This window comes from Podarcis gaigeae, assembly GCF_964106915.1.
Source record: "Podarcis gaigeae genome assembly, chromosome: 5".
NCBI classification, from domain to species: Eukaryota; Metazoa; Chordata; class Lepidosauria; order Squamata; family Lacertidae; genus Podarcis; species Podarcis gaigeae.
Window position 1 is genome coordinate 37,103,879 of NC_139681.1, and position 140,519 is coordinate 37,244,397.

Sequence of the window (140,519 nt, forward strand, 5' to 3'; positions counted from 1 at the left end):
AGGGACCCTGCGGGTCATCTAGCCCAACCCCCTGCAATGCTTTTTAGCTTGCATTGATCTCAAAAACCTTCAGTGTCTTTTTTTTTTTTTTTTAGTTGGATAGGCAATTAACAGGCTTGTTTCACAAATAAGGGAGAAGGAAGGTTGCTGGCTTGATTTGGTTTGCCTTTGTTCTAGTTTTTAGCATGTGCATAGTACCGTAGTGTCAGACTGTGAGCCGCCCTGATATCTATGGGTGGAGGGCAGTACTAGTAGTAGTAGGAGTAGTAGTAGTAGTAGTAGTAGTAGTAGTAATAATAATAATAATAATAATAATAATAATAATAATGGTGATATTTTCCACAGGGCTTGGAGTGAGTGGGTGATGGCCAGCTGCTGGAATGAATGGGGTAGGTACTAAATGGCCTGGCTTGCTTTACAACCCCTAGGGACCTTCTTGGTGGGTTGGGGGGGCAGAGAAGGAGCCCACAGAACAAGAACAAGAACAAAGGGAGGAGGCTTCCCTTCCCTGGGATAGAGTTGCCCATAACATTAAACACAGGGCACAATTCCAGGGAAAGAAAGAAACCAGGGCAGCAGCTGCTGCTACTAACGGCTCGGGCTAGATGTAGCTGAACAGGACGGGCAAGGGAACCCTGCAAGCAGGGCTGCAAACCCAGCGTGGTGGCTCCGAGGCAGGATACAGGAGGAAGAACCAGAGCAAGTCAGGGGTGCCGCCTCCTCTTCTTCTCCTTCCTTCCTTCCTTCCTTCCTTCCTTCCTTCCTTCCTTCCACCCTCCTCCTCGCACTCTGCTTCCCCCTTGCCATTGCCCACCTCACTCTTCCCACAGGGCGGGCAGGCAAGAGAGAGAGAGAGAGAGCTGCATGCCAGCCAGCCACATAGTTGGCAGGGCGCAGCTGCCACCCTAAGCTTCTGCAGGGATCGCTCGCCTACCGCCGAGGCTTGGGAAGGAAGCTGCACGCCAGCCAGCCATATGGTTGGCAAGGTGCAGCTGGCTGGCGTGCAGGGAAACGGGAGGCCGCCAGCAAAGCCACGCAGCTCCCCCACTTACTGGAGCACCTCTGAGAGGCCGGCGCCCTGGCACAACACTCCAGTAACCCCAATAGGAAAGACGCCTCTGGTCGTAGCTTTAAGGGTTTAAGAAATAGGGTTTATTCGCCTATTTAGACCTTCAGTCTGCATGGAGGGAGTCCAGATCTTACAGCATGGTCCTTTCAAGAGCTGCTTATCCCCCACAGCAATGCAGCCTTGGAGTCCAAGGCATCTCTCCCAACCTGCCTTCAGCACACCTTGCTAAAAGACTCCCTTTTTCTGTCACCTGATACCCAGTTACCCTAGCTAGCCTTCCTGTCAACTGGCTTCTGTACTGTATCTAGCACACCTGACTCCTATCTCTGTTCAGGACTAGCACATGCTCCTGTTCCTCACTCTCCATTGCTTCCAAGCTCTTCTCTTCTTCTTCTGGGGTGTGTCTTGTTTGGCACCCAGCCACCCACACCAAACCTGGGTCCATGCCATCTTCATCTGCCCCCACCTTGGAAGCCTCTTGGAGTGGCAGTCTTCACCACTCTGCCCCATCTGATCAGTCCCTGACAGGCTATAACTCTTGTCCTTCAAGTCTAGTTTTTTTCTGGGGAGAGGGTTTTGAGGGCTAGTTATACTAGTGGTAGTTTTGGGATAGAGGAGTATTCTTTTATATGAGCCTTACCCTGTGCCCTAGTGGTAAAGCCCAGGCAGAGGTTTCCCATTTTAGAGACGCCTACTGAGTTGGGAAGCTAATGAGTCACTTGCTGGGAGGGTCAGAGTCCTCATAATAGCTGCTTACATAGGTATATATAAGGCACAAAACCAAGAGTCAGCTTACTGTGAGCACCCATCTCGTGGGATCATGCAATAAGTGAGTATGCTGCATTCGAGTCTCTTCCTTTTAAAATTAAACTAGGTCATTCCTTAGAAATATCAACCATAATCTTTTATGGGGGAGGAAAAAGGGGAGCAAGAGGATGGCCAAACAAATATTAAAAAACTCAGATCACTAGCTTTTCACTTGCTGTGCTTGAGTAGGAAGAGAAGGGAAGGAGTGTGAGGGTGACTTTCTTGAGAGAGTGGTTTTGTCTTGATGCTTCACAGCGAGGTTTGGAAGATGTATAGATTAGATGTATGTTGTGGCATAGAGATCTCCTGTGACTTTCAGAATTCCTTTGTTTCTCCATGAGCACCATGTTAGCCCTGTTTTGTTGTTTTGAGCTTTGAGTGAAGAACTTTCCCTCCTCTCCAGCAGAGTTACCTTCCACTGTAAGCTGAGCCCTGTGGGGAGCAGGAATCTGTACTACACAGGCCTTGTAAGAGATCCAGCAGAGCTCCTATCTGATATTGCAGGTGCCTCATTTCCGTATTTATTCATTGATTAAATGTCTCCTATGCAAATAGATAATAGTCATGTTTACAGTCCTGTGCCTTTCTTTGGAAGTAAATCTTATTGCAATCTGAGGGACTGAAAGTCCCAAGGACTGACCTGCTCAAGTGTGTCAAAATGAATGCTGTTGTCATGTACTGTCCCCTCCGAGGGTGGTGACAAGGCTTTTCAGTTGTGGCTCCCTGTCCAAAACTATCCATTTTAGCACCAGGTAAATATTTATCTTCTCCCCTTCCCTCCTCAGGCTTTCACTGGATTGAAAGTGATGTTCTTTTGTTGTTAGTGCACTGTCAAAGCTTTCTGCAGCTGTTATGGGGGTTGTTTTTATTCTGCTTTATGTTATAATTAATTATGCTTTTAATAGTGTTTTAAGTCGCTGGAAGACTGTGGGGTAACAAGTTGTCACGAACCCCTGTTAGGGTGGAACTAGATTGTGAACTTTAAACATCAGCTTTGCTGTGCATGCCCAGGTTAATCAGGCCTGAGACACAGAGCGCAGGATCCTTTCTTTGCAAATGGGAAATGCAAGGATATTAGGATAAACAATCTGACCAAAAATGATTGTTTGCAGTTTTATTTGCTAAATGTTACAGCAAGGGTATTTTCTCCCTAGTGAAGAATAACCCTGAAAATGAGGAATCAAAACTGAAGTGAAGGAATTATCTGACCTCGGCAGACAAACCCTTAATTCAGACACACCAAGGGTGGGGGATATGCACCCCCCCCACACACACACACACTCAGGACCCGGGCTATGGCTCCTGTAACAAGCAGAAGTAGAGGGGAAAGTGAATGGTGGTGACACATTTCACTATATTAAGACTTCTCTGAATTGTAATACTTTCTGGGAATTGCAATGCCCATTGATCTCCTCAGTCTTCTCAGTTCCATAGTCTAAGTTCTAAGCCTTTCCCACCCCAAATTGGCTTCTCTGCCTCGACTTCTCTGCCAAAATTGCAATTCTTCCACAATTTTTCTTTCCTTCACAATCTTTCTTCCACAATTGCCTTCTCTGAGCTGGCTCTGAGACAGAAATGTCTTTGTGCACACCAGGGATTGTGAAGCCCTGTCTTATCCAATAGGATCCAGAAATCCAGTTGTGGAAACAACCTTCCTCTTTGCCAAGATCCAGGATAGAGTTGTCTCAATATCGTCCTCTTCACATGAACTGGAACATCCTCTATTTGATTAGGGCCAAAGATTGTAACATAAAGTGGGAAAAGTTCAGATTGCTCACATTGGTCATCTGCCAGACCAAATGCGCTTCTTTGATTTTTAGGTGTCCTGTAAGCAAAAACCACTCACAAACAAACACACTGAAAAATATAACAGTTCTGTTCTGATTGCTATCCATATCTTATCAAAGTTTGATACATTCTGTTCTGCATAGCTCACAAGTTTTCAATCCAGTTAAAAATAGTTTTATTATCTTTTAAAAGGATAGAATAAAAGAATAGAATAAAGATGCCCAAGACATGTTTTTAAAAGCTTTGTATGTGAATACAGTGGTACCTCGGTTTACAAACTTAATCCGTTCCTGAAGTCCGTTCTTAAACCAAATCTGTTCTTAAACCAAGGCACTCTTTCCCTAATGAGGCCTCCCACCACCAGCGCCCTTCCACCGTTAGGCTTCCATTTGTAGACTGAGGTAAAGTTCGCAAACCGAAACACTACTTCTGGTTTTGCAGAGTTCGTAAACCGAATCATTCGTAAACAGGACAGTTTGTAAATCGAGGTACCACTGTATATCACAAGTTTACTTGTCCCAAATAATATTAAATTACTATGTCTAACTGCTCCCCTTTGACCTTACTGCCTTGGGTGACCCTGCTGGGAGTACCAGACTCCCGATGGCTTCACTCACAAGGGTCATAGGAATGTGCAAGCCCACTCACCACTCTAGTGAGTGAGACTAGGTTGCCAAATACACAAGTTGGGACTAGTGCTTCTGCCAATTAGGGTTGCCAAATGTCAAACGATACAAGACGCTTTTTAATCATGCCTAAGTGACCAACAAGTCTAATAACAATAATAATAATAAATTCTATACCCTACCTATGATAGCCTTATCCTCCATTAATTTCTTTCATCCCTTTTTGAAGCTGTGTAAATTAGTGACCATCACGACATATATTCTAGCAGTGAATTCCACAATTTAATGATTCACTGTGTGTGTGCCACTGTATACAGAATACAGATGAAAAAGAAAATACACTTCCTTCAACATTTCAGAAAGGTATTGATGTTGAGCTTTTGATAATATGGAAGGCGTATTAAAATGAAATTGATCAAGCAACTAAAATACCTGTAATTTATCAAACATTAATTACAGGGTAGAAAGTTCTGCATTTCATCTTTGTGTATCATCAAATTACAGACAAAAAGCTGACTATGCAAGTTTTACCTCCCCCATTGCACTCTTGTGCAGTTTTACACAGGGCTGAAACATTTATAAGTCATGGTGAAATCAAGTCCGAGATAAAAGTTCAGTTGGATAACTTTTATGTCTTTGCAAGGTTCTGAATCACCTTCTCAAGATGCTTGACTTTCTCCCCTAGATGATCTGTCTTTAACAGTGCAGATAAAGTTTACAACCTCTTGACCTGTTTTCATGCAAGATGAGACCCAAGCTGAAAAACCCTTAAAAAATCAGCATTGTTTAATTTATTTATTTTTAAATCATTTTAAAGTATTATGAGATGATCTAAGGCAGTGGTTTCCAATTAGTTAAGTACTGCAGACCCTCTGTTTTTTTAAAAGCCAAGCCATGGACTCCCTACTTTTGAAAATTTTGATATCCCTATGGTTGTTTTTGTTATGCGAATGGTGCCAAGCAGTGCTATTTTCCTAGAGAAAGAGGTGCCAGAACTTGCAATGAATGCTTCATGGCAGTGGCACCCAGCTGAGAGGTGCCAGAACTGAGTTCCAGTGAGTTCCGGCTGAAAAAAAAGCCCTAATGCCGCAGACCTCATGGTTGAGTTATGCAGACCCACTGGGGTCCATGAACCAATAGTTGGGAACCACTGATCCAAGGAATCTGTTTTAAGCTACTTGGAGCAGCTAGATAGTGCCATATGCATTGAATATACATCTGAAAATCTCCCCAAATAATTTCCCCAGAAGCTACATGTTGCAACATACAGTTCCTTCCTGAGAAAAAAATATGCACCATGTACCTCCATATACCAATGAGTGTGGCCATCTTTCTGCCCCCCCCCCCATATCATTTGTACAGTATATTGCTACCACAAAAATTAGATGGAAAAATATGGCTGCCCTCATCCATACACAGGAGCTGCTAACTTCCCTGCCCCAGCAGAGTTCCCCAGAAAGGAACTTCACATAATGATGTATGACTGCTTCCTGGAGCATGTTCAAAGTCAGTTCTAGACCCATGAGATGCTTCCTAGCTTCTCTTAACCAGTGCTTTTTGTCTGGGGGTACGCAGGGGTACGCATACCCCCTAAACCTTTTGTGAATCTAAGTTTGGCCTCATTGAGGGGTAGTATTTCAATATGAGTAGGAAAATGAGAGTACCCCTAAACATTTTTTTAAGAGAAAAAGCACTGCTCTTAACTGCAAAATGAATGAGGGCCCTTATTTGGCTTCTGAGCAACATTCCTTCTTTTGCGGGCAAAGGTGAGTCTGGGCAGTGGCAAAAGTGAATGGATCACTTCTTGTGACTCTTACCTACATTCCAGTCAGGCAAAAGCCAGAGGTCTCTATATGCACAATTCTATCCACAATTCTAAGCCTAGGTTAGCAGGACGCATTTCTCCTGGGGCCAAAAAGAGAGCCCTGGGTGACTATATTTGGCCCCTGAACCTGGGGTTCCCCATCCCTGCTATAAAAGAAGAGAAAGAAAACCCTTGAAACGCCTCATAAACTGCAAGTAGTTGGGCTGTGTGCAGACTCATGCCCACACCATGCATTTAAAGCACATTTAAAGTTAATGACTTCCTGCAAAGAATCCCAAGAACTGTGGTTTGTTAAGGGTAGCTGGGAATGGTAGATTTGTGGCAGTTACACACTGCAGTTCCCAGGATTCTTTGGGGGAAAGCCTTGCACTTTTAATATATGGCATGGATGTGACCAAAGATACATGGACATATATCTACTTCCAATCCGAGCACTGGTTCAGGAGCAGGGTGTGTTAAATTGCTTCAAAATAAAGAGTGAATCAAGTTATCCTCATTACTCTCACACTTTCTTTCACTCCTTCCTCCTGGCCCAGCATACTGTTGCAGAAGGGACCTCTAGCCAGAGGTCTTAACTGATGGTTTGCAGATGGCTTTCTGGCCTCCCCCACTCCATCCATTTCAGATCTCCCTCTTCCTCTCCCACAGGGCTCCCTCAATGCAGCTGAATTTAGGCAGAGCAACCTGCGGCAGTGCCAGATTTACGTATAAGCTAAACAAGCTATAGCTTAGAGCCCCACTCTCTTGGGGGCCCCCAAAAAAATTAAAGGGGGGAAAACTGGATGTACATTTCCAAAATATAAGATAAAAAAGAAATAAAATAAAACCTACATATAGCAAGAGTGTTTTGTGTTGTGTAGACTCCTATGATGTAAGTAATGGGCCCCGCCTTCTAGCCTGCTCCCTAAAATATCACTGGTTTGCTCATTTCTATATATAGGGTGCCTACATTCTGCATGGACTGGTTGCATGACACCATGTAGCATGAAGCTGCAGACTGCAGTGCAGCACAGTTGAATGTAGGTCAAGCTGTTGTACCTGTTATCTAATATTAAAGAGAGCTTGTAGACTGATGATCAGGCAGCATAGACCATAGCTGTCAACTTTTCCCTTTTCTTGCGAGGAATCTTATTCGGAATAAGGGAATTTCCCTTTCCCATAGTTGACAGCTATGGCGTGGACTAAGGGTATGAATCTTATGCCTACTGATTGATTTCATGCAATACATAATTTATTTATAATTATTTTACTTCTTCTTAATTGTATCTCACTATTAATATACTTCTTAATTGTATTTCAGTTCAACAATTACTTTGATAAAATACATATTCTGTTATGTGCAAATGGCTTTAGATACTTATTAGGTCCATAAATTACCATATAGCATATGTTCAACACACACAAAAGTGACAATGTGTTGTTGACAAAGGACAGCTTACCTTCAGTAGTTTAGGGCCTCATCAAACCTAAATCCGGCCCTGCCCTTGGGTCACATTTCCACTCCCCTGTCCCAAAGCAAAGCTAATGATACAAAAAGGCTTGCTGAAACTCAGCTAATAATACAAAGACAGAGCCAGCAATTAGTCTGTGACCAGTACCATAAAGGTTATTACTGAAATAATGTGTATAGTGTGTATAATGTGTATATAATGTGCGGGAGGCAGTGGAGGACAGAGGTGCCTGGCGTTCTCTGGTCCATGGGGTCACGAAGAGTCGGACACGACTAAACGACTAAACAACAACAACAACAACAACAACAACAATGTGTATAGTTGCAAAGCAGTTCAGATTAAGACCTTAATGAACAAAGTTTAGCCTTAGAGATAGCAACGAGGCTGCTTAGCCTAATCTTATCTTTGCAATGATTTGTCCTTGGATCATCTTTATAATTAACAAAGTGGCTGCTTGATGCAATATTCCGAACCTGTTTTCATTTGGGAGAAGGCTATAAGCCATATGCATATCAGTCTCCTCCCGATTTGTTCTGCCTCCATTACCTGTGAAGTCTGTGAGATCAACTCCCCTTGTGGGCTTTCTATAGTTTCCCCACTTTGGCCTGGTCATTTCTTCTTGACTTTTCTTGTCCACAACTTCCCTGCATTTCTCCCCCCAGTCACTAGCACCTGCCTTTACCCCCTTCTTACATTCCCATACACTGCCTTAATGCTGCCACTTTAATCTACAACAAGGAGAAAGTTGTCTCTGGCTATTGGACATTTTAAGAAGCTAGGGCCAGGAGTAAGAAACAAAGGTTGTGAAAAATCAGTGACCTGATAAAAATCAGTGCTGTGCCTGATTTGCTTTTGAAAAGGCCAAAGAATAATCTGTATCTGTTGATCGCTGAACTTCGCAACCTAAATGCAATAAATGCCAGAAAGTTCAAGGGCTAGATGAAAGCTGATCATGTGTTAGCGATCTCTTGCTTTTAGCTAATGCAGTGCACCTTATCAAGGAAACAGCACCAAATATGTCATTTTTGATAGCTGGCCATATATATATAAATATGCGAGCATTGACATAATGTACATGGTGGCGAGGCCCATAAGTAACTTGCACATACATTTCATACCCTTACAAAAGTCTCACAAAGTTGTCATTTTGTTTTAATATGTTTCTTTCACAGCTTGAGAAATTTTGAGGTGTCTGTAAAGGTGTGATCAGAAAAGAAGATCCAAAGGCTGCACCGTTTAGCAAGGAAGACCCAAATTTCCAGAATAATTCGTCCTTGATTTCAGTCAACTATTAACAATAAGGTAAGGATGTTTTGCTGTTGTTTTTTCAGTTCGAGAGAACTAGCTGTTTCTTCAGGTTCTGTACACACAATGTAGGCAATAGTCAAAGTTGTGAAGTGATACATCATTCAGGATTTTTACTTTTTCTATTTTACCAGTTACCTGTACTTCTCTTTTTATAGGTGTTGTTTTCAGAATGAAAAAGCCTAAGACAACTCTCTCACGGCTGGCAATTGTCATCACTGTCTTTGTGGTGCTGGTGATAGTGGTTCTTGTGACACTGTTCGTTGTCCACTATTTCTTCAGTGAGAAAAATGGTAACAACAATTACTTAATGTCTTGTAATATCTATATTGTGGTACCTAAGAGATTTGGTGGTGAATGGCAGCATTCTGAAGAAAGATTCTGAGCAATATTGTGTGTACAAAGTTGCCTTAATCCATTCCGACAATCATTAACACTCTCTTCTAGTATTCCAATGCAAATTGATTTATTTTGCACAAGCTTTTCTTCTACTTTGTGGTGTGCTGATATGGAAATAGAACTACTTTTATGTATTGTAGCACATAGCAGATGTGCAGCGGCTGATATTTACCCATCAGTTACCTTCCTTGTGTAAGGTAAAGGTAAAGGGACCCCCTGACTATTAGGTCCAGTCATGGCTGACTCTGGGGTTGCGGGTCATGTGTATTCTCCCTCAAAGTTAAAGATTTTCCAGAAGTGTTGCTCTGTTAATATTTTGTAGCAAAAACAATGAAGGTCTTGTGGCCCCGTAAAGAAAAAGTTAATGAAATCTCTAATAATGTTCCAGATTGTGTGACAGCCTGTAAGCGTGAAAGTTTCCTTCAGATGTTTGCACTGTACGGAAAAAGACTGTTTGCCAAATACCCCATTGTGGCGATCACACAGGGTCCCTGGACGTTTGACGGTCTATTGATCCCTGTGCCACCACTGTGATTGCTTTCCTGCTGCCACCAACCCGGTTCTCTCGGGTACACACAGAGTCCAGACAGTTGTTAACATTAAATCAAATAAACAAGTTTATTTTATAAGCCTTAACAAGTTTATGGTTTCAGATAATTTTTCTTGTCAGTTTCTTAATCTTAGTTTCTGTACTGGCTTATACCTTTCTTAATAACTTCTAACTGATTATCCCAACTGTCTATCTGACTCCTCCTATCAGTTTCTCTCACTCTCTCACAACACAACTCGACCAACCCACAGACTTATCCTCCCTCTTCCTTCTCCTTCTCCAGCTCCCAACTCTCAACTCCCCCCCTTGGGTTCCCACTGGCCAATCACTTCACATTCATTTAACCCCTTCCTTATGACCCACCTAGGAGGGTAAACGCCACACCCATTCATGTGCTCTCCTTAGGCATGAGTAGAATGCCTCAATCAGGTAATATCCTTCAGCCTGGTCACAGTCAAGGAGTTATCCCAATGTGAACAGGGAGCAATAGTAGCATTTTACAGTTGCCATTGCACCAAATAATACAGTCTGGGTTTGATCTGTTTTACCCTGGTGTTCAATTTAATATGATATACAATGGTACCTCGGGATGCGAATGGGATCTGTTCCAGAGCCCTGTTCACATCCCGAACAGAATGTAAGACAGAACAGCGTGTCTGCGCTTGCGCAGGTCGTGTTTTGCCACTTCCACGCATGTGTGTGACATCATTTTGACCATCTGCGCATGCGCGAGTGGCGAAACCTGGAAGTAACGCACTCTGCTACTTCCAGGTCGCAACCCGAAAGAGCTCAACCTGAAGCTTATTTATCCCGAGGTATGACTGTATATTGTTACTATATTTTTCTTGTGCTAATTATGAACATTTCTATTTTAATGTTTGTGTAACTGATTTTTACACTTGAGAAGGATTTACTGTAGCTTAGACTTGGTTGTAAACTGGTGAAATGGCATTGACAATGGTAGTCCTCTGGTTGACAATGGTAGTCCTTCCGACAGAAAAGTAGAACAAATATTCCTTCATATTTAGACCTTGTTTTCAACAAACTGGTAAATCATGTCTGGACTGCACCTGTATCAGAGGTGCAAGATCACATGACTGAACATTCCACTGCACTAAACCAAACAAAAACGTCCTTCCACACAGGGAAAAAAAGGTGTCATTGAGAAGGGTTCTAGCCTAGTTCAGATACAGGCATACTTCTTTTTATTGTATTTCACTTCAGAGCGAAGATCCCTTATAAGAATGCAAGTGTAGCTGCAGGCAGCCCAGCTGCTTCTGGGACAAGGAAGCCCCACCCCTCCCCACTGCTGCTGCTGGTGGTCCTCTTCTGGCAGCGGAAATGGAGCTGAGCTGACTAGGGCTGGAGACAGGGCTTTCCCTCCCACCCCTGACGTCAGTGGATGCTGGCTGAATCGATTGCAGTACAGTCTAAACATAACTTTTATATGCACTGGGAACCCCCCCCCCTCAAATTGTGTGACTTGCTTTATTGCAATATTCGCTTTATTGCGGTGGTCTGGAACTGAACCTGTACTTTCTCCAAGGTGTGCCTGTATATTTTTTTAAGTGGCAAGTGGCATCTGTCTTGTCCTGGGCCCCTGCTTTGGAAGAAGTGTCCTGTTCTTTTCTGCTTCTAATTGCAGTATTATTCTCATACCTTCACTAGCTGGCTACATGATTGGTGTTGGTCGAGCTGACTGTACTGGCCCTGTAGCAGAGATACCTTTTGTAAGTACCCAATGTGAGTTTTCTTTCTTTTTTTCTCTGAAAGCACAAGCCCATTCCCACCGCCTTTCAGCTTTTTCCTCCTTCTTTTTTTGACACTCTACAAGGCCTTTATATAGTATCCCAGAGGAGGACTCAGAGAAGGAAGGCCTTTTTAGTAGTAAGGCCCTGTCACTGGATTTTGTTTTTATTTTTTTGTAAGTTGCATCAAGACTTTTGTGGGAAGCAACTTATAACTTGAAATAACGATGACAGTAATGGGGTTTGTTTGCATCAGATTCCCATATACTTGTAGGAGTGAAATGTCTATGTTCCTCATCCAGGGAAGGGCGGGATGCAAATAAAAATTATAATTATAATTATTATCAAAAGCATCATAATGATAATGATAAGAAAAATGTGTCAGGCTTCAGGGAATCGGCTTCCTACCCCGTGGCCACAAATGAGCAGATCAAACGAAAGAGAATTCTTACCAATTAGTTTCTTTAATAAACACAGTGAAGGATGGCAGTGCTCCCAATTAAGGTCTTTCCCTCCTCTCTCCCTATTAATCTACATCACTCCTACATCTTGTAATCTGAACTTGGAGCTGCTGTGTTTTCAGTTCTGACACTTTCTGAGCTTTCTGGGACTTTGGGGGAGAGGGGTGGATACTCTCCAGAGACTGTGAATCTGTTAACTCTCTCTCTCCTAGTGTTTCTTCTGTTAGCTGTTCCCCATCCAGTATTTCCCAGCTTCTGCCTTTTGAACTATGCCCCTCTGCAAACCACTGTTCCAAATCTATACTGTTTTCCTGCTCCTGAGAAGATTTGGGATCAGGAAGAGGAGGAGGAGGTGGGGGTGGGGGTGGCTCCCACCATTCTTTCTCAGTGCAGCCCTCCTCATCATGGTCCCTGACAGTATATTACTATATGTGTATGCACTATGAAAGAAACTGCTGTTTCCTTTATTAACATGCTTTGCTTCAGAAGCCAGGGCAGGAGAAATGAGAAGAGCCTTCCCCAATGCGTATCAAGGCATTACAAGTACACAAAAGCATCATGCACTCTTGCCCCAGAGTAAGCTCTGTTTAATTAAGGATGCTGGAGCAATTCATTTGTTGCAAATTCCTGAATGAAGTGACCTGAATGAAGTGACCTGAACTGCACCTCTTAGCTATGCACTGGGTTTCACGCTTCTGCAAATGTTGCAGTGCAGTTCTTAGCATGCTGAAATATATCAAAATAAACATTTAAATTATATTTTGATAGAAAATACGATGTTGAAAAAGACTTTTTTGTGGGGGTGGGGTGCGGGGTTAAAACAAACCCATAGCTCAGTGCCATAATGGAAAAGAAAGGAATTATGGGTAAATACAGTACAAAAGCGACATGGCCTGGAAACATTGAATGCAGGGAGACTTGCTTCTGAATAATAAGTATGGGATTGCACATTGTGTGTGGCTAAGGAGATGTTGTGTCCCTCTGTAGATGGGCTTTGTGAATCCAGATCAGATTGGTGCTGGCATGATCTCACGACTGTACTGTAGAGCATTCATCATAGCAGAGCCCGACGACTGGAGCAAACGAGTGTTGTATGTTACTGCTGAGATAGGAATGATGTCTCAAAGGCTTAGGCTGGAGGTAAGTATGGGGCAGGGGTGAGATAGAGTAGCTCTCTTTTCTTTTTTCCTTTTAGGTTTTTATATCATCCAAAAATCATTGGCCTCAAAGAATTGTCTCTCTCCCCTACTCCCTTATATATGGAATTGTGATGGGCATAAATATATGGTGTGGGTGTGTGTGCAGCACAACAATCGATTTGAACAATGTATGGTGTCTTAACCACCACAATCCCTGAGATGTCTATATATATTGTAGGTGCAAATATAACAGCTCCTGCAAGCCAAGAGCTGAGAGATCTACAATGATCTTACATCCACTATAAAATATCCTAAATCAAAAGAAGTATATTTGTGAAGTAAGAAAAAAAGAGAAAATGTGGTGAGTGAGGAAGAAAATGCAACAGAAAATCATGACCTTATATAAAGAAAGGCATATATTTGGATTCATGCCTTGTCTATTGTCACAGAGCGTTTGAATGTTTGTGAAGGTATATATATTCATAACTCATAATATATAATATAATTCCAGCTCTTTTAATACAATATATTTTACTCATCTATTTCAAGATTTCCATTTTATTCCAGTGTGTTTTGCTCAGCAGAAGAAACCCAGGTAGTCTTTCCATTTCTAGCTGTGCCTTCTGTTCCTGGAGTGCTTTAATGCCTTTAACAAACTCTTGAAATCACTATTCTGAGGTTAATTTTGCTGAACAACCTGAGGAAGTAGAATCTTGCCACAAAAAACCCATGCCATTGTAAATGTGTTAGCCTTTAGGATGCCACTGGATGAGGTTTGTGGAGTATTATTTTCCAACTTGCCAGGAATGGTACCTCAGTGGTAGAGCACATCCTTTGTGAGTCAAAGTTATAAGTTATAAGTTATAAGGTTCCATACCAGGTACATCATCTTCTTTTCTTTTCTTTTCTTTTCTTTTCTTTTCTTTTCTTTTCTTTTCTTTTCTTTTCTTTTCTTTTCTTTTCTTTTCAACTAATCTAATAAACATACCAAATCAGAAAATGCAGTAATTGCACCTTTGCTGTCCTTAGGTAATGAAACAGTTGAAGGAAAGATATGGTGATCTCTACCAGCATGACAACGTAATACTGTCTGCAGTTCATACCCATTCAGGGCCTGCAGGGTATTTTCAATACACTCTCTTCATGATAGCAGGGAAGGGGCTTATAAAGCCATCCTTGAATGCCATTCTCAATGGGATCCTAGAGGTAAGAACCACCCCAGCCTCTCACTTTTAGTGCTTGACAAGTCTACTGCAGCATTCTGTAGGGAAATATTTATGGAGTTGGTGATAGTCTACGAAAAGGTTAAGATGAACTGGGAGACTTATTTTGAGAGCTAATAAAGCAGTTCCTTAATCTTCTATATACCGTATTTTTCGCTCTATAAGACGCACCAGACCACAAGACGCACCTAGTTTTTGGAGGAGGAAAACAAGGAAAAAAACATTCTGAATCTCAGAAGCCAGAACAGCAAGAGGGATCGCTGCGCAGCGAAAGCAGCAATCCCTCTTGCTGTTCTGGCTTCTGGGATAGCTGCGCAGCCTGCATTCGCTCCATAAGACGCACACACGTTTCCCCTTACTTTTTAGGAGGGAAAAAAGGAGTCTTATAGAGCAAAAAATATGGTACATTCATTGGCTAATTAAAAGAGATCATCAGACCAGTACAAATCTAAAGTACAATCGTACCTTGGATCCCAAACGCCTTACGAGTCAAACGTTTTGGCTCCCAAACGCCGCAAAACCTGAAGTGAGTGTTCCGGTTTACAAACGTTCTTTGGAACCCGAATGTCTGACAGGGCTTCAGCGGCTTCCAATTGGCTGCAGGAGTTTCCTGCAGCCAATCAGAAGCTGTGCTTTGGTTTCCAAACGTTTTGGAAGTCAAACGTTTAAGCAATGCATGTGCTGCTACTTGTCTGTTTATCCTGAAATGTGCAACTTGATGAGCATCCCTACTCATGCTTAACTGGAAGTAAGCGGCATTGAACTGAGTGAGCTTTACTTCCACTGTCCATGTAAGCATGTGCAGAACTACAGTGTAGATTCCTAGCCTAGAAACTGCTGGCATTGGATGCGAATTCATGACTGCATCTGAGCTAGTGTTGCTTAAACATGTTAAGTAGTCCGATGTGCATCATTGTCCATGTTCTTATGCTGCTGCCAGCAGTTGGCTGTGTTAGTGTCCTGGTCCACTAGTCCAAAGGTGAGCTTGTGGGAGTAAGTGGGTACAGGGAGACCAAATAAGGATGTCAAAAGCGCCCGAGTGTTAAGTTCTACTGTTTTATTAGAGAAGGGTATGGACTTACAGCAAATCAGCCTGCCGGGTGTCCCAGCCCTTTACAGACATAGGATGGACACCACAGCAAGGAGCTGGCTTGTCAGCAGCAAAGCAAACATGTATACATCCCTTATGCACAAAACAACACACATCAGTTTACCTAGAACCTCCCAGCACACCGGGCTGGTGAGGCCAGGCGTGTATGAAGGGGGGGAGGGGTGGGCTGTCCCAGGCACCGCCTAGGGGGGTGCCAAGATGGCCCGCTGCCTTCCCCCAGCTGTAGAGAAGAAGAGGGCGCGCCTGCATCACCAGGCGGTTTGCCCCACGCCTTGGGATTCCGACCCAGGTGTCAGAAAGGGTTCCTCCGCCACTGGGTGAAGCCCAGTGTCCAAAGCATCTCCCTCTCTGGGCCTACAGCCCAGCATCCCAAGGTCCACAGTTAAGCACAGCATCAAAGTGAGCCAATGAGCATAAATTAAAGCAAGTGAATACATAGATATATATGAGCTTGCTCCCATAACAACTCCCAGTTAGTTTTGGTAGTCCACTTAGTTATCTAGATTACCAATAAGGTGTTTGCGGATCTTCCAGAACCATAGGAGTCAACGTCTAGGGGCCAAGGTCCCTTTGGCCTCCCCAATAAAATATTTGAGGAACGGGGGCGGGGCAATGTTAATGGGCATAGCCATTCAAATGGTGTATGTGTATGCCCCATCATGTGATTTATTGTGCGGGGCAGGACTTACCTTGGCCCACCCAATATTTCATTCAAGTTGGCACCCCTGTACAGAACAGTCTCACCTTTGGTTCGACAGTCTGTTACTGCAAAAGCAGGGATGGTACCTTTCATCAACTAGAGTCCACTTCATCAGATGCATGAAGTCTTATCATCATTTGTGACATATACATAGTATATGGTTACTGACGGGAAAGGGGGGGATGTAAAAAGGGGGGCTCTGAAATATCACTATGGGCCAAACGGTTATAAAATACGAAAAGGACAGTCTGTGATAATGTGAGAAATTATCAATGTGACTGCAGTCTGAAATTGTTGAATTAGAACTTCTCAGCATGTTTGATTCTATTTCTTTAGGCTTCAGTTGAGACAATGGTCTCCTGCTATGCTACAAGTCTAAATTAATTCAGCAAAGCTCAGAATGGTTGTGCCATTCACATTTACTGCAACCGAGGAATGATCACTCTGTTTATCTTTAGCTTTAAATGGAATTAACATAAAACTGCTTTTTGCACCTCAAGGCTATTGGGCCCCACTGTTTACAGTTTTCCTTGCCAGCTGAATGAAAACAAACCTTCGTGTATTCAGTGAAGTGTCCATATGCCACAATAAATCTGTTAGTTCTTTAAGATACCACAGGGATCTTTGTTGATTCCCCCCCAACCTTCTCATGTTAACATCTTGTTTGTGCTGTGATGACCAGTATCTCAATGGTTTTCCTATTTTCTAATCAACAGAGTGTTGATATGGCTCATCAAAATATGACAAAAGGACACGTTTTTATCAATAAAGGCTTGATAGAGAACTCTCAAATCAACAGAAGTCCCTTTTCTTATCTTCATAATCCCGAGTCTGAAAAGCTCAGGTAAAGTTTGGGAAGGAAACAGAATTGAGATACTAATATGTTTGTAGGGTTCTGTACTGAGCCATCACTTGTTTCTGGTTTCATGAAAGAATATGAACTGAATTTTGTCATGTCTGTGATGGTTATGGCTAAAAAAAACCCAGCTTAAATGTAGTGATCGTTTTCCACATTTCTCTCGCCGGTCAATTAGTCTTCCACATGTGCTTCCCTCAGCAAGTGGGTGGGGAATTAATCAGGGTCATCTGATTAATTTCAATTGCTGCAGGGGGTGGAGATTGTAATTTTCATCTCACTTGTCTCATCAGCAGACACGACCCATTGAGTCCCTATCACTGGCTTGCCAGAGTAATCTTGTGCCCTCCTCCACCACCACTGCAACTTCCATACCTCCTTCTCTTCTCATCTCACCTGGCTTGTTAACTGTAGTTAAATGCTAGTGGAGGCAGCAATGGCACTGCTATTGCTTCCCCTGCCTTGCTGAGGAAAGGAGTCCTTCTTCAGAGCAAGGCTTTCTGGGCAAGGTAGCTTTGGAGAGTGAGCATACTCCCATGGTTTGGCCAAAGCAACTGGAATTTATTCTTACCTCAGGTTAAGAACTTAATTCATTTTGGAGGTCTGTTCTTAGCCTGAAACTGTTCTTAACCTGAGGTACCACTTTAGCTAATGGGGCCTCCCGCTGCTGCTGTGCCGCTGCCAGACGATTTCTGTTCTCATTCTGAAGTAAAGTTCTTAACCCGAGGTACTATTTCTGGGTTAGCGGAGTCTGTAACCTGAAGCGTCTATAACTTGAAGCGTCTGTAACCCAAGGTACCACTGTATTAGATTTTTTTGAAGGTTTGCATTACTAAGTAACTTAGTAATTGAAAAGAGACTCTCTAGTAACTTAGACATTTAAAAGACACTCTCTAGCCATGACAGCACATGAACTTTGGGCCACTGAGTCTAGCATGCCTCAGTCTGAGGAAGGAACTTTTTTATTTTTAACTCCAGAAGAACAACATCCACATACAGCATACACAGAACTAGATATTTAGCATTTTCTTCACTGCAAAAATTATATCTTTTACTTGAGGTATGCAGCTCTTCTCTGAGATCTTTGCATAAGGCGTGAGAATGTCAGCCCTGGTGACATGCACAACAGGTGCGTCAAGGTGGGTGGAAGCAGGACCTTGCATAATCCTGGGACAAATTTCAGCTCCTACCCCAAACTGGGGCCAGTCATCTTCCGCTGTGACAAGATTATTTGTCTTCATAACACTGGATTCAATAGCTTCGATATCCATTGGCCTAATGGTGCAGAGGTTTATCACATCACCGCCATATCTGTTACCACTTTAACAGTGGCAAAGCAGAAGCTGGAGGGGCAGGACAAAGAAGACTGGGCTCGCAGCAATGAGGGAGCAAAATGGCAGAAAGGAGATGGGGTGGAAGAGCCAGAATAATGTGCCAGCTCTGTTGTCCATCAGCGGTTCTGGAAAGGACTCGATTTAGGTTTGATGAGGCCCTAAGCCACTGAAGGTAATGGAGCCCTTTATATGTCCAGCTGTCCTTTGTCAACAACACATTGTCACTGTTTTTTGTGTTGAACATATGCTATATGGTAATTTATAGACCTAATAGGTATCTAAAGCCATTTGCACATAACAAAATGTGTATTTTAGTATTAGGTAACAGGTACAACAGTTTGACCTACATTCAACTGTGCTGCACTGCAGTCTGCAGCTGCATGCTACATGTTGCCATGAACCAGTCCATGCAGAATGTAGGCACCCTATATATAGAAATGACCAAACCAGTAATATATTAGGGAGCAAGCTAGCAGCGGGGCCCATTACTTACATCATAGGAGCCTACACAACACAAAACACTCTTGCTGTATGTAGGTTTTATTTTATTTGTTTTTATCTTATATTTTGGAAATGTACATCCAGGTGTTTTTTCCTTTAAATTTTTTGGGGGCCTAAGCTATAGCTTGTTTAGCTATACATAACTCTGGTACTGGTTCTGGAGGGAAGACAGAGGTCTGGATCCAATTATACAAACTCTCTCCTCTGATCTGTTTATTAGCAGCATAAGTACCACTTTACAGGTCATCATAGTTCTAAAAAGTGGGGGCAGGGGGAAGCAATGGCCTGTTATGAAAGACGTGGTCTTAGCAAACAAGAGCAATAAGCAATATCATACTTAGATGGGAATCAAAGATAAGCTATGTAGCACTTTGGTCAGGAGACTAATGACAGTAAATAGTGCTGCGTATACAGTAGAAGATCAAGCTGGTCTGTACTTTGGACAAAGAACAAGGTGAACTTATTCTAGGATGCCAGCTAAGGAGGAGGAGGCAGAGTTTGGATTTGATATCCCACTTTATCACTACCCTAAGGAGTCTCAAACCGGCTAACAATCTCCTTTCCCTTCCTCCCCCACAACAAACACTCTGTGAGGTGAGTGAGGCTAAGAGACTTCAGAGAAGTGTGACTGGCCCAAGGTCACCCAGGAGCTGCATGTGGAGGAGCCGGGAAGCGAACCCGGTTCCCCAGATTACGAGTCTATCACTCTTAACCACTACACCACACTGGCTCTCCAGAACTAAGGCTCTAACCAAACAGGAAATCTTAACCTTGTGAAAATTCCTTATCTACTTTTTCAGATGAATGTCTAAAAGATGCAAGTTCACTTTTTGATATGACAGAAATGACTAGCAAAATAACAGGGGCAGCACCTGCCACACCTGCTTATTATAGCATTGAATGTGACATGCTGTGTGTGCCAAGAAGATCCATTTTTACCCCAAGACTAGGCTTGATCTATGCTTGTAACCTGAATAAACTCAGAGTATATTCATGTACTTTATGCGTGCACTGCACTGCACTGCTTATCTCCATACTGCAAATGAAACTATGGGAATTGCTTAGAAATGAAATGGTCTCTGTTAACCATAACCTGACCTTACCAAAAAAAAACCGACAACAGGCATTAGCAATGTGTATCAAACCTTTGTTTGTGAATCATCACATAGACAGACTAAGTGAGATTATCATCCTATAGTATTTTGATGTTCTTTAATATATGAAATAAGAATGATTTATCTGAAGGAGCGTCTCCACCTCCATCGTTCTACCCGGACACTGAGGTCCAGCACCGAGGGCCTTCTGGCGGTTTCCTCACTGCAAGAAGCTAAGTTACAGGAACCAGGCAGAGGGCCTTCTCAGTAATGGCACCTCTCCTGTGGAACACCTTCCTACCAGATGTCAAAGAGAAAAATAACTACCAAACTTTTAGAAGACATCTGAAGGTAGCCCTGTTTAGGGAAGCTTTTAATGTTTAATAGGTTATTGTATTTTAGTGTTTTGTTGGAAGCCGCCCAGAATGGCTGGGGAAACCCAGCCAGATGGGCAAGGTATAAATAATAAATTATTATTATTATTATTATTATTATTATTATTATTATTATTATTATCCTGTACATGCATGCCAAGCACTCCATTTATAACATATGCATGTGTGTATAGCAAAACACTTTTGTCATATACTGGTAAACAAGGACTGTATTTGTGCATTCCCCTGGATGTAATTATAATTGTGCAAGGGGGAAGAATGAGGTCGTGCTTCTCCTCTGTCACACGCTTGTTGTCTGTGTCCGCACAGACATGAGAACCTCATCGCTTGAAGCGGACTCTTCCGCTGTGGAAATTGTCCTTAACGTGTGAGAAGCCTCTGGACAGGGCAAAGAGAAAGTGAGGGCAGGAAGCACTATCCTGCTCTCCCTCCTTCCGCAATTGTAATCACATCAGACGGCATACATGAATAGCTCTAATCATATCCCTACTTGCTATCATACCAAGCAATATCATATTAATAGTTTTTAGAGAGCACATGCTTTTCATACGTATATATGATCCTCAAGGAAACTTATAAGCAGATTTTGGTGATGTGATACAGATATAACCACAACCCAGCAGCTCTTAGTTCTCTTGCCTCTGGTTGCGGATGGGATCCGTTCCGGAGGCCCATTCACAACATGAAAAGAACGCCGCCTCTACGCATGCACGTGATGTCATTTTGCCCTTCTGCGCATGTGCGAGTGGCGAAACCAGGAAGTAACCCTTTCCAGGTCGCTGCGGGACGTATGCTGAAAGAACGTAACATGAAGCGGACATAACATGAGGTATGACTGTATCTCTTTTCCTCACATTATCCAGGTATTCATCAAATACAGACAAAGAAATGGTGGTGCTGAAGATGGTTGCTGACAGCGGCGAAGACATTGGACTGTTTATGTAAGAATTATGAATGTTCTGTTTAAAAAAATCAAGGGGAGGTAAATATTATATCAGAATGATTTTTTCCCCCAGTCACTTTAATTTTTTAAAAGATTAGGATGATCTGGCAGGTGGGTGTGGTGGGACAGAGAGAAAAGAGAGACTGCACAATGGAAATTTAAAGAAAGTTAGCAGAGAGGGGAGTTTAAAGAGACCTGTGATACTGAGTGGAATCCAGCTGGTGACCCTCAGACTCACAGGAGGGCTTTTGATCCAGTGGATGTCTCTATTAATAAAGAGAGGAAGCAATTAGTTATGAGTTGCCAGTCTCTGCAGCCACAGCAGGCGCTGTGATTCTCCAGTGGTTTGACTTCACCCCTGGAGGCGTGCTCCATTGTCTCTCGAGATGGATGCCAACAACAGCCCCTTAGTTTTTCCTGAGAAACAGAGCTCCAGAGCAGCACCAGAACAGAAAGGTGCTGGGCGTGGACGGGCATTGCAGGGTACATGGAGAATTGGCAAAAATCATCTTTTGATAGAAGCACCCACCTGATCAAATAGGTTCTGTAAGCACAAGGGCGACCATTGCAAATAGATAAAGAGAAAAATCAAGCTGTAGGCTTAGATGGAAAAGGGATGTTAAGAGAGACTGGGTTAAAAAGGAAATACAGATTTTGAGTCTCTCAGGAAAATATTCTGACAGCAAGAGCGGTTCAGCAGTGGAAAAGACTCCCACAAGAGGTGGTGGACTCTCCTTCCTTGGAAGTTTTTAAACAGAAGTTGGGTGGCCATCTGTCATGGATGCTTTAGCTGAGATTCCTGCATTGCAGGGGGTTGGACTAGGTGACCCTTGGGGTCCCTTCCAACTCTAAGATGAATTAATAAAAATGTGAAGTAGCCCTTGGTCTATACATGTGGCAGAATGAGGTGACTTTTGAATGCTTCCTGCTTCGTGTAATATATATAATATAGATTATATATATCTAATCTTTTTATGTGATTTACACAAATTATCTAAAAAGGCTGCATTAGTGAATATTTTTAAAAAAAATTTAAAAAATAATTTTTATTAAGTTCCATTTAACAAACCAATCATACCACATTAATTATTCCAAATTATACCAATACATATCATAAAGTCCAAATATTTTGCCAAATTATAATTTATTTGTTGGGGGTTCCCATGCTTCGAGTTCAGTAAGGGTCCAATCATCTCATATTTCTGCTGCTTTTAGTATTCACCCATCCGATCTTTCAATCTTCTTGTTGTTATCCTTTTTCTTCTTAATAGCCTCTGAGTTAATTCCACAGGCGAGTTAAAGTAAGCAATATTATACTTCTGTGTGAACTTTGTAAGGCTCTCCCTTTTTAAAAAAGCTGGTAAGCCTTTTGTTTGCAATAAATCTTCACACGCTGATCCAAAAGTCCTCCTCGGGTGGCAAACACCATTTTTCTCAGTTCCGATGAAATACCATCTAGACCTTTGCTCATTAATTTTCCCAGACAGGTTACACCATAAATTGTTTGCAATAAATCTTCACACGCTGATCCAAAAGTCCTCCTCGGGTGGCAAACGCCATTTTTCTCAGTTCCGATGAAATACAATCTAGACCTTTGCTAGACCTTTGCTCATTAATTTTCCCAGACAGGTTACACCATAAATTAGTCTTTCCAGAGAAGATTTGCCAAGTCAAACTTAGAATACAAACATGATAACAGAGTAATGGCTCGCCTCCCCCTTTGACTATTAATCTTGCAACATAGTCTGTCTCATAATGGTGGATCCCGATTAAAAACTGCGTCACAAGAGAGCCTTTTATTTTCTTTCCAGATATTTCAAAAAACAAAGGCTTTAGTTGATATTTTTATTTTCACACAGTTTATTTTCCAATCTTACTTGTTATAGGTCGTATGACGGTTCTTCGGGGGGGGGGGGTGTTAGGTAATATCATAATAAAAAAATAAAAAGTCCCCCCCTTTCCGTTCCGTTTCAACATACTGGCATAGATGTTATTCTTTAATGTTATCTTCTTTCTAGTCCATTCCATCACTCTTAACTTCTCAGTGGCAGGCTTAATTAGCAGCTAACATGCCCTTTTCTTCGCTCGAAGCATGTGCAATAATTCTTATTTCCAATTTTTCATCTTAAGAAATGCAACTGGAGTCACTCTCAGAGACAGCGTCCAGGAGATCCGAACTCACTCGAGGGCTTTCCGTCCAGTGCCCTCATCCCCTCCTTCTTTCGCACTCGGGGATGATTTATGGGCAACCACGGATGAGGCTGCATCTTCCCTTCCACCGGGAAGAATTTGGGAGGCTTATTTACTCCCATCTCAGCCCCTTAATTACCTCGTGTGAGCTGGAGAGATGGTATTGTCGGCCATCTTCCAAGGCACCCCTAGCGGCCACCCCCCTGAATATTTTTCAAATTTTAAAAATTCTTATTAATTTTTCTTAGGTGGTTTCCAATTCACCCTGTCAGTATGAACAACACCAACCGTCTTACATGTAGTGACAACGTTGGTTATGCAGCTCATCTCCTTGAAGAAGAGAAAAATGTAGGATATCTTCAAGGAAAGGTAGGAACCGTTTACTGTGCTCCCGACATAAATTAGGATTTTACCAATGCAATACCTTATCAAGACTTTCCAATGTTCAGGCTACTGTGATCAGTCAGCATCACTGGTTTATCAGCCAGTGATATCTTCTTTCTTCTTTGGCGATCACTTTTAGCTGAGTAAGATTGTCTCCCATGATCACGATCTTAACAGTAAGTCCATAAGTGACTGTGGAGGCCAATTCTGGATCCACACGTCCTTCTACAGTGAGGACATAGGTTTCCGGGTGGGAGCTGATCATGGTGAGGGTTTGCCAAACGTGACTTCCTCTTAGCACGTTTCTCCCTTTCGTCCTGAGTTTCATCATCTTAAAGTCCATGACATATTTGATAAAGGCTGTTCTCCAACTGGAGCTCTCACAGACCAGTGTTTCCCAATTGTCGGTGTTCATACTACTTTTGGTTTTTTTAGTATTTTTTTAGTTCTATAGTGTATAATTTATTTTTAGTATAATTTTTAATCTTAGCATGGAGAACTTTTAAAAAACAGTAGTGGGTATCACCTTTTTCCAGCTGTAATCTCCCCTTTCTAATTCCACCTGCTCAATCCAGCACAGAATTCTAGTTCAGAAATTATGCCCAAATTCTTGTAAAATATTAGTCACAATCCAGCCAGTTTTAGATACCGCTTCTCTATATGGAAGGCAGGAAATTATTCACTCTCCAGCCGAAACCAGTATGATGTACCAGCACTAAACTGGATGATGCCCTTAATTTTTACCTCAGTGTTTTACAGTGGCTTTCAATAATTGTATATACAAAGAGTTGGCAACCAGCAACAAGGTCTGGGTAACCATTGTCATCTTCTTCAGTGGGGTTGTTCTGCAACAGATCATCACACCTTTACAACATCTATATTACCGACTCTCAAACTTTGGGATTGTTGAAATATATACAACAAAAAAGTAACCAACTGGAGTCGTGTGACTCAAATTGGGTCTACTAGACCCACATTTTTTAAGCAGTGTGGACTAAAGTCACTTCTGGAGTCCCTCAAGGATTAGAGGCCTTGAAGCTTAGGCTTCATTAGTTTCCCAGTAGATCTGCCCCGATTGGCTTGATCCAGCAGGCTGTTGTTGTGTTATGTTATATATTGCAAAGATACTACAGTCTCTAGTGGCCTTCCTTTGAAGGAAAGCAAACCTGAAGTACACACTGCAAACCCTGTAACTTCTCGGTGCTTGGAGATTAGGGTGCTCATAAAAAAAGAGCACAATCTGCTAAAAAGAGGATCTAATGGGAAAGGCAGGTGGAGCTCCATAGCAGCTCCTCAGCACAGCAAAAAAGGACAGTCACACCATTTTCACACAACAGCATAAGAAGTCCGACTCCCCCTCCTTCCACATAGTTTCTCACCTTGTAAGGGAAATGTCTACCTATACAGGTGCTCAGTGTATAAACATTACATCACACAAAGTTGAGGGACATGAAATGAAGGGAAACAACAAAGATAGCAGAAATGCTGGGCTCCACTGTGATAAAGGACCATTTACTTCCATTATATCATGCCATATATGACTTAACTGAGGTGGATGGGAGAATCTAGGTGATGCATGCTATCTAGTGAGTATTAACTGTTTTCACATTCTTGCATCTACAAACATTTTCCGTGAGGCACAAAAATGAATGTGTGGCAGGCGTTTTGCAGCAATATTTTTGATGGCATCACCAATGAGACCATTCCTCCCCTTGCAGGGGCCGTATGTAGCAGGTTTTGCATCATCTAACCTGGGAGATGTGTCTCCGAACACAAAAGGTCCACATTGCATTAACACGGGAGAGTCGTGTGAGAACCTCAACAATTACTGCCCAGAAGGTGGGGTAGGTATCATTCTATCTTGATTTATTTAACAAGGTTTAAATATTGCCTAATCAACAAAAACCTTTGAGTGGCTCACATAGCACAGGATAAAATACTCCTTAAAACCGACTGCTAAAATCAATCTATGTCTAGATTGGTTTTGTCTCCTCTCCAGTTTCAATTATAGGGTTCCCAGTGCTTCCTTCACACCCTGGAAAACCAATCTCAATAAGCAGGTTTAGCAAAACCACAACTCATACATACTCAGCCATCTATAAATGTCTCGGTCTTTTTGTTTCAGCGTACTTTGTACATAAATTATCTCAAGAGGAGTTTCAGATACTTATTAAATACAAAATTACACTACTGCTGCCCAAGTTAAATGCCGCTGGCTAATTACATCTTTACCCACGGAAAGAGTTTAGAATTGTTTGTACTGCGCTTTTGCAAATGGTGCTTCATCCAGCACCATTCTAGCTGACATAATGAATTAGGCAGTAGCAATCCTGATGGCACAACCAAATGGCTTGAGCTCAGCCTGTGAATTTGGCCAGAACCTAGGTGAAATGCAGCCAATGTTTATAGCAACCAATTTCATGAACTTGGGAACTCATCCTGAGCATCTCTCAAACCAGGACAATGATCCACAATAACCCAGTTTTCTGTAGCTGCTGTTGAGGTTTTTGTCACAGTTCAGTTTAAAGGCGTGGTGTGTGGCTGATGCAAATGCTATTTCCCCAATTCAGTGCCAATCCTTCTGTTATTTGCATGTGCCTTTCCTCGAAACTCACAATGAGATGCCAGACTGGCAAACAAGGAAAGGGACATATGAGATCAAATAGTGGGTTTGATCTCATTTTGGGGTGGGGGTGGGGGGTTGCAAAGACGACAAATGAAATCCATTCCACAGTAGTGGAGAAACAGCATCCTCCCTGGTGCCCCCAGAGTGGCCTGTGGCAGTGTTAGAATTCTATTCAGGACATCTTTCTATCTTCCCTACAAGATGAGTGAAAGGGAAATATTTATTTATTTAGCATAAATAAATATGTGCAGTGCTTTACAGAGCACCAGAGGCCACGTTCCTGCCTCAGGGTGCTTACAATCCAAAAATCAACTGAGAGAAAATCAACAAGAGGAAGGGACTCTGGTTAAGATGGCGTCAGGTCAGAAAGCTGGCTCCGGAGCTCTGCTGATCACATGATTTTAATTGAGTTTTAATTGGTTTTAACTTGTGCCAAATCAATGGTTCTATCAACAAGAGGAAGGTGAGGAGAGGCAGAGAGTTACTAGAGAAGCAACTGGTGTGTTTGTCTCAGTTGTGTGCACCTAGAGTAGAGCATAGGAACTGAGCTGCAGGAGCAAAGATCACAGAGAGGGGTGTACTATTGGGATAAGAGATAAGTGGGGAGACAGTTCCTTCTGATCACATTGGGGAGAAAATAGATAAGCCTCCCCACTTCCTGATAAGGATCCCTCCCCTTCAATGCCTGAATTTAAACAAGGAAAACTAGATGCACAGGTGCCTGTTCTGTATCTAGCATCTCGGCCAGGCCTAAGGCCCAATTCATATATTTTCCTAGCTATGTGGGAGTCTCATAATAGCAGAGTAATGTAAATAAGTTTCCTGACAGTGCAGGTTCATGGAATTATGATAGAAATACATATAAGAGCTGCCCTCTTTGATAAAACTGCTACAACAGTTTTTGCCTCTGTATACTATAGTATAAAACTATATACTAACAGTTTGTGCCTTTTCCCTTTTATTTGTTCTTTCCAATGTTAGGCCACAAAGTGCATAGCTTCAGGTCCTGGCAAGCATATGTTTGAGAGCACCAAAATAATTGGCAGAAACATCTACTTGAAAGCGAAGGTAAGCTTCGATGGGTTGAAATTCTAGGATGCCTTTGTGTTTTAAAAACAAGCATTCTTCTGACAATTAAGTTTTCACCTGTAAGTCTTTGAAAATGCCTTTGACCATTTCTTCCAGCTGGAAATAGGTAGGTAAAGGTAAAGGACCCCTGGACGGTTAGGTCCAGTCAAAGGCAGCTATGGGGTGCGGCGCTCATCTCGCTTCAGGGTTCTTTTTGCAGTCCATTCCAAGGACATAGGGAGAGTCACAATACATTCTTATCTTACTTCATATTGATAGGCACCTTATCTGACAGGTAAGGCTGATGGTATGTAACTAGTTCAAACCCAGGAAGTGCCACTGAATAGTGATGACTGAATAGTTTGCTGTGAATTTCTTCCTCTGAAATATTGTTGGTAATAACAGCCTGACTCCTATTCAATAGAGTGGGAATAAATATCACTATTGTGCACAAAACTAGCTGTGCCATAAACAGTTCCTACCATTCTAGTAGGGGGTGGTGGTGTTTTGTTTTGTTTTTAAAAGGCAAATATTCATGACCTATTAAGACTCAGTTCAGATACCCAGGAAGGATACAGTTCATTCTTGTCCTCAGCAGAAGCAGTTTCATTTCATAGAGTAGTTGATCGTTGTTCTGGCTTTCTTCTCTTCCAGTGTTACCCCCTCCTAACTAGCAGAGAAGATTAAATCGGCTGCATGAGAGAGAACAATAGAACAGAAAAAGGACCGCCAGTAATGACAATTCACCCAAGGCTAATATGGTGTGCAGAGATGATTCTTGGGAGTGGGGCAGAGATGATGGCATCCTTCTGTACACAATAGCACTGCACTTGTCGGGACAGTGCTGGGGTTGCAGTGAAATCAGCAAATGTCTGGGGCAGGTGCAGTGTTCCCAAAAGTGTATCCATTGCTGCCACCCCAGAGCTCACCCAACCTTGCCCTGTCACTGCCTCCGGAAGGGCACCACTGCCTCCACTTCTCACCCCCTCAGGAACCAACTCTGTTGACATGGCTGAGACTCACTCCATCTCAGGAGCAAATAGCAAAGCACGGAGGGGGAGGCTATGCAATAGGACCTCCAGCCTTCCTATGTGTAGGGGAAGTTGGTGGGACAGAGCCTCTGGAAATATAAGCATGCAGATTAGGGTGGGTTTTCCCATGACTGCCATTTGTATTTCAGGAACTGTCTATGAAGGCATCTGAAGAGATAAGTGGCCCCATCAGATCGAGTCATGAGTGGGTGGACATGGCTAACTTCACTGTGCAGCTCAATGCTACTCACTCGGTAAAGTATCAGCAGCCACCTTGGAAGTCTGTTGCTAGAGAGAAAATCGGCAAATAAACAACAATACAGAGGCACTTACAAAGCTCATCTTAACTTTTTCATTATGCTTTTCTCAAGGGAAAAACATGTAAACCTGCTGTGGGGTACAGCTTTGCTGCTGGTACTGTAGATGGACCAGGCATCCTGAATTTCACTCAAGGCAAGTGGAGATAAACCTTACAGTTGACTTGCAACTTGCACACTTTTAACTTGCGGGATTACAGCTTTGCGTGCCTGGCATGTTGGGTTCCGGAGAGAGGGATGATCGCACATGGTAAGTTCAGGCTACGCACTATTTTTCCCTTTGTGCACAGTCCCTGGAAACTAATACCCACGCAAGTTGTAAGTTGTCTGTATATGTTTGCTACTTATTTTTATTGATTGTATAACATTTTGTGATAAGTATGGACCTTGAAATCAGCTAGTATTGATTTGGAAGGGTCGGGTATCTTCTAATCTGATCTGATTTCACCACTGGCCTAAAATTCACCCCTCAGGTGGCCTACCCCAAGATGGCTCCTAACTTCAGGTGTCCCTCTCTTGTGCACACCAGCTAGGCCTTAAACACCCTTAGTCTGATTTTACCTAAATGATTAAAAAGGTAATGGACCCCTGACAGTTAAGTCCACTCACAGATGACTCTGGGGTTGTGGTGCTCATCTCGCTTTACAGGCCGAGGGAGCCGGAGTTTGTCCTCAGACAGTTTTTCCGGGTCATGTGGCCAGCATGACTAAGCTGTTTCTGGCAAAACCAGAGCAGCGCACGGAAATACCATTTCCGCCAGAGCTGTACCTATTTATCTACTTGCACTTTTTGGCGTGCTTTTGAAACTTCTAGGTTGGCAGGAGCTGGGACCAAGCAACAGGAGCTCACCCCATCGCGGGGATTTGAACCGCGACCTTCTGATCGGCAAGCCCAAGAGGCTCAGTGGTTTAGACCACAGCACCACCCGTGTCCCTACCCAAATGATTAATCAATATCAAAAAGTTGAATTGGCCTTCCTTAGCTTTAACTCCCTCTGTTGTGAACAATAAGAGATTTTTTGGGAGTTCATTCCCTGTATGTTTATTGTATGTAAAGGCTGTTACCATCTTAAAAGATAGGCTCATGAGAGTGTACAGCCAATCCTCGCACATGATTTGCATCCCCCCCCTTACGTAGACTACTGTGAGATAAGCCATGTTGTGAACAGAGGTTCCCACTGCTGCAGGCAATGTTTGTTAGTCAGCTTAGCTCAAAGGGTAAGAAATGAAACCGCAAGGCCTTCTGCAGTGAAAATCATGAGCACTATTAAAAGTAGGGCAGCGGCCATTAAAATGTGGTAAGGAATCTTTCTTTGATCTCTCATTTCTACATAAATGGTTTATTAATCATCTCAAACTCTTTAAATGATGGGTAGCTGTAATTAGCAGCTTTTTATAGCTTGGGGACATGGGTGGTGCTGTGGGTTAAACCACAGAGCCTAGGACTTGCCGATCAGAAGGTTGGCGGTTCAAATCCCCGCGACGGGGTGAGCTCCTGTTGCTCGGTCCCTGCTCCTACCAACCTAGCAGTTCGAAAGCATGTCAAAGTGCAAGTACCTCCAGCGGGAAGGTAAACGGCATTTCCGTGGGCTGCTCTGGTTCGCCAGAAGCAGCTTAGTCCTGCTGGCCACATGACCCGGAAGCTGTACGCCGGCTCCCTCGGCCAATAAAGCGAGATGAGCGCCACAACCCCAGAGTCGGCCACGACTGGACCTAATGGTCAGGGGTCCCTTTACCTTTACCTTAAGTCATACTTGACAGCAATATGAATTAGTGATAATGTTTTGGGAGGAGCCTAAGCTATTTGTTTTTTTCAAGGTAATGGAATCGAAACTACATATCCATCAGGCTTCTTTTGAAAATACTGTGCGTGTATTTTTTAAATGCACATAATAGGTTTTTATATTAGAACTAAAGCTAGGCATTCATTCTCAACATATATATTATTTCAAAAATAAGTAAAATATTAACAGGTTACCTGCTGAAGAAAAATGTGTTCAGCAGCATGAGACTAACATTTAATGAGCATTTTATAACAGAATAGCATGAGCTTCCATGAGTAACCACATGAGAACATGACAAGAACCCTCTGGCCCATCTAGTCCAAGACTCTTCTCACAGTGACCAGCCTTATACCCTTAGCTACCTACTTCTTGAGATGCTCGGTTGGAACCAGTGGAAAGGAAGGTGGAAATGTCAGGCAAAAACCAATCAAGAGAAAACACTCTAATGCTCTTAAAAGCAATGGAAATAGTATGGCTCATGCAGAATATAATGTTCAAAGCAACATCCTCTCTCTTTAGCTCCAGCTTTTTGCCTTCAAAAATCTAATAAACACCTCTTAAACTATCTTACATATTTGTTGACAGGCACAACAGAAGGCAATTCATTGTGGGATGCACTTCGTGATGCATTACTTGTTGAGCCATCCAATGAAACGAAAGAATGCCACAGTCCGAAGCCCATCCTGCTTCCTACGGGAGAGGTATGAAACATAAGAATTTGCTGCCAGGAGTGAATCCATTTCAGCTCAGACTTGAGTAATCTAATTGATGTGGACCTAGATAGTCAACATAATGCTGTGCACACCAGTCTTCTCTGAGCAAAAAGGCACTTTCCCAGGCTGGTTTTCCTGGAAGAGGCTGATTGCCATTGTGCAATATTTGAGTTTATTTACAAATAAAACAGGTGGAGCATAGATAGAGGCGCATCCCCTCATACCTCCATTCACTTTTCTCTGATCAGTCACTAGTCCCCACAATTTTTGTGAGGATGAGGATGGGCTGTTTCAGAGGACTCAGCTAGATTGGTAAAGAATAAGCGATTGATATGCATTATATATGCGATATAACATTGTGCCACCAGATAGCGCTGTGGAGCCCCGTTTTTCTCTACACGTTTTCCCTGTTTAAATTTAGAATGCTTTTAACTGAAACGCTTCTTTGATGTGTCTAGATTCAGCCAGAATGGCATCTTTCAGAATAAAAGCTAACATGAGATTCTCATTTACTTCCTGAATTTCTTAAGCTTTCAAAACCTTACCCATGGCACCCACATGTGATTGATGTTCAAATAGCAACCATTGGATCTGTGGCAATAGTGGCTCTTCCAGGAGAGTTTACGTATGTATTCACATTCTACGTTGATAGTAAAGTGCATTCATTAATGTGTGTTAAGGACCTTCACAGTGCGTTCACAAGCAGGATAAATAGTTGAAGGGAAAGAGATAGTTCTGAAAGACCTGCAGCTGTGCATTTGGAAATGGAATGAAAAACAGCTGGGAAAGTGGAAAGGTCAAACAGACAATATGAGTGGCATATTAGTTCTGTATTAAAGTACTGCAAACTTAAAAGGAGAAGGTCCGATGCTTTTTTTTTAAATAATAAAAAAGGTGCCAGTATTCACCATGAAGTTGTCCATTAAGTGCCACACTTTCAACATTTGCAAAAAAAAAGGTGGGGGAAAGGTGGGGCTGGTACTAAGTAATAATAATAATTTATCATTTATACCCCGCCCATCTGGCTGGGTTTCCCCAGCCACTCTGGGCGGCTTCCAACAGAATATTAAAATACAATAGTCTATTAAACATTAAAAGCTTCCCTAAACAGGGCTGTCTTCAGATGTCTTCTAAAAGTCTGGTAGTAGTTGTTCTCTTTGACATCTGGTGGGAGGGTGTTCCACAGGGCGGGTGCCACTACCGAGAAGGCCCTCTGTCTGGTTCCCTGTAACTTGGCTTCTTGGAATGAGGGAACCGCCAAAAGGCCCTCGGCGTTGGATTTCAGTGTCCGGGTAGAACGATGGGGGTGGAGACACTCCTTCAGGTATACTGGACCGAGGCCGTTTACCCTTGAATACTCCCAGAAAAAATAGCACTGGAAAAGATCCATTCCCGTTTGACTTTGTACACATTAGCATAGTAACTATGTTATATTTAATACACAGTGGATACAACTGAGCAAAAGATAAGTCATGATTAAGGTTGCAATTCTGTGCCCAATTGTAATATAGGGCTGCAGTATCAGTCGTATTTAAAGCAATGGGACTTAATTTAGTCACTAGCGTGTTCTCTAAGTTTCAGCTTAACTTAAAGAGTAGCTCTGATCTAGATCTACAAGTCCTTTTCTATTCCCTTGTACAATGTCAGAGATGTCAGTAATTGTTTCTGCCCTTCTCCTAAATCCCCTACAGATTTTGGAAGTACAAATCCCATCAACTCCAGTCAGCATGACCATAACATCTAGAGGGCACCAAATGGGGGGATGCTTAGTAGTAGTAGTAGTAGTAGTAGTAGTAGTAGTAGTAATATCTGTGTTACATCCATAGATCTCAGGGTGGTTCACAACATAAAAAATCTGTTCTGTACCAATCACCTACAAACCTTCAAGGTGCTTTGATAGTCTTGAAACCTGATTTACTTACAGCTCAGTGGAAGGGTATGGACACTGATGTATCTGTTTTCATGTTTCTCAGGACAATGGCTGGTAGAAGGGTGCGTGAAGCTGTTAAAAGTGTAAGTTCACAGCTTTAAAATTATATGGGATTGCCAATAAGACAGTTCTCCCGCTCTTGATTTATTCATTTCCCCTTTGAATCAATAAGGTAAAGGTAAAGGGACCCCTGACCATCAGGTCCAGTCGTGACTGACTCTGGGGTTGCGGCGCTCATCTCGCTTTACTGGCCGAGGGAGCCGGCGTACAGCTTCCGGGTCATGTGGCCAGCATGACTAAGCCGCTTCTGGCTGAATCAATAGACTATTATAAAAAGCTAGCTTGGGCAATAGTTTCTTTCTACTAGTTCCATCCCGTCCTGCTCACATGCCACTGCCACAGTCTTGCTAAACTGAAGAGGATTTAAACCCCCCCCCCCACTTATCAGCTGATGAGCGGAGGGTCAAATTCTGCTGCTTTGGCTATGCACCCTACAGGCCCATGCAGCTAATGCATGATTGAATCCCAAGGTCATTAGTTCTGAATAGTAATTAGTTCTTCTGCTTCATGCCGATTGACTCATTTGTGCACCTGTTTCTTAGGAATTTGAGAGTCAAGGGAAACCAGGAATGAACATTATACTTTCGGGACTGTGTAATATTTATACCCACTATGTAACTACTTACGAAGAATACCAGGTAAATAAACTGGCGCCACCCTCGTACAAAATTTCTTTTTCTTTCATATCTGACCATCTTTCATTACAGCTGCAAACTCATTAACACCCACACCAGCAAATGAATGACTCAAAATTACCTCCAGAAAAATTGTGGATAGATTGGAAGCCCCATGTGCATAAAAAGGCACTTTCCCAAGGTGCCTGTCATCTAGTAATTTAGCAGGAGCATGAAACAACAATAAACCCCAGAGGGCCTGCTCCCTGTTTTTCTGTTGATGCCACTACACCTCATTACACTCCCACAGGGAGTGGAGGTTATTGTTCCTTGTCCTTGCGCGCAGAAGCCAGATCAGAGCAGCCGGTCCTCCTTCACCACCTGAGGCAAAACAGGAAGATGCCACCCTGCCTCTGCCTAGCTTACAGGGGTCACATGGCAACTTCAGCACGTCTCCAGAAGAAGCCACCAGCAGCAGCAGGGACAGGCAGGGCACTTTGGCAAGTTCTGAGGCCCTTGATGCCAGCCCAGAACTCAGGTGTTTTCCTATGTCACTTCACAGGTTCAACGATACGAAGGAGCATCCACCATTTTTGGACCACACACCCTTTCTGCTTACATCCAGTCATTCCGTGCTCTGGCCAGGGCTATTGCTAAGGTAATTGTTGAGCTGTACAAATGGGACTCTCTATATCACGGGTGTCAGACACAAGGCCCGCGGGCCAAATCCAGCCCGCCAGACCTCGTCATGTGGCCCGTGTAGCCGCCGCCGGCCACCAGCCTTCACCTTTTATTCTCGCTTGTGTGTTTTTTTTTTTTACACAATAAAGTTTACATGGTGCGGCTCCCTACTCGCCTCCCCCCGTCGCTCTTAAGGACGTGGCTGCTGCTTCAAATGTCCCCGTGTCTCTCAACTTGCGCCTTCGTCGTCGGGGGCTGAAGCGAGGCGGGCAGCTTGCTTCTCTCTCCCGCTCACTGCTCAAAAAGAGCAAGCGGAAGGCCAGGTCTCTCCGCGCCGCGGAGGGGGAGTCTTTCTCCTCGGAGAAACTTTTTTATTCCAGCCTTAGATCTTCTCCGGGGATGCTGGATCCCAGTGTGCAAACTCGCCCTGCGGGAGGCATCCTCTTCTCCTCCGCGCTGGATTTCACCAGCCTCTTCCTCTTCATTTCCCTTCCCTTCCTCTTCATTTCCCTTCCCTTCCTCTTCATTTCGCCTCCCTCTCCATCTTTGCACGGCCAGCCTTTCCAGGACCTACGATGCCCGTGTTCTTTGGGAATATGGGGTGGCTGGTGTGGGGGGGGGGGGAAGTGGGAGAGAGAGAGAGGCGCGCGCGCACTCCAAACACCCTTAAAATAAATGTAAAGTGGGGGCGGCGATGATGATGGTCGTGATGGGAGGGGGCTGTGTTCCCTGGCACCCCCTCCACTCCCTGCACCCCACCGCCGCCTTCCTCCTCCTCCTCTTGCAATTTCGTGGCAAGCCAAGCAAGGAAGGCGATCTGGCGCCCGGCTCTCTATCTCAGTTCCACAAGTTGGACTCCGCACCCGCGCAGCGGCGCTGGGCGGTTCTCCCTGTCCGGCACGTGTCAGTCCCGCTGGCACATTCCTGGGAGGAGATCGGACTGCGGCTCCTTGCAGCCCTTCCATCACTCGGTCACACAATTGGGCGGCTCGCTCTCCGCCCTGCCAGCAGCTCCGTCTTGATTTTTCCCTCCCGTCTCGGGGAAGGAAAGGAAAAAGCCGGAGATCCAGTTGCAGGCAGCGTGCTCGTGCTCTTTCGCCTTTTGCACTATGCAATGGCACCCCGAGATGGGGGGGGGGGGGGCAGGGGAATTAGCCAAGGAAAATGAGAGTGCACAAGGCATGTTGATGCTTTCCTGTCAGAGCTCTCTCTCTCTCTCTCTCTCTCTCTCTCTCTCTCTCCCACACACACATTTTATTTACAGCCCCATGCCGTGTATGTTTACTCAGAAGCCAGCCTCACTTTCTTCGACAGGAGTTTCAAGTAAATGCACATAGGATTGCAGCAATCGTCTCATTAGGGCTCATTCTTTGTAACAACTTTGTTTCCTAGTTCTGCTGGATCTCTCAGCGGCCTTTGATACAATCGGCCATAACATCCTTCTGGACCATCTACATTATTACAAAAAACAGTAATAATTGAATGCAGTGACAATAATTTATGATAATAAAGAGCGGACACATAGTCCTACAGATACAACCGGCCCTTTGAGGGTGACCAAACTGCTGATGCGGCCCCCAATGAATTTGAGTTTGACACCCCTGCTCTATATTTAATTGAAACAGAAGTGCGGTCTTTTCTTTTATGTTCTTCAAGGGCTATTTCGTAATGCAGCTTGGACGCTCAGTATTTAGGACCGGCTCTACCATTAGGTAGATGGTGGCAGCGCTAAGCTCTTGCCTCTTCCCTTTTCCATGCATGTACAGTGGTACCTCGGGTTAGGAACTTAATTCATTCCGGAGGTCCGTTCTTAACCTGAAACTGTTCTTAACCTGAAGCACCACTTTAGCTAATGCGGCCTCTTGCTGCTGCTGCTGCCGCCGCTGCGCCGCCGGAGCACGATTTCTGTTCTCATCCTGAAACAAAGTTCTTAACCCGAGGTACTATTTCTGGATTAGCGGAGTCTGTAACCTGAAGCGTATGTAACCTGAAGCGTATGTAACCCGAGGTACCACTGGACATCATTAAGACGCAACAGACCATTGCCATTTCAAAGCAAATTTAACTCATTTCAGGATACTGTTCCGGACTTGCCCAAACTCCCAGAGCCAGTCATTTTCAACATAAGCCTGAACTTTTTGCTTCCTGTTCGTGATGCAAAACCACTTGGTAGCAAATTTGGGGACGTCGTACAAGATGCACGGTCAACGTACAAGGTGGTATGTATACCATTTTTTAAAAAATAAAATACTATGATGTTCTTCTTTGTACCATTTTGAACATGGAAATTATGCAATTTCTTAACTTACATCAAATATACTAATTAAGGATATGCATTTAGGAAATAGAATTAGAAGTTAGAATGGTAGTAGCCCCATTAATATTCATATTGGATTAAATAGACATGAACCAAAAGAACTCCAAATGAGATAACCCCAAACACTTTTTTCATTAATTATTTGCAGCCTTCTTTTTCCACACACACCCTTTCCAGAATTATTTAGCTCCACACACACATACACTCTACTCCAACACACACATGATGAAAGTTGGGCAACTGAAGGAGTGTTCCCCCCCCCCCATGCTTTTATGTTGGAAGTGGACTTTTTTTGGCCTACTGCACAGATCTGTGCAAAGTTAGCTTCTGAAATGCAATCTGAATTTTGAAATACAGAAGAACTAAATCTGAATTAACAAAATACAAATGAAAAACATACGAAAGAAATTACGAAAATAATGTTTAACCCCCCCCCAAAAAAAGGTAAAAATATAGCCACTACCCTCCATTCCTCTGAGTTCTTTATTGAACCAAAACAGCAACATTTGTACAACAGAGAAATAACCCCACCCTCTTTTCAAAGCCACTGTACAATACAGCACATTCCTTTATGTCTGTTTAATGGCTGCTACTATAGTGGGAGGGACGCAGGTGGCGCTGTGGGTTAAAGCCTCAGCGCCTAGGACTTGCCGATCGAAAGGTCGGCGGTTCGAATCCCTGCGGCGGGGTGCGCTCCCGCTGCTCGGTCCCAGTGCCTGCCAACCTAGCAGTTCGAAAGCACCTCCGGGTGCAAGTAGGTAAATAGGGACCGCTTACCAGCGGGAAGGTAAACGGCGTTTCCGTGTGCGGCTCTGGCTCGCCAGAGCAGCGATGTCACGCTGGCCACGTGACCCGGAAGTGTCTCCGGACAGCGCTGGCCCCTGGCCTCTTGAGTGAGATGGGCGCACAACCCCAGAGTCTGTCAAGACTGGCCCGTACGGGCAGGGGTACCTTTACCTTTACCTTTACTATAGTAGGAGCTGAACAAACACCACCCTAGTGCTCAGATGGAAGTAGCGATAATCACCTGACCTCCTTGCACAGGAGCAGTGTGGTGTGGTGTGTACACACAACATAGCGTTCGTTTCCTCAAGAACAATTCTCTCTCTCACACCTCAGGGCGAAATTGTCGATGTTCATTTTGTTGGTGCAAATCCAAGGAATTCTGCGGCAAATATGGTAAGAATCTTCAGGGACAGGTTTTTTCTGGGTTTGTTGGTTTCCAGCCCCCCCCCCCCATCTCCCTGCATTTATGTGCAGAGATTTGAGGTGCAAGAAATATGGGAGCATAAGGGATACCGAGAGGAAACAAAGGTGAGGAAGGAATAGCACTGGGAACTTTAAAAACACATTGTTTGGAAAAAAAACATTTATGCCAACGCGCCTCTGCAGAGGCAAGTCTCATCTCATGCTTCTCGTGATAATCTCTGGGTCACTGTTCTGTAAACTTTTTTTTTCCAGACCAGTTTCACATTTCTCATAGTAGAGAAATTTGACAATGCTTCCAGAAGTTGGCAAGTAGTGCATGATGATGCCTCATGGGACACCAGGTGAGCCGATTAAAAAATAATAATACAGAGAACTGGCAGGAGTTACATTTTCCTCAAACTGCTGTGGGCCAACCTTTTCACAATCCTAAAAGCATTGCTTGCAGGTTGCAACAATCCTCTTTTTTAAAATGCAAATAGCATCTTTAAGAGGGAGACAATCAGGAAGGGGACAATTGTAGGCAGGGAGATTTAACCCTTATGCTTCTCTGCCAAAGTACTGACGAAAATTCCTTGGTACAAGATGCAAGTTCTTCTTGGTTCCAGTGAGAGCTTCTATTCCATTCCAAACAGCAATTTACAGAGCAGTGGTTTTTATTGGGACCACAACCTGGGAGGGAATTTTTCTTTCGAAGCCTCCCCATGTGTCATGTAGCTTGTTCTTGAGTATGTCCTCCAAAAGCAATGGCATGCACCTCTGCTTCCAGATTTGTGTAATGCACTTCCCAGCGAGGCTTGCTTGGTGCAATCTTTTATCAATTTGGGGGCCACCAGGCAACTGCATTCCTTTTTGTGCAAAATTATCACTGATGCAGCCTGTTTCATACAGTAGAAACGGGAAATATAAATGTGAAAATACGAAGTCGATGAATTGGCTTATATATAGGTATATTATGTTAACCTTCAGCAATTATGGCTTTAAATGTCTCAACATCTAATTTGAAATTTGTTGCTTGTAATATCAGGGCCCTTGCTCATCCCAGTTGGGCATAGGAAGCAGACACCATAAAATGCAAACTGTGACATTTCAAATAGCGATCTGGACATCCCATAGTCATTAGCTTGCCTACGTTCCAATAAAAAACTAATACCGGTAATTGCCTGCATGCAATCTCATTTCCCAATCCTTTCCTGAAGACAAGGGACTGGGAAGCACACAACAGGGATCCATCGTGTCCCTTTCTCCCATAGAATCATTGAACTGTAGGAATATTTTGCCCTATGAAATGTACTTTTCTGGTAACTGTTGCTTGTGTATTCTCTGACTTGGCTTAATCCATCACCCTCGCTCTCCCAACCAGGTTCATCTGGCAAAAAGGCAACTGGGGACGAAGCACATCTCAATTACAATGGCACATTCAAAGCAATACTGAACCAGGAACTTACAGACTACAATACTTTGGTCACAGCAAAGAATTGTTGAGCTCAATTCGGGCATTTAATGGCTCATCTTCCACATTTGAAGTTTCAAACTGAAATCTGCAATTGTAAAATTGGTAGCTAGAAGCTGGAATGTTTATCATAAGGGTGATGTAAATAAACGGGAGGCTTTTGTGTAGCAATAGTGGCCATCTCCATCCTTAGCCTCCCAATAGGATTGACTTCTGGTATGAATTCTGTGACCGTGTTCACAGTACTCACAATTTGTTTACAGTCCTCTGCTGTGCAGTAGAAAATGAGATGCCAGGTGCAACAGAGATTGTAGGTTGGTTGTGCAGGGGAGTACATTTAAAGGGAGTAAATTTAAAGACAGACACAGCCGGAATATTTGTACCAGCCTTCAAGCATTTCAAATGAAACACTGTTGTTTCTGGTGTCTCATTCTAGTCTGTTGCTCGTTGTACTTATTCTTTAATAACTATTATTTAATAGCATTTTCATAGATCACAGAACTGTAAAGCTGGAAGGGACCCTGAGTCCAACCCCCTGCAATGCAGGAATCTTAGGCCCAACATGGAGCTCAAACTCACAACCCTGAGATCAAGAGTCTCGTGTTCTGCCAACTAAGCTGAAATGCAAATTTATAAGTCCATTCTGTGGAATAGTGTTCACTGCAGGTGTTCAAAGATTTGTAACACGGGTGCTAAAACATTGCCCCAAAGTTGTGCTGAGCTAAATGGGCTACTGTGAAAACCTACTCATTCTCTCAGGACAGAAAAATATTTCTGTACTAACGCAGCCCTGGCCAACTGGATACCCTCCAATTCCCATCCACCCCAGCCAACACAAGCTGTCAAGGCCTAGTGGGAGTTGTTACCTATAACACCTGGAGGAAGCTGTGTTGGCTACCTAGCAGGGCCTTAGGAAAGCATACTGTGAAAAGTTGTATGGAGGAAACAATGAGCTGTATCCTTGTGGCAGCACCAGATGTCTACCTGCCAGCCCCGGCAATACAGGACTGTGTGTCGTGTGAGATCTGAACATCTTTGTGAAAGGAAGAGCAACTGATAACTTCGCTGTGGCTGGGGCATGCACACTGCATGGACTGCAGGCACTAACTCCCCTGAGTTACTCACGAACACAATTAAATTCAGTAGAATATTTAGCCCAATGTAGCTTTGGGGAAGTGTGTGTTCAGTCTTTGATCACTGGTTTGGTTCGGAAATTTTTATACTGATTAACCTTTTGAAACTGATGAAAGCAAGCTGTTAATTTAATATTAAATTGCCTAGCTATTTATGCAACAGACTCTGATTTACAATGGAAGGATTAGCTCAGAAAATCATCGGTTTTTAGCAGCTAGCAGTGGAATGTCCAAGTGGTGACAACAGACATGTTCAAAGATCAATAGTGAGTTCCTTATATAATTGGGGTGATGGCTCCCAAAGTTTCTTTTGAGAACATGTTGGCTTTACATGTTTAACAGGTGAATCCCCTCTGCAAGCAGTCAGTTTAGATTGATCTGGTCCCCATCACCAGTCCCCAAAGCCTGCTGGGTAAGGAGGGAGGGAAAAGAAAGAAGGTTGGAAGAAGAGGAGGAGGAAGAGGAAGAAGAGACAGTCCCACCCACTTAATTCTCTGGCTCTGCACACCACCAGCATGTGTCACCTCATGGATTACCCTTGAGTGACCAAAAAAGTTTCCTCATGGTTTGCTTTAAAAGGAACCTTGAAGAGGTCTAGTAGCCATTTGTAAGATCAACCATTATTGGAATGTCTCTCCTGCATGTAGGTAATCATGTACTAGAATTCTTATTCTTATTTTTGGCCAATAGAACAGGCAAGGCCCAAAACACACCAACTGTGAACAATGCAAAACCATTTGCCACCTACGTGGGAAGTTATATATATAAAACCACTTCAGTACAGATGTGCAGATTCCAGCCATGCCACAAAACAGGTTACTTGAAGTGACCACAACTGCAGATAGAGAGCTGCCTCACACAAACAGGTTGCACCCACATAACTGCATCATGAACAAGGAAATGTGGCCAGCTACGCCTAGAAACAGAGTCACTGCAATGGTTTATAATTGTTGTGGTATTAAGCAGGAGATGTGGCTGGAACGCAGAGAAATACCTTCCATTTGTGCTGCATAATTCTGCTTAGTATATGCATTTTGTCAAGCAGTTTTCTTCTGACAGAAAGCATCTTTGTTGGGCAGGGGCTGGATTTCGCTAATATATGCATTCCACGTGCACTTTTCAATCACATGTACTGTACACATTCTCCGTTGGAGAAATACAAGGCAAAAGATGCAAATTTTTAAGGAGCACTGTGTTTCAGCTCACGTATTGTTCAGGAAGTGTAAACTGCGTCTGTTCACTATCAAGATCATCTGAACCCAGAGAATGTTCATTATTAAAAAAAAGGTAAAGGTAAAGGACCCCTGGACAGTTAAGTCCAGTCAAAGGCAACTATGGGATGCAGTGCTCATCTCGCTTTCAGGTGAGGGAGCCGGCGTTTGTCCATAGACAGCTTTCTGTGTCATGTGGCCAGCATGACTAAACTGCTTCTGGTGCAATGGAACACTGTGATGGAAGCCAGAGCTCATGGAAACAGTTTAATTTCCCACTACAACGGTACCTATTTATCTACTTGCACTGGTGTGCTTTCGAACTGCTAGGTTGGCGTGAGCTGGGACAGAGCAACAGGAACTCACTCCATCACGGGGATTCGAACCCCTGACCTTTTGATCGGCAAGCCCAAGAGACTCAGTGGTTTAGACCACAGTGCCACCTGCATTATTAACATCGGATGCATTCACTGAAGGAATGAAGAATTCATCTGCATCAACTGCAAACTGAACTCATTTCTCCCCCATCTCTAGCATGCACTCATCAACAATGAACGTTCTCTGGGTTTTAATATGTGTGCAACTGAGCAGAACAAGCACACAAAGAATTTCAAAGCTAAAATTAACTGCCTTTTAGGAAATCAAAAAGGCTTTAAAATATAGGAACAAACCTTAGTTAAATTTAACGAAGGCCCCTTTCATTGTATTATGCTTCCCAAACAAGAGGGCGAAGCTTACCATAGACAACTGCACTTAAGTGGCTACATCACAAGCAAGAACCCACATGGTTGGATGCATGTACTCAAGATATTTGAGTGTGTTTACTTTGCGCATCAATACTGCAAAAGCTCAGTATTGCTCAGTAGAAAGCTGCCTCCATACCAGCAATGTCGCAAGAACGCCTTGTGATACTAGAGCCAGCTTCGCTATGAGTTTTTTCAAATGGAAATTCGTTCCTTCCATTCATTCCCTCTGATTACTACAAATTGTTTTCAGGTGTTTTAAAGAAGAAACCTGTGAGAATCACCAGCCTTCCAAAAGCCACAACCCAGTTGTTTATCAAATCCAGGCACATCATAAAGCATATTTTGTGACCTTTTGAAATGAAGTTAACCACAGTATAAAGCAGCAGTTCTGCAGCTGAGTTCCTTTGCAGAAGTCAGTAACCATCTGTTGATTTTCAGAGTTAACCAAAGAACACATTTAACCATTTTTCATCCCTGCTTATTCCAGACAAGAGCAGCCACGTGCAAAATTAAAAGGCTTTTTACTGTGTCAACACTGTTTTACACACAGTTTTATCATCTATTTGAATGTCTAGTTTGCCTTCTTTGTGCATACAGGGCCACCCTCAACCTCCCCCGGCACTGCGATAGAAACTATCTTAACTACAGCCTCAGAGAAGAACTTCCTACTTCTCTGCTACCCTCATTAGGGCACAGGCTTTTTACCTGCTGAAAGGACAGAAAACAAAAGTCCCATGCAAAGGCGCATTCCTTCTCTCCTTTCTTCCAGTGGGGAGGAACATCTTCAAATAGTGTAGCAAGACTTAACAAAAAACTATCTTAGCAAAAGGTTATTGGGTACGCTAAGGAGAGGGGGAGGGCCCTTCCAAGCACGTTGTCATCTTTTGCTATAACTGTTTGCCTCACTGGCCAGCAGCTCCACACCTCTGGGATCTAATTCTCTAGTTACAGAATAGACAATGGCTCCATTTGTCCAGCTTGGTTGCTTGGCCCCAGGCCTCAAGGGAGTCCGTTTCGCCTTCTTGGCTAGTCTTGCGCAACACAGTAGCATCGAGCTGAATATCATGGAAAACCCACACAGCAGAAACGAGGCCATGTAGTTGCCAGTTGTGTCCACAAGCCAACCTGTAGGGAAAGATACAACATTGCTGCCATTATTATTATTATTATTATTATTATTATTATTATTATTATTATTATTATTATTTCAATTTATATACCGCCCTTTATCAAATGATTCCAGGGCAGTGTACAATATTAAGAATGCATTAAAAGGTAAAGATAAAGGGACGCCTGACCATTAGGTCCAGTCGTGACCGACTCGGGTTGCGGCGCTCATCTCACTTTATTGGCCGAGGGAGCTGGCGTACAGCTTCCAGGTCATGTGGCCAGCATGACTAAGCCTCTTCTGGTGAACCAGAGCAGTGCACCCCGTCGCGGGGATTCGAACCGCCGACCTTCTGATAGGCCTTCTGATAGGCAAGTCCTAGGCTCTGTGGTTTAATCCACAGCACCACCTGCGTCCCTATGCGTTAGGGAGCACCTAACCCTTATGGCTGCAAAGGTCATCCTTGAAAATGTGTTGATGGTACCTGGTGAAATCTCGAAAGCCAGAGGACATGCTGAGCAATATGACAGGCAGGGCTTCCACTCTCTACGTTGCTAGGTACAATGCAACTAGAAGCAGCAGGAGCTATTATCAACAACCTCTGTATCCCATGGTCGTCTGCATGGATGTGGGTTGCCCCGCTTTGTCCTCAGAACAATCCCATGAGGAGGGGTCAGGCTGAGAGTGACTGAGTCCTAGTCCCCCAATGAGCTTCACAGCTGAGTAAGAGTTTAAACCCAGACCTGCCAGACTGTTTGGTCTGCATAGCTCATATAAGGCGATTGGTTCCAATTTCTTCGGCAGATAATTTGAGTTGCCTTGACACAGACATTTGGTGGCAGTGGCAAACGCTACTTCTAAATAGCAGCACAAGAGTATCCACAGGTGGCCTTTGCATTAGAGCAGTTAAGGAAAACAAGGTGTGATTTCGCACTGAAAGTTCACAGTGAGAGAATGAAGAAAAATACCCAGAAGACAATGAAGAACTCTGTTCAGATCTGTCACATATTACTGCAACAATGCAGTATGGTGTCTGCTGTTTTTTTTTTCCCCTCTTAACTGGACCTCTCTAGGGTCCTCTTTCTTGCATTTGCCTTGCATAAAGAAGGAATGTATTGCCCTCTGGTGTTCAGTTTAGTGCAAGAGGAATCCAAACAGCAGTTGGAAAGAAAAGGAAGGAGTCGGTAAAGCCATGTACTTGAGATTCATACATAACCAGGGAAGCCGATTCACATACAAAACTGACCTGCAACAGGTGGGCTGATTAGGTAGGGTATTGCATGAAGGAAGTACACCACCCCAAGGGCAGATGACAAGGAAGCCGTGCCCACCACGTCCGCGGTCACCACTGGGAGAAGCGTGATGTAGGCTCCATCGAAATAGCCGAAGGTGAAGGAGAAAGGCACAAGGAGCGGAAAGCTCTGGAGCACCGGAAGGAAAAGGCAGCACAGGCCATCCATCCCCACCGCAAAGAAGTAGCAAACATAACGATACTTCTTCAAACACCTGCAAGGCAGTAGACAAGAGAGTCAGTTGCAATGAAGTAATATTTATTTCATCTGATATCTGTGATCTTCACTGTAGCTGGGGTCTGTCTATCTATCTATCTATCTATCTATCTATCTATCTATCATCTATCTATCGGCAACTCCATGGGCTGATCCTCATGTTTTCTGCCTGGACATGCTCTGTTGCATTTGTTGGATTTTTGTCTCCTTTGGTTGTGGACTCTAGCCTGTAATAAAAGGGTAAAGGGCCCCTGGACAGTTAAGTCCAGTCAAAGGCGACTATGGGGTTGTGGCACTCATCTCACTTTCAGGCCAAGGGAGCCGGCATTTGTCCACAGACAGTTTTCCAGGTCATGTGGCCAGCAGGACTAAACCGCTACTGGCACACAGAGGACCGTGACAAGTGCCAGAGGACACTGAAACCTTCCTGCTGCACCAGTACCTATTTATCTACTTGCACTGGCATGCTTTCGAACTGCTAGGTTGGCAGGAGCTGGGACAGAGCAACGGGAGCTCACCTCATTGTGGGGATTCAAACCGCCGACCTTCCAATCAGCAAGCCCAAGAGGCTCAGTGGTTTAGACCACAGCGCCACCCTTGTCCCAACTAGCCTGTAATATTTAGCAGGGACACGCAGTCCGAGATGTACTGAATAAAATGGATACCACAATAAAATTGTTAATGCTGAAGGGGGGAGGAAGGAAAGATGCACTCTTCTTAACGTGGAAAATAATCCGTGGGGCATGCAATGGGGGTCGTCATCCCACATCACCCAGCTTTCTATGTCATCGCTCTTGGCCATTACCGTCTATCTGTCAGCCATCCAAAAGTGATGTTGCCAATGATGTCGACGACCCCAAGGATGGACATGAGGAAGGCCGCCTGCTGATGACTCATCCCGACCCTTAAGGCATAAGGCACCAGGTAAACGAAGAGGGGGCTGCAGCCGTAAGCCATGAACAAGACGGACACCGCGAGCACCACAAAGTCCGGCATCAGCAGAAAGTGGTACTCCTGCCACGAGCACTGGCACAGGTATTTGTGGGACCAGACTTTGATCAGAGGGGAGCAGACCGACCACTGCGTCAAGTCCTGCTTCTGTGCTTCCGGCCCAAACTCCTGCTCCGGGAAGTCGAGCACGCTCTTGCGGTCCTCTTTGCCCGCAACCGGTCTCATCAAGGCACCGCAGACACAGAGGTTTAAAACAAAACCTCCCAGGATGAGCAAGGCTCCCCGCCAGGAAAACTGTTCAATTAGGAGCTGGACCACCGGGGCCAGGATGAAGGTGCCAATGCCGCTGCCCGACATGGCCATCCCATAAGCCAGGGCTTTCCTCTTGTTGAAATAGTTGCCCACCATGGCTATGGCTGGTGAATAAGAAAGTGCAAATCCCAGGCCTGGAAGAAGAAAATCACAAACACAAGCAAAACACGATTTGTTAGCAATGCAGATTCCATCACTGTTTCTTTTCTCTGTTAACCATGCAAGAGGCCAATGAGATCAGCATAAAGAAAATAGCCCTCCTTCCATAGTTTGCTCTCAGATTTTTGCTATGTTCAAGAGGCACACTGAACTGAGGGCTCGCCATCATATCTTGTAGCAGTGAGTTCCATAGACGGTTCTCATAGTAATTGTCATTCAGGAAGCTGCCAAGGCACGAAGGAAATCTGCTAGTACAAAGTGCTGGTTATTTTTGGGCAAAGGCTGAGCTGAAGGCTGATACTGAAGCACTCGCACAATATGTGCTATAACAGGGACCTTTTTTTTCTTAGCAAACAAGCTATTGGCAGCATTTGAGTACAGCATTTCTACAAAATTGTTATTAAACTGCAGGGGTCTGTGCACTAAGCTCCCATCACCGTGGCTATAATGCGAGTTTTAACAAGTCAGCAATTTCTGTGTAAACATTTCCGTTCCTCATTTTTTAAGAAAACGAACTAGCAGAACATTGCAGGTTATTTCACACACACACACACATGCGCACACACGAACACACACACACACGGCTGAATTCACTGGGGATGATCCCAGGCAATATAATCAGCTGAAGATGCTGGTTCCACATTTAAATTTAGTGAATTAACCACAGAAGGTTAACTGGTGTGCTTACTTCACACTGTCACAATGTGTGGCCTTTAATTGGGGAATCATGTAATCACTTGAAATCTGATGAATTTTCAGAATCCAGAGTTTGAGAGGCAGAATTTTCAGCTACAGACTTGAGAATCTTAGTGAGAAGCAGTGGGAAATTTGACCAGAACTTCAAAAGGTGTCATTGGTGACCCTCACATTGTAACACCAACATTTGAACAGTCATAGGCACACAATTATGGCATTCCACCAAAACAACAAACCTGCATTTCTGAATTTCAAAATTAAGATCCCATTGTGATTTCCAACATTTGAATTTGCAATCTGAGGATCCAAGTCAGAATTATTATTTTTTTCAAAAGTAACCTTGGCTTTGTTCTGATTGTTTCCTTCATATTCCTGATTTTGTTGACCAGGTTCCCTCCTTTTCCCCTCTCCACATCTCACCATAGTTATGGTTCTCACTGTATGGCTTTGTTCAAGTCACTGTCTCCTTACCTCAGTTCCCAATCTGTAAAATGGAATTATGGTGTCCTAATTCAAATACGTAGTTGGGAAACAGACAGCTGGTCATACGTAAAAGCATAAGATATTCTGATCCATTAACAGATATGTCCACTAATGGAGGAGGAGGGGAGAGTTTCCACACACACCCCACACCCCATCTCTCCTCCTCTCTGCAGCCTTCAGTGTTCCCCCACAAATATGCTCTGAGGGGTCCCTCAACCCTCCAAGACAGATTTTCAGGGACTACCAGAGCCTGCAGGTGGAGAGAGAATCAGCCAACATCATCTCCTCTTGTCCTCCATTAGTGGGTGCCTCTGGTGAAGCAACAGCACTAGGACGACCAGCTGGATTTTGGGCAGCGGCTGCAGCCCTAAACACACACAACACACAAACAAGTCAAATTAGTCTCCTGAGCAACATGCATGGAGCTCTGCTGCAAGGTTGCAGTTCTCTAGATGCCTATCTGGGGTTAAGTCTCAATGAATTAAGCAGCAGAGCCTATTTCCCAGAAAAATGCACAGAACTGGGCTCTCAGAGGAGGTTCCTGAAGCATGGAGAATAATAGTATTGAAGCTACAATAATAACAGCAGTAGTAGTAGTACTAGTAGTAGTAGTAGTATGATACCTGTAAGAATTCCTAAGGAAAGGTAAAGATGCTCTAGTCTTGTGGCAAAGGAGCTCAGGATAAGTCCAGCAGATGCAAGAAGTCCTCCCAGAATGATGCCCACTTGGCAGGAGAGGTGATTGCTGATGAAACTCCCCAGTGGAGCTTAAAATGAAAATGAAGGCAGTCAATGGGGTGCATCTCCATTTGAACACACGTACTTTCACATGGACAAGCATGCACATTGGGGATAGATTTCTGTGTACTAAAAAGGGATACACACATATCTGTGGTGCTCCCAAATCAAACAGAGAGAAAGGCTGCCATGGGTTCTGCAACCTACCCTCCATAAAGCTTTCAACCATGGCCGTTTCCCCTCAAAAAAAAAATTAAAATAAATCAAGAACGGTGGGGAGGGGGGTAAAAGAAAATATTGGCATCCACTCTAGAGCCCAGGTGATTTGTGCATTTAAATTAATAACACAAAATCAAATCAAATATCTTTAATACGGTCAATGACCAGAAAGCAATTTATAAAAAATATGGCATTATAAGTAGTATTGTGCTACAAATAACAGTGGAAATATGGCCATTTCATTGAATTGGTGCTTATATTTATGACCAGGTTTCGACTTTTAAGGTTTTAAGAATTCAATTCAGGTGTCACTACTGTTTATTATCGTTCCTTCTATGTTTACAATTTGAACTCCGTTGTTGACATCATTGCTCGTCTTATTCTTGTTGCAATGTAACAGTACTTTGCCAGAGGCCTGTTGATTTCGGGCTCTTTGTCAGCTAAGAGGTGTCTGATATAGGTGTTGTCTGTACTACGAGGTATTTTCCTCAGAATCGGTTTGATCAGCTCTTTTCTTAATAACACACTCCCTAAGTTATGTTGAAATGTTATCCTCCGATGGACGGGGGGGGGGGGGGGAATAGGTTCTATGCCTCATAATGACTCTGTGCATCTCATAAATGAAATGTGGGTAGAGATTATCTCATAAGGGAATTCTCAGTGAGTGATGGTTTGCAGATGGGGAAGCAATAGACATACGGGTCAAAGGAACCCATGACATCCCCTTCCCAGGTGACACTTGACAATAGATGTGAGTTGGGATGAGCAGATTGGCCTGTTTCTACTCTGTCTCAGTTCTAAACATACCCATTCATAAATCTGTTCTGTCTTTTTTCCATGCTGGTCTGTGAATTTTTTCAAACGTACGAAAGTTCACACTGGGTGGCGTTCGACTAAATGTTATTCAGAGTAGGCTCACTGAAGTGAATGGGCTTAACTCATTTCAGTAGGTCTGCTCTGAATAAAACTTAAGTCAAATACCACCGTTTTTCAAAAGGTCTTTCATGGAAAGAAGTGCCAATTCCCTTTTGCTTGTGCAAATGTGGATTCGGAGGCCAGGAAGTGAATTGTACCCTGTGAGTTTTGCATTTCAGCTTGTGTAATTACAGTCACACCTCGTGTTACATTTGCTTCAAGTTGCGGCTTTTCAGGTTACAAACACGGCCAACCTGGAAGTGTTTACTTCTGGGTTCGCCGCACACACAAAAGCAATCTGTGCGTTTCATGCATGTGCAGAAGCGCTCTATTGCGCTTTGTGCACGTGCAGTAGCAGCACTCTACTTACGGACCTTTTGGGGTGCTAACGACACCCTGAAACAGATCACATTCGTAAGCAGAGGTACCACTGTAGTCCAAAACAAAGTGATGGGAGTGCATCCTAAAAGTTTCTCCAATCAGTACCTGCCTTAAACTTTGATTCCCTGATTACTAAAATGCATATCGTGTATTTTAAACCATAACAGGAAAGCAGTGCACTATAAATGAAATGAAACAACTGGAAACCAGAGAGATTGTGTGGAATTGCTTGTTCTGATCATCAGGCAGGTCTAAACCAGAAACTCTGCTCATTTAGTTCTGGTTTTTTATGACTATGTATCAAACCGTTACTAAAAGGAGACGTGCAGCACAATCTTATGCATATTTGCCCAGAAGGAAGTCCTACTGAATTGAATGAGACTTTTAGGCATACGACTGCAGCCTAAAAGTACTTCACCCATACACACAATTGATCCAAATACTCACCACAAAACATTGTAGCACAGTCTACTATGGAATGGATCCAAGCTGTCCGGGCATAATCTTGAGCAAAGTAAGTCTGGAACTCCACAAAAAAAATTGAGATGCACCTGGAAAACACACACACACACACACATTTAATTCAATATGTTAAGCTACTGCAGTTAAAGAATAAATGGAAACTAACTTAAGATGTATGGTGGATTCCAAGTGAAAGGCAGAGAGTTGATTCAACATAGTTCCTTGTGCTTTTTGAGCTAGGGATGTCAAAGCAAGGGAAAGTGGCGTGGAAATTGCCATAATTCATGTGTTCACCCGAGGGCAGGAATGGAAATAATAGAAATGAATATGAGCACTATTAGCTATCTCTATCATCTATCTATCTATCTATCTAGCTATCTATCTATCTATCATCTATCTATCTATCTATAATCTATCTATCTATCTATCTATCCATCTATCATCTATCATCTATCTATCTATCTATATCTATCTATCATTTATCTAAAGTTAAGTAACATTCATGGACCTTTAGCCAACAGAATACTCCCCACTGCTCAACCAAAAAACCCCAAATTGAGGCACAGAGGGATTGTGTGTATGTGTGTTTTATTAAATTTCCTGTTTTATAATTTCAGATAAACATTTTACATACTTAAGATATCACCAACTTCCCTTCTTCTCTTTTCACGGTTCATTTTACATATCTTATATCCCTGCATATTTTACAAAAACTATACCAGTCGGTTTTCCATTATTACATCCATCAAAACTTATTTACACCATTGAATTTATCTTAATACTGCCAGCATTTTCAGATGTACACAATTATTTTCCATATATTCAATAAACCTTTTCCAATCTTCTTTAAATGTATGTTCTTCTTGTTCTCTTATTCTATATGTTAAGTCTGCAAGCTGTGCATATCCTGTCAACTTAAACTGCCAATTTTCTTTGGTTGGGACCTTGCTCGTTTTCCATTTTTGGGCTAACAAAGCATAGGCCACAGTTGGTGCATACATAAACCACCTTTTCTTACACATGGGAATTTCAGTCTGAATTATCCCTAACAGAAAGAACTCTGGGGTTTTTTTGGGAGGGGGAGTAATTTTAAACTTTTTTTTTCAATTCATTATCAATCATTTCCCAATACTCTTTTACCCTTTTCCATGCCCAGGCACAGAGGGATTTTCAAGGGGGTAGGGGAAGTGAGAGTTGGGGCCCCTGTGTGCTGCCAACAACAGTTTCTTTGGTTTGAAAATATGCCCCCAGGTCGCAAAAGGTTGGTAACTCCTGATAATCAAGCAGCCCTACCATTAGCAAAGCAAGGAAACCTGAAAATTTTACAGATTTCTTTTTTGGGGGGTGGAGATTAGTATTAAAGAATGTCAAATTGTCTATTTCTCCTCACCAGTGTGTGGACTCCATTTAGTTTTCACTTTGAGGGCACCAAGGAGCCTTGGAATGTCTTTGGGCTCAAGGCCCAGTTTGTTATTTCAGGGAGACTTATTTTTAATAGAGTAAGAAGAGCCCTGCTGGATCAGGTCCATGGCCCATATACTCCAGCACCCTGTTCTCATAGAGGCCAGCCAGATGCCTCTGGGAAACCCACCAGCAGAACTTGAGCCCAACAACACTCTCCTCACTTGTGTTTCCTAGCAACTGGCACTCAGAGGCCTACTGCGTCTGACTGTGGAGGCAGAATATGGTCCTTGTGGCCAATGGACATTGACTATTTAGCCATGGGTTTTACCCTGTTGTGAGGGTTACTGGGCCCCTTCTTTCAAATAAGCCCTCAAATATTTCCCTCAAAGAGAAATGAGAAAGATTGTTTCTGTAAGAAACAGGAGGGTGACGGTGGCTGACCGTCTTTTGTGTAGTCTCAGACTAAAGCTCCTATCCCAGGTATGCACAAAGCCTGTACACGCAGGTGCATTGTTCTGAACAACACAGATCTACTGAGTGGGGTTCTTATGAAGGAATACGAAATGGAGCTTGAAGCTTATAATGTTTATGTCCGATTATTGTGATCTATACATCAGTTTTCACTGTTCTGTGCAAGACACACACACACACACACACACACACACACACACAGGAGGTGTGGATTAAAAAGGCTTTTCTCCATTTTAGATAAGACATTCCCCTTGCTTCATACAGATAAACAAGCTTCCTCCTAGGAAAACTGCAAACATGACAGAAAACTGCCCTTCCGAGGGGCCCTTGTGTGCACAACTGATGATTAATGGCAGTGTTTGTTTCAAGCTCATCGTGATACAGCATTAACTGAAACACATTCACCTCTGAAAAACAACTCAGAGCTGTCTTTCCGTGCCAGCTGATTTGGCTGGAACACCGAGGCCCATTTTCATGTGCTCCCCAGTTGTGTCATCTGTCACACTTGGTATAGCTGCAGGATATTCCTCCTGGTCCATGCTCTGAGGCTTCAGTTTCTTTCCTCTAGACAAGTTAGCAGACACAGCCTTCAGTGTTAAATATTTGGCTCGACGTTTCTGCCCATCTTGGGTTGGTGGGAACAAAATTATATTTGTTCAATAAAAAAGACCCCTATCCAATGGAACTGCTGCACATGCCTGATGAGCTGTATGCTGTTTTGTCTCGGTGGGCAATGTGAGGGACAGAGAGACAGCAGGTTTCTTGGTTCTGCCCTGTTTTTTGAGGACTTGCCTGACATCACTCATGTCTCATTAATAATTACTTTTTGAACAAGTGTAAATAATATTACAAAGCGTCTTGGTCATGGGAAATATTTCCTAAACTGATGTGTCACGTTCTGCACAAGGTGGCTCACATCAAAATTATAACTTTTTTAAAAAGTCACCAACTGTCAGGCATGGAGAGTCCTCCCCTCCCTTCGGAAACATCACAGATAAGAATTAATGAGCAGTTGATAGATTTATAGTCCTTCTATTCCAGCTCTCCACAAGGAGGACAGTTGGCAAATCAAATTCTCCTTCTGACTTCCGCAGCATTTTGAGTGTCAATGGGAAGTTTGTCCCTCCCTCTGACTCCTTTGCTCTCTGATACATTTGGACCTCTGAGTCCATGGTGAACGGGGGGGGGGGTCCCCTACACTCTCAAGAGACGTCTCGACTCGATGCCCTCTCTCTTCTGGTTCTCTTGTCATTATGTTGAAACTAGATACTCCTCCCTAAGCTGTTCAGCTCCTGTCTCTCTCTCTGCTTCTGAACATGTGGACAAGGAGGGAGACTCTTCCCCCTCCAGCTCTCCATTGGAGAGAAGCTGGTCTGCCATAGAATGCATTCTCCAGTACTCGCCTTCAGACCATTCCCTGACACCAACATTGCAACCAATCAATCAACATTAACAACGGTTGGGGCAAAAACAACTCAGAATACAGGTGGCAATAATTTTGCATGCATTCAAGTGATGTGCAACCACCAATGCACGGGTCCTTTGGGACAGGGGTGGAATGGGATTGCGTGTGCTCCACTGACATGCATGAGGGCCAAGAACACCTTTGGGTGTCACCTGTACAGGGCAAGACAACCTTTGAAAAATCAAGGGGGAGCTGGTTTGCCAGGATTTCATTAGGCAGAGACTTTGACAAGGTGGCAGTGCTAACAAGAGGTCGTCCTCACCTTGGTTCTTCCATTTGCCATCCTCTTGCATAATTTTTGGAAAGGTTGTGAACTTAGGCCAGTGCTATCACTAAGCAGAGTAAGCCTCAGGCAGCAAGATTAGGATGTGATGAAAGAGCAGCGAGTTGTATAAGCCGCTTAATCTGTTATTGTATAGAAAAGACCCTTGTGGCCTCGGGTGCTAAGACTAATTTTAGTTATTTAAAGTACTGTTATCGGCCACCCCAACTTCTGCTGAGCAGTGCAAGATACAAGGGTCTTGGCACCCAACCAGGGCTTATGTTTCCTTTGGGCACAATGGAGGCTGTAGGGTCTTTATGAAATATGGTTTGTTATTTACACCTGAGTCTGGATGGAGAGAGGGTTCTGAGCATCACATCTCAAGAGGGACTTGCTTCCTACAGCGACACAGCACTGGATTTAAAGGCAACCAAAACATAATTCCTGTGTCTCCTCCATAGAGCTTGTCCGTCCCTCGGCCCACATGACCTCTAGCCCCACCCTTCTTCTTCCCCCAAACCCTTGCTAAAAATGCAAGCCAAGCCTTATTTTTAAAAAAGGACATTTTCTCCTGTGGTGACATCACGCCCACTGTTACCTGGCAACCTCATTTGCTCAGCCTCAAGAATCTGATTGGTCATCAGCACCTTTGTATTCCTTAACAAGTCCCCACCCCAGGCTATGCCCAGGTCTGGAAAAGGAGCTTATTCTGCAGTTTTACTAAATCCAATGCCAAAAACAGTACTTTTAAATTGCCTTGTAAAGGTCAAACACCACCACCACCGCAAAGGCAGATTACAAAAGAAAATGCAATGCAGTACAATTGCAATTAAAACCTCACATTTATTAATCAAAGCAAGAAATGCACACATAAATTATCCAAGCAAAACTGCTACAGGAAAATAATCTCAGAAGGAAATCAGAAGGAAACAAAGGAGGGTATCCAGGGCTCTCCTGGATATGTATGACGATGGGGTTTCTAGAAATGTGAGGCCACTGTAGCCTCCCTCTTGTGCTCTCCACCCTCTCAGTGGCAGGCATGTGAGGGCCTCCGTTGCAGATCTTAACATATGGACAGGCTGCAAAGGCAGTCCTCGAATTAACTCAGATCCGAAGCATTTAAGTTTTCAAAGCTAAGGTGCCTAACTCTGATTCCCAATGGTTTGATCTGCTCCCCGCCCCCCACAAATTCTTCTGTCCTGCTCAAAATAGATTCCCAAGAGCCCACCAATTTTGAAGGTGGCAGCAAAATGGGAAAAAGTTGGCACAGTGCTGAGGTGGGCAGAGAAGCTTCAGCCCCGTGCCCTGATGGGGATGCAAAATGCTCCCTTTTAAATAAATGTAACCACCTCATTTTGAATTGGTCTTAGCAATGCACTGGCAATCAGCATAAGTGCCTCGTGAACCAATTGCCACGCTCCTAACAGGACACAGCCAGCTGTTTTCTGTACCAATTGAAGTCATCTGGTTGGCTGTACCGAGAAGAGAACATTGAGCACTGGCCTGATCCAGCAGGGATCTTCTTATGTTATTGGCAGTCTTCAAAGACAGTCCTATGTGAAGCACGTTGCAGAAATCCAGCCCGCATATCACTAACACTTGGATAACTGAGGCAAGGTCAGACTGGTGCACAGTTGGCATACCAGTCTAAATTGGTAAAAAACACTCCTGGCTGCTATCACCACTCGAGCTTCCCCAGTTGGCATGGAGAACTCCAGAATTCCACTCTTTGTCCTCCAGAGGAAGTACATGTCCAAACAGCACTGGTTGCAAGCCTCCATCCACTCACTTTATCTGGATGGAACCCATCCTGTCTGGATTCAGTATCAGCTTGATGGCCCTCATCCGCTCTATGGGTTGACTAACTCAAAGCCAACAAGTTCAGTAGGTGTACTCAAGAGTATGACACAGCTGGCTACAACTCCACATGTCTTAGCGGCTCTGCAGAGGAAGGTGCCATCATGTATCAGGGATGCAGAGGGATGTCACATCCATAGTTCAATGCACTCCCCTCAGGTGATCCACCTGGGTCTTTCTCAATGTATGTGACACACTTTTAATGCTGCCTTAGCAAAGCAATCCTGCTGTTATTAGACTTAGAATCATAGAGTTGGGAGGAACTTTGAGGATCATTTAGTCCAATCTCACGCAATGCAGGACTATGCGGCTGTCCCTGTGACCTTGGTTTTATCAGCACCATGCTCTAACCAACTGAGCTATCCAGTGGACTGATGTAATCATTCTGCAGATAACGTGGATAAGAAGTGTCCAGATAAATTAATTAACATCCTCCCTTCCTGAACCACGAGGTAGCATTTCCCACCGCTTTCAAGCAGGGGATAACAACAACAAAAGCTGGGTGGAGAATCACACCCATAAACGCCCTTACCTTGTTACAGCTCTCGTGCAGATAGTAACAAGGAAGCAGCCGATCACAATCATCCACCCCCAGCCACCATCGGGAGGGGAGGCGCTTAAACCTTTCCTTGGTGCAGCCATGGCTGGGATAGGGAGTCTTCCTTTCTGTCCAGAGTCACTCTGCAAGACCTGCCAGTTGACAGGCAAGGCATGCATGGAATGTTACCTGGCACATGGGTTATTTGACATCTGAAACAAAAAAGCAAAAAAGAAACAATAGGGAACAGATCAAAGCAAACCACACATGGCTCTGTCAAAGGCCACTATCAAATAGTTCAATGGAGAGGCAAGCTTTATTGTTTAAAGTTAAGCTTTTTATTTTTAACTCCCAACAACCGCAGGAGTAAATCCTATGCATTGTTGGCAGCAGCTGACTATGGGCCATATTCGCCACTTTAATCCAGAGTCACTCCATTGATCTCACTTCATGTTCTGCCTCACCCATAACAGATGGAATCTCTGTATCTGACAGAAAATCTATCATCAGAATATTTTTAAATCATAGCACATTAACATTCAAAATGCATTTGAATGGACTGAATCCTGAACTGCAATGTCCTGTTGTTTTACTTCGATACTTGGGAACTGGTGAGGTGAGGTGGCTTAGAGTCCAGTCCACAAACCAATATTTACTCAGATGTTCCATTAACATCACTAATTCCTAAGTAACCATGCACAGGATCACAGCCTTAGATGTATAATAGAACATCTGTGTTCATGTAAGGAGGAGGAGGAGGAGGAGGCGGCCTCACAGGCTAATCTTCCAGAAGTGCAGAGTAATGACTCTTAAAAGGTATGCATGCAACCTTCATGGCTGAGACAACAGCATTTCACCCCAGTGGTTAGGGGGGAAAGCAGTTAACGTCTTTCTAAAGTTGGGAAGGGTAGAATGTCAAAGGCATAACTAACATCAAACAGCCCAACTGTCAAAAGTGCCTTTGAAGATCATCTCCCTTATAGCTTTGCATGAATGAGGAACTATATCGGCAAGCTGGAATTTAAAGCCAGACCAAAGATGGGCACCACTAAATCCCAAAGACAGCCAGCCAGTTTCAAATACAGTCTCTGCAGAATATGCTTCCTTTTCCTAGACCCATTCCCTATTTGTTAGTTTTAAAAGCTTTTATACTGTATACAGTACTTTTTAGGTTAAGTTGCCCCTCAGAGGAGTTTTACAACCATGTTCAAATATAAATCCATCAAATCCAAAGGAGAAGCCAGTAAAAGAAATAAAATATCCAGTTTGGTTCCAGTCATATGCAAGCCAGCATACCAACAGAATAACCCAGGTATCTCTAAAGAATGTGACATTTTTCATAGTTTTATTGAAATGGGTTTATCATGGTTTTATTATTGTTGGGATTAATTGTGCTGTAAATCGCCATTAGGTGAACAGTGGTAGGCAAATTTACCGAACGAAAGTGAATAAAACACCTTATACCTTCATCTAAAAACCCACACAACCTCTTTCATTGGACCTGTCAGTTGCCTGTCTGTACTCCTGTCAGGGCCCAATTTTAGAGTCTTATTGGACAGGGGTAGGAAGCTGTGTTGAAAGGATTCCCAGTTCTCAGAATTCTCAGTTCCCAAAATTCTCTGGGGAAAACCTTAACAATTAAATGGATATAAAATCCGCCTCATAGATATGAATGGATTTTCTAACTGTGGTGTTGTATAGTTCTCAGAATTCTCTGGAGAAAGTCTTAACAATTACACTGACAGGAAAAACCTCCTCATATTTATGAACTGTTATTAGTTCATAGTATGGATATGCCCTCTTGTTCATCTGAGAACAAGGGAAATGGCTTCCAGGTCAGAGAGCCTAAATTATCTGGAGAAACCCTGGAGCTAAGACACTATCACACTTTCCACTACCTTACTCAAGCAAAAGCACTTCATTTGGACCATCAACATTAACATTCTGTTGCTCTGTTGAAAAGGATGTTTCTTCCCCTGCTGAATGAAGAATTCTTTTTTAAAAATAATAATAATAAAACAAATAAGCAAAGCTGTCTGGTATGTGATATAGTTTTCCTTGGAGGGAGACCTAAAATAGCCCAGCTGCAGCCTAATCCTTTAGTGGTTGAACACACAATATTCCTGCTGACAAGAATCACAGGCAGTCCCTTGAAACCTTATCCAATGCCATTTCGAGGAGGGAACTGAGTCCATTTCAAGATAAACAACGATAAGCAGCTTGGAAGAAGCTTTTAGTTCCATTTCAGCTTTATTAGCACTGATCTTGAGGCCAACTCTAATGTTATGGCCCCAAATCATAACTACCAATAAAGTACCAGGAATGTGCCCAGGACTCACATTTGTAATAGCTTGCGCAATGGTCCCTACCTTGACAGAACTCTGGTGTGGTGCCAGCCAGGCCAGGACTTTGGGGCAGAGGGCCAAGGTCCCATTCAGTGGAATGAGCTATTCATAACAGGAAGCAGTTCTGCACATTTCCCTATACCTCTCTATCTGTGCTGGGTAGAAGAGTATTCATGTCTTTCATCCAGTTGTCAAGGGTCTCTGTTCTTTATTTGTAAAACTGTGATCATTAAAGCTGCCTCATATCCTCTGCTGCGCATCAAGTGCCCTGCTTGAACATATACACCAACTCCAAGCAAGATGTGGCTCTCAGATCAACAGGAGATCTGGCAGGAAAGTGCTTCCTAAGAATCTCAACATTTTGCATATTAACTTTTATGCATGACTTGTTTTAAACATTTACATTCCATTTCCCTCAAACGTTTCTATAAAAGCTGCTCCTTTATAGCCGTCCACATGACTTACATGCAACCACACCAAAAGTGAAAGAGAGGTTCAGAAGAAGGGTGGTGGGATGAAAAGGAGGGCAGGATTCCTGGCCCCTTTAACAGATGCAGAAAAGCAGGATTGCAGCAGGTATAGCAGCCCTGCTCCCCCTTCCATCCGACCACTCTACTCAAACTGTTTTAAGTGCCGAGAGAAAAATCGGTCTGTATCAGTGCTCCACATGCATCCATGATTATTTCCAGTGTCCTTATGACATAGTGAACATTAAAATGTCAGTACCTAGCTTTCCTCAATCTAATCCAGATTTACCCTACCTGAAGGAAATCCAATGAGTTTTTAAAAAAGAAAAACCTGTTGCCATAACAACCCATTGTCATGTTTCTGGAAGTACCCTAAAAGGCATCACAATCCCCACCCCAATAATGGTGTGTTGCCTTTAACTCATGCCTGAAAGAAATGCAACAGGTACAGTTTCCCCCTACGCCACGCTACTTGCTTGTCAGACAGAATGATCCCCTCCTCCTCTCTTCCAAGTGCTTTTTGGGGGCTCTCCCAGCTCTCCGATGAGGATTTGGGGGAGATGGAGGGGAGGGAGCCCCACTGCACGAGCGGAAGCCATTGCACTGGTTTCTGCTAGCGTGCCAGCTAAATTTAAACCAGTCCTAAGGGTTGTCTTCAACCAAGTCTTACTCAAAGTAGACCCACTGAAGTTTATTGACTAACTTCGGTTCATTAATTTTAGTGGGTCTATGCTAAATAGGCCTTAGTTCAAGACAACCCCAAGAGACTTCGTCTGGAAAACAAAGGTGTCAAATCTAAATGTGACCTTAAACCTAGAGCTTCCCTAAAAGCTTCTCTAAAAGGCAGCGATTTCTACCTGCAGTGAACAACACAGGATAATATCACCAAGGCAACAATAAACATCCATAAAAATGGCAAAGGTAGTTTCTCTCCCAAATAGGTTTTATCTTAAACATAGCAAACACAGTACATAAAGAGTTCACTTGTAATATATCAGTGGTTCAGGTTTAACAAACTGAAGAACAGCGTCCTCTTTCTATGCTCCTCCCGATGGAAACATGCACCCCAAACTGCAGTTCCCAGAATCCTTTGGGGGGGGAGTCATATGCTTTAAATGTATGGTATAGGTGTGACTTTCTACTGCTGGACTTTTTCAGACCAGGAAGCAGAGGCGGCTGTGAAGCCTGCAGTCAGAGCAGTGAAGGAATGTTCAATGGGAATAAAGAAAACACACCATCCTTGGGGGTGAATTTGTCTGCTAAGAATGTAAATTTATTTAAAGACAATTATGAGAAATGTTGGTCAGAAGTCAAGAAAGATCTAGAGATTTGGTCGAATTTGAAGCTTTCCTTGCTTGGTCGAATAGCTGTTATTAAGATGAATGTACTGCCGAGAATGTTGTTTTTGTTCCAATCATTGCAAATCATTGATAAGATGGATTGTTTCAAGAGGTGACAAAGAGATATATCTAGATTTGTCTGGCAGGGCAAAAAGCCCAGAATAAAATTTAAGATACTTACTGATGCTAAAGACAGAGTGGGGTTTGCCCTGCCAGACTTTAAACTATATTATGAATCAGCAGCTTTCTGCTGGTTGAAGGAATGGCTACTTCTTGAGAACACTGACATCTTAGATCTTGAAGGTTATGATAATGTATTCGGGTGGCGTGCATATTTGTGGTATGACAAGGTTAAAGCGCATAAAGCATTCAAAAACCATATTGTTAGGAAAGCACTTTTTAATGTCTGGATTAGATATAAAGATTTTTTGGAGAATAAAACTCCAAGGTGGTTATCACCTATGGAAGCAAAAGCTATGAAAAAACTTAATATGGAAGCAAAATGGCCAAAATATTGTGAGATTTTGGAACAGGAAGGTGACAAGTTGAAATTGCAGAGTTATGAGAAGCTTAAAGGGAAGGTGCGAGACTGGTTACATTATTTTCAAATAAGAGAGGTAAAAATCGGTTTCCAGGTGGAAAAATCAAAGTTGGAATCAGAATTGTTAGAACCCAATGCTAAGATACTATCAAGAATGTATAACCTGCTGTTGAAATGGAGTACTGAAGAAGAGACGGTAAAATCTGCTATGATTAAATGGGCACAGGATATAGGACACAATATTATGTTTGCTGACTGGGAGCAGTTGTGGACCACCAGGATCAAATTTACAGCATGTATAGCCTTAAGAGAGAATATTATGAAAATGATATATAGGTGGTACATGACCCCAGTCAAGCTTGCAAAAATTTATCATATGCCTGATAATAAATGTTGGAAATGTAAAGAAATCGAAGGTACATTCTTTCACCCTTGGTGGACGTGCCCGAGGATTAAGGCCTTCTGGGAGATGATTTACAATGAAATGAAAAAGGTACTCAAATATACTTTTGTGAAGAAACCAGAGGCTTTTCTCCTGGGCATAGTCGGCCAATTGGTGCCAAAGAAGGATAGAACTTTATTTATGTATGCTACAGCAGCAGCAAGAATACTCATAGCAAAGCATTGGAAAACACAAGATCTACCCACCTTGGAAGAATGGCAGACGCAAGTAATCGACTATATGGAAATGGCTGAAATGACTGGCAGAATCTGAGATCGGGGAGAAGAGTTGGTGGAAGAAGATTGGAGGAAATTTAAAATTTATTTACAGAAGCATTGTAAAATGTATGAATGTTGATGACATTAAAATAATATGAAGGGGTTCTGGTGACAAGAGAAATTGGAGTTTATAAAATTGGGAGGTAAAATATTTAAGGGTAAAAGTAGCAGGTTTTTTTTTTAAAAAAAAATAATATTTATTAAGATTTTCAGAAATACAGAAAGAAAAGATTAAAGTACATTCAAAGCCTTATTTTCATACACCCACTTTCCGGGACTCCCTCTTTCCCCCACCCCTACCATATTCCCCTATCGTATTGTTGGCTCCACAAGCTCTCAGTTCTAATTAAAACTTAGTTTGTTTAAACCATTAGTCGAATTTAAGTTTAATTTTGTACAATCCCCATCAATACCCTTACTAACAAAACAAAGGTTCTTTCCCCAGGGCCCACCCCCTTTCCATTCCACAATTTCCCTTTTTTTTAATGATAAAGACACCCCACACAATAGAAATATAAGAAAATAAGAAATAGAAAGTATAATAAGTAAAAGAAAACCAATTCAGAAAATAGTTGACAAGCCTTTGGATTCTATTTCTCCCCCCCCCCCCCGTCCCCGGTTTAGTTTCCCCCTGACCACCAATCCATGTTGTCTGCCTGGAATTTTTAAAGTCCATAAATCACATTTTTCCCCCAACTCCTTGCTGGCTTTTTCTTTTTATAATTATTTTTAGAATTATTTTTAAACCATTTAGCATCAAATCTTTAATAACGCTCCCCCTATTGTTCTTTCCAAGTTGTAGTCCAGTTTCCTCTTGTTCCGCTGCTAAAACGTTCTAGTTCAGAAATTTAGTAAGTCTGCAGGGGTTATTGTTATTCAGGAACAAAAACTTGCGTTCAGTCCCTTCCTTTCTTCAATAGAAAATTCTATTGTCTCCTTTAGCTGAACACCCTGTAGACACAATATTGTTTCCGTTTTGCAGCTTTCCCAGAAGATAACCAGTCCTGTAAAATTCCGATGGTATTTTTCCACTTACGACCTTCTTTGTAATGTCCCGAAGCTCCTCTAGGGGGATTATTGTAACTTTGTTTTCTCTAGTCCAAAAGTCCGATTGTTATCCATGTTTTCGCCATTTTGTATCCAAGTTTTAATGGGTTGTAACTAATTGTAACAAAATTTAACCAGCAAAGTCCTCGTATTAAGGTCCTCTTTGAATTTCTGACTTTGACAGCTACTTTGACAGCTGTCAAAATCTCCTTCGCTTTTCGCCAGGCTCTCTCCTCAATCACCCCGGTTCCCGGGGGGGGGGGTTACGTTTTCCTTCTCCCTCAATTCTTCCTCCAGCACAGTTCTTGTAATTTCCCATCGTGGAATTCTTAGTTTTTATCAGCAATACAATTCTTTTTGGACCTTGGTTTCCCAGTCCTTGTTTTGGAAGGTTTACAGTAGGGAGGGGGACTGACTTCCTTTTTGGATCCCCCCCCGCTCGTATCAAATCCGAAAAAAAATTCTTTTTTTTTTTTCTCCTTTTAAACCCGGTTTCCAAATTACTCACGGGTTGTTGTTGAAAGTCCGAATTCTCAATGGAAGAAGTCAGCGCTCTCCGCCGGATGGCATGCGGCTTCGCTCGGCAGGGATAGCAGAGGACTCAAAGCACCACGCTTCTCCCCGGCACCCGATCCGTAGCCTTTAAAAAGGCTCCTTCACGAGTCGGGAGGGCGCTAGCGGTGCCAGCCGAGTCTCCATGTCCACGGCCTCCGTGGCTGTGGTTTTTAAGGGTCCCCGCATCGCCGGTGCGGTAGGACCCAGCCCCTGCCGAGCAGGCTCCCTCCGGAGCTCGGAGGGAGTCCGCCATTCGGCGATGGCGCCAACCCGGAAGTCCAAAAGTAGCAGGTTTTGAATCTGCTGAATTAATTGTCAAACTGGGATACAAAAAAGGGAGCCGTGAGGAAGTCAGGAAAATAAGTGATTCAAAGATAAGAATTTAAAGAGAGGGATTTTTGTTTTTCTTTTTTGTGTATTTTTTTGTGTTGTTGTTTCTTTGTTGTATGTGTATCTTTTTTCTTTTTCTTGTGTATCTTGTTATCTTTATAAAAAACTTAATAAAATATTATATTAAAAAAGAAAAAAAAAAAGAAAACACACCATCCATGGCCGCTGTGCAGTGTGTTAAATTAGGCTCAATCCTGCACCCCACGAAATGATAAAGAAATTCTAAACCCTGAGAATGAGGGGGGAAATGGAAGATTTTTATTTATTTTTTTGCAGGGGAAGAAAACATGGAGGACAGGTTTTGGCACAGAACTAATAGAAATATCCTGTTGAGGCTTTGTTTTTTTTAGGGCCATTTGGAAATACCATTGTATTCATCTTAGTGCAATGAGACACACCTTCCTAATCTGTAGATCAAATGTTGGGGAAACTAATCTCTGCATTTCCTCAAGGCAAAAACATCACCGGCATCACCATCACCGTGGGCAACAGACTTTGAAGAGGAAGCATAGCAGCAAGTCAATAAAATGGAAGGTGTTTTTCCTAGGTGGCATCTTTGTGTTTCTGTTGCTTCCGGGGGGGGGGGGGATTTCCCAGAAGTGAATAAGTGATAGGGAAACTTGATGAAAACTGGACAGCTGTTAAAAGCTCAGCATGAAGGACGGGAATGGTGAAGCTAAATGGAAATCAGATACATAAGCGTGAGGATACTTAATCTGCCTCAACTCTAGAACTCGTGAGTAGTCGCCATCTAAAAACACGTACTATGAGAAGCTGTACATGTAACAGAAGCTAAAAGCGGAATAAGTACAAGCTCTCGTTCACATCAACATGAAGTCAGAAACAGCATCCACTTGGGTGGATAACTGCAAAACAGTGTGGGATTAAGTATTAAGGGCTAGACATGATACAGTGGCAGCACTTCAGCCACATTGAAGGGGCACAGGATGGAGCCTGAACAATTAGAAGGAAGCAAGCAGAAAACCAATGGAATTTCTGACATTTTCTTTTAGGCAGTAGACCCCACACAACATCACAAGGTGGTGTGTCGGTGTTGTTTCTAAATGACCCCTCAGTTTCAAACATAAAACTTAGAAGGCTGATGATCAAGAAACAGAAACCCAGTGGGCACACCCCATGCTTAATCACCCCATGCTTTGGACTCGGGCTACATTTCCCATCAAGATCTCTTTCCCGGACCATTATGCCTGTTCCCTTGTTAAATACAGGGTTGCCATGTGAAACCGTCCTGCCTCTTTAAAAGCTGCAAATCATGATGTCGCTGTAATCTTTCTCACTTTGTTTTCCCCGCAGTCCTACCACCCACCTTTTTTCCAACCACAACCCTGTTCCTCCAGTTATTTAATTAATCCCTCTGTAATATGTATATAGCCCAGAAATCCTGGACTGCACACAAACCCTCACAGAAAGTGTAAACTGGGTACAGGATCTTGAGGAAAAACACTTACTGAAACCAACCAAGCAACCAACAATTTCCATTAGTTGGCATCAGAATTAAGTTCCAACCCTTCGTGGATTCCAGGGGAAGAATTTCTAGGTCAGAGAGCCAATCCTGGAGGCAAGCTGGAGCTTCAGCATTCCTAATTTTAAAAAGAAACTTGAGCAATGACTTTTTAATGAGCACTTCCGGTTCCTCAACTATATCTCTTGGTATTTTCCATCTCTAATTAGTTCTCTCTCATTTTCACATGGATATAAGTGAGGTCTTCCTTGCTATCAGGGTGGAAATCAAACAAGGCTAGGATCAATTGTTTCCTAGTCTTGAGCATGAAAAGATACCCAACCAGACCCACTGGCTTTTTTTTAATCAAGCATGTATTCTGATAATGGACAAAATCCATTACTAGTACTATAATATTAATCTTTCTCAATGGCCATTACTTCCACTTATTGCAGGTTTGCTTGGTGCGCTATGCTTCTGAAAATTATGATGCCTATCACTGTATATCATCAAGACTCATTGTATTGATTCCACCCTCTCTCAACTACCACCACTGTTGACCATCAGAGGATTTATGGAAGCAATAAAAGAATGTATCCAAAAGTAGGGGGTGTCCATAGCTCAACCACAAGAATCAAGTGAGATTTCTTTAGATGTATGGGCTTTTTAAAAAGGGGGCTTTAACATGGCAGTTATTGACGAACATGTTGCAACAATGAGGCTCAATACTGCAGTGTAGCCAGCAATGCAAACACAAATCACAAATCTGACAGAATCTCCATTAACCAAGTTATTAGAAACTCCTTGCTTTAAGAGCTCATTGAGTTTGTGGGAAATGGGCGTGTTTCAGTATATGCTGGAATTTCCACAAAATGTCACCTAAAGTAAAATCAGAGGTGAATTTGGAAAGGCCTTGATCAACTAAACCGATCTGTAGGGACTATGAGAGAAGTTGTTGCTGTTGCTAATGTTTTATAAGCAGTAAATGAGGGTGGGGTATGGATACACTCACACAAGAGATCACACATGCCTCATTTATTTTCACTTCCAAAAATCAAGATCTGTTGTATGCCACCGTAGCCCCTTTGCCTAATATGGCACTGTATCGGCAGCACCAAATACTCTCCAATTTCCAAAATTGACTTGAAAATTTATTCAATGCTCTTGAATAAACCGAGTTGCCTAGAAGCCATAGGTCGATTGAGCAGCTTTGAAGCAGCAATCGTCCCCACCCCCGTGTGAATTCCGAGGTGGTACAGTCCTAACAAGGAACAGCGTAGCTCAAAGGTGAGAACAGATTCCTGAGAGATGTTTGTTGACCTCATGTAAAGGTTTGGATACATTTGTGTCACCCTGGCTGAACCGCCTCCAAATCTCCTTTGTCAATCCTGCTTCAACCCTTGACCTGAAGTTGAGGCAGTCACAGAGGATAAAGAACATATTGCTTCTGTTTCAGTGCTGCGGCTGCTACAACTGTTTCTGCTGCTATCAGCGCCAATGTTATTTCATATCTATTAGCAGGCAACTGTGTATCAAGAACACATACAGCCTGTGAGTTTATCCTCTAAACCAGGTGGGACTAGAATTTAAAAAGAGACCAAAAGTTTTATTAGCCAGCAAAGAGGTTCAGAAATGAATGAATGCATGAAATTGTATTGTGACCCAAATACACAAATGTATAAACAGTAGAGACTGAAATAATATGGAATGCGCACTGATGGGAAGCGACCCATTGTGACCACCCCAAACCTTTTGCACATAGAGAAACACTATAGCATCATGAGCACAAATCATCATGAATGCTCAATAGAAAGAATATCTAGTTGAGCCCATAGCTAATTTAAGTTGCAACACATTATTTTTTTAGATTTCTAAATAATGTAAACAGTTTGGAATGGCAACATTAGTTGTTGTGGTTTTTTTAAGGAATAAAGGCAATATGTGGGGCTACCTCTGAAGACGGTTCAGAAACTTCAACTGGTGCAGAATTTGGTGGCCAGGTTTCTCATCAGGGCAAGATGGTTTGAATATATTACATTGCCCCTGGCCCAACTGCACAGGCTGCCGATTACTTTCTGGGCCCAATTCAAAGTGCTGGTTTTGACCTTAAATGGCTCAGGACCACAAGGTCCACCTCCCTCCATATGAACCAACCTGAATGTTGTGATCATCATCTGAGGCCCTTCTACAAGAGGTCTGGAGGCTTGCAACACAAGAACGGACCTTTTCTGTTCCAGGGAGGCTGACCTGGCACCTTCATTATATACTGGTATATTTAGGAGCCAGGCAGAAATGTTTCTCTTCAGCCAGGCCTTGGGCTGATTAACATTCCAAGGCCTTTTAAATGTGTTAGTGGAGTAAATGATTTTGCTTCCGTTTTTGTTTTCTTATGCATTTTGCGTTATGTATTTTGCGTTCTTACTTCATATTTTTGAGTTGTGAACCACCCTGCAATTTATTATAATAAATAACAGCAATAGCAACAATAATGTAAACCCCGTGTGTATCTGAATCCGTAACGCTTTGCTTACCTTGTAGATTTGGGAGATGCCGGGATATGTACTTGTCAGCAGATCAGAGCAAAGAGATGGAGGGACATATCTGTAAGTAAATAAACATAAGGTGGTTCTTAAAATAAAAAAAAAAGAGGGATTTAAATAAAGATCATTGTACATCGCAACATGAGAAGCTGGGCGTGTCCACACTTTTACATCCATATCTTACATCAAGGAGTTCAAGAGGAATGGCAGAGGAGTTGAAGCTAAGATGGGAGATAATCCTGTGGCTGATAACATGTAACATCAGGGGATTGGCTCCACACTCTTATCAAAAATGGTCCACAGAGGGTAGGATAATTCTGGATCTGGCTCGCAAGGTGAAAAAAAATTCCCTATCCGTATTTTATAGTACGGTCACTCCAAAACACATCTCACCCCCAATTTTTGTTAATCGGTAGCCATATTGTGTTACGTTGAAGTCTAGATTTGGCATGTGTTCCAAAGATAAAGGCATAGTCAAGATGAGTGGTACCACTAGGCAGCATGAGGTAGTTCAACTCAGGTGGAAAATCTCGGAATTGTCTTAGAGTACATGACGTCTGCTCTCATCTTAAGTCTAGAATAGAATCGTTGGGCTAAAAGCAACACCACAAGAAAAGTATCAACTGGATAAAATGAAATGAAACGAAACAATGAAAGAGAAGAAAAAGAAGTGGAGGTCAAGGGAAAGCACTTTTTCCTTACCTATATGGACGTTAGGAAACTTTGAACTGGTCATACAACTAATGCTCTGGTCTTTCAAAGAGAGAGAATCGCATTCCATAAGTTTAAAGGTAACTGGTGTGGCCAGGCAAGTCAGCAAATTCTCTGTGCTCAATGAGCAATTTGGAGTTGCTGAATAACTCGCATTCCCAAATGTCTATTTTTCTGTATTACACACTTTTCTCAAAAGCTTTATTTTGAACTCCCACAGTAGAACAAAAGAAAAAGACCATGTTGTTATCTGAGTAACCAGCCAGCAGTAACTTCATGAACAGGGAATGGTTATTGGGGGGGGGGTGTCTTACAGATTTGCACAGTTGCACTGTAACCGATATGGACAAAAGTTTTCAGGAGCTGCCATTTTCTTCCATTTGGTTGTTGATGCTCTCCCCTGCCCTTCTACCCAAGAGTGTTACATTTAGAAAAAGAACCCCAGTCCATTTTGCCATTTTACTTAATTGTGTTCATAATGTATTTTTAAAAAAATCAAAATAAAAACAAAAACAACCCAATAACACACACACACACACACACACACACACACACACCGATAGCATTGGCTGCCAATCATCGAAAGGCCTGGTTAAAGAGGAACATTTTTGCCCTCACGGCTTACACTATACCACAAGATCTGAAGGTAGTTCTGTTATGCCATCTTCAGGATTTGATCAATGGTATTTTCCTGAAGTGGGACGCGGGTGGCGCTGTGGGTTAAACCATAGAGCCTAGGACTTGCCGATCAGAAAGTCAGCGGTTCGAATCCTCACGACAGGGTGAGCTCCCGTTGTTCAGTCCCAGCTCCTGCCAACCCAGCAGTTCGAAAGCACGTCAAAGTGCAAGTAGATAAATAGGTACTTCTCCAGCGGGGAGGTATATGGTGTTTCCGTGCGCTGCTCTGGTTCACCAGAAGCGGCTTAGTCATGCTGGCCACATGACCCGGAAGCTGTACACTGCCTCCCTCGGCCAATAAAGAGAGATGAATGCCGCAACCCCAGAGTCAGTCACAACTGGACCTAATGGTCAGGGGCCCCTTTACCTTTACCTTTATTTTCCTGAAGTACAGTGGTACCTCGGTTTAAGAACAGTCCTGTTTAAGAACGATTTGGTTTACGAACTTCGCAAAACCGGAAGTAGTGTCCCGGTTTGCAAACTTTACCTCAGTCTAAGAATGGAAGCCGAATGGTGGAAGGGCACCGGCGGCAGGAGGCCTCATTAGGGAAAGTGAACCTCGGTTTAAGAAGAGACTTCCAGAACGGATTAAGTTCATAAGCCAAGGTACCACTGTACTTGTAAATCCACCCCTACCAAGCCTGAGAGTGTGTGTAAACTAAAGCAGAGCTGATTTGGGATTCTAGCAGGAATCTGAGGCAAACTAGTCATGGAAAAGAAACCTGAGTGAGAAGCCTACAGAGTGGACTTTTCCCATTGTCATTCCATCCCTGCAGGATCCCCAAGAACATGCTCTATGGGGAGCCAGCTTCTGGCACTAGGCCTGTTGACAGACCAACTCCATGTTACAAAGACGTCTGCTGGCAACATGAACCCCGTTGTATGTTTGTGCCTGGAGACAAACAGCCAGGTTGTGCTTCCACAGCAGTGACCAGAGGAGGAATGATAGCTGTGAGGAGTGCAGAAAGAAGAAACACCATGGTGCACCTGTAGCAGCAAAACCGGACCCCTTCATCTGCCCCAGCTGCAATCCAACATGTCTCCTCCGCATCGGTCTCTACAGTCAGAGCAGGCACTGTCCAACAGCTTGACCTCATCCTCAATGGCACACTCCTCCATTGTCTCCTGAGACAGACGGATGCCAACAAAAACTCAGGGGAACACTTCATGTGTCTGATGAAGTGAATTGTAGTCCATGGAAGCTTATGGTTTAAGAAATGTGTTAGTCCTTAAGGTGTTGCAAAACTCATTCTTTTTTGCAGCAAGAGACTAGCACAGCAGTTGTCTGGTAGCCAAGTGGCATGGCAGAATATGGAATATCACAGTCTTACTAAATTAACACGCTATAGAAGTGGAAGACTGACAAATGAACATCAGAAAAATAGGCTTATCCAAAGATGTTATTTGCAATGGTTTGCATATACTGTTTTAGAATAATCAACTATCTACTTAGTTTCCCTCTCTTACAAACATGTCTCTCTCCCACTCCATCATTTCCAAGGTCCTTATGTATACCAGATTGTTAGTTATTATTATTTCTATGAATATCTGCATAGGTATGTTTCATATAGGTGTCATCATTTTTGTAGCAATATATGAATGTATGATTGGACTCTTAAGTATAATACACGTGATTTTTAAAATAAATAAATAAATAAATAAATAAATAAATAAATAAAGGAGGTAGTGAAGTTGCTGCTACTCTTGAGTAATTCAAACAGGAGTGGGGAACTGAGTCCGGCCGGTGGGCCAAATCCTAATCTCCACATACACCCAGGAGGCAAGTTTGACAGGTGGGCAAGACCACCCACCTGTCAATCACCCAACATCATCATGACATTGGGACGCAATATTGCCTTTGAAGTTCATTTCTAAGTGGTTTCTGTGGAAAATGGAAACAGAAAGCCATCTGCACTCTTTCCAACAGCTGTGCCAGAGGAGAGGAGAGCATGAGCTAGATGCTTGCTGCTGATTGGAACATTGTGTTCTACACTCTTAATGTATGCAGTGCCTGCCTGAGTAGACATGGATGTAAGAATGCTCTTGTTCCCATTAAAGGTCATATGGGGCTAGGGACAGGAGAAGAGGCCACGTGAGATCAAGGCGTACCCTTGCATTTCTGCCATGTGTGTAACCAACACACCCTTGTGAGAACCTCCCAAAGAAAATGGAACACATCTGTGCCAGCTTTTCATTAATACCTGCTTTGTTTTTTGCTTCATTTGGAAAGGATTAATCAACAATGGGATCATTACCCCTGCAGAATTCTGGCTGTGTGCAATGACAGATCAGTTGTTTAAAGCAAAGAAGAAGAAAATAAAAGGGATCAGGGACCATGCGAATAAAAGAAAGATCAGGCAAGCTACCTCTGGTTAAGCTCTTCTCAGGGTCCTCCCTTGGAAACAATGCATTTAAGAGACCCAACAGCTGCAGATAGGTGACAATAGATAGGATTAACTGGAACTCTTTGCTATACCCATTTCATGTCTGAGCTGCATTTTCTTGTGTGGCGGTTTGGTTCAGACATGAAGGTGCCATTGATTATGGAGCCAAGACAGCCCCACCCACACCCGAGACAAAAGTAGCAGCAGGCTTGGGGAAGCCACAATGTTTGCAGAAGTTCAGGTTTATTCTGGGGCAGTGGCAAGCATTATCGGATGACAAGCATTACTCAGTTCCATTCCAGTCTGGTTCAGACCTGGCCACGAGACTAAGATGTCATTGATCACCCTTTGTAGAAAGTGGGACGGGGGAGTGTGACCTCGCTCTTGCTTCATGATCTATCATTGGCTTTCAATATCATGGGCTATGATATCCTTCCGGACTGGCTCCAGGGAATGGGAATTGGGGGCATAGTTTTACAGCAGCCATGTGCTTCATGTAACCATTTAGTCTGTCTTAGTCATGCAGTTGTGCAATGGGTTGTTTTTACGTAGGCTCCTCAAGTAGTGTGTGCTGAGGTTGCGAGTTTGGTTTTTTTTTGAGATTGTTTACTCCTACACTTGTGCAGCTATTATAATTACGCTATATGTATATTAATGTTTTATGTTTAACAAGCTGTGGGGTCAGTTAGATCACACATACCATTTGTGGACATTGATGAATGTTACATAGTGGGATATTGTTGACTCCCATGACTTATGTATCACTACATTGTTTTACTGCAAAATGAACGTTATCAATAAAAGCATAGTTTTTTGTTTGTAAATGAGGTCATCCTTAGTACCTTCCACTAAGTATTTTATCTTTATAGCTTTCTTGGGTACCCAAAACCAAAACGATAAGCGTCAATGTTTCTATCAACAAAGGGTTAAATGCAAGATCACTTTGTTCACATTAATCCTTGTATGATTTTTTTTTAAGTATGATGAGAAAAGTAAACAATAATCTAATGGTTTCCTGAGCAATTATTGTTACTGAAAAGTTAAGCCACCGAACCAGAGGATAAAAATAATAACCAAGTGATCTACTTGATTTTCCATAGCAATAATGTATCAGCCAGCTTTAAAGTCATTATCCTAAAGGTCTCTCCCCTTTCAACTAAACCACCAAAGAGATAACTTTCTCGTGGGAAACACTTCGCCTTGGATATATATTATTTCCTTTCTTTCCTTTTGGCAGAAAATAAGAGGTTAAAGTTTAATTTTAAAAAAATGAAAACAAGAAAAAGATCGGGGGGGGGGTGTCTGTATCATAACTTCCTTTTAAAATCAAATCCATTCATTATGGGTTTTTTTCCCCAGAATACACCACAAACAAAAGAAATGTTATTTCCTTAAAGATTACCGCCTACACCATTAGCTTCTCCCAAAAATGCTAAATAATCAAGCTTAGTGAGAATGATTACAATCTTCTACTATAACATGAAATAAGATACAAAATATGAAAGCTAAGGAATGATTGAGTCCAATTCACTCCCAGGGGAGACCAGACAGGCACACAATTTTAAGTAAGCTTAAGATTTTATAGCTAATTTTAAATGGTTTATATGCTTTATATCTCTTTTGTGACCACTTAGAAATGATGGTGTTAAGCAATATACGGCAAATGGCAGAAATCAATCAAATCAATCAAATGGTCAATAAAGTACTGAACTTTATGCTTTGATCCAATCCTTCCACCAGGGAACTCAATAAATGGATGTACCAAATGCAGAGGAAACCTCTTTTCCCACCCAGATGCCTTTCCTGCCCCTCTTGGCTGCTGAATTAAGCTAAGCCATGATTTGTTCTAGTGTGTCATCCACACCAGGGCTCACGATTAACTTTCTCCTCCTCGCTATCAGCTAAGGTCAAGAACAAACCTTGGCTGAAGCTTGTGGTTAGCAAGAAGAGAGCCTAACCATGAGCCCCAGTGCAGATATTGAGGTGATGGCTTGGGTATGGAGGGTGCTAATTGGTTCCAACTAAACCTGTGGTTTTGAATCTGCAAAAAGGGGGTCTGTACAAGACGGAACCTGTACTGTACTGGCGAAAGAAACCAATCTTTTCTTAAGACAATGGCCCTAGCCAGCCAAGCTAAGTACCCCCATTTGCATGACTAAACAGGCAACCACGTTATCATGGAGACAACGGAGGGATGGTGTTATACAGGAGGGGGCAAACATTTTCCCTACCCCCTTACCTGGCTGGAGGTGACATGATATTGTAAGGAGGAGAACAGCAAAGGCTGGTTGGCATGTTTAATGTTGACTGGAAGCTGGAAAGACAAAGAGGCTTCTTGCTCTGTGCTGAATCCAAAGCTATGGCATTGGGGACCCCTCACCCCACCCCTAGAACCCTAAAAGGGAAGCAAGATCTGTTGGAGCATTGATGTAATAAGCCATTCCATCCTATGCTCAGGTTGTATATATGTGTAAATACAACCATGTATCCTAAAGACACTACAATCTCCATCGACCTGCATTCCAAGGAAACCAAACCCTGGATGAGCTCCTGGGACCCCTGGAATCTCTCGCCACTCAAAGATTGGGGCACGCACAGTAATACGCATAGATGCAAATGTAGCCTGACTGCAAACACTGACTGCCAAGAGGATTTTCTGGGCTCAGAACACTCTATGTGGCCTGGGCCCTCTACCCCACCTGCAGCCTGTAATGCTGTGTATGTCATAGTAATACTAAAACAAATGTCTCTGGCCCGATTAAGATGGTGCACAGCTAGCGTCTCACTTCATGTGAAGTGAAATAAATAAAAAGTGAGAAGGATGCCCCTGCTGGTCTCCACATTTTAGGTCCCAGAAGCTGCGACCTTATAAATGCTTAGCTGGGAATAGGGAGAGTAGATCAAGCATCAAATTGGCCCACAGTCCACTTTTCTCTAGTTTTGCTTGCAGTGTCTTTCTGTGAATTTCTCTAATACTGGGCTTTTTTTCCCTTTTACAAGTTTTTGAATTCGACAGCCTTTGTTCCCATAGGACAGGCATAGGCAAACTCGGCCCTCCAGATGTTTCAGGACTACAGCTCCCATCATCCCTGACCACTGGTTCTGTTAGCTAGGGATCATGGGAGCTATAGTCCCAAAACATCTGGAAGGCCGAGTTTGCCTATGCCCGCCATAGGATTTGGTCAGCTACCATCTTTGATCTTAACTGTGTATTCAATTTAACTTCTTTTATTCGCTGTTGAGATGATTATGTTGGTCATTAACCACTGTTAGCATATATTGGCTTATTGTTAATCTTTCTCTCACTTTTTGGCCCTGTGACACAAGCAGAAAGCACAGTCATTGTCTTTCATCTAAATGTGAGTCTATGTTATTTATTAATGTAACGAAAAATGAGCTTTACTTGTACAGTGGTAACTCTGGTTACGAACTAATGGGACCTCTCACTGCTGCTGGCGCGCAATTTCTATTCTCATCCTGGGGCAAAGTTCTTAATCAGAGGTACTACTTCTGGGTTAGCAGAGTGTGTAACCAGAAGCGTCTGTAACCTGAAGCGCCTGTAACCGAGGTGTTTGTAACCTGAGGTACCATTGTATTTTGTGAGTGTTAAAATGTGAGCTGAATGCGTATATTTCTCTAATAACATTGTGACAAATTTATAACACTGAAAGCGGCCTGAAAGCGAGATGGGCGCCGCAACCCCACAGTCGCCTTTAACTGGACTTAACCATCCAGGGGTCCTTTACCTTTTCCTTACTTCAATTAGCAATTACCGGCTCAATGAGATTTCAGCCAATTCTAAAAGTGTAATAAAAAATTGTAAACAATAATATTACTTATGAAGAGCTAAAGAGAACTGAAGCAAACTGGCACAGCTAATGTGTCTACCAAGTATCGCTGGGAGTCCCACTGAAATCAGTGGAGCTTACTTCCGGGTAGACAAAAGCAACCCAAAATGCTTATTTTCCAGTCGCTCCGGATATATGCATCATGCTCCATAGGATTACAAAATGTTATCTAAGGACACAACATCTCCTCCTCCAGGAAACAATCCCTTGCTGAGATGTGCAGCAACAGCGCCGCTGTACAACTTTATTGTTTTGCCAATTTTACATCTCAGCCACAGGTCACTTTGCAAAACGCAGACCAGAGTCAAGCCATTTTATTGTCCCTCCATCCCAAATGCTGTTTTGATTGCAGGATCGCTACTACCAGTACTGCTACATTTTTTGGTAGAGGATATGCCTTTGTTGTGTAGTGACACAAACTGTATGTTTTTCCAACTGTTACAAAAATTCTAAGGTTTCAAATATAAAATAAATGTTTGTAGGTGCACAAGGTAAATACACACATATAAATATATAAACCACAAGTTTGAAAGAGTACAGAGAGCAATCCTGAAGCCATATTGTCCTTCAATGACTCCCCTTATTTCCTGTGCAGAAGGAAATATATTAGAGGAACCTTTTCCCATCGTTCTTTTCACTTACAAATCCTGTCTTAAGGGCATATTTTGTGTATGAATAGGGTATGTCTGTGACCTGGACAGGTAATGCAATCAGTGACCATTAACAGGTATCTTGTCAGACAGGGGACAAGCCACACTCTCTTCTGTTATAGACCACCGCTTTCTGTGACACATATATTATGCCTTTTGGGTGGTCTTTGGCTAAGGAGTTGGATAATTTCAAAATGTCATTCTGGCGCACCTTTGTTCTGGGTCCTCACCTCCTTGCAAGGGGTGGTGGGACTCTGTTGCGACAGAAAAATAAAGATCTTCCTTGTTTTCACTCAATTTTCTCCGATCAACTTAGGTGGAAACTGATTCCTTTGATGGAGAGTTGGGCTGTAAAAGCCAACCCCAATTTTTTTCTAGAACACAATTATTGTTCTGGGTTACCCGTATCTAGGAAGCAATGTTATACTTCAAGACGTTCTTTGATTTTAGTTTTTTAAGCAGACTTATATTCTGTTATAGTAGAATGGCTCGTGTCGAGTTGGCCAACATGAAAACATTCCTTTCTCCAAAAATGTATTAATAGTAGGAGCACTAGTAGCAGAAGCGGTTATTTTTATGCTATCTTTATAGATAAAAGTAAGGTAGGAGGAAATGACAGCCCACCAACCTGGTCAAGTTCACAACCAAAATTCAGTAGAAAGGGAAACAGATGGAAAGGAAGCCAGAGAACCAGAAACATATAGCTCCATTTCAAATGAGGACCGAGGTGTAAAGAGTTAAGAAAGGAGGGGAATGAGGGGGGGACCCTGAACAGGCCAAGAAAAAGCACAGGCATGTGGAAGTCAAGTTGTAAAGAAGCACAATATGCAGTCCTATAGAACACGTTTGCTGCTTACTTGACATGGGAACCATGGTGGAACCCTGAACTCATTTCTATGCTTTTTTATTCAGAGTGACTTCCTCCGTGTAAAGCACTCCAACTCTTTTCTTAAACCAAACTTTTTTGAATCCAGAATCAAACATACTGTAATGTTAGTAAGCACACTTAATACACGGGGGGGGGGGGGGACATTTGAGCAAAAACAGAGAGAAAGAGAGAGAGTTGAGGAAACAAATAAGCTGCTCCTTAATCTGTTTTCAGAAACGAAGCAAGACAGGAGGTTTGAAAACTCAGCAGTAAAGCAAAGAGTGAGGCAAAAACAGCTTAAGGCTTAGGCTGTTGACTTTGTTCTATTATTTATTTAATAACAAAAGAAAATAACTCTTTGGATCTTTTCCATTGTCTCATGACTGCAGAAATGCACAATCAATTTTAAAAAAAGAAGTATGAAGCCTGCTTTTTCCTTAATTTTCCCACACACTCCATGTGCAGAGCCAACGTTGCAAAATATGCAACTAAAACAAGGAGTTTCCCAGGACATCTCCATACCATACATTTAAAGTGCATCCAACTCACTTTTAAAGTCCAGGACTTCCCCCAAAATATGTGAACCTTAGTTTGTAAAGAATGTTATGAGGGGAAACTACAATTCCATAGATTTATCCCAATCACTTTTTAAAACAGATTTGCCACATTTATCACATGTGCAAATGAAAAAGGGCTTTTGCACTTGTTGCTTCATGAAGAACCAAAGCAGGCAAATGTATAATTAAGTGCCATACTTTACTATAGCAAAAATAACAGTCACATGGCTAACGCATTCATGAAAGTCCACCATATATTTTTTTATGGCAAAAGCTTTCGTGAACTACACTCCATTTCATTAGATGCATGAGACGTTACAGTATTCTGAGTTGAAAGTGCGCATGTATTTCATTCCTAACCATGGCCATTCACACACAAAAAAAGTTGTGTTGATAACACAGACATCTTCACACTGGCAAGTCAGCTAACCCATGTCGTGTGATTTGTGGGGTTTTTTTAAGAATCCACTGTGACAATGCGATGCACAAATGACAGCACAGAACCTCTTGATGAATTGTAATTCTGGAGTTTCACACTCTATTTGAGGTTCCTTTGCTCCAGAACAGTCACCTTAAGATCAATTACAAACCATGGCTTAGTATGAGCGAGCAGGCTCCTAAAGAGGAGATTATAGCCACTTTGCTCAACCTTGGTTATTTTGCTTCTGCCCTGCATTGAGCCAAGTCATGGATTGGCATAACCTGGACTTGTGATACACCACTGTCCAGACAAACCACAAGCTATAAACCAGGTTTGTCCTACCATGGTTTACAGCTTGTGATTTGTCCAGGAGAGTCAACCATAACCCTGGTGTCCAGTGGTTGCAGATGCTTCTTGAGACTGGGAGGGTGGAAGGCAGGGAGACCAGCAGTAAGCAGAGCCACAGCGAAAGACAAGAACAGCCAGGTAATTCCAGGTTTGCTCCCATCCTCCTTCCCCGCAAAGTTCTACAAGACTGAGGAGGAGGAAGCTGGCAAGCAATGCCACTCCTTGGGCTGGTTGTATGTAACGAGACAGCAGGCAGGCAGGGGAGGGTAGGCTGAGGTTGGTGGGGCAATGCATGCTTCCAATGACACACTAAGCCAAACCACGGCTTAGCTCAGAGGGAGGAGAAATTGGTGACTGTGTTCACTCTGGGAATCTGAACGTAAGAAATGCTGTGCACTGGGACTTTGAAATAAACTGTAGCAATGAAAATGGATTTTACGAAGACTGGTGCTACCTGTAGTCAAGGCATAACTTTTAGAGCACGCCTTAATCCTGCCGCGTTTCATTAAGTTTTCTTGTTGTCCTAGTAATTTGCCAGCATTGAAGGAAACGTTCCTTCATCAGCTCTGCAGGGAACAGGCATGGAAAGCTGTGAGCCGAAGGTGGCCACTCCAATCTGCTTGTTAATACAATCAAATCACTGTACTCAAAAGCCTCCATGCAAAACTCACTCGAACTAGTTCCTCCTGAGCAATGAATTCATCACTAAGCGGCTTCTGTTTGTTTTTTTAAGGTAGTAAGTGCAATCTGGCGGCATCATTGAGAGAAATGAGAGCTAGTCTAGAGGGGTCCATAAATAAATCCTGAAGCAGGACCAAACTAATGGCAGCATAAAATAAGCATGTTTCTCCAAGGTTGAAAGCCTTAAGAAGTTCCTGCAGACTTCCATCTATGCTCAAATTTCACCGTAAATAAGTAAATTGTTGCCGATAAGGCTTGGATCCTAAAAAAATAATAAGGGAAGGAAGTTCAAGGAAGGAAAGTTTTGCATCCCATAAACTCCTGCAGTGGTTTACTGGGGGTCTACTGGAAATTGGCCCAAATACTTACCTAAAGAGAATTTGCTTTCCCGCGGACCATGAGCAGAAGAAATCTATATTCAATGAGCCATAGCTCAGTTGCAGAGCATCAAATTTAATCTGAATGCAGTGGTTAAATTGCTAGTATCTCCAGGTACGTCTGGAAACGCAATTCCTCCCTGTCTGAAACCCTGCCAGTCAGTGTAGACAATACTCAGCTAGACCGACCAACGGCCTGACTTGGTGTAAGGCGGCTTCCTAAGTTCATTGGAAGAAAAAGAATTATCGGTGCATTTGCACAAGTTCATCCTGTCCAGTGTCCCATATCCAGTGGTGGCACTCTCCCCAATACACAACGAAAAGAGTGGGAGGAAGGGACAGTGGCGTAGCGTGGGTTGTCAGCACCCGGGGCAAGGCAAGTAATTTGCGCCCCCTAACCCCCAGATGTTGCGCCCGGTGTGACCGGCCCCCCCCTGCACCCCCACGCTACGCCACTGGGAAGGGAATGAGAACAAGTATAGGAAGATTGCTGCACACACACACACACACCGCCCAAGACCCATAACATAGATGACAAATTCCATCACATCCATACCACCCACCCCCCTGCCTATGGGTGCAGCCAGTGCAGTTCAGGGGGCGCAGCTGCCCACCCAACCAAATAAATAAATAAATAAAAATGCTTAACTAACTGACCAATTACACCACAGATAACTCAGTTTGGGGCCCCTAACATAAAGCCTGCCCCACCCCTGAATAAATCCTGGCTAGGCCCCTGACTCTGCCCATAATTTATCTGCAGATTTCCTGGAAAAGCTTATGACAATTCACACAAATAATGCAATAAAATCCATAAAGATGTCAGTCCCGAACCTTTAAAATCAAGCATCCATCCAAGAAGGCTACTGTGGCTAATTCCCTTTCCACCCTTTCCAGAGATGAGTTTTTCTACTGCAGGGCAGCTTTTATATGACCCTTCTCCACGAATACGTGACAAGAGAATACAGGTCAGAAAAGGAGCTGCGTTATTTGATCCTTTTCATCGGTGGTTGAACCTGGGTCCTTATCCATGCAGAGCATGTGCTCTAACACTGAATCATGGCCAAGATGAACCTCCCCAGACACAAAGGTGGCTCAACCAGAAGAGGAGAAAATATTGATGTATATGCATCGTTTAATGTAGGGACAAGGAAAGTTGCACCAAACTTCTACCCCAGCCTTTGCCATCCAGATGTTTTGGACTACAACTTCCATCAGTCCCAACCAGCTGCACTGCCTGGGGCTGCTGGGAGTTGTATTTCGAAACATCCAGAGAGCCCCAGGTGGGCAAAAGTCATTCTGCACAACTCTCCAGAGATGCAAAAGCCTTTGCATCTGATTACCTACAACCTAGTCTGGCATGGTGGGGGGGGGGGGGAGGATGCTTGCTTCAGATCTGGGTGGAAGAGCATTTGGATAACCCATTCTCAGCGTATTTCCTCACTGCACTGCATCCCTTCCTCTCCCGCTGCTTCCTGCTTTTGAAGTTTGCTCTGGCAAAAGGAATGATTTGAAGGGGGGGGTGAGGAGCGGCCAGTGGGGGGGGGCATTAGCAAGGCACAAATTCTTGCTTGTAAACAAGCAATGCTTACTAGTTTTAGCTTGTTTCAGTCTGTCGGGTGCACTGAGATCAATGGGGCTTTCACCCAAGAGAGCAGGCAAAGGATATGAAGGCATACTGGTACTAGGCAGCTGGGGAAATGTACATCCTTTTAAAACTATGTTCCTGAGTAGAACAGCTGGTTGCCTACATTGACTAGGGTCATTAATTTGCACCTTAGAGACCTCGTTGCAGGGCAGTAGAGTAGGAGATGCTGAAGATGCTGCACTGTTGCCTTTGTCTGCTCTCTTCCCTCACCTGCTTTAGCAAGCAAAATGCCTAGTTTTAGCCCCCCAGGAGGAGGCAGGGACCAAAGGAGGTGCAGCAGCTGTCTCAGATACAAGCACAAGTTCTCTAGTGAGACCTGGCAACCCACTGAACTGCTAAATATGTTGACAGATCTTCCCTATAATCCTTTGCTCAAAATTCACATGGACCGAATGTTCTTTCCACAAATTGAAAGAATGGGAAATGTCCAGTTTTCCCTTTAAAAACACACACAAAAACCCTGAATTTGGGTTTTATAGGGGCATGGTAAGTGTGTTAAGAACTATCTAAGTCCTCTGGGGACTTATCTGGGGAGCCTCACTGAACACAGTGGGACTTACTTCTGAGTAAGCCAGTATAGGATTGCACTGCAGAATAGGCAATGTAGTTTTAGCACTCCACCTATGGGTCTAAAAGCACACCACCACATTCTTGTGTTCTCTGTTAATTAATCCAAACTGACAGCCACTCCCAGTTCCATCTTCCAGGTCACTAATGCACATTAGAATCCTCAGTTTATCGGGCAACTGGGAAGCCAGAATCAGGGACTCCCTGTTCCCAGGGACTCCCTATTCCAAGATTAATCAGGAGGAGGTGCAATTATGTGATCCTATATATGTGGTACACACCCTGTATTGTACTTAAGAACCAGATAGAAATTCTGGCCTCATAAAAGCTTATCAGATGCACCGCGCATCATGCAACATCAAAAACACCTGTTCTTCTATTCTTCTTCTTAGTGTTTCCCAAACTTGGGTCTCCAATTGGTTTTGGATCACAATTCCAATCATCTTGCTAGCTCGGGATGATGGGAGTTGTAGTCCAAAAACAGTTTGAGGACCACGTTTGGGAAACACTGCTATACCCACAATGTGATGGCCTGGGAGTTGTTGTTCCACACCTTCTGGAAGGCACTATGATGGCTTCTGCTGGTTTGTGGGATGAGAAAAGGCATGTTTGGGCTAAAATTTGGGGAGCGGAGGGATTTGTGGGTATAGCTTGACCAAGCCAAGCTGCCGTTTCCTTCCGCTTCAGCCCATGCTGCAAGTCACAATTTGCTTTCTCCCCACTTTTGAACTTCCTAAGAACACCTTTGCTCCACAACTCTCTCCAGAATCCTGGTTAGCAATTATTTTTTTAACAGTGGGAGAGTGGAAGAGAGTCTATATTTTGCCTTGAGTAAAAGCTGAAGAGCCAGCAAGCATCACACGCTCCTCCACCCACTGACTCATTCTGGTAAAAACTGGGCGAAACACAAGCAAAGATCTCTTTAATCCTTTCCTCCCCAGTTTGTCCATGGTGTCTCCATTGTGAGACACAGGCAAAGAGGCTAAAGAAGAATCTACCCCACCAATGCAAACGGGAGAAAATAATTCTGTTCTTATTCATTCCTTACTTGCCAAGATCAAGGGGTGGGTGGGTGGCTGTGCTTTGACTCTCCAGATGTTGAACTATAACTCCCAGCAGCCCCAACAAGCACAACCAGCAGATAGGGATGTTTGTAGTTCGGCAACATCTGGAGGGCCAAAGGTTCCCCACACTTGGCTTAGGTCTTGGATCACACATAGAAGCATCAGCAGCTGAGAGTGCAGATAGTAAGGGCAGGCTCCTTGGGCCTGGAGGTCATGTGAAAGATGGTCAGGTGCAAGCAAACAAATAAAACCAGACTCCTGCATCATTGATAGTTGCGTAGAAACAGGGATTTTCAGCAGGTATAGCTTGCATGACCAGCGACATGTGCTGAAATTTCCTCTTCCACACAAATGTTAAAAGTACAGGAGCCTGGTACACTTTTAGTCTCTGACCATTAGTTCTAAAGCACACCAGTGCAAGTAGATAAATAGGTACCGCTCCGGCGGGAAGATATATGGCGTTTCCTTGCGCTGCTCTGGTTTGCCAGAAGTGGCTTAGTCATGCTGGCCACATGACCCGGAAGCTGTACGCCAGCTCCCTCGACCAATAAAGTGAGATGAGCGCCTCAACCCCAGAGTCGGCCACGACTGGACCTAATGGTCAGGGGTCCCTTTACCTTTACCTATCTTAGTTTGGGGGGGTGTGCACAGAGTGAGCAGTTCATTGTCAATAGCCTGCCTCTCCTCTCTAGGTCAGGTGTGTGGCTGACCTCCAGCTATTGTTAGACTCCAACTCCTATACGTCCCAGGCACCACGGCCAAGGGTAAGGTTACCAGATTTTTTTCAATGAATCCAGCAACATTTTTCAACTTCAGTTGAAGGGGATGGATTTTGTCAGGGGACTGATTTGTAAATCCGGGGACTGTCCCCAGGAAACGGGGACATCTGGTAACCTTAACCAAGGGACCAACAACAATGGGAGGATCACACATCTCCCAACCCCTGCTCCAGCCTAATCTCCACTTCCAATCAGCCACTTTTCTCCTTCAACCTACTTTCCTTACACTTATTTATTGTAAGCATTTTTCACTCTGTTCTTCAAGCAAAAAAAGCCTGCAAGAGCAGCTTACATACATAACAGCAAGGATAACAAGACGGTCCTTGCCTGCAGGCTTCCCATCTAAGGTACACAACACAAAAGAGAAAAAACAAAAAGAGATGGGAAGGGAGAAAGAAAACAAGCAAAACTCAGGATGCTGCCTGACTATCACCTGTTTCGTGGGAGAGGGATGCTACGACATGGTGAAACTTGAAACGAATCAGAATAAATGCTCAACAAAGACCTGACATAATCTAACCTCAGGCAACCATTGTGCAATGAAGTCCGGAGGAATGCTCAATAAGCTAGTCACCTGGAGCAGTCCTCAGGCACCAGTTTTTAAAAGTTAGGCAGCAGGAGGGCCAACTTGAATAAAATAGGGGGGGGGCGTGTCAGGTAGGCCCTGTCCCACATAATCGAACACATGACACGGTGCACACCATTTGAATGGCAATGCCCTTCAACTTGGGGAGCCCTAGCCCCCTCAAATATTTTTTTTGGGGGGGGCAAAGGGACCTCAGCCCCTAGGAGTTAGCTCCTATCTATGTAAGCTCTTATATGAACGACCAGCTGGATAACTTGAGCAAATGCTTCCCACTCTTAAATAAACGATGCTTAAGTTATATATCACCGCTATTGCTCCCCGTCCTGCCATTCCACCCCTCATGAACACAAAACAGCCTTTCCCTCCTGGGAAACCCAGCCAAATGGGCTGGGTATACCGTAAATAATAAATTATTATTATTATTATTATTATTATTATTATTATTATTATTATTATTACAATGTTGCCTGCCGAAAGGCTGCACCGGCTGAATTTCCGCCTGGCGTGTGCAGCTGTGCTTTAAAGCCACAGCAGTGCTACTGCACACCTGGGTATGGTACCTCAACTGGTTAGAGCAATGGTGCTGGTCATAACACCAAGGCTGAAGGCTCAATCCATCTAAGGGGTGGGGGGCATCTGCAAAGTCCAGGGGGCTGGACTAGATGATCCTCAAGGTCCCTCTTCCGAACTCTACAGTTCTAGGATTCTATGGCAAGCAACCCTTTAGGCAATATACATATACATATATACACGCGCACACCCCACACACCCACGCTCACCTGCGGTCGTCTTGTAGCCGCGCGGGCGCGCGCGCGCTCTCCCTCCTCCGCCGCCGTGGCTCCTCTGGGCTGCGTGCGGGTCTGTGCGGGGGACGAGGGCGGGGAGAAAGGGTCACCTAGCGCAGGAGAGGCGGCTCCTCCTCGGAGCCTGCAGCTCCGGCTGCTGCCCCCGGCTCGTCTGTGCAGCGGAATCAAGGGCGGCGGGGAAGCTAGCCCTCGGCGCAGGCCTGGCCCCCTCGCGCCCGGCCGGGAATCGGATTACAGGGCCGGCCTCCCTCCCCGGGATTTATTTGGGGCCCTCGGCACCGCGGAGATTTAGCCGGAGAGCAGCCGGGGGCGGGAGCAAGTGGCTGCTTAATCCAGGCCGGAGGGGAGCGGGGCCGAGCTGGAGGCAGAGGAGGGAGGAGGCTTCCCGCAGAGCCCCGCCGAAGCATGTCTACTCGGGAGTAAGTGGCGCGGAGGACAGGGAGATGCCCAGGCAGGGAGACAGAGCTGCGCCCACAGCCAAGCGTGTTTCGTCTCGCCGCGTTTTCCCGCCCTAGAAAAGGTTTTGCCGCTGCTGCTGTTTGGCCACGTTGGTGCCCAAGAGAAAAAGCCCTCGCTTGCTGCTCTGTTGTATCTGCTCCGCGGCAGAAAGCGGGGTGGCTCCGTCCTGGAAAGGAAAGGTCTGGCTAAAGGCCAGAGTGCCTCTGAGCATGGGCAAAGAGCCTTTCCCCCACCGCAATCGGTTACGCCGGAGCCGCGACACATCCTTTCAAAGTGGTTCGCGGAGAAGCTTCTCGTGGGAAAAGCAACAAGCGAGAGAACCGTGTTAAGAATGGACTTTTCACAAATATTGCTCCGAAATTCTCACTGGTCCTGTTCAGATTTTACTCGTGGTGGCGATAGTCTGCCTTTCTTCCAAGGAGCTCAAGGTACTATCAGCCTACATTTCTCTCTCTCTAACCCCCACCCCCCGGCTTTTATCCTCACAATAAGTCTGTGGTGTAGGCTAGCCTGAAATTAATCCTGGGAACTGTAGTTTACCCCTCTCGGGAGCTACAATTCCCAGAATCCTTAACAAACTGCAGTTCCCAGGATTCTTTTTAGGGTGGTGGGAGACAAGGGCTTTACATGCTTTACATGCATGGTGCTTGTGCAGCCCCTGTTTCCTAGGAGGGGGCTTTAACCTGCGTCTCTCTAGTCCCAATCCAATACACTCAACTATTGCCCAACCCTATCTTAAAAGATGCCTCTCCTGCCAATGCCATTCAGCAGGCAGGAGAATGTGCTTGTCCTGCAGTAAGTTGTGTTTACAAGGACAGGGAAACGCTGCAAGGTGCCAATCCACCTGGCCTGCTGCCCTGTCCAAGCCTCTGAGTAACAGATCATTCCACTGCTTTAATGGTGTTTATGTTTTATTGTTATACACTACCCTGATGTTTTGATACAGCCATATGCATATATATAGTGTATACAAATAAATAAATATCATATAATTTAACAGTATTGTAAAGCCAACATATTCAAGGTAGGGAACCCTTTTCATACTCAGGCCTTATTCTCATCTGCGCAACCTTCCTGGGCGAGTGGCATATGCCAGTGGGGGGTGGGGGCAGAGGTAAAAGTGTGTGAAACAATGGTTCTATCCACACTCACAAACCTTCTCTATTCAGACAACCAAGAGCCATTATGAGAGTTCAAGAACACATTCCAGACAAACAAAAAAGTCAATGAGGTTCTATAAAGCAGGTCTGGCAAGGGGGTGTACGGCCTGGGGAGAGGGCCACAATCAACCTCCAGGGCTTGTGTTTCCCGCCCTTTTTGTGCCCTCTTCCATGTTGTCCACGGGGGCGGGTTACACCTTCCATCTAGTTATACTGCACTACTGCCCTGGGGCATTTAGAACCACAAGACAGAACAATGCCTGTCAAAAAGGACATAGCTTCCAGCTAATCTTGTTGGAAAGGAAGCCTTGCAATTGCCAAGTGCATTCTATCAACTGTGGCATCTTGCATTTAGTGACTAGTTTCTTGGCAGTTGGTACTAGGGGACATGAAGAATCTTGTCTCTCTTCATGTGAACAAATGAGAACCCCTTCCTGCACCTGGGAATATAAAACCTACAAATGAGCATAAACTGCCCATGCTGGATTACTGTGTAGACTGTCTAAATCAGTTTGCCAGACAGCAAACAACCAGGTGCCCTGGGGAGTTTACATCCCAGCTGTGAATTTGAGGGACTGTTGTCTCCAGCACTGTGGGTTTGGCAATACAGTGGTACCTCAGGTTACATACGTTTCAGGTTACATACACTTCAGGTTACAGACTCTGCTAACCCAGAAATAGTGCTTCAGGTTAAGAACTTTGCTTCAGGATAAGAACAGAAATCATGCTCCGGCGGCGCGGCAGCAGCAGGAGGCCCCATTAGCTAAAGTGGTGCTTCAGGTTAAGAACAGTTTCAGGTTAAGAACGGACCTCCAGAACGAATTAAGTACTTAACCTGTGGTACCACTGTATACTACTGCTGTAAATGAAGGTTTCCTCTAGCTGTCATAATAGTCATTGATTCCATTCCATCTAAACTTCTTTAAAAGCTACATATAAAAACACAAAAAACTGGTTGGGTAAACAATATACAGTACCAGAATAATAATTTTTAAAAAATCTTTTTAAATTTAAGGAACAAGAGAGGGAGATGACATGCAAGAATCTACATTCATTCAGAAAACTTTATCCCATTCTTTAGCCAAAAAGGCTCTCCAAAATGGCTTATTGTTCATTTTAGAGATATATATTTATATATTTTTATATAACAACCAGAGTCCTTGCTTTCAGACATGACAGAAAAGGAACAAGGGATGGAGAGGGAAGAGGGCAACTGGCAAATTCTGCACCAAATCCTTGATGTTACAAGGTTCTTGTCCTGATCCACCGGCCCAAAGCAGGGCTTGTAGGAGTGGTTTGGTGCAGACACACTGAAGAAAGATGTCAAAAAACAACAGAGTGATCAGTTCCAGTGCTTTATTTTAAGAAGGCAACGTAGGCTTACAGCACAGCCTGCAGAGCCTCACTGCCTTTGCATATGCAGGATGGATACTGCAACAGTGAGAGGCCATCATGACTAGTCTGCACCCAAGCAAACGTTTTATACCTTCTTTATACCCAAAGCAGCATGCGTCACTTTGGCCAGAACTTCCCATCACTTCACCTGACCGGATGAGAGCATAGGTGGCAAATACCCAAGTCTTACAGACAGTTCCCTTTTCTGGGCTCAGAGCCCAGCAGCCCAAGCCCATCGATAAGGATAACATCAAAGCAAGGCAATCAGTTTATATCACAGCAAGTGAATATAAACATATATGAGCTCATTGTTACAACATCTACCAATTAATTGTGGCGTTATCTTGACTATGAAGATGGTGTTTGCAGAGCAGTTCTTGTAACAGGGGATTGCTGTGGGGTTTTTTGCCTTGACAGTACCTGGGAAACAGCCTGGTGTAGCCAGCCTTCTTGGAAGTAGCTGCAGTTGAGCCATACCTTGTTGACCTTAAAGGATGACGACTTGGCGCTCTGAGTCCTTGCCGGAATCCGACACCACCTTGTTGGTTCTGCAGTGCCAACACCCACAAAGCCTCTCTTCCTTACAGAACAGTTGGTTCCAAAATCTTCGGGGGGGTGTGCTTGGCCCAGACAGCTGAGAGTAACAGTGAGTGGTGTTGTTGTTTTCCCCACTACCTCCTGCTGCTGCTTCTCTTCTGCCATGAATGTCTTCTCTATGGGCACTTTCAAAGAACCACCTCTCCATTCTGTATCATGTAGTCCACCACACATGGGAAGGGTTCAGCGGTACAGCATATGCTCTGCATGCATAAGGTCCCTCCTTTTGCCTCTAGCATCTGTCCTGCTGGGTCAAGTCAAAGGCCTATCTAGTCCAGCATCTGGTTCTCACAGTGGCTAGCCAGCTGGTCTATGGGAGGCCTGCAAGCAGGACCCAAGTACAACGGAACCTTCCTCGCTTGTGATTCCCAGCAACTGACAGAGGCAAAGCACTCGCATTATGGCCATAGTGGTGGCATCTAAGCTGGTAGCTATCACTACACCAGGTATGGCTGGGAGAGACCCCTTCCTGGAGGTCTGCTCCTAAGTCAGTGTAGATTACTGTGCTAGACCAATAACCTGACTCTGGATAAGGCAGCTTCATATGTACCACCCTATTCTCTGCTTCTGTGCAGATTTGAGAGCGCAGAAAGACCCATTTCCTGACAGCTATCTGATACGCTCCAAAGTGAACTGAATCTATTGCAGAGTGTGGATGGTGCCCTATATTTGACCTCACATCTGCAAGAGCTGCATACAGAGACCAGGGTGGGGAGGTGACATAGAAGGCCATGAAGTATGCTAGTAGATCTTCTCTTGCATGGTGCTTTCTGTGTTTAGTAAAGGCCAATGGAGCCACCACACCTTTTCCTCTAAGCCACGAGAGATTGAGGACGGTCTTTGCTGGAGCATCACTGCCACCTCTGACAACTCCATAAACACAGCTAGTTGCTGGCCAGGACCCTTCCCCGCCCAGCCTGAAAGCCTTTGAAGAAATGGATGCTTGTGAGTCTGCAGCCCCACTATCGCATAGGGTGTATGCCACCCTTTCAGTTGCAGTGCTCATGTGGGTGATATTGGAACTCGCCAATAAGAATTATGATGGAGATGACAGCTCCCAATTGGGATGGCTCCAGGGGGTTTTTTTGGGGGGGGGCACTTTGGCTAGATATCCTCCATAAGCTTCCCATAGCAAGTCTTGCTCTTCACCAACACTATCACCAGCTGCTGCTTTTCCTTATCACGGCTATCGCCTCCTTGCATGCCAGGCAGACTGATCCTTTGCCTGCTGCCGCCGCCCCATTGCCTAGGCAGAAATGAGAGAGATGTAGGAAACCAGGTTGCAACGGGGAGCAGGAGGGGCAGCTCCAGGGGGCTCTTCTGAGTGGGCCCTTGACTGATGCCCCATCATGATGACCCACCATGCAGTCATAATAATCATAAAATAAAATTAATACTACTACTACTACTACTACTAATAATAATAATAATAGGTAAAGGTAAAGGTACCCCTGCCCGTACGGGCCAGTCGTGTCCAACTCTAGGGTTGCGTGCTCATCTCGCTCAAGAGGCCGTGAGCCGGCGCCGTCCGAAGACACTTCCAGGTCATGTGGCCAGCGTGACGAAGCTGCAGCTGCCGAGCCAGCACCAGCGCCACACACGGAAACACCGTTTACCTTCCTGCTATAAAGCGGTCCCTATTTATCTACTTGCACTTAAGGGTGCTTTCGAACTGCTAGGTGGGCAGGAGCTGAGACCGAACGATGGGAGCTTACCCCGCCGCGGGATTCGAACCGCCGACCATGCAATCAGCAAGTCCTAGGCACTGTGATTTTACCCACAGCGCCACCCGCATCCTAGTAATAATAATAATAATAATAACCACCAGAATAAGTGACATCTGATTCTCCTATCTTAACCAGGGGAGATGAGGGCTGGCTAGCTGGTTGGCCATTCATTATAAACGCTTTAACACAACTAAATTAGGTGGGGGAAGTAACTTGTTAGTTCAGATTAACATGTGCCAAAGCAAACACCCACACAGATATGTTAGCACAGATTTGTGTTGCCTGTCACATACTCATCAAAGGGAGTTACCAGGAAGTATTTCAAAGAACACAAGAAAGATAAGTAGGAGGTTGTTTACTTAAATGTTTGATCTCCATTGCAGGATGCTTTCAGTTAAAAAAAATGGCACTATATAACCTTTAGGCACTTGCTTTAAACTTGGTTATTCAAGGAAGTCCGTAGCTGAGAAAATGGGTTTTCTGATGGTCCTAGTCCCTCTTGTTTTTGGGTCTTGTGGAATGCTGCTTTTCTTCCTTGCTGGAATTTTAAGCTCCTTGGGTTGTGTTTTATTACGATTGTGGTTTAAGGAATTTTGTGGGGGCTTTTATATCATAATATGTTTTGATGATGTAAACCATCTTCAGTTCTCCCCTCTGCCCTTTTTATGTTACGTTTGTTTTTTTAAAAAATATTATTTCTGCATGTTAATATTTATTATTACCATTATCATTGACAAGAGATTTCTACCATGCTCCTTCAACTCTAAAAGGGTTCAAGTTAGAGAAAGTTTTGCAAATCAAAAGAAAACTGGTTCTCCCTCCCTTGTAACAACATTTTTTAATATTCAATGTGGCTAATGTCACAGTTTGACTTCACCCCAGAGGTACATTCCATTGTCTCTCAAGACAGAGGGATGCCAGCAGCATGTCACAAGTATAACCCGCCCTTCATCGTAAGATGTTCTCAGGGCGGGTCACACTATATACCAATGCATAAAACCACATATAAAAACAAAACACGCTTAAAAACGCAATATACTGTTCAATGAAGACCCACTTCTGTTTCACAATTCAACAGAAAGACCCATTGTTATTCAAAAAGCCTGGAAGAAGAGGAAGTTTTTCAAACTCTCGGTGTCTTGATTAAATACTTGTTGGCCTGATGAAAGACCTAGCAGATAGCATCCACTCCTTTTTAACCGTACCAGATTAATTTGGGGCTTTATCCTTTATTAGACATAGCAAACCACACATTATCAAACAAACTCCTTATACAAATTGTGCAAAATATGAATTCAGTATAACAAGATCTTTAACTCCAGAGAAAATCAATTTGCATAAATAATACAATATAACACTATCACATCCCCGATCAATTAAGAACCACTAAATCTCTTTATAATGGCCCAGTCTTTCTACATGGACAGCACTCAAAAATTCAGCCACTATTAAAGTAATTTGATCATTCCTGTCCAAGAGCAGGTCCTAAACCGTTGGTGGCATAGAATTGAGCCTGTTAAGTTGTAAGGCCTCTAATAATTGTCTTCTGGCATAAATGCCAAAATCACAAGAAAAGAAAATATTTGGGGGCTTTATTTTCTTTCCCAATGCAATTGTCTACTCAATGACACTTTAAAAGTGGGAGAAAGTAATCACGCAGGGTCTTAGGGGAAAGGAACTGCCCTCAATTCATTATACCATCACAAGGGACTCCTAATAAGGCTTGGACATATCAGAGATAGTATGCACTACCTTTGACCTGTTGGATCCTGTGCCAAGAGGGCTCTCAGTTGGTGGGTTCCTTAATGGATCTAGGACCCAACAACTGCCCCATCTTGCCAGTGCATGGTGCCTGCTCTGGTTCAGCAGAGACATAACATACATTGCATCCTCCATGTAGCGTATAATTGCACAACTCTATATGGGGAGTAAAGCTCCTAGCATGGCAGCTGCTATTCACACTGATCTCTAGATCTCTTGGCCATGTGCAACAAATAGTGCATGCAGAAGTCTGCACCATACGGATGTTGCTGAAGATTCTCAGCACCTTGCCAAAGTCACATGCCTGTCGCAGCATTTTGCCTGGGCCAAGTGGGTCAGCAGCTTGCAAGCTATAGCTGTCTCAACTGGCACTACTGGTTGCAAGCCAATCAGCAGCAGGTGTGTGTATATATAGACTGGATGAGTTTTTACTTCAGCTAACATTCACACAACTACGTATGTTCCATGCGTGCATGGATTTACTCAAGCCACATATTCGACATCTCGAAAAAGTGACCACCACATTCGTATGTCTATTGGCCTCTTCACTCATTCAGCTGTACATGTGTCACTCAGTATATCAAAGAGGCTAATGGCAGGGTGGGCTTCTATTCATGGTCTCAAAAGAAACAAGTCGTTGGTACACATGTTTAGGAATCACTAGTTTAAATCAAAGATATGGCTTGTAGGCAATATCTAGTTCCCTAAAGCCTGGGGGTTTGTGGACAGTCTTCTTAGGAGCTACAGTGGTGCCTCGCAAGACGAAATTAATTCGTTCCGCAAGTTTTTTCTTCTTGCAAGTTTTTCGTCTTGCGAAGCACGGTTTCCCATAGGAATGCATTGAAAATCAATCAATGCGTTCCTATGGAAACCGCCTTCAGACCAGGTCCGGGGACAGTCTGTCCCCCGACCTCTTCTGAAGGCTGGGGGGGGGACAAGGGCTTTTTTTCCCACCGCCAGCCTTCAGAAGGCTGTTCTGAAGGCTGGCGGTGGGAAGAAAAGCCCTTCTCCCCACCTCCCGCCCCGCAAGCTCTGGGGACAGGAGGGCTTTGCTACCGACCGCCAGCATTTTAAAAGCCCCCGGGACAGCGGATTTAAAAATGCTGGCGGGCGGCAGCGAAGCCTCCACTGTCCCGGGGCGATTTTAAAATGCTGGCGGGCGGCAGCGAAGTCTCCGCTGTCCTGGGAAGGCTGGCGGGGGGGAGCAAAGACTTTCGCCCCCCGCCGGCCTTTAGAAGAGGTCCAGGACCTCTTCTGAAGGCCGGCAGGGGGCGAAAGTCTTTGCTCCCCCCTGCCTGCCTTCAAAAGCCGTCGGGATAGCGGAGAAACGCGCTGTGCTTCTCCATTATCCCGGGAAGGCAGGCAGGGGGGAGCAAAGACTTTCGCCCCCCGCCGGCCTTCAGAAGAGGTCCTGGACCTCTTCTGAAGGCCGGCGGTGGGCGAAAGTCTTTGCTCCCGACGGCCAGCATTTAAAAAGCGGTCCGGGATAGCAGGAAAGCGCAGCTGGACCTCTTCTGAAGGCCGGAGGGGGGCGAAAGGCTTTGCTCCCCACCGCTAGCATTTAAAAGAGGTCCCCGGAGATTTCCCTATGGGCTTCCTTAGTGCGAAGCAAGCCCATAGGGAAATTCGTCTTGCGGAACGACTCAAAAACGGAAAACTCTTTCGTCTTGCGAGTTTTTCATTTTGCGAGGCGTTCGTCTTGCGGGGCACCACTGTACAACATTTGTCTGTGGAGCACACAAATGAAAAGTGTGGTTGTACACACACAACACTAAGCTAAGTTATAACTGTGTCTGTGTGAGCTAAAAGACCACTTCTGAGGTTTCCCTTGGCCCATGAAACAAGAACACTTCTCTGTGGTAGCACTCTGTTCACTTGGGTGTTTCAAAACCAGAGAGCAAGTTTTAATTAAAAGAGAAAACCCAGAAGCATCTCACCACAACGTGATTCACAGAGGCAGCACTGAAAAGGCCATACAGCAAGTGGACTCCTAAACAATAAGAACCAAATCCTATACAGTCCTTCAAACACCATCAGCATGGAAAAAAATATTTAGCTATAGTGAAATAACATACTGTTCAACACTGGCATTAATTGTTTCGAAAACACAGCACACAACAATAGCAGGGATAGGTATACGAGTGACAGATAAAAAATAATTTAACGAATGTTAGCTCTTGTCTCTGATTCAAATCTTTCTGACATATTTCATGTAGCTATTGCTTTCCCTTACCTGGCACACCCAAAAATATTCTAAAAGCGGCATTCCTTTGCAATTACTTTGACATGTTGCTCTCCGCAGAATTGCTCTTGCATGCACCAACAGCACATAAGGTGTCCGGTTAGGATATTTCCCAGTGAAATCTGGACGTACAAAAACATGTCGGATTTATTGCACCTGAAGGGTTTCAAACAAAGTCGGCCAAAGACTACCTGTGTAAACCTCATTGAAAGGAATGGTGATTATGCCTCAAAACCAACTAACAGAATTTAGCATTTATGTAGCACCCCTCCATACAATCACTTCAGAAAATCCTTCAGTTTTCAAAAACGGATAGGCATTAATATCTCCATGTTACAGATGAAGGGCTGACACAGAACTGATTCACACAAATATTTCTATCATCTGAGGACCTTAAACAGTGGGGGTGACTTACATGTGTGAACAGACTATTACAGTTAACTACGTAAGGAAAGCTTGCTGGATCAGGCCAACCAGGTGCCTGTGAGAAAACCTCAAGCAGGAGCCGAGCACATGAGCACTTTCTCTCCTCCTGTGGTTTCCAGCAACTGGTATTAAGAAACCTTCTTGCCTCAGACTATGGAACAGAGCATAGTCACCATGGCTTAGTGGCCATTGATAGCCTTATCCCCCGCAAATTTGTCTTTTAAAGCCATCCGGTCTGGTGGCCATCACTGCCTCCTGTGGGAGCAAGCTCCAGTTGGACTATGTGCTGCCGTTATGCTGCAGCCCAGTTTTCTCACCACTCCATATACAATGCTCTTCAGGGCTGGTAAAGACTCGACTGAACGTCCAGCGAAGAGCCACTACAAGGAGACATTTGACCTCCGAGTCTGGGGGTACAGTAGAGACACAATTCTCGTTCTCTGGCCCTTTATATACACAACACATTCTGTATTTTTTTTTTAATCTGCCTTTGAATCTGAGAATAAGCTTGTCTATTATTATTTCTTACAAAATAAAAACAAACTGTGGACGTTCTGTCAGAAAGCATTTTGGAAGTTCTTATGAATCACAAAATCCCACAAGAGACGTGTTTGAAAACCTCAAACTCCCGTCCAACAATGCCCTCTACTGGAAGAATTAAAGCATGCAAGAAAGAGATCTGGCTAACAACACAGTGGTACCTGAGGTTACAGACGCTTCAGGTTACAGACTCCGCTAACCCAGAAATAGTACCTCAGGTTAAGAACTTTGCTTCATGATAAAGAACAGAAATTGTGTGGCGGCAGCACAGCAGCAGCAGGAGGCCCCATTAGCTAAAGTGCTGCTTCAGCTTAAGAACAGTTTCAGGTTAAGAACGGACCTCCGGAACGAATTAAGTTCTTAACCCAAGGTACCACTGTACTGCATTTGAAGAGGCCTCCATGAGAGAACACAAGAGGCATTTTCTGACTGGGGGTGGGTGTCACCAAAAGACAAAGAGTAAATTACTTTCTCTGCATCGCCTAAATTTCCTGCTGCTTTTTGCATTGTTCTGTCAGGGTTCGTCATATATACTCAGCTCCAGAGTTGCTTGGTAGACAACATGTAAAGTACTGTATCTAAATTCATATATTTGTTGAGCCTCTAAGTCCCTCCCCCACCCTGAAAAGAGTATTCGATGCTGCTGCTCATCCTGCCCATATACCTACTGTAATGTATGTAGGTGTTCATAAATGCTACTTTATAACTCCGCCCACAAATGTTAAATCCAGTATTTTAGGTATAATGGCAGGGATTTAGGTGTGTAACTGGACTGTCCACTTTTGGGTGTTATGTTCAGCTGGCTTCCCCCCCCCCCTGCATTTTTTAAAACAATCCAACAAATAAGCACTTGTAATGAAAACCTGAAAAGAAAAGGAGGACTGTAAAGCTCTTAAATGAAAAGGAGGCCATGGATGCATTCAAAGCCATCACAACAGTAATGGATTCTTTTTATTTCAGCCAGGTAAGTGAACAGTTAGTGTTAATTTATTAAAGGTTTCAAGGTAAAGAAATCAAATACTGTATTGCAAACAAATAATTCAAATTTATTAGAGACAACGTTTGCTCCTTAAAGCTAATGCTGTCGTCTCCCGCCACCATGTGACGGACATTTTACATTTTGCAAAAACAGAACCGTCTTTCCAAAGTGAATCAACAGGGTAGAAAGGAACTTAGGAAATTAATCTGTTCTTTGCTAGGCCCATAATTTTTGTAGTTGATCAGCCAGGGCATGTAGTTAATTCACTCAAACATTTTTAAATTTGAACATTTTATACCACTACGTCATTTGTTCCTTGTGGTAAATATCAATAAGAACTTCTAAGAAATAGTATACATTAATACTCAACATGTGGTCTGACACATTTGACATTTTTAAAAGTGTCAGATATATGGCATGGTATTTGTCTTGTAACAGCCGAATAACTTTTCAGCATACTAAAAATGTATTTTAAGTAAGGCCCAGTTCTCACAAACAGCAGAGGAGGTGGTTAAACTTGCTGGATTGTACCATTTTCAGATTTCAGGTAGGGGTTCACAGGATTGAATGCTTCTCCATAAGAAAAAAAGAAGAAAAATACATCTGCATGTAGAATGCTGGCATGAGAGGGGAAGAGATATGTTTTCTTTGCATGCAGGTACATTCAGGTATGTAAGAATACAGGTCTACCACGTCATCTGCAGACTGTGAGAACTAGCCCTCCCCCCCTGCCCATGGCCCAATAATCTTTTTTTTTTTCCCAGCTCAGCGTACCACAAATAAGGATTCCAGTGCTACAAGGAATAGATAACTCATTGTGCGAGTTTCTGAAAGGAAAGGTTGAGGTCTTCTTCCTATTTTCGGTGGATTTGATGACAACATGGACAGTCAAAGAAAGTTTGGGGAAGATGGAAACACAGTTTAATAATAATAATAATAAAAATGAAGGCAACAAGATTCATTACTTTACTGCTCACACTATATACTAGTTTTGCGGTTTCACCTGAAACCAACAGCAATCATGAAACGTCATGAAAGATTTAATAAAAAAAATCTCCTAGAGCAATTACTAAAAGAATAATTATATCACACTAGGTCAGTAAACCCTAGAAGAAAAATAATAAAATAAAACCAGTGTCGTCACATATCTTAGGTCCATTTCCCACACATATCCACTTTTTAGATACGATCCATAAAAATCTGCCATGTTTGGCAACATTGCACATTTTTTTTGTCTTAAAAAAATGTTTTATACAGTTAAAATTGCCTCTTTTTTCTTTTAGATTCCTGGTACGAATTCTAAAGCTAATGTCCAACCCTAAAGTTAAAAGATCAGCTAAAAGGAGTTTAAATTATTATTTACAAATCCAGCAGGTAAGAGTGTCCATCATGGCTTCTTTCCGTCCTCCTAGCAGCTGTCCTTCTTGTAGCAGCTTCTACAGGCATTTGGGCTCCTGGAGGCTTCATCATTGATCATCTGTCATTTTAAGCAATTCCAGAAGGGCCCCAACAGCACCGAAATAACCCTTCAAAGTTATTGAAAGGAGAGGAAGGCGTTAGTACGTAATGTTGTTTGAGCTCAAACCACTTGTCACAGAGTCAATGAGTTTAGCACAACATAAAGCAAGTGCTCTCTCTCTCTCTCTTTAAACAAAGGTGCAAGTCTGAAAACATCTGAAACATCAGACAAGCAGGTACTGCAAAACAAAATACAGTGCTGTTTGAGAGCAAAGGAAGGAATCCATACCAGCCAGGGCCAATTCTACTGGAAATTCAAGTGAATGCTGGGAGCAAGCAGCAAGCAAGCATATTGTCTATTCAGTAGAGCTGTTCTCAGAACTTCTGAACGCTTAAAAGTAGTTGGGCCCGGTAAAAGATGACATAAATATTCCACATTTTGTACAAATACAAAAGCCAGAACTGATTTTGTTTGCATGCATATGTCACTGGATGTCATTTGGAACTTCTTCCAGTGGAAGAAATGTTTGGACCCTTGGAAGAGAGTCATCGTAACATAAACAGGTAATTTCCTTGCCTGTATTTTACTTGCACTGAGCTGTAAGTAAGGCACTGGGTTGCTGTACAAGTCCCTACACCTGAGGACGTGGATAGAGACTTCTATAAGTGTGCTATAAAAGTCACAAGGACATCTAAGCTTGCCAGTATGCTGTGGTATGGAAACAGGCCCTAAGGGAGATTTCACAGTTACTTATAGCTTTATCATTCTACTCTCAATTGGTTAAATGGGGGGGGGGGCATGGCATTATGCATTACAGGTGCCATTTGGAAACTACTTTAACACAGCGTGAGAACCGTAACTATGTGCTGAATTGTTTGCACCATTTCACCATGTGAGTAAAGCAGTTTTCTCCACAATGTTGGAAAGAGCCAGAAAGGGTTATGTGGAGAGGAAGGAGATGTTACATCCAAATGGTTCACCCAGTGAAGACAGCACCCCCTCTGAACGAATTAAAACAGCCTTCAAGTGGCACTCTTTCCTAGAGTGTGTGCATGTCAACACACACACACACACACACACACAGAGAGAGAGAGAGAGAGAGAGAGAGAGAGAGAGAGAGAGAGAGCTGTGTTTACATGTCATGCTAAACCATAGTTTAGCACAAAATCAAAGAGCAGGAATGAGCTTCAGCAAGCATTAGGCTTGCCCTTTCCTCTCCCACCTGTCTAGGAGGCATTTAGACACTGTCTGCTTGGTTGTTAAGATTAACCACCGTCTCAACTGTTAGTTTAAACAAGCCCACTTCTGTAACTATGGTATGAAGTTGACTTATTTGAAAATAACAATAGCTAATAGCAACCGCAGGGTTTGTCTGGATGACGTGACAAATCACATGCAGCGAAAGTAAAAGCCGTAGCTCCTGATACCAAAGTAACCCAAGCTGGGTTGTTTAAACTAACTACAGTGGTACCTTGGTTCTCAAACTTAATCTGTTCTGGAAGTCCATTTGACTTCGAAATGTTCAAAAACCTTCTGATTGGTGCAGGTGCCCCGGAAACAATAGCCGACCGGACATTTGGCTTCCAAAAAGTTTGAAAACCAGAACACTTACTTTCAGGTTTTCAGTTTTTGGGAACCACGGCATTTGAGAACCAAGGTACCACTGTACTGCAAAGATTAATCACAGTCCTGGGTACTACAGCAAACTGTGGTTAATATAAACCTACTCAGATTATTGGAATAATCACTTACATGTTTCTCAAGTTTAAGAGGAATACATCATGAATACACAAAAGATTGTGGATTGTTGTTCTGAGGAAGACGTGCCCCTGATGCAGGCCATGTATTCTATTCAGAGCCAGTTTTTTTATTTGTCTTTTCTGTTTTTGTTTTATTTCGCATTTTAAATTATGCTTGTTATAGCTGGTTGAATTGTTTTATTCCTCGTAATTTCATTGTAGTGTTCATGTGAAAGCACATTTGCAATTTTAAATTTATTTGAAATTCATTTTTGGACAAAGGGTGGATTATAGAATTTTGCAATAAAGAAATGAAAGCCTGTCCGGAAGAGATGGGAGGAGGAAGCATGCAAGTCCAAAACTCCGTGAAACTTGTACATGTCCTGGAAAATGATAGCATTGTGCAACATGCAAATGTAGCCAGAAGCTCCCTGGATCTATCGCTACCAAGCACCTATGTTCATGAAAACTAACTACAAATACTCCTATTCGACTCTATAACACAAAGTATTTTATTTTTGCATTCCATTGCTTCAATACTAATTAAGAAGCCTATTCAACTTCTACAGTTCACAGTCTTTCCCCACCCCAGCACAGTTTTGTTAAGACCCATCAATTATCCCAATTAAAAATGTTTCTTTCCCATCGTCATTCGATGGCTGCACATAAACTACAATGGCAGATATCACCTCTATATTTGAATGGGTCTTTCTATTTACATTTCGGGAACTGGAGAAAGTCCAATCACAACTCAAACCATGACTTCACTAGCAGATCAGCTGAGTTACATATATATACATATTTCTTTTGAACAGTCTTTACCTCGTGTTCCAAAAAGAGAGCTTTGAGTTGTCCCTTTGACCAGTAGTCCATGGCATATGCAAGTACCTTCATAGCGACCATGTTTATTCTCAGGAAGTTTCCGACAAACACCACCCTCTCAATGTTCTGCAAAAATTAGGAAAATATATACATTCAACAAGGTGCCATGTTTAGCTTAAAACTTATGGAATTCACAGCTATGATATTCATTCAGTGTTCATCAGATGTCTCCTAACAGTAAAGCATCAGAAAGACAATCAAAACTAGATTACCTTATTTCAATAGGATTGTAAACCAGTGGAACATTTCCCCTTAAACTAGAACACTTTTTGAGGGCAATGTTATGAAGTTTCTGTACAGTCAAACCTCCGCTCCCGAATGGCTCCATTTTCGAACGAACGAGGTTTGACTATAGTACTATTAAGACCATCAGAATTGTTTGACAGTGGGATGGACCACCTAGGGAGGTTGTGGACGATTTTCACTTAGCAACTACCTTTTTTAAGTAAAGCAGCCCTCATGATAACACAACCTACCAAATGTCCTCCAGATAGCCACAAAAAAAACTATACCATCCCATCTTCTCTCCCACCCGTACATACTGTGATACGTATTCTGTGATAGATGAACAAACTAAGGAAGAAAACAGCAAGGGAGAGACACTCTGGGCTCCAATCCTATACACACATCCATCAGTATTTAGCATGACTGATCTGCTTTGGAAAGAACAGGACAGCAAAAATTGTTCAAGTTCACACTACTTAGGGCAGTCAAAGTGCTATCCCAAAAGTGCAGTTTCAGTCCCAAACTGACAGTCCAATTAACACCCTTGGGGGCTTGGGTGACTAAATAAGCACTAGCCTCTTCTTATGAATCACTGCAAGTTATTTTTTGCTTGGAAATCTTTCAGGTGTTAATGTGATAAGGACTGGTGTTAATCAAGCACATCTGAAGTCTGCCTCCCCTGACAACTCAGTGCTTTTCCGACATTCCAATCAGTAAAATCAGAAAATACTTAGTTTGGCATTTGTATGGTGCTTTTTTGAACTTCTCTTTGAAACCTCCACAGAACATTTTTATCTTTACGAGTACCCTGTTAAGTGGGCTGGTGCTGCTTCCAACCCCAAATCTGAAGCTAAGTGATGGCCATTTAGGGCCACCCATCTTGATTTGAGTGAAACCTTTCCTGGGACACTGTCCATGCCCTTTACTACTTACTTAAGCTTCTAGAAATGTTTTTTAAAACAAACAAACAAAAATCCTAAATGTTTATAGAAACATGGAGGCTTCATTTTTAAGATGACTTAGGGATTCTATAACACAATGTATTTAGCTAGATGTCTTACTGTGTAAAAATGTGCATGGCTCAACCATGGTCTTAAGAAAAAATGGGGAGCTTAGGGAGGAAAGAACCATTTGCTACTTGCATTCCACCTAACAGAGGCACAGAAGTTTGGCTTTGTATTAGGCAAGCTTCCCATGTTCAATTCTCTGTTAAGGTAGCAATAATGGTTTGGAAGAACATACGAAATGAGCCATAGATTAACAAACACCAGACCTTTGTAAAAATGTTGCTTGGTTCAGAAGACCACTGGGACGCAGGTGCAAGCACAGAACCCTAAAATCCATTTTTTTCCTCTGTCAAATATAATTCATTAACTCATTCCTTTATTTGTATGCCGCTTTTCCGCACACATATCATGCTCAAAGTGGCTTACAACAAAGCAACAGGGATGCATTTCAAACAATCACCACAAAAACTGTTTCATAATAACACAGCAAAACAATAACATAGCAACAATTTCATAACGTAGCAAAATAATAGCAATTAGTAACAGTTTATCTGAATCTGTACAATCCCATCTATTCATACTCGTATCGTATCACAAGTTCCTTCGTGATATTCATGCTTTCACAACCAAATCACCACCATCCTCTTTCAAAACCAAGTATGCCAGTCTACAAGTGGCGATAAGTCTCTTCATTTTAAATGTACCCTGTGTTACTCACTGCAGCTAACTCTCTATGCTTTGATAGCCCTGTACAATGCTGCTTGAACTCCATGCCACAAGGCAACACTGTAAAGAAGCTGAAAGCAAAGAGAAAGACTACTTGTTTCCCCGAGAAGCTTCTAAGAATACTTCGATATGAAAGGTTTCTTATCATTCAGGAATATTGAAAGACGTTCTCAGTCGCCAACACTGAAGCAATTAACAAATTGATTCGTATGTACTGGATTTGCTGGGTTTGTTATATATTAGACTTCTGCAACTCCACCAAATGCCCCAAAGTTATGGCAGACATGTGGCTGTTGTCAAAACAGTGAACCTGTGTCTTTTCCTTCTCTCTCTCTCCCTTACTGCGAGAAGAGAAGCTACAGGTAACCAGGCAGAGGGCCTTCTCAGTAGTGGTGCCCATCCTGTGGAACGCCCTCCCATCAGATGTCAAGGAGATAAGGAACTATACAACCTTCAGAAGATATCTGAAGGCAGCCCTGTATTGAGAAGTTTTATTGTTTAATGTTTTGTTGTGTTTTTGTATACGCTGGAAGCAGCCCAGAATGGCTGGGGCAACCCAGTCAGATGGGTGGGGTATAAATAATAAAATTATTTATTATTATTATTATTAGCAACAGAGTATTCCATTGTTGTGAGTTTACTTGCCTCAACAAGTGACACAGCCAATTAAATGAACAGGAGGTAAAATATGGAGCTTACATAAAATGTTAACTATAGATAGATAGATAAGACTGTCCCTGACCACAGACTCTTAAGTCTAGTAGAAACAACACAAAAAAGGGGGGGAATGGGTAAAGAACAAGAAAGTAAACACTGGAGCAGCTGCTGCTTCAATGGCTGAAGGATGCCCTTGGCAAGAGGTATTGGCTTCACAACTACAGGTGCTGACATGCCGAAAGCCACTACTGAGTGTCACTGCTGAACAGTGATGCTCTTCCTAGCTCTGCACTGCACTGGTGCCAACTTGCAGGTGTCAAGTTAACAAATGCACACCTTCAAAGGTGCCATGCCATAGTCAACATCACTATCAAACCAGGTTCCATCAGGCATATGAATATGACTGGAAGCTCTTGTGGGTTGACCTTAAAAAGAATGCAGAGGTGTTTCTGGACGCTACAGGATTCTCCAGACGGTAGCCCAAAATAATAATAATCCAGAATGCTTGAATGAATGACAACCAATTCGACAGCAAGCCTTCAGGAAGTATTTTACACAAAGGACCTATCAGCGTACAAAGTAGTATTCACTACTAGCCTCATTCACCACCACATCAGTTCACACGGTTACACTGTTAATATTGGTGGTCTAAGAGGACACAGCTGAGAAGCAGGCTTTGCACAGAGGTGGGATTCCATTGCTGGTGCTCAACTATAAGAATACGCCAGGAGACGTCAAGCACTGTGTATGAATGAAGAGGCACTGTGATTCTGTTCGTTTTAGCTATTGAAAAGAAAACTCTGTGGATCGTTCTGTCAAAGCTTCACATGAGAACTGCAAAAAAATATTCTTCGGTATTTAACTAATGGAAAACCAGAGATCAAAGTAACACAGTAGCACAACAGCAGCTTTCCAAAGCTTGCTAATCAGCATGTTCTTACCTCATTCAGAGCACACATCCGAGCGATGGAGCCGATGTTATTGGTGATGGTAACTAAGGTCGCTCTTGCTAGGTCCTCTTTACTGATGGAATCTCGCTTTTCTTTGCTCATCATGTTGCCGAAGCTGTGTGATAATACTAGAGGATATGATCTTTCTTACATTTTTCAGAAAGGTCAAGGTATCTAAAAAATACATTTTTCAGTAGTTTGCCCAGGACAAACAGGCGTCACCATTGCAGGATGCTAGACACGCACACAGGCCAACTTTGACAGGTAAGCAGACAACTTTACATCATATGGCTGGCATGGGTTGTCCTGCTCACCTGATAACATCACTTGTGCAGCACTTCCCAATTGCCTGACAGTCAGCTGGTTGTCAGGTACTTGGGAACCATGGTGCAAGGGCCTCTGACAGCCCTACGCTCAGCAAATGGCTGGCAAAGGTTTCTGCAGGGATCAGTGCGCAAGTGCATTCCACATGGAGAACTCAAGTCACACGGCCAATTCAGTAGGGCTGAACTCCTCACCTCTCAGCTGACAGGTGGTAAGTTCAACCCTGTTTTCTGCAGTGATCCACTGCATGATCAATTTCCCCATGGAGAACACAGTCAAGCAGCCAATCCAACCGCCTCTCTACCTGTGCCACACCTGTCATCACACATGGGGGCAGGTGGAAGTTTGCCACCCCTGCTTTAAAGGCTATTAATTTTGGTATGAAATACACAGAGAAGCTGTTGGATATTGAGGAAGGGAAAAAGTCCTTTCAAGGCAAGGTTAATGTACAAGCAACACATCCTGAAAGCAAAGCGATATGATACAAGTGAGCTAAAATTAATCAAACTAGGGTCCTAAGGAGTACACATAATTAATTATACCCACATAAGCATTACACATGGGGGCCCAGCTATAATTTTAAATACAAACACAGGCAACCAAAGTTTATTTTCAGGAAAACTGTTTTGGGAGGGTCCAATTTGATGCAGAACGCATGCAAAACCTTTCCCACAAAACCTCTTATCCACTCCAAATTAACCCCCAGTGATCTGCCCCTCCCCCCACCCTCGTGGTATTTCAAATGTGCAGGAAAATTTGAAAGAGAAAAGCAACAGGTAAGGAAATGGTTACGCAAAGCACACACACTTCTTTCTACTCCTAACTGTCCCTCCTGAAGCAGCTTTTCCTGAAGAACAAAATAGCTACCTACTCAGGTTTGGTTGCATGCAACATGTTGTTAGGCTCTCAATATCTAAATCCAGATTTCCTAAACTTGGCTCTCCAGCTGTTTTTGGACTACAACTCCCATTATCCCTAGCTAGCAGAACCAGTGGTCAGGTATGATGGGAGTTGCAGTCCCAAAAACAGCTGGAGAGCCAAGTTTGGGAAAGCCTGATCTAAGTAATCTCCCAACATCTGCAATAACTCATTTATATGTGACCAGTTGATATTTACCTTGATGCTACGGCAGATCCCTGAAGACCAAACCGTTCATAGTCTCCTCCATAAATATCCTTCACCAGCTTATCAACATTGGTGCTGTCCCCTTTAGCTGCCATTTCCAGAGCTTCTTCAAAAGTCTCACAGCCAGTCAGCAAACAACACAGGCCCAGGAATGTACCACCACCGAGACTAGGAGGAAGAGAAGACTCATTTCAGCCAACTTGCAGATTTTCCTGTTTTGTTTTATGCTGGTTTTGCTGTATATGTGTTATTTGTTTATTGTTGTAAGTCACTCTGAGTTACTTTTGTTCGGGTTTTTTCAAAGCAACTAACAACTTTAATAAATAATAATTGTTAGTAGCAACCGTCTGGATTCCTAAATAGCCTGTTCTCTGGGCAAGCTTCAAATTCCTTTCTTCAAGAAAGCCCTCAAATTGAAACTTCGCTATGATGCACTGGTTAAAGGGTGGTGGAGGAACTGCATCTTGATAGCTTCAGGTATGATGCATCTGGTCTGTTCAAACATAATCAGACATGGCTCCCCTGGTCAGAGCAGGAGTAACAAGTCATAAATCCTTGGTTTGTTACTATGTCGAAATCTGGGATTGTGTCTCCCACCGGCCCCCAAAAAACATGATCAGAAAGCCAACAAGAAGTCACAGCTTCATGTTGGCAAGCAACAGTGATTTCAGGAGGAAAAAACCACAATGACAAGCCGTGTTTCATGGCTTATTGCTGGTACCAGGGGAGGGAAGCAGGAAGGATCAAGCAGTTGCCACCAGCATCCTGTTCAAATCCTGATAAGCCATTGACCACGCCTTATCGTTCTGTGTGAATCAATCTACTGTCAGACTTGCAGGAAGGAAGATAGGAGCAGTACCTGATTTCTAGAAGAAAATGCCTGTGTAGACACCCTGTCTGAAGATAATACTTTTCAAGAATCTGATTTTCAAGCTAAGCTAAAGCAATAAATTGTTGATATCACACCTGCAAAAAGTTGCAGATCTCTTAAGAACATTCTGCTCAAACATGTTGGCTAACAGTCCTGTGGAATTAAGTGGGGAAGTCTGCTTTGGTCTCAGATCCATACAGTGTGGTTCAGTAGCTCTGGGGAAGAAGGTGGGTTCAAATCACAAGCTGCGCCATGGTGTCCCTTAGCTCTGAAGCCTCAGCTCAGGGGCATTTTATTTATTTTTCTGCCTCACATATGCTTGAGGAGGTTTAGATAGCATTAACCTGACTTCAGGAAGCCCTCTGTAAAAATAATAAAACAATTCAGAACCTCCAATCTAGACAGGTTGGTATTTTCTTTTAGCAAGAGCTGTTTCCTGCAGATAGTATATTCACCTGGTCCCCGTAACTCTCTTATAGTTGTCCTTGGAATACACAGCTAAGATGCTGACCCCGGAGCCTATGTTAACCAGCAACATAGGAAAAGGATTATCAAGGCAGTAAGGCTTTTTCTGACACCGTTCAGGATCTGCGGGGTTTTCAAAATAATAGCACTCCGGGTGGCCGTTGAAACCGACAGAATCCACATAGAGCAGGCCCTGGATCAAGCAGTCCAACTCATCTAGCTTATGAAGCTGGAGGTCAGCAATCTGGAAGAGAAGTTAATAAATGAACACTCGTTGATACAGTGTTAAGAAACCTAATGGAAGAGTCAAAAGGCCCTGCTGAAGTACTTTGTACTGTTTGAGTTGCACAACAGGTCATCACTAAAGTAATTAAGAAGTATTTGCACAGGAAGTTCATAATCAAGCAAGCAGTTTGGCCATCAGCATGAAAACAAGCACATCACAAGGTCAAGCCATGTTGTGCATTTCGAGGTTTGGGGGTTGTTGTTTTTCGCTTCTTGAAGACACTGCGATACAGACCATAGTTGCTGGGTTTTTTAAAGGAAATCTTAAGTGGTTTCGAAAGAAGGATCTACCCATCCCACTTTCACCTGAAATCAAATAGGTTTTTAATATTGTCCCCAAAGCCTACACAACCTGTTTTCCAAGAGATGAGTCAAACAAAATGCTTTTGTAACTTATGAGAAGCAATATTGCCCTCAAACATTTTCATTTCCCATAACAATGTATCTTGCCAGCTTTAAAGTGCAATTATAAAGCCAGAATCCAGCTATGGAGCAAAGTCCAGCCTAACAGCAACTTTAAAACAAACGTGACCTTTCAAATTTGAGGGACAGGCAACATGGCCTTTGTCCACTGCCTCACAGAAAAAAAGGCCTTCTCTCTAGTGCAGAGGTTTTCGAACCGTGTGCCATATAGCTGCCAGCTCTATAGGCAAACGGTGACATAACTGGGTTTCTGAGGCTTGCAGCATGTTTCCCCACAGAGGAACTGCAGAAAGAATGCAGTTGGTCAAGGAAGCCATAGGCTCAAAAAGGTTGAAAACCTCTGCTCCAGTGTGAATACCAACAGCCTGGGGATATGCTCTCCCCCTTGCACACCTCTGGTGCTGATCCCCACTTACTTTACTCAAGTACCAAATCTGCAGCCGTGAGATGCACACAGTGAAGAGCAAATACTCCACTGAATTACACACCCTGGGTTTGAGGTCCCTGGCCAACGGTTGCCAATCCCTCAGGTTGAACAAAATTTGTGCAGTTGAATATAAAACACCACACAAAAGTCAAGCCTAATTAAAAATCCACCTTTGCACTGAAGTTCCCATTAGTCATTATAGTTGTGGGTGGTAAGGAAAGAGGACTAGTTTTTACCATGAAAACAAAAACACACACACACATACCAAGAACTGGTCTGTTTTCTTAGTCAACCCTCTACAACCACACAGGCAATATAATTGAGTTTTGCATAATGAATGAAGGGTGTATAACTGAAACTGTAGTCCATCACAGGACTGGAAATATCAGCTGCTTCTGTTACAGTGTTTAAACAGCTCTGTTACCATCCCTTCCCTGGAGGGATCCATTCATTAGTGAAACGTACAATCTGAAACCCATAGCTGTGGAACATCAGTTGTTTGCGTATAATGCATGCTCTGAAAATTGTGTTGGGTGGGGGTATTAACTGACATTTCAAAAGTCGGCAGAGAATAATCGTTCCCACCTCTCTTCTAGAATTAAGGCCCCATAAGGTGAAAAACAAAAGAACGTGTGTGCATGTGTTACATAATCCTCAGTGGCATGCTCACCCACAGAAAGCAATACAGAAAGAGTATCATCTTCCTTACCTTGCCTCACCCATTGCCTCAGGACAGCAGCAAACACCGTAAACATTCTGAGAATTGTAAGTTGACACAGACCTGCCTGAATTCTTGGTGGAATCTGTTCAGGGGTTGTGTGATTTTGAAAAACAAATGCTTCTCTTGTACTTTTAAATAAGAAAAGCAGGCCAAGGAAGTACCGTATTTTTCGCTCTATAGGACACACTTTTCCCCCTCCAAAAATTAAGGGGAAATGTGTATGCGTCCTATGGAGCGAATGCAGGCTCCTTGGCTTCAGCAATAGGTACACGAAGCCTCCGAAGCGCAGAGGGAGCGCTCCCTCCGCGCTCAGGAGGCTTCGCGTTGCTTTCGCTGAAGCCAGGCTTCAGGGATAGCCGCTCTCCAGGCTTCAGGGATAGCCGCCTGAAGCCTTTGGAGCACAGCGGGAACTCGCGCTGCGCTCCGAAGGCTTTGGGTTCCTTTTGCTGAAGCCGGGAGAGCAATACTCTCCTGGCTTCAGCAGAGAGGGAGAGCTGCGCAGTGCCCCTTCAGCGAAGTGGGAGGAGAAATGGAAGGGGCTTCCTTTTTTTTTTTCTTGTTCACCCCCTCTAAAACCTATGGTCGGGTGTGTCCTATAGAGAGAAAATACGGTAATTACTGTGCCTATGGGAGCAGCTGGTATCGCTCAAAAGAAAAATTACATTGGGGGTTTGGGCATCTTTTTAGAGGACTTCCTGACTTCAGGCAAAGTTTTGGAAGCAGGCAGAAAAGAAAGTTCTGCAAAATTTATGGATGTGCAACTCCTGCTAATCTTCAGAAAATACCAGAGCTCCCAATGCAAGATCTCCATACAGCTATTTAAATCAGAAACTTTTTTTTTTAGTCAACCTGCAGTCCAGCAGTGTTTTCTGTCTCTCTTTTAAATTAAAAGTCATGCCTACAGTTCTACAACTACAGCTCACCTGAGCAGGCAGCCATGTTTGGAGGAAAAGAGAGCAGCAGCACCATCAGTTATGTATGGTTTCTTGAAGTGATTCAGAAAACCAGTTCACTGAGCTCTCTCTTAACCACTCACTCAAGCAGCCAGTTTTCCTTAAAAAGCATGGATGTGTAATCCTATAATTCAGTGGTAACCTATCGGCCCTGCCCTCACATCTTTTACATACATACAGCAACCACATATTGAGGAATACCTGCAAAATGCATTCAGTTACTCCCCATAATCTGATTGTGTACAAAGCTGCAGATAGCACCACACTATAGCCATTTCCCCGATCATGAGGTAGCTATACAACTTCCATGCCCACAAAAACACCAACAAGGAACGGTCAACCTGACCCAATGGAACACCAATGCCTGCTAACAAAAAACCAGGAACTTGATTTGTTGACAGACTCCGTCTACAATGCACAGTTTGAGGCTGTGTGGCATGCTGAGTCGAAGCTGTGCTTTCCTGCATTTAGGCTTAAAACTGATAAAAATAATAGATATAAGGAGAAAATTCTGAGCGTGATGTATGTGTTAACACGGCATAACAAATATTGCCACCCCCTGTGCCTCCTTTCTCTCTTCCGCCCAGAGACACAGACAGTAGTTAGCACTTGTAGTTAATTCTCCTCAGTTAGCACTTATTGGAGCTTAAAGGCAGGTTTGCTGGCTTGGAGTGACAAAAATAAACAATGACGTCCTAAGGTCTGACTGACACAAACACACCCCCTGTATTTGATCTGGCAGCACCATGAAAGGGGTAGGAAAGAGCTCCTTAAACCAAGACATTGTGCAAACAAAACATACCGTTCGAAAGTCTTCTTCAAACTTGTAAGCTCCGCCTCCCGTGGCACAAAGCGTGGTGTGCAAGCTTGAGAAGTTCTTTTCACTACCCATCTGTATGAACCTGTGCATAGCGCAGCTTGGAAAACGGATGAAATGAAGGTTCCCTTTCCGCCCACACATAGTCAAGTTTTTCAGTTCGAGGTGGACATCTCGAATCCCAGTTTTACCGTAGGCTGTATTGGAAGTCAAGTACTTCCTGATGCTTTTCAAGTTTTCCACCTCCTCCTGTTCCTCTTCAGCGGTAATGTCCTTTGGTTCAAAGTAGACCAGTTTCACAAGCGTCCCACCAATATCCATGCCAAACCAGGGGAACGCTGGAGAAGGGGCAGGAACAGAAGGGAGACAAAAAGAAGAATTACCATGTGAGCATTCTTAAAGTATTTCTAAAGGTGGGACGTTAAGGGTAACAAAGCCATTAAGCTTAGAAACGTGGCGCTGATTGGAAAGTGATATTCATGCCCATGTATCTGAAAGCTTTTGTTTGTGTGTTTTAAGTGAAGTTTCAGGTGGCCTAGGATGCCATTTCAGAAGGGGGTGGGGGCAAAGGGATTCCAGCAGGGCAAGAGTCCCACGGAAAGTTTAAAGGTCCTCTCTTGGATATAACTCAATAATAAGCAGCAAAGCACAAATCATATTTTGGTTACTTATTTAGTACCTCTTCAAAACAACCGTATCGAGACAGTTAAAATCATAATTCTCTCTCTCTGAGCCTGATATGCATATTTAGCATGCAAAAATCACTGAATTGCTTATTACCATGGTAGTTCAGAATTTAGAACCAGTAAGCTCAGTCACAAATATGCATTCTCCTAACCCCTAACCTCAACCCCCAGTTGGCTGCAAAAACAACCACCACCACTTTTCCAAAACTTGAATCAGCAAGTTTTGAATATTTTCTCCCATTGTTTATTTTACTCTATCATCTCTGCCCAGCTTCATTAAAATTTAATGAAAATTTGACTGTAAGCAACTTAGGACAGAGACTTGTCCTTTTTTAATTAATGTTACCCTGTTGTGCCAGGCACATTCACAGTACTAAGCATACAGGTATTTCCTGACATAGATGGAAAACAGAGCAGTGAAAAGCAATCACCTCCCAGCCCTATTTCCCATAGCAACTTCCATCTTAATGATAACCTGCACAGGTTTCTACAATGCTGGGGCGGATGGAGGCAAAGCAGCAGGAATACTTTGTGCTAGGAAGAAAGAGCTATGTTCTAGGATGCAGCCCACTCACTATTCTACTTTTAAAAAGCAGCACTGCCAACACCACCCTCACTGCCCATGGAATTGTTTACCCATGCCTATTATTAAGCCTTACGTTCACACTCAAAGGAACAGCGCACAAATGTAGAATTACGTATTTCTTATTACAAACACCTCCTCAAATCTGGATCTACGCACAGCAGGTATACAGTATGTTATTATGGTTGATTCTTAGAATTACTGAATAGAATGAGCCAGGATAAAAAGGGAAGGGAAGAACACTTCCTGGCCAATCGCTTTCCCTGTCTCCCTCCTTTGGGGAAACAACGCTCCCAAAATAGTTCCTCTGGTTCTATTTTTGGAACCGACACAAGTGCTACAGGGGGTATTAGGAACATGCCTGCCCCAACCAGTTGCTCCAAACTGAACAAGGAAACAGATGGAAAACAGCCTCCCGTCAAAGGATAAGATGCCACCAGAAACATATGGGCTGTTTACATAATTTATCCTCTGTGTTACTTATGCATCGTTGTTGAAATAAGCTACATTTATTTATTTGCTACTGGAAAACATTTAAACAGAAAGTCAATTTGAACAATCCATTTTCTGTGTTGAGGCTGCCCCAAACCACCACAAGCCCATGTTCACGCTCCACACATCAATTATAACATTAAGGGCTACAATCCTGGGAGTACATTCTACTGAATTCAGTGGGATTTACTTTGAAGCAGTGTTCGAAGCTCCCATTGTTCTAGGCGCATTTTGCAAAAGGGAATTTATTTAGCGCGATCAGCTTCTGAATTTCGGGCACAGTACTGAGCCCTAAGATTTCAGATTACTGTAAAACTGCAGTTGAAGGAAAGGAGGACCTTTTTCTGCCTCCCCACTTCCAGCCACTCTCTGAAGACTGGAGAAGAGACCCTCTTAAGAATATCAAGGGGGTGGTCAGGGGAAGGACTACTAGACCATGTGAAAAATTAACATAATATTTTAGCTGCAGTTCATTCATTTTCAGCTTTGTATTCTTGTTATAAGAAGAGTGTGCCTAGACACTGTTACACTCATAACTATGCTTAAGGTGCCATTTAGATCCTAGCTTTCATATCTCAGTTTCTAACACTGCTTTGAAGTACACATGCCTAGGGTTCTATTTCAATGGGATTGACTACTGAGTAGGCAGAAGGCCACTCATCTATAGGCTGCACGCAGCATTGCAATGTCATTGTATATTCTGGGAGAGAACTATACTGACGTGCAGATACTACAGGCACCAGATAGGGTGGGGGGGGGGCATTAAGAGCCCTTTAAGTGATACTGCTGCTGCAAAGCATGGACTACTGACACAGGGATGTGCTTTCCCTGTGGCATACAAGGCTACATTTAACTCAGTTTGGAATAGCAAAGCAGTTGGGGCAACAAGATATTCTTAACTTTCTCTTGTGAGTGAAAAATGCACCTATTCTGCACAAATTTGAAGAAAAGAGCAGGATGTTGTCCCTTCTTCCAGTGACTGGGTTTTTTTTTGGGGGGGGGGGGCAGGAGTGGACTAACATTCTCAAGTTTAATTTTTAGCTAGCCATTATGGAGGGCTTAAGAACCAACAGCACTCTCTCTGAAACCTCCAAATGGGCAGGCTAAAAAACCTAAATATATTTGGTTTACACAATTAATTACAAATCAAAGGATGAAGAAATCTCAAAGAGAAACAAACCCAGCCGGTGCTGTAGCCAAGGTGTTTCTATTCCCCACCATCTCCCATTCCTATATTTTTTCTGGACATGTCACCCACTCTTGGATAAATCTAACCTGTTGTGTAGATAAAAAGAGATAAAGATGTACCGGAATCAACCTTGCAGTCTTGAGCTAAGGCAGATAAAAGAAATCCAAATACAATTAACAGAGATACCTAGACATTTCCCCAAACCCTTCATTAAAAGAATTATTTTCATCTGTATTTCCATTGTGTTGCTAGGACAAGGCTGACCATAGAAAGAGGCATAGTCAATTTTATAATAGTGGGAAGGGTGCTTTAAATTCCTAGAAGGCTCCCTCAGATTCTAAATGCCTACTGGTGAGCAGACAAAACACTAGCCATGCTACAAATAGTTGCTGTCATAATATTCAAACGGTGGGTGTTGTTCAGTCCAATCAGCTTCTGGAGACTGCACAGATTCTGGTTATGGATTTTCATTCTGCGTTTCTGGCAATTTAGAGGAGAAGCCTAATGTTTAAGCTCTTACTGATACTACCCTTATGACTGAAAGGTAGTGTTAGTATAGTATACATGTTAACCCAAAAACCTGATCCTATGAGTACTCAGAAGCAAGTCCCACTGAATTTAATGGGGCTTCGTCTTACATAAGCATGCAGAGGATTGCAAGTTAATGGTTCCCCACAGCCTTTTATGAAACCTTACACTTATTACAAATTGTTATTACGAGTTTTCCCTTCTTGTTTGTAATGAGGATTTAAGGTCTTTCATTCATATTCCCAGAGCATCTCAAAGTCCATTTTACAGAAGTTTTAATTTCTAGCCCTTAAGAGATAAAGAACATTATGTACCTAAGAGGAAAACTTCAAATAGGGCTCTTCTACACCCACAAACACACACAGTTCATAAAAAGCTTTTGTTGCTTCCAAACCTGTTTTACTTCACAGTTAAAAAAGCTAAACACCTCATCCTTTTGCATGTCTAATTGCTTAACGTATAGCAGTGGTTTTCAACCAGTGTACTGTAGCAAACTGTGGTGCCTGCTTGCACAGCTGTTTATTGCAGCAGCCCTGGCTATAAGCTCCGCAGCCAAATGGTGCCTTTGGGAGGAACCTCTTCTTTGGGGTGGGGGCAGCTCAGAGATCAGTGACAACAGCAGCAGCAGCTGCCCAGAAGACTCCCAAGGAGAAAGGAGAGGAGACTGAGGGAACCCTCCACAAGGTAGGGTGTTTGAAAAAGGGTGAGAGGCTGCCAGCTCTGCAGGCAAGGGGTGACATAACCCCACGGGGGTGCCGCAGAAAGACTGTAGTTGGCCAAGGAAGCCATGGATTCAAAAAGGTTGAAAACCTCTGCCATACAGATTTCCTTTTCAATTCTACTAGTGTAATGCACGAAAGAATCTGTCAACTAATGGGAGGTTTCTGCAAAGCCTTCTCTCCCATTGCAACACAAAATCATAGTTACACCCTCACCACATGGATTTGTCAACCTAAGATGACAAACTTGCATGACAGAGAAGCCATGCTGGCAGAAATGTTCTCTTATTTACCGGGTAATATATCCCAAAATTTAATTATTGCACTTCAAATACCATAAAGAAAATTTGCCATCATAGTGATCCCATTTCCAAGTAATCAGCTTCTGACTGGCATTTCTACAAACAAGCAAAAACAGGAGCCAGATTATTTCACAGTCTAAATATTGATCCCCGTAATTTTTAAAAAAATGATGACGACTTCAGCTGTACCACATAAAGGCTGAAGATTAAGCCATATTTGTGTTGAACAGAATCTGCGCTATGATCTCTTAACACACACATCAAGGTGTGTTTGTTTAGTAGCTTCCAACGACAGGTTGTTCATAATGCTAGGAATACACATACTTGACTTTCCATTATTGCCTACCCCCTGATAACACCAGATTTCCTCCACCCAAAGCCGGTGCACAACTCATATCCACTCACAAAGGACGTGTACTACTGACCAGCGAAAGAATGAAAGAATGATGCCTCATAGCTTGACCTGGCTGCAGCAACAAGTAATATTTGAAGTTCTACACCATTTACACAAAACTAACTCCCTGCTCTCTCACACACTAAAATGTACTCTGTTGTTAAAGTTGTTGCATCTGGGGGGAAAGCACCCCAGCACAGTGCATGCCAAAGTCTGCCCGATGGGAGACTAATCTATAAACCACCAGGGAATACTGTCAGTATATGTTTCTGCAGTTACCTGGTGCAACATCAAAGATCTTACTTTTAAAGACACCCTTGTATTTAAGTACTAGCCTGGTACCCATCGGCAACCAAGGACTGAAAGCAGGCAGGTGCATGAAATTATACCCAAACAAGTGAGTCACCCAGGCAAGTAACATCTCCACACACAGGATAGAAGCAGAATGAGCTGCCCTCTCTCCAGCACCCAGCATACAAATGCATTTTTTCAGTCAGTCCCCAACAGGCTGGTAACTTCTTTGGGGGACGGGGGAGTTGTTACTTACAATGTCATTTTCATAAAACTCCAGAAGGCTTGCGGCCAGCGCCAACAGGATAATATTTTAGATTATCTAGATTAAACTCTGCAAAAGCTCACATCGTATTGCACTATGGTGCACTGAAGCTCATAACACTAATCCCATTACAGACTTACACAAATCCTGGTTTTTAAGCAACCAAGAACTCTAATTACAGGTAAATTCACACTCGCTCTATCGACTTAATTATTTGTGGATGGCAAATTAAAGGAACTTGCCCATTTGCACCACAGCGAAAGAGTTCCTCTGGCAACAGGTGTTCACCAAAATGAAAATGCAGAGCCAGCATAAGTTAGTCTCATCTACTGATGAGAAAGCTTAAAGCTATACTTGAATCTATACAAATCCATGGCCACCATTGATTGGCAGGCCTGTCCTTACCACCTGGAGCCTGGCACAGTCTACACCTGCACTTCAGTGCTACTCCACCATTCCTGTACGGTGAACTTTAAATTCAGGGAAATTTCAAAACACAGCTTCTGTTTACTGAGACACGCAAGAGGGGAGGAAAGTGAACAGTGTAAATAAATGACATCCAGTTGTGCCAATGCAAACTTTGCATCAAGCTACAGCCTGTGCAGACACAGTAGGTGCGCTCTCTCTCTCTGGATCATAGCTTATGGCTACAATGACCTGACCTCATGCATAAGCTGCGCAAATGGAACCTGTCTGAACAAAGGAAGATGTCTTATTTGAGTCAGACCATTGATCCATGCAGCTCAGTATTGTCTACGCTGACAGGCAGTGACTCTCCAGGGTTTCTGGCAGGGAACCCTTCTTGGAGATGCTAAGAGTTGAACCCACCTGCGCCCTTTCAGTGTCTTGCACTTCCTCTTCCCTTTGCAAAAGAGGAAGAGGGATTCTCCCATTGTTGGGAAGTACATACATCTTGCTATAAACAGAAATGCAAGTGTATTTTGTCCTGGGTTTCCACTCTTCTCAATTTTTAAGAGCAAGCAAAGAGATCCTGAGAGCTTACTCAATCCGTTCTTGACAGTGGGCTTGTTTTATGTTCTGTGTAAAGAGTAGCTGCCTCTTCTCTTCCATTTGGGGGCAGACAAACAGAGAAAAGGATTTCAACTTCCCTCTTTCACCATCTATCACCTAAAGCACATTTCAGTTTGCTTGCCGGTGTCAGCACAAACAACTTGCAGGCCCCCGGTGTTAGGAGTCGTATTAATTCCTACACTACTTGCAAGCCATTAATCCAACACAAAGGAATTTGAACTGCAGAGAGGAAATCATATGACTGACCTATCAAGGGCATGCAAGCTTTAAAATCCACATGAGGGCAGCAGAGAAATTATAGTACACAAACAAGACACTGGCCACTGGTATTGCAGTTATGTTAATTGCTTGTTGGCATCCCTCTGTCTTGGAGGTGATGGAAGAGTGCGCCTTTGGGGGTGAAGTCAAACTGTTGGAGGGTTGCAGCGCCTGATGTGCTATGTATTCCCATGTGCCATGTGTATATATCCATTGCCACACTGAATTAGCTCATCCTGACCTACTCTCCAAGCAAGGCCTTTGGGGCACACATTGAAGAAGACAGGCCAAAAGCTTTCTGAAAGACAATTCTATTTCTTCCAGCAACAGTTTCGTTGGGAACAGAGTACATAGATCTCTTTGGGTTTAACGTCTTCTCTCATATACATAATAGACATTAAACTGATAAAACCCATTCTGATTCCAGACATTCTGGCTCACGACCATAATTTTATCCCATTTATATTTCTACTGTCCTCCCATCTCGCAGGAAATCAGGGGAGCAACAATCATAAACATAGGCTAGGCTGAGTTTTGTGGCCAAATGGAAACTGAACCCCAGGCCAATACTATATGCTTACTGTACCACACTGGTTAATATTTATTTCATTACAATAATTGTAACATGACAAGTCATAGGTTTCAGCTTGTGGATAGCACCTGAATATCCTAAGATTATTAGTTTTCATGGGTTTGGGATTGTTGTTGTTTTTTTTTTTTTAAGAGCATTTATCCTTTAGGATTGAAAATAAGATTTAAAAGATGCGTTTAATGCTGTGAAATTCCCACGGCCTTGGAGAAGTTACACCCCACCCTGCACCCTTGGCAACTTCTCAGTGAAATGTCACACACCCATTATTAACAAATCTAATTAAAATGTTAGCACTGCACAACTGTCTTTTAAAAGAAATCACTGAATATTTTATATTATCTAAAATTATCTTACCAACATTATTCATTGCATTGTTTGGGATTGCTTCTTTTTACTTCCCATCTGTTCAGAAGAACTTGTTAGCAATTCCTTTGCCTAATCTCATTACTTTAACAAAATCATGAGAGATGGGAGGTGTCCACTACAGTTGTTATTTCATGTTGTACCAGGTTATAGGAACTTGCATTGGCACAACCCAGTTCTAAGTATCCGCCTGCCTTTTTAAAAAACTACAACTCCCATCAGCCTCAGCTGACATGCTAGTGCTTTCTGGAGCAGGTGGGAGTTGTAGTCCAAAATATCTAATGGAGGGGTGGGGAACTGGCTCCAACTGGTAGTCTGGATCCTAACCTCCTCCATCTCGGACAGGTGGGCAGGGCTTGGTTGAAATGGCCAAATGGACACCCCTAAATAGATCTGCAGGCCAGAGTTCCCTCCCCGATTGGGAAAGGCTTTTATAAAACTGTGGAATGTTGAAAGAGGAGGACGAGGATATAAAAGGGTCCAAAAACCAAATCCTATGTGAGGAACAACAGTAGGAGCTGGATATATTTAACCTGTTAGACAATGGAAAACAGCTGCCAGGTAGAAGGGAGAACTTGTTTTGTGCTGCACCAGAAGGCAAGACTAGAACTAACAGGTGGGAAATTATTAAGGAGGCAACAGTTAGGAAAAACTTCTGAATGCTAAGGGTTGATCCACAATGAAACAGGATGCCTCAGGAGGTGATTGTCATCATGAAGAGGGTGGCTGGATGACGAGAGTAAGTGGAAGGAGCCAGGAGAGGCTGAACAAGGGGAATTCCCTTGTGGGTTGGGGGAGGGGTGATAACTTGGCGTCATGATAGGATTCTGACCCAGGGGAAGGTCCCAGAGGATTGGGAGATCTGGATTCAGAGGAAGGGCCCTGTCAGAAGAGCAGCCTGCCTCCGTGGCATCGAAAACCCCAAGTGATACATCACCAGCTGCAGTGGTGGCTCCAGTGCCTGGGTTCAAGTCCAACTATGAGTAGGCTATATCGACACAACCTCCATCTCCCAAGTACGCAGAGGCACCTGAGTGAGCAGGCCATGCTAGCCCAGCCTCTATGGAGGAGTTCCTGTTTGCTTGCCCAGCCCTGAGGCTCAGGACATCAAGCATGTGAATAAGCTGTGCACACCTTGCTCTTCAAAAGGAAGAGTGCAGGGGCCAAGCCAAGTATCGGATAAACATCTTAGGTAAGCCTTCACATGTATTTTACGGCTCTGTCATGTTTTACCTGCTTGTAACCTGTAGACACACGTTGGGATGCTACACCGACTTCATCAATAAAAGTTTCAAAACCTCCAGTTGGGCAGGTTTAAGGTCTGAGGGGAAGAGCAAGGGAAGTGATGGGCTCTCATTTGACAAGAGGTATTTAGCAGAGACTCAATGGGATAACATAGTTGCATCCTCCATTACACATCCTGCATTAAGGCAGGGGCTGGATTAGACCAGGCATGGCCAAACTTGGCCCTCCAGATGTTTTGGGACTACAATTCCCATCATCCCTGACCACTGGTCCTGTCAGCTAGGGATGATGGGAGTTGCAGTCCCAAAACATCTGGAGGGCCAAGTTTGACCATGCCTGGATTAGACGATCTCAAAGTTCTCTTCCAACTCTGGGCGCTCTTAACCATTCAAAGAAAAAGCATATGACTGTGGCTTAGTTCTCGAAGTCATATACTTCTGTGGGTGGGGGCATGTATGATGGTATGCCCATGGGGGGGGGGGTAGAATCCTACATAAAAAAGGAATTCCCCCCTCCCTCCACAAGCTTAGGCTAGGTTGGAAGGCCTTCTCTTGACACCTAGCTTCCTATGTGCAGGGAAGTTCTTTTTTCTGGACAATTCAATCATGTGAGCCCCTCGTGCTATTTGAAGTGGTACAGCTCAGACCCATGTTTGCCACCTCAATGAGAAGGAGGTCTAAAGCAAACAGGAGGTATCTAAAAGATTACAAGGATCACTTAACTTGATGGCTGCTAACAGCTGGACAATCTAGGGGAAAGTTCATTTGTGGATACTGTGAGAGTACCTTTAACACAGTTCCCGGGTGCACTTTAAACTGGACTAATTGTCCAGAATTGGGAAGGGGGGGAAACAGTCAAGCTGTGTGTGCTATCTAGATTTGGAGTAGGGAATTCTAATCTACTTTACTGATTGAGGGTATAGAGCAAGAAATGGGTAGTTCTGCAATTATCTAGATGGCCTACAAGGGTGAGATCTTTATGTACGAAGTTCATGACTTTTTCTCCCTTGCTGGAAAACCCTGTGCATAGCAACAAGGTTATTGCCCCAGAAAATGCATGCTTACATTTTCATTCATATATTATTATTTTTTAGATCTTTACATGCAGACATGAATCAAACAACAAAGCAAAGCCTGCTGCACATCACACATTACTTTAATGTTCAGACTGCACACAATAAGATCACACCAGGTCATTCATTACTGCAACACATTGCAAGTCATCTACCATGCAGTCAAGAAGTGCAGGAAGTCAGAAGTGGAAGACTGCACCTCTCGCCCTATTCCTGCGACTGCAATCTGTTTTAAGCTGTTTTTAATATTATAGTTTTAAATTGCTGTAACTTGCTCTGGGGTCTTATGGTGAAAGGCAGATAAGAAATGGGGTAATAACAACAACAATAAGTACATGGTTGTGAGGGATGACACAGATTCCCCCTCCAGTCCTGATGTAATCACTTGCCTAACAAGTACTTAGGACACACCTAACCTCAAGGTGGGTAATAAATAATAACAGTCACCACCAATAAGCTAGTTCTCTTGATTTCTTCAGATTTGGTGACTTGCAGCAGAACACAAGACTCTGCTGAACACCATTGGGTTTGCATTTTCATGACAGTGCTGCCTATGATGTTTAATCTGTCCTGCATCACTCATATATATACAGATGCATCATTCATACATATACAGTGGTACCTCGGGTTAAGTACTTAATTCGTTCCAGAGGTCTGTTCTTAACCTGAAACTGTTCTTAACCTGAAGCACCACTTTAGCTAATGGGGCCCCCTGCTGCCGCCACACAATTTCTGTTCTCATCCTGAAGCAAAGTTCTTAACCTGAGGTACTATTTCTGGGTTAGCGGAGTCTGTAACCTGAAACGTATGTAACCTGAAGCGTATGTAACCCAAGGTACCACTGTACACATAATGCAGGTTAGAATCAAGCCTAGACTACTTCACCAATACAAAAAATGCCTAACACTGTCCAGTTTAGGGTTGTTAAAGTGCTTTCTAGAATGAGGAATTATTTGATTGTATTTATGGAATCACAGGATTGTAGCATTGGAAGGGACGCCAAGGGTCATCTAGTCCAACCCTCTGCAATGTGATCAGGGTTCTGAGGGCTTAGGATAGGCGACAAAATGCCATTTCCCTCCCCCCCCCCACTATTCTCCTTCCCAACAGTGGTTTTAGTCAAGCCTCTAGAAAAAGATACTGTATTTTTCGCTCTATAAGACTCACCAGACCACAAGACGCACCTAGTTTTTGGAGGAGGAAAACAAGAAAAAAAATATTCTGAATCCCAGAAGCCAGAACAGCAAGAGGGATCGCTGTGCAGCGAAAGCAGCGATCCCTCTTGCTGTTCTGGCTTCTGGGATAGCTGCGCAGCCTGCATTCGCTTCATAAGACGCACACACATTTCCCCTTACATTTTAGGAGGGAAAAGGTGAGTCTTATAGAGCAAAAAATACGGTAGTTTCAAAGTTGAAGGGAAGCCTATGGACTGGATTGAATATTTAAGAGAATCATTAATATCATAATAAAATATAAGAGTGAGGGCAGTCTTCTGGGTGTGCAGGACCCGGGCAATTTAGGGTTTTACAAATGATTGCCAGCACACTGAAATAAGTTTGAAGCACTGGAAAGTCTTATGGTCAACTCTGCTCTCCGCAGAGATGCAGAATTTCTGAGCATTTTATAGGTAATAACACCATTATTATTATCACCACCACCACCACCACCACCGAAAAACCCTCTTGGTTTTTTTGTGAGGAGGACACAGAAAATGGAAATACGTGCAGCATTTATTTGACTAGAGCTACTCAACTAAATTATAATCCTGGGGCATGAAAGGGAACATTCAAAAGCATTAACACTTGAATCCTCAGATCAGGCTACTTCATTTGCATTGGTTTGCAGCCAGTTTCTGTACAGGCTTTTTTTTTTTTAAGAGTTTGTTTTGGTAGCCAAGGTATACAAAGCATGAAAAGCAGTTGCATACTGCCACTCCGGAAAAAGTGCTTTCTGGCAGGCAGGGAAGAATATAGACTCAAGGACAATTCTATACACAAACAGATATGGGCCTATTCGTATGCATAAAGAGCTGGTCAGCCCTGCCCTGATTCAAAGCACTGGACTCAAATCTGCATCTCTCTATATTCCCCACCCTTCAAGGTACTTTGTGCAATGAACCTTGGGCACATGCAAGCTGGAAGAGCTCAGCTCATCCAGGGAATGTCTGATTAAAAAAATAACTTTTGAGAAGTTATAGTTTTGAGAAGAAAGCAAAACGAACTACAACAGTACCACCTGCCACTGCTGCTATTGGATAACTCTTTCTCTTGTTTTTCCCTCTGCCCAAGGAGGTGGTCTCTGCAAGGAAGCTAGGCAGCTCAGAGTTCTTTCTCCAGAACTGGGATGCATGCCTGACCCCATGGCATGCACTGAAGAACTGTGAGCACTCTCTAAGAAGCTGCTGCACAAGGGAACCCTGAACCACAAATAGGTTGAACAAAATAAACACTCTAAACCAGGGGTAGTCAACCTTTTTATACCTACTGCCCAGTAATGCATCTTTCTTGATGGTAAAAATAGTGGGCGGTAGGGACCAGGTTGACAACCCCTGCTCTAATCAGATGCAACCCATAGACATCACCTGGCTACCCAGCATGAGATCACCACAATTTCCATCTTGAGACCAGTAATGAATGTTCCATCACAATGCAACGGAATATATCTGTTGAATCCAACTAGAGTTTCAACATAACGCAACATGAGCTCCATTTATTTCAAGTAACCTTCTTTCTCCACATTTCTGGGTTTCCATGCTGCTTGCTACCAAAAAAAGAGAGATCTCAACTAGTGTACATTTAATGTCTATAAAGCTCTGGCATTATAACTGGACTGATTTTTTTTCTTGACACTGAAAAAAAATAATGTTTTGTGCCATGCAAGAAATTAGTGGTCGGAGATGTACAATTTCTGGAGGCATGTGTTACCAAGACCTTTTCATTAGCAAGTTCCCTTCCCACAAATCAGCTGATGCAATTTTTGTTGCACCCTTTAACATACATAGCTAACAAGCACCTTTACAGGCCAATGTTGAATAATCACATTAAACCAGTAAGACTGGATTTTTCATTGTTATGTTCTACTCGGATCTGTTCAGTGCCAACTCTCTATTTTAGTTTATTAATGAGGGCCGTGGAGAATCACCCACAGCTTTTTTTCCAAGCTGGCCCAAATGTATCTCAGTGTAAAGATTCTGTACTGTCGTTTTACATTATTTTTGCCCATTCTCTTTAGAAAAAAGTATTAAAATAATATGTTATTGTATCTTTAAGGTCTATGTAAAACAACACAAGTTGCAACCTGTTTTGCAAAGATTTTTTTAAAAAAAAAACACGTTTGCATTTGAGTATAAACTGGAACTAACATTATCAGCACAAACGTACTGGCCTAATATTTATTTCATTTGTTTATTAAATTTGTCAGTTGCTTTATCTTGCCCAGGACAACACAAAGTGATTTACAACCAAACAAACAGACAATATACCCCAGGAGGAAAGAGAAATAAAAACATCCCGCTTTGCATTTGTTGAAGATGAAATGAAACACTGTCTTTGACTATTTTTCTTAAACACAATGTTTAAACATGATATTAAGAACAACTGAACAAAAGGGAATTAGAAAGTTTCCTTTCACCTTTGCTTACTCAAGCCAGTTTTGAAGATTACATGTACAATCTACAGAAATCAAATGACCAAATTCACAATGCAAAACTTTTTTTAGTTTTGCTTGATATATAGAAAGAAACATACACCTTCAGGGTGCTATCTAACTCATACTCAGGGTAGACCCACTGGAATCAACAGATTTAAGTTAACAAAGACTAACTTAAGAATGTTTATTTTAATAAATCTACTCTGAGCATGACTTTAGTCAAATGCAACCCATAGTAAACAAAATTGGGAGGGGGAGGATGTAGTAGGCTAGCTCTGTAAACCTGCAGACAGACAGTATTCCAGATAGTAGGGCATATTTTTTCCTATTTTTTAAATTACTGTAGGAAATGAAATAGAAAAAATGGCACTGACACAGACCCATCAACTCCAGGGGGGGGGGGGGGAGTCAATTGGCACTTGAGTGACTCCATGTAGTCTTACTAACTTACCTGCATCAGAATGAACAGTATCTTTGGAAATTTTGCCTTTTTAAAGATGAATATGTTCCACCTTAAAGAGTAAAGGATGCTTAGGCTTAATCACCACAGTAGGGCTGTGCATTATTTACAGAAGTAAGATATTCATCCAAAGCAGCTAATGAAATTCTGATGCCACAATAGTCAGTGGCAAAACACTCATCTTTAGAAGAGATGCAATTTCTGTATTTGTGCTGCCAGCCATAATAAATAAATTCATGTGTGAAACAGGATTTAAACTCAGCTCCAGTGAATATGTGATTCCCATGTGCTCAGGTTTACTTTATCGTTTATATCTGTTACCCAGCAATAGAACTGATCTCTCATACTAGCCTACTCTATCTCATCATGCATTGATGATGCTACATAATGAGATAACAATAAACTCTCGAGTATTTGTTTTCAATGGGAGTATGAGTGCACATTTTCTGGCTCAGCAAGTTATCCAGAGTGGTGGTTGGCTTTCCTTAAAACAAACAAACAAGCAGAAGAATGACAAGTCTACATTGCAGCTCAATGCTGTTAATCCTAAACATACCAACCAGCAAGTCCCACTCAAAACAATGGGTTTGGCTTCCATGTAAACAAAATTAGGAACAGGTAATTAATCTCACCATTTCAGTCATTTCCAAGGCCGCCTTTAGGGGCAAAATATGCTATGAATTTCTAATTATTCTTGATTATTCACTTTTTTGGGGGGGGGAATCACACACATACATGAGCCCCAAGATGCTTGCAGATCAGGTGAATCTCAGAGAGCTCAGATTATTTCTGCATTATAAATAAAAATGGAAACAAATTGCATGGAACCACAGGGGTGAAAAAGAGCCAACTGATTATCAACTAAAACCCACTCATCTAAAACAGTCTCACCTACTGGGGTTTAACTCTGCCACCTAATCAAAACCTTCCTCTTTTCTTAAAATGTTTTCCCTAAATTTAATGGAAGGCAAAGAGAGAAAGAAGTTCAACTGTCAGTGCCATTTACTTACAATGCCTCTCATCAATTATAAGCTTCATTTTGAGCTGCTAAAAGGCACAGAGAGCCGGCTTCCAGGAGGCTGACAGTCCAAGCCTGCGCGTCTTTTACACCCCCAACAATCGGCATCCGCTTTAGCAAGGTCACATTTTATGCAGGCTGTAAATTGAGAAATCTCTCATTTTAGCGACTTGCACTCAGCGGTGTAGAAACCGAGGCAAGCCCACTCCCTCCCGGCCTCCTCATTGGTCGGCCGCGGGACCGGCCTACGTGGTATCAGTGGGTGTGATCGCCGGGAGTGCGGCCCTATTGGTCGGAGCGAAACAGTACTTAATGAACTGATTGTTGTGCGTTCGAGCAGGAGGCTGCCGCACGCCGGTGGCGGAGCGCGCGCGCAGGAGGAGCTCTTTGGAGAAAAAACCAAACAATGAGAAGGAACGATTGGGTCCTTTAAGGCAGAAAATGGCATAACGAGAGCGCTAGTAGGGCAAATCAGCCTTTCTAATCATACCTCCTTCCTGCCTTAAAATACTGTATGTATGGGTGGGTGGGTGTATACACATACATACACAGTATATACATATATATGTGCATGTATATGAGATTATTATCTGCAGCCAGCTAAGCAATCAAATCGTTGCTCTTCAAGCCTTGGATTTCGTCACGGGCAATCACATTTGACAGCACACACGTGAGCAAGCCAGCAGCCAAGAAGCGCCCTCGCCTCATTCACAAGGCAGCCCCCCCGCCGCCCCGAGGTGGCCGAATGGTGGTGACTCAGGGCTGCTTGCCACACGGCTTTAACAGCCTGGCCTGCGCTGCATCACGCGATGCAAAGGGCTCCTGCACGCCTGCCTGGAGATGCACAGATGCATGCGCGCGTGCATACTTGCAAGGCAAGCCGCGCTGCCCCCCAGCCCGAGGCGGGCCCTTCTCCGCATTCCTCACTTACGTGGCCTGTTTTTCTTGCCCGAGTCCATCCTCCGGCGCGTCCGGCATTTCTTCGTCGGCGAGCCCTGGCTGGGCACCGGCGGGTCCTGTCGGAAGAGCAGCGAGCGCGCGGGAGCCTCTCCATTGCTGGGCAGCCCGTGGAAGCCGTTGTGCAGCAGCCCATTATGCAGCGAGCAGGTGGGGGTGGGGGCCGACGCGGCCGCCGACGAAACGCCGGCTTGGCTTCGCAGCCGCTCCCCCATGGCGGCCGCACCGACGGCGACGACGGCGGGGAGGAGGAGGCGGCCCCTCGCCCGCTCCCTCTTTGTCCTCCTCTCCCCTGCAGCGCGCGAGCGAGCGAGGCAGGGAGGAGACTCTCAGCGCCCGCCGCCTTCGCTCATGCCTCCCCACAGCGGCTCCCTGGCGCCCGGAATGCGCCGCCCTCCCCGGCGCAGGCGTCCTGGCCTCCGCAGGAGAGAGGGAGGACTGACGAGAAGGGGCGGAGGCAGCCGCAGAGTTCCCGGCTCCTTCCAGAGCTGGAGCAGCGGCGGCGGCGGCGGCGGTGTCCTGAGGAGGCACCTTCTCCCTCTCGCGCGCGGCTTTTGCCCGTGCATGAGGCGGGATTGCGCCTATTCCAGCGCGAGCGCGCTCCTCCGCGCGCGCACTTCGTGTCTCACATAAGGGACTCCTTAACTCGCCCTCGCGTGGAAGACAAAACGTGGTGAAATAACCCTCCGCGACCTTTTGTTCCCAGGACGCCTCGCGTCTTCTTGACAGCTCTCGCCTTTCCTGCTGAAGAGCTCAAGGCGCAGCTCCTGGGTTTCCACTCACAACGACCCTGTGAAGCAGGCTAAGCTGGAGGGATGGGGATGGTTGCTGAGCCCTGGTCGGCAGCTAGGGAGCCACGATTCCCTCAAAGTCTCTCTCCCCCCCCCCCAACACTCACAGGCTAAAAAGTCGCAGGCCATTTGAGGGGAAAAAACAAACCAGGTAAAAGGGCAGCAAAAAGTCCTTGCTGGGCATTGCTTGGAGTGTTGGACGAGACTGAGGAAACCCCCGATTCAAATAAATTTCCACTCAGCCGTGTCTCTCAGTGGGGGCAGAATCGTTATAAACAGCATCTCAGGTTGCTGTGAGAGGGACAAGCGTGTTTACTGACTCTCTCCAGCTGTTTGAAAGGCATGGTTTCGTTTTAATTTTTTTTGTTTTTAATTAAAAATAATATATCCTTCCCACTCATCAACCTGTCCCTGCTTGCAGAAAATGCCATTTCCACTTGATGGGTGTCAAAAATTCTCTCTTGCCCAAGAGACCTCCCATTCCCAGCCTTGTTTGTTGACAGTATCTGTTTGGTATCTTTATCCACAGTCCTGAAGTTTTACTTGGTGCAGGTTTTATCACCCTCATCTCTTGGTCTCTTTCATGTCCTTTTCCTGCCACTGTGGATTGTGTTTATTTCATAAAATGTAAAGACCATTTGGTTGTAAATACCTCAAAACAGTTTACAAAGAGAATAAATGGATGCACCTAAAGGGAAAAAGGGTGTCAGATGGGGACAGCCTCCCTTGTTTCATCTTGCTGTGTGCGTGACACAGTTGTAATTTGCAAATTGTATTTCCCCATAATGATTGATTTTTATCCCTTTCACCAATCCTGTGAAGTAATATGCTATCATTAGGACTACTTCATACTTTACAAAATCCCTTCTGTGCAATAACAATTTGCGACTTATGTTTGAACTGTCACGCAATGATTGCACAATCAAGTTTTTCTGCAGTATGTTCGCACAATGTGGACACCGATAAGCTATAGTCAGTTGCAGGTTTCAGTGTTTGTACAAGTCACTGCACATGTTACACCTTATTCCCTATGCAGAGTTTTGTAGGAAAATCACAGATGGAGAATCAAGGCCAATAAATACAACTGAATTCTATGCACATTTATTCAGAAGTATGTCCCAATTAATTCAACAGGACTTACTCCCCAATAAGGATGCTTAGAATTGGAGCCATTGTGATTCACCCACCTGAATTTGTGGCTAAGGCAGGATTTGCATCCTTGTATGCTCCTGTTGCTTGGTCCCAGCTCCTGCCCACCTAGCAGTTCAAAAGCATGTCAAAGTGCAAGTAGCTAAATAGGTACAACTCCGGCGGGAAGGTAAATGGCGTTTCCGTGCGCTGCTCTGGTTTGCCAGAAGCGGCTTAGTCATGCTGGCCACATGACCGGGAAGCTGTCTGCAGACAAACACCGGCTCCCTCAGTCTATAGAGTGAGATGAGCGCCGCAACCCCAAAGTCGTCCACGACTGGACCTAATGGTCAGGGGTACCTTTACCTTTATGCTTTTTTGTAATGCTTAATGTGAGGATTAAACCCTAGACCCTTTGTTATTGTTTCAGTGCCAAAGCTTAACCCTGGAGAGTGAAGTAATAACTCAGTATTTTTCCCTCACCTCTGAATAAGCATAGTCAGTTCTTTCACTGTAGATTTGAGTGAAGAGTTTGAAGGGCAAAGGGCATGATTTCTAGTGCCTCTGTTTTTAGATATTACGAAATCCTGTCTATGCACAATCAACTTTCATAGGTGGCTCCCACTGCATGTGGGCCAGCTTAGGGATCACACAGTTCTGCCCCTGAGCCAAGGCCAATATTGAAAATACATGATCACATCATGGCACACTTTCTGCGTAATACAACATGGAGTCACATCTCCCATTACTTTTTCCACAGAATCCTTTTCTAATGTGGGTGCATTTTAAAAATGTGCAAATTGTATTTTAAGTAGTGTGAATCATGAATAAAGGACACAATCACACCGTTCTTCACACATCTTATTTTGCAAACTCCTGTGAGTCAAATATAAACATACTTTTCAGTTCTATGTCAGTATGGCGACAACTACCACCAAATTTCTATATTCAGAGCCACTAACATGGATCAAATTCATTCTTCACTGATAAAGGTGCATGCCAAAGGTAGGAAAATACATCTTTTTAACCACTCTAATTTTGAGTACAATAAATATGATGATAAACTGTATTATAGATAGTGGGTAACAAATCCAAGATGAGTGAACTTCCACCATTGTTACACCGTTGACTGACAATTCCTTTGTGTTATAAGAAAAAACTGCTCTTTTCCCTTATGGTGTACCCAAGAGCCCATATAGAGTCCTCTTTTTAGGTTCTCTATTGGAAGGAGAAAATAACAGAGGCCAACCAGAGAATATTGAGAAGCAAGGCAGCTAGTAAGCCTGATCTTTATTAAAGCTGTTGCAACAGGGTGCTCCCCCCACCACACACACAGGAGGGGGGAGGGACCCAGAACAAAGGTGTGACCACCCTTATATAGACTTCTTAAATTGCCTGCCCTCAAACTCCAGACCACCCCCAGAAACATCATACATACATCACAGAAGGGGTGTATCCCAGAAGGGGCAGACTACAACAGAAATCAGTGTGTTGTTTTTATCATGTCTGCCAGGTTACCTGTTAACGGTCACTTGACTGGATTACAGTGGCACCTCAGGTTACAGACACTTCAGGTTATAGATGCTTCAGGTTATAGATTCCGCTAACCCAGAAATAATACCTCAGATTAAGAACTTTGCTTCAGGATGAGAACAGAAATCGCGCAGCGACGACGACAGCGGGAGGCCCCATTAGCTAAAATGGTACCTCAAGTTAAGAACAGTTTCAGGTTAAGAACGGACCTCTAGAACGAATTAAGTTCTTAACCAGAGGTACCATTGTACCTAGGGAGCCTGGCCATTCTTTCATTATGACTACTGGGCTAACACCCTATTCATATCTTAAACGTGCCCTTAAGACAGGATTTGTGAGCAAAGAGACAGTGGGGAGATTTCCCATTTCCTTCAACCTTGTAGAGAAATATTTGAGGTCATTTTGGGAGAGAGAAAATGGTTTCAGGAGTTTTCTGTGGGTTTCAGACATCTGGTTTACACATTTCTATGTGTTTGATTGGTACATTTATGAACATCTAATATATATATGACCTTAAAATTCTTACAAGACTTTGTTAGGCTTATTGCTAGTTAATAACTAAGAATATATAGTAGGTTGGTCAGAGCTAATTAGGCGATAGGGATCTCTATGCTTTTGGCCAAGATGACACCTCTCCTGCTGAGGGATGACCCAGATATAAGAAGATTGTATGCATGTGTGTGTGTGTGTGTGTGTGGAAATGCATTTTGCTCTTTTGGAAGGGGCAGAAGAAATGGAGGCAGATAACTCTGAACTGATGAGGCAGTGCCTGATCTCTTTCTGATTATCTGATGTAGGGTAGCAGATATGCTGCCTTGTAGGAGGGCTGCTTTGCCTCTGCTTCTGTTCTACTTATATATAAACAGTCATTTTTCTAGAAAAAGAGGTGCCGGAGCACACCATGAACTTCTTCCTTGTTCTCTTAGAATGGCAATGGTCAGTGGTGTGCAGTGAAATTTTCCATAGGAGAACAGCATGATGTCTTGATGTCCTGCACCCAAGCATAGCGCCTCCCTCCATAAGCCAGGCAGAAGCTTCCTGGGCTTTGGCACCTCCTTCCCAGACAAGATACTGGAGCCCTTCTGCCTCCTTCGCAAAGCTTTGGGAAGGTGGCAGGAGGGTTCTATATGGATGCTGCAAGGTGTCTGTGTGAGGAGCCAGGAGAGAGGCCAAGAGCTTGCTGTGGGAGCTCTTGGACTGCCTCCCACAGGTTCCTGGACCCATTGGAGCATCGCACCTCCCTCCCTAAGCCAAGCAGAAACTTCCTGTTATGTACGGAGGTTCTCACCATGGGCCAGCAGGGGGATATTGTAGATAGTTTTCACTCAGGTCCACATATGCAAATAGGGGATTGAAAGTGATGTTCAGTGCTTGGATAGTTACAGAAAATGGTTACAGGTGCATTGTAGTGGAGGTCTATATAAGCAGGCTGGCTAAATCCTTCAGTTCAGTTCTGTTCTGGCCTCTGAATAAACAAGAGCTGTTTGAAGAATTGCTGTGTTGTCTGATATGTTCACCCACAACTTAACACTTCCCAGGTTTGGGAAGGAAGACCCAAAGGAACATTTAGGGGACTAGCTTAGTCCCTCTAGTCCAAAGGTCAGCAACCTTAATCAGAAGATGGGCTGGTCGACACTCTGTCCGTCCGTTGGAAGATGGGTTGGAGCATGTGCGCACACACGCTCTTCCGGATCAGAGGAGTGCCTGTACGTGTGCGCACAAGCTATTTCCGGCGCTCCTCCAACCCACACGCTATTTCCGGCACACATCTGGGTCAGAGGGGTGCCCGTGGGCAAGCGCCATCAACCTGGAAGTTGTTCCTCACGCCGCTCCGGGAAGAGCAGGCAGCAGGAGTCACCATGGGCCGGTTAGACAAGCCTCTTGGGCCACTACCAGCCCATGGGCCTTAGGTTGCCAACCCCTGCTCTAGTCCACTGACCGCATGCCACAGGAAATGGTGCCCCCCTGAGAGGTGCTGGAAGTGAGCTCTGGCTGAAAAAAAGCCCCTGTATATAAAACAAATATTATAAAGGTACTGTAAGTCTGCTGCAGTGTTCTCTTATCCAAAGAATAAGTTCCCCTATAACTTATCACTGTTTGCAGCTGTGGAAAGTGCACAACCCTAATAATATTTTCTTATGTTCCTACTTGGAAGTAAGCCTGCTGAGTTCAATAGGACTTTATCCCTCCTTAAAATGCCTATGATTGCAGGCTAAATCACAGAATGAAGTCTGAAGTGGGTCTTTTTACACCTGATATTCTTGGTGTGGGTGTTTATGTGGTCTTTATATAGAAGCCGTATTATCTAAATGACAGTCATCAAAGCAATCTGCTTATAAAAAAATAAAATCCACTTCTCATTGGTGTAACTGTATGTAAATAGTACTCCTCTTTATCCAAACATCCCTGGTTTTATCCAAACAAATCTGAAGGGTTGCAGATCTCTCTTTCACCATGCAGATGAACAAAATGTTGTAGAGTTCACTACCGTGTGGACATGAATGCATCAGTCAGTGTAATATCTAGCACAGTATGAATACAAATACGTTTGAAGATTTGATTCCCAGCATTTACTGTGAAAACTATATTTTCCAGTATTTAAATGGCTATACTTCTTTCCTGCTATTAGAAGGGGCTGTGCTTTCCCATACAGATGCACACCTGCTTACCTTTAACTCTGCAGCAGGCCATTTACTTGGCTCCTACTGTGAACCTTAGGTCTGTGTTTCTCATCTACGTAGGTAATTTGGGAACAGATAAATAGGAATGGTACTAATGTGTGTAAGTCAGCTTCCATCACTCAGATCTAATACCATGTGTATACTTGTCACTTTCCTGGGCTTTCATAACACTGCATAGTACTGTTACAGTAAGTCAGTGTTACTCAACAGGACAATGCAGATGATTGGCTTACTAAGCAGTTACGTGCAAACCAATATATGTACGTCCTACACTTCAACAGAGGAATCTTTACTGATCTAGAAGGAAACACTACTGATTTATAACTGAATATGTACATTTCCACATGCTTAGATGTGTGTGTCTATCTGTATGTATGTCTGTCTGTCTTCCTATATGCATATATGATGTAAGTCTGCCTAGAAAGCTAATTGGGTATTCAGTTTCATTGAGCCCAAGCCTTATATGAGAGGGAGAAAAACTTTTTTCCCATTCAATTTTATACACTTATGCTGCCTTGTCTTACTAAATGATGTTCTAGGGACATAGCTCCAACCTGGTATGTTAAATAGATACACACATTAAATGGATTTGGGGTTGGAGTGGTAGACTTGATGACCCCCAGTTTCCCTTCCAAATCAGTAATTCAGACTGTTAAGATTGGAGACTGGGGAAGTATCTGCTGAAGTGGTCAAGCCTGTTAAGACAACTTACTTTAATAGCTTTGGGGCCTGCCTCTTAAGACTTGACAAAGAAATTTCGATTGCCAGGATGACCCAGTGATATGTTACCACGGGAACTAAACAGTTACAAGTCAATTGTTTTTCAATACAGGACCATGTCAAGGAGCAGTGGCAGATCAAGCACAGATTGGAGTTTGAGGAGAGACAAACCACTGGCCTTGGGCTCTGAAAAGCAATCAGAATCTTAGAGTCCTGGCTAAGATATTCTGAGAAAAGGAGATTTGGGCAGCATTGGGAGTGTTAAAAGCTGTGTTTCCACCTTTGCTCAATTGGAGTATTTGTAAATAAATACGAATATTTCACAATACCATAAGCCTCCTGTGACCTCCTTTCTAAGGGAAGCCAAGCCTGGGAAAGAACGGCTCCCCTAGAGCTTTTCCCTTTTGATGAGGGGGAATCTTGGGGATCAAAGACGAGAGAAGAGGAATTCTGCTGACACAATGTGGGGTATCGTCCTACGTGTCAAGATTCACAGACCCTGCATCTTTGTTCCACTGCTATACAGTAAGTCCACAACTTGACTGCATTGAACTTGTGCACATTCAGCTTTACATGCTTAATAATAATAATAATAATAATAATAATAATAATAGTTTAAATGGGGCAGGCATCCAGGAAAACCCCACCATTGAACTGAATGTGTTTTGACCATACACAATTTTGGCTTTGGGTGTGATCTCTGGAATGCAACCCCTGTGTAAGTTGCAGAGTTAAAGTATACTATGATTTTCCTGACACGTTATATGAGGCCATTGACCATGCTTGCTGGGGCTGATGGGAGTTGTAGTATAGCAACATCTGGGGGAACAAATGTTCTCCACCCTTGCCTTATACTTTAACAACTTTACTTGAGATGGCACACATAGCTCAGTTGGTAGAGCATGAGACTCTTAATCTCAGGATCCATTAAGCAAAATATTACTGCATTTTCAGGAAGTTAGACAACATTACTCCCATGGTCTCTTCTAACTCCACAATTCTACGATTCTATGATGCTTCTGACTTTAACACTGCAAGCTGATATATATCGACACAAAAATAAGCTACGTTGACTTAGGTGGGAGTTAACTCCTGGTATTAGCATCTGTCTTTCTTGGGAGCCAATGGAGGAGTGCACTTTTGGGGTGGAGTTAAACTGTTGGCAGGTTACAGCACCTGCTGTGGCTGTAGAGACCATTACGGGAGAGACATGTTTTCTTGCGGATAGAGCAGATGAAGGTGTCTGGCTGTGCTGCTGCAGATGCACGATAGCATTTCTTCTCCCTGCACTCCTCCCAGCGGTCATTCCTAGGTAAGTGAGTATAGGACTGCAGCCTAAGAATCTGAAGTCTTTGTTTTGCCATCTTTGAATCTGAAGTTTTGGTTTAAATCATAGTTACATACAGTGGTACCTCAGTTTAAGAACAGCCCTGTTCTTATTTTACTAACTCTGCAAAACCGGAAGTAGTGGCCCGGTTTGTTAACTTTACCTTGGTCTAAGAACAGAAGCCTAACGGTAGAAGGGCACCGGTGGTGGGAGGCCTCATTAGGGAAAGTGTGCCTCAGTTTAAGAACAGTTTTGGTTTAAGAACAGACTTCTGGAATGGATTAAGTTCATAAACTGAGGTACCACTGTACTGTACTTCCCTTACTGAAATCACACTAATGAGAGTTAAAACAATGCAGCAGATGCCTGAGTCGTTTTATACCCTGCATCTCAAAAATGGTAATTAGGCACCAAGTTCCCAAAGATATTGCACGAGGCTAACTTCTCTTGCATTGTTTGGGGCTTCCAGACCTCTGGCTGCAGGCTAGGTCAAAACAAGTGTAACAGGTACAACATATACTTGCAACACCCAGGAACCAAAAATATTTCCCCAGAGCATTTCATGTGAGTTATTCTTATGCAATGCCAACTTGAGAGAGTGAATCGTGTTCTGGAAAGCAATTTTAATAAGTAGCATTCATGCGCCTTCTCAAATGACAGAGAAAGCACTGTGTAGGGCAGATAATCACAAAAAGAACTTGCTACAGTTACTAGCAAATCTATGCTCCAAGAATTACCATTCCTTTCCGTTTTACTCTCTCTGCATTACTGCAGACTTATAATGCTACTTATACATTTCTGTTCAATAGATTATACTATGCCTTAGCAGGACAACACTTCTTGCCATTTCTGCTCACTGAGTTATATATATTCAACCTTTCATAGCCTGTTTTTCTTTCTTTCTACGGAACAAACATACTGACTGATCTCTGCTGCTACACTTCCAAGGCAGAGATCATGCCTTCTTGTCTGACTCTCAGACCTTGTGCACCTGGTAGATGAAGTTCCACTCGGCACTGACAGCAAGGAGGCATCATTCAGTTTAGGATTTTATTAATGCCACTGTAGTTTTATTTTTGGCTTTTTACAGGGACCCATCTGCCATTATATTTATTCTGCCTGAAAAGCAAGTTAAAGAAAAACATAATAACATTAATTTTGTTTCATAGATTATACTATGCCTTAGTGGGACAACACTTCTTGCCATTTCAGCTCACTGAAATTTACAGCCTTCTATAGCCTGTTCTTCCTCTCTTTCTAAGGAATGAACAAACCTTTGGGGGGGATCGCAAAGAAAAACACATCTGCAACTAAATTCTATTTAAATTTACAATATATTTTTTCCTATAATACTGAAACATTTATTTTTACAGCTTTCAGTTTTTTTAAAAAAACACAACATAATAAAATAAAGCTGAAGGTCCATTCTGCATCAAGATCTATATTTAAAATAAGGGTTTTCCGCCTAATACTTCAGAAGATTGCCATTTTTTACTTGTAAGGTAATAAAAGCTTTCTGGGAGATGATATATAATGAAATGAAAAAAAAGTTTTTTAAAAAAACCTTTGTTAAGAAACCAGAAGCTTTTTTAAAATTAGTAATTACAGGTACCAACATATCAAAGTTGACTGGAAAACTCAGAAACCAAGAGGATAAAATATTTATAAACGAAGTGGGAAAAATAATAAGTTACTGTACTGTAAGCAGATGGAAACAAGAGCAGGATTTTGACTCACTTGTAGTGAAAACCCCCTACTATGAACAATATGGTTTGATAAAGAAATTGGAATACGGATGAGGGGAAGTCTCAAGATTCAGAGAATCTTCTTATACAGATTCTAGCTTTTACTAGTTTGTGCTTATTTGTACTTTGTATTTCTAAAACCAATAAAAAGGTTTTATATTTAAAAAATTGCCATTTTTTTGGTCTTTGTGAACATTCACGTGTAGTGCAATGTAATTTGGCTTTTAAATCACCAAAGATCCTAGTTGGACTGTTCTGAAAATGCCTACTGTTTGCAGTCCTTGATTTCCAGGAGTAAAGAGAATCCTCTTCTGCGTCATCACTTGTTTGATTTTTAGCCTGCCAACTAGACAGAGTCCACAGGATGATGAAGAAACTTCTTGTAATGAGAAATACCCCATTTATGTCATCAGTTGTCATCTCATTGCATCAGTTGCTTCCATGGTGAGCAACATCCCCTGTGCTGTTGAACATTTACATCTACTCACAGTCAACACTGCTGCTTGCAATATCTGGATTTATTCCATCCAAGTATCTGAGTCAGCATCTAAGCAGCCATTTGTCAATAGGGGTGGGCTGGTAATTAAATCCACTTGGTTGCACTCACTCCATGAATGAAATATGGCCATGGCTGTAAGCTCCCCATCAGCACAGAAGGGCGGTAGTCAACTAAATACTTGTGCCAGCGCAAGGATTAGCACCAGTGCCACAGGATTTGCCCCCTCTCCTCCCACACTTGAAGAGGGATATTGGTTTGACAGCTTCCATCCTTTTCTAACCTGGTGAGGATAAGGTTCTTTTTCCAGGGAAGAACTTTTATTTATGTATAGAATTTATATCCTGTTCAGCACAAGTGATCCTGGGGCAGTTTACAAGAATTTAAATTACAATAACTAGTACAGTGGTACCTCGGGTTGCATACGCTTCAGGTTACAGACTCCGCTAACCCAGAAATAGTGCTTCAGGTTAAGAACTTTGCTTCAGGATGAGAACAGAAATTGTGCTCCGGCGGCGCGGCGGCAGCAGGAGGCCCCATTAGCTAAAGTGGTGCTTCAGGTTAAGAACAGTTTCAGGTTAAGTACGGACCTCTGGAACAAATTAAGTACTTAACCTGAGGTACCACTGTAAAGACAATAGTTAAGATGCGAGAAGAAATCATGATCACCAATCTACATTTAAATATTACCAGCAGCATGGCCATGTTGCCCTTGCACAGCAGGTCTTCCGCTGACACCAAATGACAAAACAGCTGCTGATGAAGCTCAGGAGGAAGAACCATTTGTAACTGAATCCCGACTTCTCTCAGTGGGGACACTGCCAGAAGAGCCTCCCCAGCTGATATCAAGGCTTGGACAGAGCTATATGGGATAAAGGCATCCTGCATAAAGTAGCATCCTAAGTCATTTAGGGCTTCCTAAACTTTGATCTAGGCCCAGTGACCAACAGGCAGTAACTGTAGGTCTTTTGAGAGCCAGTATTATTTGATCTCTCATAGATATGCCCATCAAGAGTCTGGCTGCTGCATTTTTCACCAGCTGCAGTTGCTTAAGGACAGAAGTGAGTTGGACTAATCTAGTCAGGAGGTTACTACTGCACAGATCACTGTGGCCAAATATCTCTGTTCAGGAACAGCTGAAACTGAAAAGATCAGGGCCCCAATTTGCATTATCACCAGGATGCTAGCAACAGCCACCTCAATGTAATATTCAGGGTGGCGGGGTAAACAAAATCAACAGCAGCCAGCTTTAGAGTTGCTTCTTTTTAATTAATTCCCTGACAGTATGAGTCAGCCAGTCATCACCTCTAATTTTATAGTAACTGTGATGAAGCTGGCCTATATTCATCATGGCTTTTAAGGTTTGGTCAGGTTGGTGATTCTGGCCTCCATTTTGTTGTTGTTTAGTCGTGTCCGACTCTTCATGACCCCATGGACCAGAGCACACCAGACACTTCTGTCTTCTGTCTTCCACTGCCTCCATTTTAACAATGCCCAAATTCTTTTTATTTTAGACTTGTTACCAGAAACAAATAATAGTCCAAAATATTTATAGCATAAACACATCTAAACAGTAGAGCTATATATTACAATGCATGATAATACCAAATCCTAGGTACCGGTGAGGATTCCTATTATTACCTCACCCTAGGGTTCGAGATTGATACTTAGATAGTTTAGGGCCTCAAATGGGGAAGTCAAGGGAAGTTGGTGGTATTTATAAGACACACTCATGCTTATAGTATCTCCTTCCTCCTTTTCTTTTTTGAGGTGAGACAGATGATGTATTGTTGTCCAATCTGCTAGTTGAAGAAAGTAGCTTCGCTAACCCTCAGGGCAGAATCATGGCATGGTGGAAATAGCCAACTGAATATGTAGTGTCAACAAAGAAACCAGCAATGGTTCTAGATTGAGTAACATTAATGAAATTTTTTATTAGGGTTCCTCCCACACTGAAAAAAAAATGCTGCATAATAACCTTTAATCACTTGACTTTATAGGATGGTGTAAGGCTTCAGTCCTACACCCACTTACCTGGGAACAAGTTCTACTGAACTTCCTGGGTGTGACTTCTCAAAAAGATGTGTATAAAACCCAGCAAAACATATTAGCAAATATGATCAATTGGTGGTACTTGGCGTCAATTCCTTTTAATATTAGATTACATAGTGGACATCACCTTTGTAAACAGAATGAATGTTATATCAGTGCTATTTTACTGATGCTTTGTAATTGTTTTATTGATTATTTGTTAATTATGCTACACAATTTATGTTGTAATGTTCTAGTAAGGTAAAGGTATCCCTGCCTGTACGGGCCAGTTGTGACCGACTCTGGGGTTGCGCGCCCATCTCGCTTAAGAGGTCGGGGGCCAGCGCTGTCTGAAGACACTTCCAGGTCACGTGGCCAGCGTGACGAAGCTGCTCTGGCGAGCCTGCACCAGCACAGCACACAGAAACGCCATTTACCTTCCCGCTATAAAGCGGTACCTATTTATCTACTTGCACTTAGGGGTGCTTTCGAAATGCTAGGTCGGCAGGAGCTGGGACTGAACGACGGGAGCTCACCCTGCCACGGGGATTTGAACCGCCGACCATATGATCGACAAGTCCTAGGCGCTGAGGTTTTACCCACAGTGCCACCCGCGTCCCTAATGTTCTATTATGTTATTGTTATTTACTGTTTGTAAGCCACTTTGTGACTCCACCCATTCTGGGGTTTTGTTTAACTATAAAAGATAAAAATGTTACTTTAAGGCAAAATAACTACTGAAGGAAGTTTGCTTAAATGAGCATCAATAGCTTTTGTTGGCTGGTGGCCATTAGGTGCACGTCAGTACCATTTGATAAGATCCTAAATAAATTACCCTAATCTGTAAAGCAACATTAGTTTCTCCCCAAAAGCAATCAGCATGTAGCTGTTGTGCACCCAAAGTTGCAGCTTCCTAACCAGTTGCAAAACTCTTATTTTGTATCCTTAGCTAACTAGATTACAGCTGCTAAACTATTACTTCACAGAGCCTAGCTCCATTTTTGCAAGTTATAAGCCACATTGGTTAATCTTTTCACACCCATAATCCTTAGTAATGTTATAGAAACTAAAGGGGTTTACTTCTGCTGCCCAGGTCCATGATTGGTCAGAGATGAATGGAGGCAGGATGCAGTGAAAAGCAAGGCAGGTCCTTATTTTTCTGTTGCAACAGAGTTCCCTCCCCTCTTTGAAGGAGGCAACAGAGACCCAGAACAATGATGTGCAAGCTCCTATAGAAAGACTTTGAAAATTGCTACCCTGTTGACATTGTAACATAAGAGGGTACAATTTTAACTATTTGCATGAATGTGTGAGTTATTTCAGGCTCAAAGAGACCTTAAACCTATTAAAAAAGTGACAAAAAAAATTATTTCAAAATTAATTTATTTTAACTACACAAAACACCCTCCTTATTTTAAAAACATAACAAGTACATGGTTAGCCCATTCTACAACAAAAGTATGATACACGTGTTAGTTGTGGTTTGCGCGCTATGGCTTATGGATCCTACCGGGAATAAAATGACAAATTTTTA

General features: G+C 43.3%; 3 protein-coding genes across 12 annotated transcripts; 1 reads left to right on the plus strand and 2 right to left on the minus strand.

Moving 5' to 3' along the window:
- Window positions 1-1,795: 1,795 nt before the first annotated feature.
- Window positions 1,796-40,991, plus strand: ASAH2 (N-acylsphingosine amidohydrolase 2). 5 transcript variants are annotated; one of them, XM_083740884.1, is made up of 23 exons: window positions 1,796-1,898; window positions 2,283-2,380; window positions 8,739-8,868; window positions 9,030-9,164; window positions 11,489-11,550; window positions 13,017-13,169; window positions 14,198-14,374; window positions 16,919-17,046; window positions 21,246-21,323; window positions 23,764-23,884; window positions 25,618-25,743; window positions 27,507-27,593; window positions 28,774-28,878; window positions 28,996-29,077; window positions 31,310-31,425; window positions 31,968-32,062; window positions 33,411-33,450; window positions 33,970-34,065; window positions 34,604-34,699; window positions 36,798-36,941; window positions 38,159-38,218; window positions 38,501-38,589; window positions 39,609-40,991. In XM_083740884.1, exons 4-23 carry the CDS (start codon window positions 9,044-9,046, stop codon window positions 39,781-39,783), a joined length of 2,151 nt encoding a protein of 716 aa, XP_083597010.1. In that variant the 5' UTR covers window positions 1,796-1,898; window positions 2,283-2,380; window positions 8,739-8,868; window positions 9,030-9,043; the 3' UTR covers window positions 39,784-40,991. The 5 variants fall into 5 exon arrangements, with proteins under 5 accessions (XP_083597010.1, XP_083597009.1, XP_083597013.1 ...); XM_083740883.1 differs by having other exon boundaries at window positions 1,818-1,898; window positions 2,280-2,380; XM_083740886.1 differs by having other exon boundaries at window positions 1,881-1,902; window positions 2,280-2,380.
- Window positions 40,143-85,258, minus strand: SLC16A12 (solute carrier family 16 member 12). 2 transcript variants are annotated; one of them, XM_083740915.1, is made up of 8 exons: window positions 85,071-85,258; window positions 68,116-68,185; window positions 56,712-56,929; window positions 50,706-50,809; window positions 48,629-48,772; window positions 46,210-46,801; window positions 45,143-45,402; window positions 40,143-43,913 (listed from the first exon to the last, which is right to left on the minus strand). In XM_083740915.1, exons 3-8 carry the CDS (start codon window positions 56,894-56,896, stop codon window positions 43,666-43,668), a joined length of 1,533 nt encoding a protein of 510 aa, XP_083597041.1. In that variant the 5' UTR covers window positions 56,897-56,929; window positions 68,116-68,185; window positions 85,071-85,258; the 3' UTR covers window positions 40,143-43,665. The 2 variants fall into 2 exon arrangements, with proteins under 2 accessions (XP_083597041.1, XP_083597042.1); XM_083740916.1 differs by lacking the exon at window positions 68,116-68,185.
- An 11,061-nt stretch (window positions 85,259-96,319) lies between these two features.
- Window positions 96,320-127,202, minus strand: PANK1 (pantothenate kinase 1). 5 transcript variants are annotated; one of them, XR_014564867.1, is made up of 7 exons: window positions 126,508-127,087; window positions 110,425-110,777; window positions 106,804-107,057; window positions 105,469-105,645; window positions 104,020-104,156; window positions 100,404-100,529; window positions 96,320-97,909 (listed from the first exon to the last, which is right to left on the minus strand). XR_014564867.1 is itself a non-coding variant. In XM_083740922.1 (7 exons), the coding sequence occupies exons 1-7, from the start codon at window positions 126,746-126,748 to the stop codon at window positions 97,850-97,852; spliced, it is 1,335 nt and encodes a 444-aa protein (XP_083597048.1). In that variant the 5' UTR covers window positions 126,749-127,202; the 3' UTR covers window positions 96,320-97,849. The 5 variants fall into 5 exon arrangements, 4 of the variants coding, with proteins under 4 accessions (XP_083597048.1, XP_083597049.1, XP_083597050.1 ...); XM_083740922.1 differs by having other exon boundaries at window positions 104,020-104,143; window positions 126,508-127,202; XM_083740923.1 differs by lacking the exon at window positions 126,508-127,087 and adding an exon at window positions 125,569-125,924 and having other exon boundaries at window positions 104,020-104,143.
- Between the last annotated feature and the right edge of the window lie 13,317 nt (window positions 127,203-140,519).

Excerpts from the sequence above, each read along its gene's own strand:
- PANK1 (XM_083740922.1), bottom strand. The coding sequence starts at position 126,748 with ATGGGGGAGCGGCTGCGAAGCCAAGCCGGCGTTTCGTCGGCGGCCGCG. Across the intron at positions 104,144-105,468 it reads GGATCTGCCGTAGCATCAAG|CTTCGGCAACATGATGAGCA; the intron begins GTAAATATCAAC and ends ATTATCACACAG. Across the intron at positions 97,910-100,403 it reads CTCTCTTTTTGGAACACGAG|GGTTATTTCGGTGCTGTTGG; the intron begins GTAAAGACTGTT and ends ATAACTTTGAAG.
- SLC16A12 (XM_083740916.1), bottom strand. The coding sequence starts at position 56,896 with ATGCATGCCTTGCCTGTCAACTGGCAGGTCTTGCAGAGTGACTCTGGA. Across the intron at positions 48,773-50,705 it reads CTGTGCTACAATGTTTTGTG|CTCCACTGGGGAGTTTCATC; the intron begins GTGAGTATTTGG and ends TTTCATTTTAAG. Across the intron at positions 43,914-45,142 it reads AATCAGCCCACCTGTTGCAG|GTTGGCTTGTGGACACAACT; the intron begins GTCAGTTTTGTA and ends CTTTCCCTACAG.
- ASAH2 (XM_083740884.1), top strand. The coding sequence starts at position 9,044 with ATGAAAAAGCCTAAGACAACTCTCTCACGGCTGGCAATTGTCATCACT. Across the intron at positions 23,885-25,617 it reads TAGGATATCTTCAAGGAAAG|GGGCCGTATGTAGCAGGTTT; the intron begins GTAGGAACCGTT and ends CTCCCCTTGCAG. Across the intron at positions 28,879-28,995 it reads AGCTCAATGCTACTCACTCG|GGAAAAACATGTAAACCTGC; the intron begins GTAAAGTATCAG and ends GCTTTTCTCAAG.